Here is a 144,179-nt window from a genome sequence, read left to right as displayed (position 1 = left end):
CTACACAAAGGTGTGCATTATTAATATGTTATGCAGAATTTGTAGCTTGTGACCTGGAATCTCCAAGGCTAACTGACTTAATTTCAACAAAAACAGTAGTTCTTGTGCCCCATTATGTTGATGGAGCTGTACTACTGCCAGTTCAAGGGCTGCCTCATTTGGCACTAGCTCCAAGCTTGTGGATCTCTGCACTGGGCAGTTTCCACGTTACCAGAAATACTTAGTAATGTTCCTTTTCACGGCAGATTGGAGAGGTAGATCATGGGAGAAGGAATTGGCTGTGCTGCTTCATAGCCATCCATGCACATCACAGTTGTATGGCTACACCAGTCAGTTTGCGCAGAGGAGCTCTGACATGATTCGCTGTCTACAAGAAGCTCAGTGAGAGGTTATGCACAGAAAATGAAAGATCATACACTGGCTGAGGAGGGGATAGAGTGAACATCATGGTTCAAGGAAGGAAATTAAGAAAATACGCAGTATGTGATGAAAAAAATCCAAACTGTGCAAAATGCTTTCCATCCAAAAGACATTTTTAAGGAGATTTACTGTGCATTTAATGCATTGGGATGTATGCTTATCTCAGATGCGTTAACTTACACCAGTAATAATGTGTTGCACAGAGTTCCTCATCTTTAAAGAGAAAGTTCAGGGATGTGTTTTTGTAAAAGTGATGCTTTAATTCTTTTGGTGCCTTATCGTAATTCATTCTTAGTCATTGCCATTTCATAAGAGAGATCTTACTAAACAAGGCCACAAAATATAAACCAAAGGGAGGGTGGTGGTAAACATTCTGATGAGACTTTCAGTGCTCTTTCCCTGCAGAGTGCAGACTCTCAGCTTAGTCTGTCAGCAATCTCTCACAGTGATAGCGCTTCTTCAACACAGTCCCTGTCGCATGGAGGGGTGCCAGAGCTGCTCGTGGGCTTGTCGTACAATGCCACTACGGGGCGGCTGTCAGTGGAGATGATCAAAGGCAGCCATTTCCGAAACCTCGCAATTAATAGGCCACCTGGTAAGTACTTTCACTGCCATGAAATAACGCCATTGAGTGAAAATTTGCTTTTTATTTTCTCCCCCTAGATATTCAATTATGTCATTTCTGAGTTAGATTTCCTTGCAGAGTATCTGATTGAAAATTAAAAGCATTATTTCAAATGTGTTTGCTGGTAAACTCTGCAGTGTAAATGGATGCAATCATATGAAGGCGCAGCTGACAGGACAGCAATACCACAATGCCTCTTTTATTGCATATACCTTTACAACACCTGATTATGGCAAAATTGCTGTGATACCCGACGCACAGAGTAGTTCTTAGCAAATTCATTAAAAGAAAGAAGCACTTTTCAAGTGATTGTATGTTGCCATGTGACATGCAGAGGCCCTGCTTGGTGCCATTAGGTGTTTCCAAGGGCTGTACTTTCAGTCCCCTTGCTGTGGGCTGAGTGCTGGGTGACCTGGTTCTTTTGGCCCTCTGGGGATCTTGCTATTCTGAATTGTTTGCAGCCTCACAAAAAAGACTTTTGTAGAAAGAAAAAACAAAGTTTTTCCCCTGTGTCACAACAGTTGAGCTCCCTTCCTCCGATACCTAAGGGAAAAAGTGGAAATTGCATTACAGTAGATTTGGTTAGTGCTTGAGCTGTAGTTAGTCCTTTAAAAAGATAGTGGATGGATGGTGCTAATGTCTGTGATCTAGATGGGGTCATGCAACCGCAGTGTTATCTGCTGTTTGGTTTGTGCCCCCTCACTCAGGGTTTGAATGGCAGCTCTCTGTTCATCTCGTGGTGTTCTGTTGCCTGCTGCCTGAAACCAGCAGAGAACAGCAATTTGGAACAGCATTTCTTGTTTGCTATCCTGTTTGTTTTTTGGGATCTAGTTGCCTGTGTGTCAGAGGTAACAACCTGGCATTCACTGCATTTGATGTAGTATCTTCAGCTTGCAAAATGCTAAGATTGCTTTTGCAAGGTGCTGTGCTGATTGTCCCAGTGCTAGCAAATACTTGTGTAATATTTCAGTATTCAGACATGAAAACTTAAGTTTCTACTGAACTGCTTCAGCATATTCCAGAAGTAATCTGACCAGTCAGTCCTCCAAGAATTAAGGGCAAGTCTGTGCAACAGTAAAACATGTGACCTTGGTCTGTGCAGCCCTTGCTAGTCTCATATGAGCTGTGACAACATGGGTAGATCTCCTGGGGATTAACTGAAAGCAATGGTATCATTTGTGTTTTGTTAAAAGTTTCAAGTCAGAGCAGTTGTAGTCAGTTTAAAGGAGAGGTAGGCGAAGTCTTGGGTTTACAGGTGTTTTATGTATGCTGCAGAATAGATACACTCTTAAATGAAAGTAGTCCCAATGTAGGTCCAAGTTAATTTGCTGCAGTTTTTCTGCTGTATTTTCATTCATCTGCCTGTGGTCTTGGAGTTTTGTCACATAACTGCCTGAAGGGCAGGATTATGCAGCACTTCTGTTTCTATATCAGGCCCTGCTAAAGTCTTGTATCTAGCTGAGTCAGGAAACTGTAATGCCCCACACTTTCCCTGTAAATGAAATGCTTGCACTGCAAAGAACTCAAATAATTGGCATCCAGTTTTCTACCTACAGTATAATGATCAAATGACTGGCATTTGTTGGTATTCTTCTGAAGAATGTCTTTCTGGGTGCTTATTGTGTAGCACTGTGTGTTGCAGTAAGCTGAGCAACCCTTTAATTCATTGAGTGCTGGGGAATTGTATCAGTCCTGGGCCTCTTGGATGGGAGTTGGCAGATTAACCATGTGCATGTAGGTTTGCTTTCAGCACGGGTTACCTACCCTGTTCAGATGTCCCATTCAGCTTTTAAATGATGGGCACACAGAAAAACAGTAGGTTGGTTGACAGCATCTTTAAAGCTGATAAGCATTTTGTGTGTGTGTGTTGATAAGAAGAGAACAAGTCCAGTGTGTGAGAAAAGAAGGCATTCTTTAAGGGAGTTTCTACTTTAAATTCTGTCTGAATTTTCTGCTTTCTGTGTCTGTGGGGCTTCAGATAAGCCTAGTTAAATCAGTTCGATAAGCTAGCCAAAGTCCTCTGTCAGCTACCCAAACTAATATTGCTGACAGTGTTTCATAACAAATTTTCCCTATCTTTGATATTAAGGCCATCTTGAGTTGGCCCTTTGCATCCTTTCTATACGCGGATCAACTACAGAATTATCAAGCCTGCTATGTCTCAGTGTTAGGTCTGCTGTTAGGTGAAGTTCATCAGTTATTATAGAGAAGTTCTGAATCTATCACTATCTGCTTTTACTCAGTGTTTTTTCTGCATTGTACTTCTGCACCTGTAAAGTGCCCGGTAGCGTGATGAATGAGAAGAGAAAGATCCAGTGAAGCAGAAATTGAAAAAAGCTTAAAAGATGGAAGAAAGCTAGCACTTGTCTCGCATGCTGGAGTAGCATTTCACTGATAACTCCTTGCAGACACTGCAGAGGAGTGTTGTGAGGTCTGATTGTCTCTGCCTGAAACATGCTGCCTGAGTGAGATGCTCAATAAGTCCTTCACTAGGTGAAAACTAAAACTGCTGTCTCCCTTTCTGGAGGGTGAGGAGATAGCCCTTGTGTTTTCTCATATTCATCCTATCTAGAGAGTGATTTACTGCTTCCGAGTATCATGGGGATTTCAGACTTAACAGTGATTCAAGACATTTAAATACCAAGCTCAAGCTGCTATGGTGGGCATTCATTTATTGTAAGAGTTAGAGAGTCAGTGGGCAGAATCCATCTCAGTTTCCCATCCCTGCATGCACAGAGCCCAAACAGTGCCCTTATGTGGTCCTCTTGTAGCCCAGCGCATTTAGCATTGTCTGCTGCTGACTGCTGCAGCTATGGGCAATGACAGGAACATCTTCCATTGCAGCAGACTCTCCGGTTGTGCTCTTTTCCCACCTTGACCTTCTTCTCTGCCACCTGGGGTCCTGCTCAACGTCTTCTGCAGCACGTGTGCATTCTCCCTTGGCATCCTTGTGCAGGGATTTTGCTATGTGCAGAAGAAGGAGCTGGTGATTTAAGGTGTTAAAGAGTGCAGAGGTGACAAGTAATTTCTGGAGAGGGAAGGGAACACTGGAGGTGGGAAATTGTGCATATCTCTCATTTTTTCCATCTTATGGGATGCAGAGGGTTGAACCAAGTCAAATATCAAGATCATGGGTGCTTACATGGGTAATAGCTGGGTTAGGGAAGAGCTGGGCAGCTTACAGACACTTAAATCTTCCAGGCAGTGTCTTCTCTTTGAGTCACATATGTGGAATTTGAGGACAGCTTTGTCAAGGATAAACATCCAGGCATTGTTCCGGGGAATGTGTGGAGCTGCAGGCCTGAGTCCACAGTCCCTAACCATGTGAGTAGGTCCATTATCACTCAGAGCACTTAAAAGCACTCAAGAGAATGGTAGCAGCATTGGACTATATGGTAGCAGCACTCGACTGGAAATTGGCAGTGTCTGCCAAAAAGCCTCATGCAGAAAAGCATCTAGAGGTTTGTCAGATGGGGGCAGCCCAGGTATTTTAACACTTAGTGATGTATGTGATGTGTTGTGCACCTCATTTTCTTTGATTCTTGTTAAAGTCATTAGCCTGCTTTATCATTTCACAGCGGTTTGTATTTTGGTCTTAGAAGAAGAAAACCCAGCATGTTCATTTGAAGAATGCTTATTGTAAAGAAAATAACAAGAGAATCGTGCAATGCTAGCAGACACGTCTTTAAACATTTGTAACTGGTTACAGATTATTTGCATGTTGTAGTAGTACCTTGGGATTGTAGTGATGGACCAGGGGTTATTTGCACTAGTCAGTGTGTAAGCACGCAACAGAGAGGTGGTCTCTGCCCACATGATGCTTAACTTTCACCAGCTGCTCTGGGTGCAGCTCTCTTTCCTCTAATCCAGCCTTTGCTTTTTCCCCTTCACATTTATTTTAGGGTTTATGTCTGTATGTAATGCGAATGGAGAAGGACTATTGTAAAAAGATATTCCTTTGTCTAAGAAAAGTCCTCCAAGCTTTTCTGCAGCTGCAGAATTAATCACATGTAATAATTACATCCATACATGATCATTATTATACCAGTAGCATATTAACCCCATTAAGCAAGTACAATAACACTCTGGGAAAGACAGGAGGGAGAAAGAACAAGCTATCAGAATTTCTATTGGGAAGAGGAGGAATTCTTAGAGTAAAAATTTGTGTGTTCCTGAGCTGCAGATAACAACACCAAGGAATACAGAAGGTGCTCAAGTAGGAGAATTTGAGTCCTTAGATGGTATTTCTTGGTCAGGTACCAGGGGGCTTGAAAGATATTAGTGAATTTTTTTATCAGCTTCTTTGTGAAGAAAGTTATTATCCTGGAGGACTAAGACAGGTTAATTTCTTTAATTGATTCCACTAAGGCCAGGAAACTGAATAAAAAAATAACCAACATGTCTGGCACTGAACAGGAAGCTTGCTTGAGCTCCTAAAGCTTTGTAACTCATGATCCTATCTCATCAGTGATAAAAGGGGGATTTGTACCAGGGTGAGCTGGGGTGGATTCAGTCTTGAGAGCTCTGTAAACAGAGCAGTAGAGGTGTTGGGCAACTATTCAGTGCGGAGTACTTGCCAGTTGGTCAGAGTAAGCTTGTACAAGACCACTTCTGCATCTTTTCATTGTCTGTCCTTGGATAGGTCTTGAATCAACTTAAGATACGCTGAGAAAGCTTTGTTTGGGCTAGTATAGATGAGGCCAGCTGTGAGGAGTCCCAGAAGGATGTCTCAATAATGAGCAGCTGGACACTGGTGTGGGAGATGAAGTGTGGATAAGTGTAAGTTATTGTGTTGTGAAATCCAGACTTAAGTCATGGGTGGACTCAGAGCCGCTTGGGAGTGAGATATTAGGCTTATAAGAAATACCTTCTGAGAAAAAAAGTCAATCAAATGTGTATTATATAGAAAAGAAAACGAAAAATCTGTATTTGACTGTAAATATCCAAGTGCCTGCATAATGAATATCATACACGGTTCTGGCTCCCTCCATTCAAATAGAATATTGGCAGGATTGGAGAGGTGCAGTGGTGAATGACAGAGATACTCAGAGGTATGGGAACAGCTTCCAGCAAGCTGCAGTGGATAACCTGGGCCTCCAGTGATGCTGCAAGAAGTGGAAGAAGGGGGATTTCATGGTGGTCTGTGAAATCCTAAGTGTTGTGGAAGTGAGCTGGCAACAAATTACTCACTGTCTCTCCTGATGAAAAAAAAATGGTTTTAAAATGAAGTGAGGAGGTAGCAGGCTCTGAGGAGGAGAGAGCTCTTCACACAGTACATACTCACACTGTCATGTGCCTCACTGCAGAATACTGTGAGTACTAGTTCTGCTTGAGTTCAGCAGGACAAATCCATGAAGATGCACTGAGAACCACAGAAATACAAAGGTTGCCTCTAACTAAGGAAGATCTTGAGTCACAGATCACTGGAGCTTGGGAGAGTATTTGGAAGAGAATCAGTATATGCTGTATTTGTGTAGACTTACTAAGGCAGGTGGTGTTGGGTGGTCTGACTTGGTACAACTCTTCCCTATGAGACACATGAGACCTGGCGCTGAAAACCAAGGCACAGAGTGATGGACTTGTAAGGAGCAGTAGTGAGATTTTTGAGGTGGATGTTCTGCAGTAATTAAACATCCAGTGATATCTTGCTCTTGCAGTGATCTGGTATCACTTTGAATAGTTTTGTATTTCTAAAAGTCTGCGATGGTATTACATTGTCATGTGTAAAGTGAAGATATTTCTGAACTAGAGGAGTACATTTAAAGCTGAGCGCATGGTGATGCCTCTCCTGCTCCCATAGCTGTGAACAAGAGGAAAAATCTTTTTTTCCCCCTCCCAAAATAAGCAGAAGACAAAGCAGTTGCTCCCGGGGTAGAATTCTGATAATTCCAAATCTGTTGGAGCTGAATGTTTAATGCAAATCAACAGTAACTCCACAGAGCAGCATATGCAGGAGATCTGATGACAGGCCGTATAATAAAGCCGTGCCCATGGGCACCATTGCTGGAGGTGAGAACAGCCAAACTTAAGCATCCTTACATCATGCTGCAGCAGAGCTACTGCTCCCGTTGCTGAGAAGCTGGGCATTCATGCTTTCTGATACACTCTCACTTTAGTTCCCATTCTCTCCGAGGCAGCAGCAATGCATAGAGCATACAGTGCATTGTAAGAAGTGTTGAAAATGCCCTTTTTAGAGGACAAACCCTGAACATCTGGGGAGGTGCCTGTGTTGCACTTCAGGTGCGTAAGCACAGACTGAAGCTGCACCTTCTTGGGGTCAGGGAGGTGGCTGCTGGCTCCACAGTCAGCAGGTGTCCTAGCTTAGGGCTGACTCTGTGAAACCCACTTTGCTGGGCACAAGGGTTGTGTCAGCAGTTTGGACCGCCAAGGGCCTGTGCTCGGAGGCTGTCTGGAAGCAGCTTTTCTTCCTCAGAGACCTTGCTTCCTGGGAGCCTTACCTCCTGCCCCTCCGCAGCCCCTCCCCTCACACCAAACAAGTCATTTATGCTGGCAATTCCCTTCCAGGGAGCAGTGTCCTCCTTTCTGCTGCCTTTTAAATGAAAGGCATTGCTGGTCTGTTCTCCAGTGACTCACGCATTGCAAGGAAGGCTGCCAGATCCCAGCCTCGTGCAGGAGAGCTGCCAGCCACGGCAGAGCAGACCTGAGTGGCAGAGACTCGGTGGAAATGGGGAAAGAAATTTGGCTCCTCAGCAACGTAGTAGGCAGATCTCAGTGCTTGTATAGTAAATAGAGTAGGCCACAAGCTGCCTCTGGCCTAATGTAGATTCTCCCAGTGTGGGGCTGGGGAAAAAAGCTGGAGTCTAACTCTCCTCTGTGCTCTTTTCCTGGTACAGCTGCAGCGAGCCAGGCCCAGTGGTCTCTGCCCCAGGGTGGCACCATGGGGAGGTAAGGCCGTGGACTAATGGAGAGAGCCTTCTGGGACAGGTCAGTTGGAGCCAGTGGAGATATCAGTGAAGATCTCTCTACTCAGCACAGAGTATCATAGAATCAAAGAATACTCTGAGCTGGAAGGGAGATTGAGTCCAACCCCTTGCTCCACACAGGGCCATGCAAAATCCAAGCCCTGTGTCTGAGAGCATTGTCCAAATGCTCCTTGAACTCTGGCAGCTTGAGGTTGTGACTACATATTAGACTGGATTGCAGCATGCTGGCATGGTTATACTTGTTTTGGAAATGAGTTAGCTTGCCTGGAGTGAGGCTTGGAGAGTCCTTACTGCTCTGCATGGGCTATACCCTGCCGTCCACAGCCTGAGAGGTCAGGAGGCTTTGGTTGTTTGTTTTCTTTCTAAATATAAATTCAAGGAGGGAGTTGGACCCTTTGATATTGTGGTGTTTTTGTTCCCTGGTCAGTGTTATTAATAGTGGTGAAGCTTAGGATAAGTGAAAGCAGAGCTCTCACTGTGCTCTATGCTCCAAAAACAGGAGCATATAAATTATGGTTGATTATTCCCCTGAGTTGTCATTATCGGTTAGTTCCCTTGGAAGGATGATGACAGAAATGGGTCATTAGAAGAATCACGGATAAACTGATTGCCTTTGCAGATGAGCTCTCAAGAGGTGTTTTATGGTTGGGGCGCTGTTGACGGAGACAGAGCAGTCTGCATGAGAAGATGTTTGGCCAAGTCTCTGGAGTAATGCACAGCGCCAGCCCAAAATGTGTCTGACTTCTTGCAGCATCCCTTAATTTAGTGCTTCTCACTCTGGGATTAAATGCAGAAGTGCTGATATTTTGTGTACGTGAACGCAGTTCACTCCACTCATTCCAGGGATGAAAGACGACTTGAAAGTAAAAATGATCCATAGCAAGAACTTCCTTAGGTGGATGTGGTGCTAAAATTGGTCTTGGCAAAATTCAGCTTTGTTCCTGCTTCTTCACAGACTTTTGTTGCAATCTCATCCACTCCCAGCTATTAAGAGGTCTGGCTCTTCTTTCTGTCAGTGAGTTAGGTCCCTAAAGAGAAGGCAGGCTCTTCGGTATTTTAAAGGAAACCTGATCTCTCTTCTCCTTTTGTGCATGACAGAGGTGGCGTGAAAGTAAATATACTGAAGAGTGCAAAGTGCTGAGATACCACAGTAATGAGGCCATTACTGAATCTGGGCATGTAATTAGATGGAAAATGTTTGCCTTCATAATGAATAGATGCTCTCACACATACATTCCTCAACAAATTGGCAGATTCATCCTTGCTCTAGTTCCACTAATCTCACCATGTATCCAGGGATGGATTTTTTTGGCAAAGCCAACCAAAGGGGAAAGCTTTCCAGCTCAGAGAACCAAAGGACGAGGAGAACTAGAAAGTGTTTTCTAATGAGACACCTAAGAAGGTGCTGAAAGGAGCACAATGCAGTAAGGGCAAGTGAGCTACAATCTTAAAATGTGGTTAGTGAAGCAGAATAACAGGTCTGCTTCATACATACCAGCTCTGCAAAGCAAATTTCACATGCTAAATATATTATCCACACCTACTCCTTTATTTCTGTTCAGGCTAGCTCAATTCTTTTGGCTGGTAAAATACACCCAGTGGAATAAATCTGAGAAGAGTTTGCAGCCTGATGTTGTCACTTGCACTGGTTTTGCTCTTGTGTTTACATGGGAATGAGTAAGGCTCCTGGTATTAGCTCTGTACAGAGCTTATTCTCCTTCCAGCTTGCACATTCTCACCTTATTCAGATGATATGTATAGAAGACCAACCTCGGTACTGTGCAGAGAGGGCTTTTCTGCAGAATTATGTAGCAGAATGTGATGTGTATTAAGCCTAATTTTCTGATTTTGATTTTGCTTGGTTTAAGTCATCAGCTATGCCGTGCTCATTTGTCTTTAAAACCAGCTATGTTACTCCCTGCTTGCAAAAATTGAGGCCTCAGGCAGGGGTGTGGATCCTAGAATTCAGCTGCAAGGAACCAATCTATTCATTACCTGGAAAATTAACTAGGACATCGTGGAACAGGATCCTGTGAGGTTTAAGCTGTGGCACTTGCTTTTATGTTAAAATGTAAATCATCTCTAGTAGCCACACTGTCTACTAGATAGCTGCTGAACTATGCTGTATGCCTCTTTGGCAGAATTGGCTATAACTTGGTTGACTCTGTAGGGGTCTGCTGAAATGTTTGTGCCTGAGGTTAGGTGTGATGAATCCCACCTGAGCTGTCAGTGCTGGCAGTAAGAAGGGAGGATGATAGAAAGGTTTACTGAGAGGAAAATCTAGACCTCAGTCCTCTCCCCTTCTTCTCAGTAGAAGAGATTCAGGCATGTGTGGGTGACTCTTCTCCTCCATGGCATGGGAAGATAGATAAGCTAAAAAAGTCTTTCATCTGCTCTTAGCTGAGTTTCCAGGTCCTGTGCAGAGGTGGGCTAACAGTGAGGGCATTTATAGCAGCCCTTGGCCGTACGCCGCTTATCAACTCTGCCTGGCCCAGCACAGCTGGGGATGCCCCACAGCAGCTGCTGAGGGGTCCCTGGTCCCTCTGCTTCCCTCTGCCCACTCCTGGCTGGGGCAGGACCTTTCCAGTACTGCTCCATGGCCCAGCTCTGCCCTTGCTGCAATCCCAGCCAAATTCCCTTACCCTCAAAAAAGCAGTTCTCAGAGGGTGGTAGGGAAAGGGCTGTGACACCGAGGATGTATCTGCAGGAAAATGGAGGTATTGGGCAAGGAGCAGAGAGGGCCTCATCTCCAAGAATTCCTGTGTCCCAGCACTCTACTCTCTTACGCGCCAGCAGAAATGAGCATCTTCAGCTTTCTGCCTGCACATGGGATTGGTTTGGAAAATGTACTGAAATTATGTAAATGTAAGATTTCAATTTTTAAAGGAAATACATTTTGAAATTTAAACAGGGAATTGTTCTGCTTAGCTGCTTGCTTGTGTTGGAAAATAAGCCTGGCTGAATTTTTAGCTATTTTGAAATTCCCCCCTCACAAATAAGGGTGAATGGACTAAAAAACAGAGAGGAAAAAGAAAACACAACTTTCTACTCCCCATGTATCTTTAATTGTCAGTGCAAAGCGAAGTGACACATCTGCAAGTACTGCAAGAAATTGTGTCTGGTAGTTAACTTGCTTGGTTTCACACTGAGTTGAGCTGGAGCAGAGAGTTCTCTCTTGCAGGCTTTGTTTCTGATGGATCTGAAGTTGTTAGAGAATTCAATCCCTCAGCATCACCAAAACTGAATATTACTGTGGGAATTAGTCCACCTCTCAGTGAAGCACCTCTTAGTGAAGTAGCTCTTTCCTTCCCAGCTACAATCAGCAAAGTATTTCACGTCAGAGCTCTGCTTTTCTGTCTAACGAGTAGGTCTTTGTTGGCAAGATCTACTCATCTCCAGTGTTACGCTGGGAGCCAGATTGGCACCGCTAGCTAATGATTGGACTGAACTTTCTCCACAGAAACTCGATAGCTGTACAGCTGTGCATACTCACAATTTGCTCCTCGATTGTCAGTCTCCTGACAGCTTTTTCAGTGGAACAGTTTGAGGAGCGGAGAGCCCCGCTTTGGAGACACAGAAGTGTTTTCACACCTGAAGTGTAATTTCACACCTTGTGTCGCTCAGCAGATAAGTGCATAAAATAGCACATCAAACGGGAACACAAGAGGATAGACGTGCTGCAGACAAGAGACCGTAGCTTGTTATTTATTTCCTATCTTCAGCACACTCTGAAATAATAATCACTTGCAGAAACCCAGGCACAGATTTACAGAGGGGTTAGGAGAGGACTTTTCTTGCCAAGTGATTTGCTACCGTTGGTTGCAGAGCAAGGTGAAAGATTTCACTGAGCTGGGTCTATGGAGCAGTGGGATCACAGAGCTCTGCCTGGGACCACATCATTAGCCAACATGTACCAGACGTGGGATCATTAGCACAGGAGGCAGCAAGAGTTTTAAGGGTGAATTTATGGAAATATTGAATTAGACCATCCCTTCCCTGTATCTACTTATCATTTTTACTCTTTGCATTGACTCAAATAATGAATAAAATTGACCTTAAGTCCAAAAGAAATAAGATGAAAATTTGGAACAGGTCTTGAAACCATCATGTGAGGTCAAATCATTTCACTCCCTCTTTTTCAGGACCATTTTTGTTTGCTGTTTCAAATAAGAGGTCAGAGGCTTTTTTTTTTTTTTTTTTTTTCCAAAGGAAAGTGATGAAGAGGCAAGTGCAGTCAAGGGCAGCCATGGCAAGACAGCTCCAAAGCTTTGTTGTGAGGGAGAGGAATGGAAGGTGCAGACACACCATTTGGTATGGAGAATCCATGGAGTTGCTCATAGATTCAGTTAGCCTTAGGTTTCCTAGACTTGAGAACCAATTTTCATGCTTTCTTCCAAGAGCATAGGTCTGGAACACACATTTGATTCCTTCCTTTCTTCTCCCCAGCTGGATATGAGGAAATCCAAAGGATTCTCTCATCTGCTGCTCTTCATCCCATGGATGAAGGAGATAGGTCCAACCCTCATCTTTTATGCAGTGCAGACAAAACTGCTCTGCTTGGAGTTTTTTGGTGATTTTTGACTACTTGGGGCTTTCATTTAATCTGTTAACTTTACCAAACATCTTATTTCCTCTGTTTTGTCCTAGATACCTATGGAAAGCTTTGCCTGCTCAACTCTGTGGGCCAGGAGATGTCTCGCTGCAAGACCTCCATCCGTCGAGGGCAGCCCAACCCCGTCTACAAGGAAACTTTCATCTTCCAGGTTGCCCTCTTCCAGCTCTCCGATGTCACACTAATGATCTCCATATACAACAAACGCAGCATGAAGCGCAAAGAGATGATCGGCTGGATCTCCATGGGGCAGAACAGCAGCGGAGAAGAAGAGCAAAGTCACTGGCAGGAGATGAAGGAGTCAAAGGGGCTGCAGGTCTGCAGGTGGCACACACTGCTGGAGTCCTAATGGTAACCAGGGCAGCCTGTACATCCTGGGACCATGGGCTGTCTTCCCTCATTCTCAGTCACAGGAAGCAGCTGTCCCATGGCACGCACTGTGCTCTGACTGGTCATGGACCCTTTAACCTGACTTTTCAGTATCTTCTGTCAGGCATTGAAAGTGACAAGGCCTGGGAAGCAAGTTTAGTTCTTGTCTTTCCAGGTTGCCCCACGTTTTCCACACCCAAATAATTAACCTTAGGAAAAGCAGTGGGCAAACCTACGAGATCCTCTCTTTGGTCCTCATCTTGCTCATTTTATCGTATGTCTGATCATCACAGTTTAATTTTCATGCTGTTTTCTTCTGGAGTAAATTCTCTGATCCCTCCCTTATTTATATTAATGAAGTTTGCAAATATTCTTGACACGCAGATAGCTCACAGATAGGCTAAGCTGCATGCAAATCACATTTTCTCTCTTTTATTATCATATTTTTTAAATCCTAGAAATGAACATTCGGTACCATTATAGACTGGATTTTTCAGGCAGCATGGGAAAGCACTGTTGAATTCTCTGTCAACTTTAAAGTGCCTAGGCATTATTACTGTTTCTGATACTATCTGATAGTGTTTATTTGAACTTAATACTGCCAGTATTCTTAATTAGGCATCCTGTGCACTTGTTAGCCTCTATTGCCACAGAGATTGCATGAAGGATAACTAATAGCAGTTTTATATCGTGACTATACAATGCATGTTTGGATGCTTACTTGAAGTTCAAGGCTTCTGTCATCATGAATACCAAAAAACAAAGACCAGAACAAGCTGCACGTCCACCTTTGTGCCTGAATCGCTCTCTGCGTCATTGTTTTGAACATGTGTTATTTTGTTCTGTAAAAGTGAGTTTCATTCAGAAAAGCATTTCTGTGAGCATTATACAGAAAGGCTTTTGATCCATGATTTCTCTGTTGTTCAGTTAAGCACAACTCAAGTTTGCTGAGGGCTCTTGTTCAAATGAGCTATCTGTAGTATCTTTGGGGGCTGGAAAGAGGACCATTTTTGGCATGTTGAGCAGTAAAGAATGCCAGGCCGAGCCACCTCATCTTTGGAGCAGACTCTCCTACAAGAATAAGTAGGATAGGATCCAGGGCACCCCTCCTAGAGGGGCTGCTTGCAGGGAGCAGGCTCGCTGGATGAAGTGATGACATTTTTATGTAGTTACTTTTTGGACCATTTTGTCATTTTCTGTGTTACTCATTTTTCCCATCTCCATGAGTTAAAGTTGTAGAGTCAGTGGTTAGGGAAGAAGTCTTCATCTGCTTGACTACTGAATGTTGAGTTGTCATTAGCTGTTGGAAAACTGCATGTGACACAGTGGAGGATTCTCTTGGGCAGTGATGGTGTGTAGACAGAAAGGTGCCAGGATATTCACATACCATCAGCTGCCTCATTTTGATTCCCTGAGCTCTTTAGAAGAGGACCAGCATTTCTTATTCCTTCTGATGATAGGAAGGAAATACTTTGCTGAAAAGGTTTCTCTGTTCTGAATCGCCTCATGTTTTGTTTTTGTCATTTACTAGCCTGGCACCAAATTCTGCCTCCTGCACTGCAGCTGTCTCCTTCCATTCAATGGTGCTGTGCAAGTTTCAGCACTGGCTGTTTAACCAAAATTGAGCCTGGGTGCTGGTTTGCATCACACCCAGGCTAGCAATCACCCAGTGGGCAGTGGTGTGGTAGATGCAGGTTATCACTTGGCGTAATACACACAGGCTTTGTCTTTCCTCACGAGGCAGTCCAACAAGTGAGGATAATCTGTCTGAAGAAGGACTTCTGGTGTGGGTGAGACAAACCTTATAGATCGTGGCTTTGTATGTTCTTACACTTACCTGAGCATCATTTTCCAGTGAGACTGGTGGCCATCCTATGCAGGAGGATTGTCCTCCACCACCTAGATAAGCTGGCACAATACCTGCTTTGCACGACTGGAGCTTTGAATCACAAATCAGGATCTAACCCAAATAGAACGACATTTTTGACTGCACTGTTAATTCTGCCGTGTTACCAATAGGAGAGATAACAAGCATGTGAGTGGTAATAAGCAAAACAGGTCTGAATGTGGCTTTTTTACCATATATTTTTCTTCTGGAAAAAGTACAGAAAACAGACCAAATCAAAGGGTGCGTTTGCTGATTTCAGTTGTTTTCCAGTCTCTGCCTTTTTTTCCTAAACTGCATAAAATGTATATACAAGTGTTTATAAGTAATTTTATTATCTGAGATGTGTATGTATAATAAACTTATTCAGATTCTCATAGTATCTTCCTGAACCTGTGAAGTGTTGCTTATGGTTAATTTAATGATTAGCTAAGGGAAAGGTATAAATTGGTAGTATGTTTCACAAGTGAACTGGAGATAACCCAGATTTATAATTGTGTGATTAAAAAGAATTATTGGAAAGGCTAGTTTTAAAAAGCAATGAAGTGGACTAATTTTGGGCTTGCGTGCTGTTTTCATATCTAGATCTTTTCTGAAGATGCAGCAGAAGCTGAATTGAGTTTTAAGGTATATTTCCACCATGGAGTATTAGGAGGCAGAAGAAAGCAAGAGACAACAGCATACATAAGAGTCTGTTAATATCTAAGCACATGTTAAAACTGGGCTCTCAGATGGAAGCAGCTTCCTGCATCATTGCAATAATGTTTTGACCTGATGTTTTACAAGAAAAAATTGGAGGGACGGAGGAAAGGATGAGGTGAAGGGGAGCATTGTTTGGAGCTGCTGCTAAAGCAGTTGGCACATCCATGCCTCGAGCAGTACATCTGCAAAGTTCATTACATTCCTACTGGAGCACAGAGGATTTTATGAATCTTGGGATGAACAGTGTTGAGGGTGCTCGTGTTTGCTAGCTGTATTTTGGGACTTTTGTTGGTTTTCTGGTTCATTTTTCTTTACAGTACTGACTATCTGTGAAATGAAGAAGGCTTAGCTGCAGCTCCCCTTTATTTCAGAGCTCCCATAATTCTTTTTATAGACAGATTGAATTAGTTATTGCTAACATTGATACACGCCGGCCTTGTGCTCCTGATGTTTCTCATGTAAATACCACTGCCCTTTCAGTCACTGCTATAACCCCTCGTTTCCTTTAGAAGTGGCTGAGAAGCCTGAATTTCCAGACACGCTTCCATCCCTTGGGAGTCTTGCCTCACACTTAGCTCTCCATAAGCGATGGCCACTGGAGCTGGGCCTTGTGCCCTGCTGCCCTCCATCCCCATGAGGCTCCATGAGGTGAGCAGCTGACCTGCTTCTGGGAATGCCTGGGCACTTGCATGGCCTGACTACGCAGGCTTCCTAATGGGTGTTTTCTAAGACAGTTTATCTCCTTTTGACATCACTGTGTGGAATCCCCTAAGAGGTTATTTGGATTTTCTTCTCTAGACGGGGAAAAAAAGAAAAAAGTTCCAAAACCACAAAACCGTTGTGTGGGAAGGAACTAACTGCACTGGCTTAAACCCAGAATGCTGTGGGCAAAGTGCTCTGGATCCATCTCTATCTCGAGCAGTGTCGCTCAGCTAGCTGCAGTCTGTTCCTTCCTTGGTCTCTCTCCAGCAGCACATCCCTGTCCCGCTAGGCTCTCTGCTGTTATTTTATTTCTTGTTTTTAATGTGTATTGACAACAGAACAGAATGATCTCACCGCGTTTGTATTCTCTGCAATAATGCCGACTTTCAACTGATGCCCACAGAACCGAGTACCTCTTTTAGCCCGCTGTGCTGCAGCGATAGCTGACTGACGTGCCTGTTTGTGAAGGCTTTCTCTGGACGGTCTGCTGCACGATTTGATTAGTTTGGGTTTCCTTTCTACTTCTGGCTTTAATTACTCGGGCCCTGCTGTGCACAGCTCCTTTGCAAGGTGATGTGGCTGTGCGGTTCCTGGGGCATGGAGGGCAATGGGTGGAGGTAGGGAACCTGCTTTGGCAGGGGGTCGGACTGCACGATGCCCAGAGGTCCCTTCCAACCCCTACGATTCTGGGGTTCTATGAGGTAATTTGGTGTTTTTAATGGCTGCAGCGCCCGAGGAGTTACTTGGTGCTTTGTGTAACTGATTGATCTTCAGTCATGAATGCCTTCAGATGTTCTTAGACTTGCAGAACCGTAGGCTGCCAGCTGCTATCGATCATCTCTCCAGCACACGGCCCAAGGTGGCTGCTTGGCAGAGGAGGCCTTTCCTCTGGTGGCAGCTCGTTTCTCCTTCAGCTGAAGCTGGCTCTGGCCTTGGAGCTCACGTGCCTGCAGAGCTTTCCTCACTCCCGTATTTAGCATCATGTTTAATCTGTATGATCACCGCACTTCGTCTCCCTGCCTCTCAGCTGCCTCCTGCCTTTCGCACAAATTGGGGCCATAAAGGCTGAGCGAGGCCTTGTGGCTGTGTCCTGAGGTGCTTGCCCCCAAGGCCTCCACGCTTATGAAGTGGGAACGGTGCTGGTTGGGTTGCGATGCTTTAATGTTTACAAGGTTGTGACACCCTTTCAGCTCCGTGTGGACAGAGCTAAGGGTGGAGGAAACAGCCTCTTCTGTTTGGTTCCTTCTAGTTTTTTTTTTGTGTTCTGTAAAAGGACAGCAGAGCCTGAAGAAATTAGTATGCAGGAACATCCGCTTTCCCTTTAAAATGTACTGAGTGTGATGTTTGCTACTATGGTTTGAGGGGAAGAAAAAGCAGCCAGGGTTTGTAGAAGAGCTTGCTCTTTGAGGGAGGCAGGATTTTCCCTGCAGCGAGAGCTACCCACCGGAACGTTCTCGTACCTCAGGCAGCGATGTTGGCATCCAGCTGATCTTCTTCAGTGATAAATGCAGCCAGAAGCTGACAGGTCTTACAGCTTGGAAAGAAATACAGGATAACTCCGTGTAGCTGATGTGGGCTTTTATTGGGAACCTGGTGCAGATTTAGCAGGCGGTTGTGCAAGGAGTGAAAGCCCCCAGTGGTGGTCAGGATGGTGGTGGAGAGGGAAGGCTGAGTGCTCACACTGGTGCCAAGATGTGGGTTTGCTGTTTCACATTTCCCACCTCAGTTCCTTAGTTCCAGAACTGCTGAAGGCATACAGCACTTTCTTTTTTTTTCTACTTTTTTTTTTTTCTCCCCAGCACAGAGTGAGCTCGTGCCTTCCCGCAGCCTACACTGTAGATCTTAAGAAATGAATGTGTAAATATTTTGTCTCTCACAGCAGCCCAAGGTCATCTTTCTGGAACAGCAAACAGGCACAGAATCCAAAGAAGATCAGTCCGTCATGTGAGTAAGGTTAGCATCTGCACTTACAAATGACAAAGGCTATTAATCCTCATGCTGTAATCCCCAAGCTGTTTGCCAGCTGGCAGCAGGAAGATGTTCCTGCTCAGCCCACACAGCTATCCATGTTTTTTCACCTTTGTGAAGCAGATATAGGTCAATGCTGTACCCTGGATAAAGAACTTGGTAGGCATCATTCATCTCTTCTGTGTTCCAGTCTCTCTCTTCTCCATGCAAACCACCTGTCTGGATTGGGATGCGGCAGGAATGCTGCAGACTTTGCCCCCACCCCCCAGAATAGGAGGCTGAAGGTCAGGCTGTTTCCCCTGTGCTCCTACATGGGAGGAAAAATCAGGGAATACCCAGCAGTTGGGTATGGCAGGTAAAAGTTCAGCATGAGATTTTCAATCATCATCTGGGGACCAGTGGTGAATTTGGGTCCTGCCTGCCATGGGGACATACCCAACCACAATCCTGCTGCTGGTGAGATGGGAGGAAGGCTGATGCAGGTGGGCCGTGGTGCTTAGTACCACCTTGCTGACAGGGTGACCATGTTGTTGTGCAATGCTGAGCATTTGGCAGCTGAGGCTGGAAAATTTCGGAATGAGACCTGAAAGCCAGATGGAGACCCACTGTTGCACATCTCTTTAGAAAATCTGAAAACAGAGTCTTGGGTCTTACTGAACAAAATTGTGGTTTGGTAGAAATTACATCTCCCAGGGCAGCTACAGGTACAAGGAGGTGCAGATGTGGCCTGGCTCCTGCATTTCCTGCTGGCTGCAAGAGATGAGTGTCACCCAGATACTAAATGCTCTGGAGGCGTCCCCTATAACTGCATACCCAGTGTGGGCTGGTCTTGTTGAGGAACAAGAGACAAAAGCTGCTGTAGCCATGGGAGAAGGGCAGGGAGGATTCAAGATTCAGACAAAAGTTGAATTCCTTGCTGAGTCCACTACCATTAATTACCCTTGACCTCCAGGGAAGGCGTTTTATTGCACGTCTCCATTTCTCAGGCTGATGAGAACATCACAAATTTCTCATTAGCAGCTGGGAAAAAATCATATAATTCTGCCTGTTTTCCTCATCCCAGTTGTTTTGTTAGCACTTTCCAGGTGCTTTTGTTTCACACCATCTCCCATCCTTTCATTAATATCTGCAGAGATCCACTCTGAGTCAGGGCCATGCCTGGCAGCAATATCTTCTGTTCATGGTGCTCAGGACAAAACCTGTTCTCCGGTCTCTTGCTGTCACTGTGTGGCATCTCAAGCACAAGGTTTCCAATTAAACCAGTCCCACCTCCTTTCTATTGGCCTCTGCTGGCACAGCTGTGGGTGTCCTGCTGGGCTCTATTCTCTGCTATGACTTTTTCCCAGCAGAATTTTGCCTTCTGTTTGTCGTGAAGAGTAAGTGACATATTCATTTGGTTTAAATACTACATGGCATTTATACATGTGTATATAAAAATGTTTTTTATACTCTTGTGCCCCCAAGGCCTTTGCATGGAAGCACGGTTCGATGTATATTTGACTGTTGATGTAAGCATACTGTACTAAATAAGTCATTCTTTAGTGCATATTGGCTTCTTTCTCTCCTGGAAGAGCACACCATTTCTGGCAGGGTAAGTTTTCATGTCTTACTGTTGCGTTTCCCACTGGGCTCTGCAGGTGCTCCAGTTGAGGTGCGCACATTCTCCCACACATCCCAGGACATGGTATAACACTTCATGTCCACAGCAAGGCTTGTGGGGCTTGAATTTGTTGTTCAATTATAAGTATGTCAATGGAAGGAGAATCGTTCATATTCTGATGGCTATACAAAACAAATTCATATCGCCTTTTCACTTCTGTAAAGGTTCAAAGATTGCACTGAAAAATGGTACCTTCTGTCTAGCTAATAAAGGACTGGAACTGACTGGTGTGGCAACTGGAATGGTATCAGCATCGTTTCACTTGCTATGTGTGATTGAAAGAGAGGAGCTGAAGTGCAAAACTGATTTTAAAAAAAGGATGAAAAATACGATGAAAAGATGTTTGGATATTCAACAGGAAGAGTGATATGGGTTTATTCTTAGCTTTTCATGTGCTTGACAATGAAACATTTTTATTCTACTTAAGTGTTAACGTGCATGAACATACAATATATTGCCTCTCGCTAATTATATGCTGTGTTAGGAATACTAATGTCTCGATGATATCTGACTGGGAAAAAAGAAAAAAAAGCATTAAACCCAGCTTCTGTAGAATTCTGGGCTGAAATCACCCGCACGCACGTACAACCGTCCACACCTTAGAAACAGTCTTATTTTGTTTCAGTGAGCAGGTTTTTATCAATAAAATAGAAGCAGATGGCTCATGTAGACATGCAAAGCCAGCGTGTCTTCCTTTGTGTTCTTACTGTGACAGAATCGAGTGAATATGCATCGAGGAGAGGTGGACGTGTTTTGTCCAGAACAAAGATGCAGGTGGCCAGTGCATAATGCATAAGTGGGGGGGAATGGGATTTATCCCCCTCTCCATCCCCGTCTGTCTGCACGTTGCCTGTCCCATGAGGGCTGCTCTTGGTTATCTGGGTCATCAGCGTGTGTTGTGTCATCAACGTGTGCTTGGTCCCTTGGGCTGTGGAGCTGACGTTGGGCTAACACGAGGCCAGGCACATCCCAGCAGCAGTGAGGGTCACGACCCTGTCTGCTGGCCGCTTGGCTTGCGCGTGCCTTTGACCGCGATGTGCTGGTGTGTAGTAGGCTTCCATCAGGTACCAGTTGTAACCCATGCCCGCGTTAAGACAGGAGAAGACAAAAGCCAAAAAAAATAATTCAGAAGCGGTGATTTTGAGCTGTCAGTGTTCCTCCCAACAGAGTGCTGAGAGAGCAGTGATGTACCTACGTGGGGAGCCAGGATTTCTGAATCCCTGCTGGGATCCGCAGGGCTGGCTCTGCAGGGACCCCACTGGTACAAATCTGTGATACGAACTGAGTTTTGCTGTTTTGCTGAGGGCTGGTGTTGGTGGGATGACCAGTCCGTTTTTTTCTGAAACACGTTTAAAATTCATACTGCCATCTCCCACCCTCAGCTCCTCAGCAAACTCCACGTTTTGTTTTGCCTTGTTTTGCTTTGTTTTATTCCCATTGCTCTGTTCTCCCTCCAGCTGCATTTTAATTCCTTGCTCAGAGCTGCTTCGTTCCTTGGCAAAGCACCAAGTGCTGTTCTGCCAAGATATCCTTAATGTCATCCCAGTTTTGGCCAGGTGAAAAAGTCACATTCAGAATGTCGCAAAACTGAGTTTTGAATTTCAACGAAAGAGTGATAGAATTTTTCAGGAGAGGGTGAAAGCATTCCCACGTCTCAATCAGCCCAATTTAGGCTGGAGGAGCTGAGCTGTCTGCCATCTGTCTCCTCGCCAGTCTCTCCCCCACTATCACCATTTTTGAGCAGTTTGGCCAATTTCAATCATATTTGAAAGAAGGGTAGATGGCTCGAAGACAATTATGCTTCTAGAAATGGTGTTACCTGGCAGAGGAGCACTTGCAGAGAGGCGGAAAGGAACGGGCTTGGCAGCTCGAGGTCAGCCAGCACGATGGCGAGCTGCCTCCTGGGGATGTGGTGGAATTTGGGTGGTGGTGCTGGGGTGGCTGGTTGGAAGAGGGAGCACAAATGGGTCGGAAAACAGGCTGCAGTTGTTCTGCTTCTCCCCAGCTGCCCGCTGAAGTCTCACTATCGATCTTTTAAGTGTAAACAGGTCAACAGAACAAAACAAACCCTTAACACGTTCTCACACACCAACGAATTTTCTGGCACAATGAATTGCAAGGCTGAGCAGAAAACCAGAATTCTAGGATGCCACAGAAGCTGCTCGCCCAGGTGGGCAGTGATGTGCCAACATCTGGGAACGCCTCCGCCAAACAGGCCAGGCCAGGGATGGAAATGGGTCCAGGACACGACTCTTCGCATCTCAAACTTCTCAGTGTCCCAGGTACAAATGTTGTGTGTTTCAGGTACATGTCATCCTTATCCAGTGCCTTCTGCCCACCTGGAAGTGATTGTGCCGTCACATCAGTGGGTCCCTTTGGCTGCATTGAGAAATAGAGCGCGTGTGGAGGTCTGTGCTGGCTGGGAGCACTGCTGCTCCTATGCACACATCTTTTGAATGGTTGGTGCTTCGATTCAGAAGGGCACATTAATTTAATTCATTTGTCTTTAATGGTTGGCTCGAGGAGATGTAACTGTTGTGAGATGAAGGAACGGTTTTTTTTCTAATTCTACTTGGCAGTTAAAGTAAAATAAGTGGTAATGTTCTGTTTTTTTTTTTTTTTTTTCATATTCCCTGTTGCTCTAAACCATTTTAAAATACATGTTTATTATTTTATTATAGCACTAGCTATGCTAGGCTATCCTGCTTTCCAAATTCTTAAAAGAAAAAAAAAACCAATACCCTACTCTTCTATTGTCTGCCTGTCCAGGTTTTGTCTTGTGCGGTACGCATTTAAAGTCTTATCTTTTCAAATAATATCACTGTCAATAGAGACTTTGGTCCCAGTTCACAGTTCTGTTTAATTTCCATTGCACGAAAACAACATGTGCTTCAGCTGGGCAGCAACTCCCAGCCAGGCATCCCTGGCAGATGGGAAAACACTTCCCATGGGAGGGGAGGGCATGGCTCATGTGTCCCTGCAGCAGTAGATGGGGTGGGATGCAATGGGATAGGGTGGGATGGGGTGGGATGGAGCATCTGCTGCACATCTTCCTTCAGTTTGCATGACCAAGTGTTCAGATCACTTACCACAGAGGAAAGCAGAACTTAGGTCTGCACACGCTGACATGTGGGGAGTTGATGGCCCCACGTCAGAGCAGTGAGTCTGCTAGCTGCACTGCACCCTTACCAGCACATCAGTGTGACTGCTCAGGTCTGCTTCTCCTGCTGCAGCTCCTATGGCTGGAGGTGGGGCTCCCAGGATGGAGCTCCCAAGCTGGAACTCACTTGTCTCAAGCATTCGGATAGCCCAATTCAACACAAACCCTGTGTTCAGCTGGGGAGCTGTATGCTCACCTGGTGGGAAGAGAATGAGATAGAAAGGCTCAAGCAGCCTTGAAGAAAGCAGCAAGGTTTGGATTTTGGAAGCATTTGTTCCAGGCTGCTCGGGGGATGGAAATGTTTCCTGGAGCCAGCTGGGGGAAGATTAGCTGACCTTTTGGCTGTAAATTATTGCCAGCTAATAAGTCCCACTTGTGTGCTGACAGGAGAGGGGAAGAGGTGTCTTTGCAGCAGAAATTGTGTTGAATGTTAAAAAAAAATACAATCAATCTCGGGAACACTGGAGTAGTGCATCCGTTGTTCATTCAGCTCCTAGATGCAGAGTACGTGCCACCGTGTCTTCCTTTTCTATCTCCGTATCCAGAAGAGAGATTACTGAATTAATTATGACATCTTTGTGAAGAGCTGAAGCATTGCTCAAGTCCTCTGTTCAACAGCGGAAAAATGTCAGATTCATCTCACAGTAAATTTAAAATTACACCAACCTGAACTATCGCTACTGGCAGCATAATAATAAGGCAGGTAATCAAAATCAATTAAATTCCAGTGCCTTCCTATTGTCCTAGAAAATTCAAATCTGAGATTAGCCTGAGTTCATTTGACTTTTCAATAAAAGAAGCAGGACTTCTGAGACAATTTGAAATAGGTATATGGCTGGGACTGGTCTTTTCTTCACCAGCAAAGACCAGAGGAGACGTGCGCAGGTGCATGCGTGGCAGTGCATGCTTAGTGCCCAATACAGCCAGGTGCTCTGGTTGGGTATGAGGAAAAAATTATTCTCAGAAGGAGTGGTGATGCATTGGCACAGGCTGCCCAGGGAGTGGTGGGGTCACCATCCCTGGAGGTGTTCAAGAACCATGGAGATGTGGCACTGAGGGACATGGGCAGTGGGCATGCTGGGGTGGGCTGGGGTTGGGCTTGGTAATCTCAGAGGAGTTTTCTACCTTGATGATCCTATGATTCTATGACATGGAGTGACTGGTCTGAGGCTGTTGTGCTGATGTTTGAAAACTGGGGCTTGGGCCTGCAAGAGCCAGTGTTGTAAAATTTGGGTGAGGTATTGATCAGGTGAGTGCCAAATGAAGAGTTTCCACCACTTAAGAGGGAGGGGGATCAAGCCTGGTGCATTCTGCTCTACAAGACCTTCCTGCAAACCTTGGAGCAACTAGCAGGAGGGGATCTCCATGTGCCCCGCCAGCAGCAACATCACCAGGCACCATGTGCCCAGGGCCCCTATCTTCCAAATCACTGGAGACAGGGAGTTGTCCAGGATCTTCAGCTTGTGGCCAGAATGGATGTGTTCCCATAACATCTTGCCTTGACTTGGCACTGGCTGAACCTTCCATAGTAGAGATGGAGCACGGGATGAAGGGAACTGCCACTCAGACAGGGTGGCTGTGGCATGAGTGTGAAGCTCTTGGGAGCAGTGGTGGCATCCATGGTAGCTGTATGTATTGTATGAGGAGGTTTTCTCTTGGGGAAAGATGCTGCACAGAGCCCAAGCGGCTGAGCTGATCAAAGCCAGTGTTGTTCCATTAAGTTCATTGTAGCTGCTGGTACTGATGTGGCTTTCCAAAAACCTTTTCCCCTTTTCCCCAGTCAAGAGTGGCTCACATCCTGGCTCACGTCCAAGCCCTGCATACTGCTGGATGGAGAAACTGACTGGTTATACAAATATATATCGATATATTTATGTATTTTGTAATCTCCTCTCTGCCATTATCTGCTTATAGAGTTGAGGTCTTCAGGAAAGGAATTGCCCCTCTTTGTACACACTGCCTTATGCATGTAAGAATTTACTTACTCATTTTAAACTTTTCCTGAGCCTTGCTGGCTGGACCCTTGGTAATGAGGGTAACGTGACCTTGATGCCCTCTCGGAGCAGAAATGCCTGAGTTGCCCCATGCCTCACTGAGCTGCTTTTGGGGCTGTTTTTCTGTGTTGCATCTGTTCCTGAAGCAATTCCTATTTCTTCCCATGAGATTTCAGAGTGCTACGGTGCCTCTTTGGGGTCAGGGGTATAGTGCCCCAGCCAGGGCACTCTGATGGGACATGGAAAAGGCTCAGGGAAAGGTCAGTGTGCCCAGAGGGGGACATAGGCATGGGGTGGGAGGGCAGATGAGTGTGACCCAGAGGGAGAGCAGACTGTGAGTATGCATTGCCAGCAGTCCCCTGTCAGACCCAGCACTCCCTCTGGTCCTTCTGGGGACTGGGTTAGGTTTATCCCAGTCTCAGTCTCTCCCTGTGCTGGGGATGTCCTCTCCACCTGCAAGGCAAGGAGCAGGGCTGCCCCCTCTTAGCTCTGGTGTTTCACTTCCTCACTTCCCCATCCCTTGCCTTGCTGCGATGCCCCTGGCAGCAACTCATTCCCTTTCCAGCTCTGAGCTGTGGCACACTGCAGCCCAACAAGCCACAACAAGTGTGTCCCATCCTCCCCATCCCATCGGGTCCGATCCCATCCTACTTCATCCCAACCCATTCCACCCTGTTCCACCCCATCTCATCCCATCCTGTCTTGTCCCATCCCATCCCTCCTGTCTCATCCTCCCGTCCCGTCCCACCTCGCCCATCCCGTCGTGTCTTGTCCTGTCCCGTCCATTCCAGCCCTTCCCATCCCACCATGGAGCGTCCGTTCTCCTGCCGGGACCTCCCCTCCCTCCCCGCAGCCTCGAGTCGCGCCAGTGATGGGGAGAGCGTCACCGTCTCCTAGCAACGCGCCTAGCAACGCTCCTAGCAACCGGGCAACATCTGCTCCCGCTGGACCAATCCGTGCCGGGCACATCTGGGCGCCCACCTCCGCGGGCTGCAGCCGGGCGGTGATGCGCTCCTCAGTGGCTGCAGGGACCCGCAGGAGCTGCCACCAGTGCCACCACCTCCAGCGGCAGCCAGCAGCTCGGAGCGGCCGGGGAAGGACGAAGGACGGGAGCAGCTCTCCCTCCAGAGCCGGGGATCGCCGGGTGAGTGCCGCAGGGCTGAGGGTGCTTGGGGACAGCGAGTCGGAGAGCGCGGCGTTTGCTGGCGGGGCTGCAGGCGGCTGGGGGCACGGAGGGAGGAAGTTTTGTGTTTGCGAGCTGCCGGCTTTGCTGTGAGGCGGAGGAGGGCACGGAGCCGAGCAGGGCGCAGCAACGGTCCTGCAGTGCTAGGGCTGTGCACCGAGGTGCTGCTCCGTCTGCCGTCTTCCTATGGGCAAACTCCGCAAAGTAAACAGAGCTACTTTTTGTTGCCTGTTCGCTAAGTGCCATCCTGTGGGATGAGGCAGCCGTCTGAATGTCAATACGTTCTAGCTGCGAGACGCACACACACACACACACACACACACACACACACACACACACACACACACACACACAAGCTCTCTTCATCTTTCACAGCGTTTACATCTGCTCTTTCTTCACGCGTGGACATAGGCAGTGTGAGCGTCTCTGCGCACGCACGTAGGAGTGCAGAGCTGGGTCTGCACACACGGATCTGTTGATGTTTCTCACCCCCGAAGGCACGGCGCCGTGGGGCCGGGGCTGCCACCGACCCTAGAGAAGGGGAACATGAAAACGTGCAGGGTGCAGTAATACTGTGACACAGGACCCGTAGCCTGAGCTGTGTTACTCTGCAGGCAGCGCGGGGTGGGGGGGGATTGGGGGTTGTGATGGGAAATGGATGCTGCTGCTCCGAATGATGCTGTGGTTTCAGGAGTATCCCTTTGGCTTTCCTGGGAGGCTGATAAGAGCTGATGGGGGAAAACAGCACGCGGTTTCACGAGGTGGTGCTCAGGCTGCAGCCGTGTTCTAGCTCAGCAAACTTCCGGGTGTTCCGAGGAGCTGTGTGTGTGCAGCGTTTGCGCTGGGGCACGGTTACAGCCGTACCACTGAGAGGCTGACGTGGTTTTTCCTCACGTTCTGGTTTATGTCAGAAATGCTGTCCGGGAAGCAAGGGAGAAATCTGGGAATTCGGACTAGCCGCTCCTAGTGGTCTCTCCAACCTTGTTTCTAAGAGTTGGATGTGACAGCAGAACTCTGTTTTTCCTGTTTTCTCCTCTCGTGCCTGTCCCGTGCTGCCACCTGAGCCATGTCTCCCTGTTGGTCGCCCCGCAGGTGACGTTCCGCGGGGCCGTGCTGCCAGCAATGCTCGCTGAGCCCGTGCGAGGAGATCTCACCGGGACTGCTGGCGTCATCCCAGAGAGACCCTTTGCAGACTGACTCCACGTCCTCAGGTAACTACCACGTTTGCCAACTACTGCTGACTGGGCTTCAGAGTGAGGGGAATTACTGCTAAAGGGGGATTGAGATGGAAATAGGGCGTTATTCTATTTCTTTGCTGCATCTGGCTGAGCTTTATCTGTTCCCGTGGTCAGAGGGGGCAGTGGGGCTGCAGGGAACGGGAGCGGAGCAATCAACCCATCACCATATCTCTGTTTTCGTGCACCCGTCAGAGCTACCCTGATGCCTGTGCCTTGCACACAGGCATGCCCACAGATGAACTAGGGAGGTCTGTAAAGCAATTAGCAGCCCCAAAAGAAGGCAGTTCTAAAGTGCAAAGCCACAGCTGCAGCCAGCAGCAAGGCTGCTACCTTCCCATAGGTAACCAAGGGGGATTTCTGTGCCTGAGTAGGGAGTGGGAGATCCATCCCTATGCTCTGCAATTGTCAGTCCGTGTGAAGCCCATGGGCTGGCAGTGTTTCCCATTCACATGCTCTCTGCCCATGCTTTGGTGGTTTGTGTTATCAGCTGCCTCGGTGAGACCTGAGGCTGCTTGTCCTGAGGAATGCGGCAGTGGAACGTGAAATCAGAGCAAGGTTTCAGCTGAGCAATCTGTAATTGCAGTGTGGCTGAGGTTAGAGGCAGGGGAATTCATCACTGCAGTTTGACGGCCGCTGCAAGGACATGGCAGTATCTCCAGCCATGTCAAAGTCACATCTCCTGCTGATAATAAATGCCCATCTCTGCATGCTCAGAAGCACTGGGTTTTCTATTTGTGCATGCAGGAGATGCTCAGAGATGCTCTCCATCTCAGCCAGCTCTCTTGCACTTCCATCCCCTTGTGCTGCAATAGGAAACCCCGTGGGGCACCGGCACATCTCAGGTGCACGGTGCTGTTGGCTCTGGCTCACCCAGCAACCCCCTGACTTTCCCCTGCAGCCATCTGCAGCAATGCATTGAGAGCAGCAGCTGCTCCAGCCCCGGCACTGCAGCACCGCGCTGCAGGGACACGTCCTCTTCCCCAGGAAGAGTGGGAAAAGCAGAGGCACCGAGAGCAGCTCTTTGCACAACCTGCAGACCCGGGGCTAGCAGTCCCCCTTCCATTGCCTGAAGTGGGAAAGCATAATCTTAGCTTTCTCTCAGCTGCTCAGTCATTTGCTAAACCCCCTCTCTGGGCTGACCTGCAGCCCTCCTGGGACCAGCCGCACTAATTCATGCTGCGTTGAGGCTCTATCACAGTGTGATGGCGGGCCCTGGGGCAGGTGAAGACTATTTCATGCCATTTGCAGCTCCATCATGAAGTTGCCATGCCATAAATCAATTTCCATTTCAATTTAGATAAGATAACCCTCTGCCCAAACATGCCTAATAACTCTGTGGGTCCACGCAGCGCTGTAATTATTCCCAGAGCAAGGAGTAGGAATGGGCACGTATTTGAAAGTACAGTTAAAGACCTCATGAAGCTGCACTGGAGAGATCCGGGAGACAGCAGCCTCCATCCCCTCCGTGCCACGCATGGGATTTATGCTCCCAACTTCCATTAGCGCTAATGGCAGCGGGAGCCGCTGCGCTGCTGTGTGCATTCCGAGCAGTGGGGCTCGGCCGGGCGGGGAGGGCAAACTTTGCACTCAGGATCCACCGCTCCGTCCCCGGGGGGAAGGTTGGCCCCGTGCCTGGGATTGTGGTGCGGCGCTGAAAAAATGTAATGTGATTAAGATGTATCTGTCTCCAAGGCTGGCTGAGGCGGAGGCAGTGACTCATACCACCTTGCTGTAGCTGTCAAAACACTTGGCTGGCGAGAATAGCCTTCCTCACAAAAAAGCACTGATTCAATATGTTTATATTTAAACAAAACACGAAGGGTCTGATTCACTGCCGCATTACTACCGCCGTGCGTGCCTGCAGCCCGGCCAGGCAGTCCGCACTGACTTTCAGGAGTCCTGCAGGGCTGGAGCCGCTGGGCTTTGCTGACAGCCAGCACCGAGCAGCTTGCATCTGCTCTGCTCTTGCTCTTTGAGGAGCTTTGTGCTTGCAGGTGGGAACGTGTCCTTTTAAAATCAGCCTTGCAGCCCAGAGGTGGGAGCAGGGCAGTGGGATGGGGCCAGCTGCAGGAAACTTCATGGAATCACGGAATCACTGAGGTTGGAAAGGACCTCTAAGATCCCCAAGTCCAACCCTTGCCCACCCCACTATGCCTGCTGACTGTGTCCCTCAGTGCCAGATTTCCATAGTTCTTGAACACAGCCTTCTCCTGTCCATCTGGCATGGCCACTCCAAGCTGTTTGCTGGTCCTTCTTCAGGACCATTTGTCCTTAGGGTCAGTGGTGTCCCACTGTCACCCTCCATGTCCAGGGTGATGGAGAAGAGATGGAGGGCTGAGCGGTGATGCTCTGCATGCCCTGGGTTTCTGTCCTGCCTCTGCTCATGTTCTGCATGCAGAGCACACAGGCTGTGCTTTCAGCATGTTCAATGGAAACCACCAGGGAGAGAGTTTTATAACTTAGAAGCTTGTTTTGAAGGAGAACAAGCTCCTGGTTGGCTCAGCCTGCACTCTGGATTTGGCTCTATTCCCATCCCTGATGGGGCCATGGGAACATCACTTCACCTTTCATACCTCTGTTCTCTTCAGAGTAAGTCTGAGGAAAACTGTAATCACAGAATCCCCAAGGTTGGAAAAGACCTCCAAGATCACCCGGTCCAGCTGTCCACCTACCACCAATATTCCCCCGCTAAACCACATCCCTTAGTACCACATCTCCATGGTTCTTGAACACCTCCACGGATGGTGACTCCGCCACCTCCCTAGACAGCCTGTTCCAGTGCCTGGCCACTCTTTCAGAGAAGAAATTTTTCCTAATATCCAACCTGAAACCCCCCAGCACAACTTGAGGCTGGTTCTCGTCCTACCGCTAGGAAAGGAGGCTGACCCCCACCTTGCCACAACCCCCTTTCAGGTCACGGTAGAGAGCTATAAGGTCTCCCCCAAGACCGTGTAATGTCCCACCTCCTGTCTCCTGTCCTGTGTTGGGAGCATAAATTCTTTTCTGACTGTGTTCAGGTAACACAGCAGAGAGGTTTTAACCTGGGAGAACCAGTATCAGAGTAGTTAAATGCCCAGGGTGTCCCGTCGCCAGTGTATTTCAAATGTAGGATAAATCCTGCCAGCGGTGAAGGCTTTGCATTCGGACCACTGTTTGCAGCTGCCCAGGGCTGGCAGTGCTGCAAAGACCACAGCTGTGCCCTGGCTCCTGAGAGCTGCATGCAGTGGTCCAGGTTGACTAAAACACAGCATTGTCCTATTGCAAGGAGGGACACTCCCTTTCTGAGCCCTCTTTTGTGAGAGCTGTGCTGGGTCCCAGAGCAGGGCTGGGCCACTTGGCTCCAGGCAAGCCATTAATCCACCAGCCAAGGGATTTCCACCCGTTTGTCATGTCCTTTATGGCAAACCTCCGTCCTTGCTGACCTGAAGTTCAGGGAGAAAACATGGGAAGAGTCTTCTATGAGGATTTGTCCTCTTTGGGCACCTCCTGTGGGTTTTGGTGTGGAAGAAGGAAGGCAGAGCACATCACTCCCTCCTACCAGGGAAGGAGAGGTGCCCCCAGCCCCTGCAGGATCAGTGTTAATGTCCTTCACTCCCACCTGCAGCTCAAGGAGCTCCCCATGGCAGGATTCAGGCACCAGGAGCTCTGTCCTGGCTGTGTGCTGTGTTTGGCTCCGTGACTGTAGGAGAGATTCTGCATTCCAGAACCAAGCCTTTTCTTGCCTCAGAAAGCCAAGGCTTTACATGCCCCTGTAAGGGCATCTCCGTTTGGAGAAGAAAGCGTGTGCTCCGAGACCTGACTGTGAGTGCGTCCAGATGGTTACTTTCTGTGGGCTTTAGCATTCACTATTAATAACCTTCTGAAAAATAGCGCATTTGAAAGCAAACCACAGAAACTGCTTTTTACAGAGAGAGTTTTGCCGGTGATGATGTCACTCCCAAACACATGCGCCTCCTGGTACCGTCTAACCAACTAAAAACCAAAACCCACTCTGCATTCTATCTGGTGTTCAGCAGAAGGCCCCACTGCGATGATGTAGCACCGTGACACCTCTGGTAGAGAGGAGCAGCTGGGAGCAGCCAGCGGGACATCCCAGGGCTCTGCGCTCCCTTCCCTTTGCCGAAGGGCTGAGCACCAAGCAGGCTGCGCACAGCCCTCGGTACCCAGCGAGCAGCAGCAGCGCACGGAGCCGGGCTGCGCTGCTTCCTCGGGACCACACCACCACCTAGCGAGAGCTCGCTGCAAGGCTGGCCAAGAGCTCCCGGAGCTGAACATCACGTTCTCTGGTCCGTGTGGCTGTCACCGGCCGGGTACTGATGGCAGCAGCTCCAGTGCTGGTGGTCACTGCTCCGGTGCTCGGTTTGGGTTGGAAGGGACCTTACGGCCCACCCAGCTCCAGCCCCTGATGAGGGCTGGGTGCCACCCACCAGCTCAGGCTGCCCGGGGCCCATCCATGGCCTTGGGCACCTGCGGGGATGGGGGTGCCCACAGTAAGGAATTTCCTCCTAACATCTAACATAAATCTTAATTTTGTGCAGAGCTGATCTGATTGGGGCCTACCAAATACATTAACGACGTCGAAAGTAGCCTACTTTAAGAGAAAATATGCAGAAGAAGAACATCTACATCAAGATTACCATGAGTACTGTCCAAAAGTGAGTAGCTTTCTCCTTCCAGCTCCCATCCTCCCTCGGTTCCATCCCTCCCTAATAAAGACCCATGTGATGCTCTTTGCTCCCCAGCACCTGATACTCCCTGAGGACCGGACTTGTATTCTAAAACTTTCTCTCCAGAAACTCCGATTCCTGGAAGATCCCGAAGCCTATCTCCGTAGGTCGGTGTTAATTAACAATCTGTTGAGGAAGATTCACCTAGAGACAGAGAGGGAGAGCTATGAATACTTTAAGGAGGCTCCGTGCTATAGGACTGCTTACTCTGACTCACGAAAACGGCTGAAGTTTATGGTCCACGAGTGCTGTTCCCAGTCGCTCTATTATGAAGAGCTGCATTCGTATCGCATTGTGCCTTATTCTGCAGAGAACGCCGTTTATGGAATGGGCTACGCAAGCGGCCACCTGGAGCAAAATTCTCAATTGCTTATTTATAAAATGAATTAAAGTAGCTGTTAGACCCACCGATGTTTGTTTCTGAATGCTTGAACTGCTTGCTGAGGCGTTAGGATGAGGCACTGATTGCAGAGATGCCCGTGGTGAGGTGGGAGCGGAGCTTGGACTCACCAGCTTGGGGTGAGGTGGGTGCTTCGGGCACCGCTCCGCAGCCCCACTATTGACCAATTGTGACCGTGCACACGCAGAGCGGGTGCGACCCTGAGGGCCTCACCCACGTGCAGTGTGTTGCGTGCGTGGAAGCGAAGCCGCGTTGCAGTTCTCTGTGTGTAGATACAGACATTCAGAATCACTCTGCCGTTCAGTTGTGCCGCCCCCGGCGGAAGGGGAGCCCCAGGTAGCGGAGCAGCCCGGCAGCAGGAGCCAGGTGCAAGTTACTTACTGCAAAGGGACAGATAGGAAGTTTCTTTGAGGAAATGCTTTGTACCTGAAAGAGTCAGTGCCGAAGGAACGGCCTTTGCTTAGGATGGTCAGAGACGAACTGGCTTGCTACTTATACTCTGTAATGAGATTTGCAAGGTTATTACTATTATTTTTAGAATAATTGCATTCACCTTTTTACTTACATTATCTCTTAGCTGGTATCTACTTTGCTATTTTAATACAGAACAGAACGAACGGCTCAGAGGACAGGATGTTTCTTCGTCCCGTCGCCGTGTTCCCTGAGCTTCATTCGGGTTGTTTCCCCCATCCCTTCCTGCATGCTGACCTGCTGGGTGCACACCGGGACTAGGAAATAATAGATAACCATTGATTTTAACGTGGAAAGGCAGAAAAACAATGGTAACTCCTCTGGATAGGGAATGAATGTATGTGATGGATGCGAGAACTTCAGAGGTACTGCCAGCATTGGTAACGTTGTCTCAGGTGAAGTGAAATCAGAGAACCATAGATTGGCTTGGACTGGAAGGGACCTTAAGGATCATTGAGTTCCAACCCCCACGTGGGGCAGGGTTGCCAGCTGCTAGGTCAAGTACAAGATCAGATTGCCCAGGGCCCCATCCAACCGAAATGTCTGATTTCGACCTGGGAATTAACCTTAGGATATGTAAATATATATTTCATGAGCTGTGGAATGACACAAGAGCTGCTCAGCAAATTGAGGACTACGAGTGGGAGGTCTTATAGCTGCCAAAGCTATATCATGATAATACCAAAGAGTAATATAAGGGAAGAGATGATGCTCCAGCAAAAGCAACGATTGCACTATAACCTGGGGAAATGTGATGAACGAGCTGTGATGTGTCAGTGGCTGATACACCTGTGACTCGGAAGCTAGGACTGCTGATCTAATACATCAACAGCCCAAGCCTGTTCTACAGAGCTGCAGGCTTACCGTGGGGAAAGTGGCCCTGCCTGGCTAGCTGTCACCCCTGTGTCTTTAGGGCAAAGCAAATAGCAGCGCACTCTCAGCTGGAGGCAGATTTGTATCAAAGAACAGAGTTTGTTTTTAGTTTTGGAAGGCTTTTTTTCATGCAGATGTGGCTGATGCTATTTCTGGAATACAAACAACTACCATTGCTTGACCAGGATGTGCTCAGGGCAGGGTTACAGGAGGAGCCTCAGAGCATCTCGGCTGCGTGTGTCACACATGGCAGCTGCTGGGCACGCGTTTGCAGCACAGGACAAAACAGAGAGGGCAGCAGCAGGAGGTGTGAGGAGCAACAAGAACTCCTGCCCCAGCAGCACAGGTTTAGGGGACAGAAAGCAGCAGCGAGGTGCAGCTTATTAGTGCAGATGAGCAAAATAACAGCTTATTTTAAGAGAAACCTGCAAAGCGGGGGGGTGTGAGCAGTGCAGGTGTTGTGGGAAGGCTGGGGATGGGCCACTGCAGGCAGGCCTGGGGGCACGGTATGCAGTGTGCTTGTTCAGTCAGTGTGATTCTTCTGCTCTAAACTGACCTGCTTTATGCACTTTTTTTTTTTGTTCTTTGGGTCTGTTTTTGCCCAGATTCACAGCAGTCCCTCCCTGCTGAAGGGGGCAGGCACGTTCCTGCCTACTGCGAGCTGCTCTGACAGAGCACTGTCTGCTTAGGCAGACAGCACAGGCAAAAACTGGGGTCCTGTGAAAGAGGGGAACATTGTACTCATGTTCTCTCCTCTTGAACAAAAAAAAGTTGTCTGATTTTATTACTTCTTAAATTTCTACTTGCTCCAGAAGATGTTACCGCTCTTCCTTTCTAGAAAGTTACGACTGGCTTTGAGTTGAAATTGGGTTTCAGGTCCACGACTCTAAGCATTGCATCAGCTCAAGTTTTTGCTGCCTTATGCTTCACGCAGTGATTTTTTTGCCAGTGAAAAGTGGATCAACATTCAACCATTCAACCTTAGTGCTCGATAGCCATAATTTACAGTGATAAAGCAGTACAGTGGTGCAGTAGCATCACAAGTTGCTCCTGAAATATTTGACGCTTTCTGAACAACGTCCTGCTTCTGTCACTTAGTTTCCAAGCTCCTGGGCACCAGCCCTTTAATACAGCTTCATGCAGTGATTGTTCTGTTTTAGGGCTCGTAGCTGCAATTCAGCTCTTCTGGCTCTGGTGTGTGAATCTGTAGGTGGTCAGACTTTGGCGACAGGTATATATATATATATCTCTATGTATGTTCCATTATGACTGCAGTAGGAACTCCCACGCATGGGCTATGTTTGCACTGGATGTAAGGAAGGTCCTTCCTTCCCTCTGACTCTGTTGCCTTGGAGATAGCACGCATCAGGTGATGCTGGGCGGCACAGACAAACCTGCTCACAGGTAGCTGGTTGTTTCCAGTAGGACTGGCTTAGGACAATGCGTGGTCATCTTGGAGCAGCACACCTGACTGTAATTAGTGTTTAAAAGAGTTTAGCTCCCTCTGTGCCGCTCTTGCCTGGCTGTGTGCTGGACCTGAGCTGGTAGCACTGAGCAGCAACAGGAAGCTCTGCATGCAGCTTTGCAACCTGACATCCCCAGATTGCAGGGCTTTGCTCCTGCAAACACCTTGGTTATTGCCTGTGCCTCTCTGTGCACATCTGTGCAAAGCTCCTTGTGTGCTCCGTGCTCAGCATGTGCAGGGCAGGGGCTGCCCTGCCTCGACATGCTCCTCCACTGCTGAATTACCAGTGAGAAGTGATGGCAGAGCTGCCTCTTGGCTTCTGGAACAAGTTGATATTGCACTGTAAATGGAACTGTTGTTTTTGATGAATGTGTTGAGTATACGGACTATGGTGCCTTAAAGTCCCATCCTCATACAACCTTTGTACATGCAAATCTGCAGCCCGCGTATAGCTGACAGCCCCCTGCATGCCACGCAGGTCCGGCTCTGTGCCCACGGGGCCTTGGGAAGCACCACCCCGACCTCACAGTTTGGCAGTTCCTTCTTCTCCTCTTTTCTAGACTGCTTTCCTCCCTGCGGTCGGTCCCTGAATTTCTCTTTTTCCAGTTTCTGCCATCGCCGGGTTCTGCGCTACCCGCAATGCCAGTGCCCTTCGCGTGAGCTCCAACCGTTGTAAAAAAGCCTTCTCCAGCTCTGAAATGCCATCCCGTGCTCTCAGCACGGAATCACAACTGCATATAATGACTGCGGCAGGTGCCGTCAAGTATTTCAGTCGATACCTGACGTGGTTAACTCGGCAGAACAGGGAACACCCGCTTCTGCTGGAATGCATGAGCCTGCGCTGTGTTACACGGTGACTGCACATCACCTCATTGGGATAATGCCTACTGATTCGACGATGGAAAATGGCTTTTTAATGTTTAAAGTTACTTGGGACCTGATGGAAAGGTTTTTATGAAATTGTTTTCTAAAGTGAATAGTAGAAAAATGTATATGTATTTTAAATATACATACGATGTGCATGTTATTAATAAAGGTCTATTTCTATTGAATCAGGTGGACTCTTGTTGAATATTTGCTGTTTTCTTTACAAGTTAACATGCAAAGCTACTCCAGAAAGCTTTCTAATGACATTAATACTCTGAAAAATGAAAAACCCACCTATTCCTGGAGGGAGTGCATCCCTGGGGTGAATCCAGGCCCATATGACATGTCTGATGTGCAGAGCTGGGGCAGTTCCTCTGGGTGCCACGCAAACCCTGGCATTCCCTTATCCTGTCCCCAACACATATTAGGAAACGTTTCTTCTCAAAAAGAGCAGTGATGCACTGGCACAGGCTGCCCAGGGAGTGGTGGGGTCACCATCCATGGAGATGTTCAAGAACGGTGGAGATGTGGTACTGAGGAACATGGCCAGTGGGCATGGTGGGAGAGGGTTGACAATTGGACCTTGTGATCTCAGAGGTGTTTTCCAACCTTAATGATTCTATGAATGTTTATAAAAGGGTGAGCTTTCCTCCCATGCAGGGTGGGAGCCTGTGAAGGCCTCTTGGAGCAGCCAAGTACATCAGCACCCACCTCCAGCCAGGGCTCAGGTCCCATCTGGGGGCTGACGTGGCTCCCAGACCTGAGCATTGCCATCAGCTGCCTCACGTGCAGCAACAAATCACTCACTTCTGTGCTGTGCCAGGGAAGAGCAGCAACAGCTGTAATTTGGCATTATGTCCCATGTCGTGTGCATTTCAGGGCTTAATTAATTAATTCAGGCCCTCAGATAAGCAGCATTGTTTGTCAGGCTGGGTGATGCTGGGCGCTCCTGGCTTAGGCATGCTCCAGAGCATCCTTTAGCAGATCAAGCTCAGTGGGTCGGGCCGTGCTGCCTGCAGGCTGATGTGCTGCTGATGGCAAATTATCCCCAGCTGGGCTGAGTGCTGCCAAATTGCAGCTCTTCCCAGGGCAAGGTGACTGCTGCTGAAACAAACCCTTTCGTGGAAATTGTCGTCATTTTGCAGCAAGAAGGGCTGGGTGTCTCACCTGCTGGTGAGGAGGAGGAGGGGTGGCTGGAAGGTAAAGGTCTCTCCCTGTAAGGTGCAGCATTACCAGCGTGCACAGGTGGAAAACCACGTCGTCTCAGAGGGACAGCCCACACCAGTGTTGAGACCACTGAAGGAGATGTTCCAGCTGCAGCCAGGCCATGGACATGTTCTCCTGCCCAGAAAGGTGAGGAAAATAAAATCACAGACTGGTTGGATTGGAAGGGACCTTAAAGCCCCCCACCCCTGACACGGGCTGGTTGCCCCCCACCAGCTCAGGCTGCCCAGGGCCCATCCATGGCCTCGGGCACCTCCAGGGCACCCACAGTTCTGGGCAGCAGTGCCAGGGCCTCACTGCCCTCTGAGCAAAAGAAGAAAAAAACCAACCAACCAACCAACCAACCAAACAGAAAGCAACAAAAAAAACAACCCAAAACACAGCTTTGGGTTTGAAGGTTGGGGAAAGCCTTGGCCGGAGCTGTGTTCACCTGTGTATGGCACTGATCTGTTGGGGACCTGTGACGGCAGAGATGGTCGCAGCGCCGGGCTCTGGTGGCGGCAGCGTGGGGACAGCAAAGTGCGTCCGGGACGCAGTGCAGGGCGGGCGCTTTGCCTGCAGATGGCACTGCTGGATCGAAGGATGGCTGGGGAATGGCTGTAACGGGCGGGGATGCAACTGGGGGGGCTGGAGGGGTTGGAAGGACCTCATCTCCCACGCAGTCCCAAAACGCAGTCCCTTCTGTATCCATTTTTCAGCCTCTTTTTGAGGATTTCCTCAGCATTTGGACCCAGACAGTGTCCAAGGTTTGCTGTTTTGGGGAAGACCCTTTCTCCTTGCTGTCCTTTGAGGAAGCACGGTGTGTGCGGGGTGCTGAATGCTGCGGGGCTGTGACACGAGTGTAACAAAATACAAGGAGCTGCTCCTTGATTCACAGAATCACGGAATCATTCGGTTTGGAAGACAGCTCTAAGATCCCGAAGCCCAACCCCAGCCCACCCCCACCGTGCCCACTGCCCGTGTCCCTCAGTGCCACATCTCCACGGTTCTTGAACACCTCCATGGACAGTGACCTGACCTCTCTCTGGGCAGCCGGTGCCAGTGCATCACCACTCTTCCTGAGAAGAAATGTTTCCTAATGCCCAACCTGAACCTCCCCTGGTGCAACTTAAGGCCATTCCCTCTTGTGCTATTGCTAGCTCTTCCAGGTGCTGGTGGTAGAAGAGTGAATGGGAACATGTTCCAAGTATGTTTGGAGACTGCCCCAATGTTTGTGTGACATGAAGCAGCGATGGCTGGAGCCACAGTGAGGCAATAACGTGTCAGTCCTGTCCCCAGCCCCTGAGCTGCGATCATTGTGGGACAATCCTATATGCCCGCTATTTGCTGGGGCTGAATTTAAGGATGTCTACGCATCTGCATCCCCAAATGCACACAGCAGAGAGAAAGAGAAGCAATCGTTGTCCGTTAGGACAATTCTATGCATAAACAGAAAAAAAAATGCATCACTGTTTGTGTCTGTTTTCACCACTGGGGGGCTACATCCACCTGTAGACTGTAAGTAGGTTACGTCCAACCCAGGGCACCTGTCACGTTGAGAAATATGTTGTGCGGAGGTAACTGGGCAGAGCTGGAAAGCAGAAATGTTTTCTTTGGGGAAAAACCTGGCTGTGAACTTTGTCGGTTTGCAGTGAAAGAGCTTTTGTCCCTGCTGGAAGGTTTGTGGTTAGTTTTCATAAAGGTAGCAAGTAGGGAGAGGAAAATTGCTTCCGAATAATAGGAAAACAGGAGCTTTGGCTTGTTTGGGTCTGTGTTCCCTCTGTCATAAATAACCCACCACATACTGGGGCCATGTGCATCAGGGACAAGAGGTGCTTGGTCTCCGGAGCATACTGCCAGGCATGTGTGTCTGTGCTGGATGGTGGGATCCCAAGCCTCAGCCCCTCTTGGTTCCACGTGCACAGGATGTTTCCATTGGTTGGGCTCTGCTCTGGATAATTCACCAGAGAGAAATGAGCAGCTCCAGTTTGACAAAAGAAATGTCATTTCTGCAGATGCTTTAAAGCATGCTAAAGAGTTGGGCCTCTCTGGGGTCTTTCTTCAGGCTGCTGGTTTTTTTTTATTATTATTTCAGCTTCTGTACTCTCCTGGTCCAGCTTTGAATTCCTGTAGCTTATGGCCATGGCAGACCTGCTAGAAACACAAGCATCAGAGTGATGGTCTTTGGGGCATTGCCCCAAGCCAGTGTTTGTCTCCAGTGGTTCCTGTGAGGTTTCCTGATTGATTGCTGGGAAGTGCTTCATTGGCAATAGGAAGCCCTTGGGATGACTTAGAATCATCGAATAGTTTGGGTTGGGAGGGACCTTAAAGATCAACATGTTCCAACCCCAGAGCCAAGGCAGGGACACCTCCTCTACACCAGGTTGCTCAAAGCCCCATCCAGAGCTTCTCTGGGCAACCTGGGCTCCCCCAGTCGTGTCACCCACTTGTGGGGTGACATGGCCTTTGCCCAGCTGGACCTGGCACTGTGGCCTTTTTGTGGTGCCATCCTTCCTAGGGTCTATGAGGGATTCACTTAGCAGCATCATTCCTGCCATGGATTGAGTAATGAGAGCTCTATTTGGGCAACAGAGGGCAGCACATTGCTGGGAATAAGACTGTCTCCTGCTAGTTTTAGCAGCTCCAGGAAGAAGTGTCTACTTCTCTTATGTCTCTACAGGACCAAGCACTGGGCAGAGCCAGTGACTGGGTGAGAACCATGTTGCTCTCCTGATATTGTTGGTGATGGGTCTTAGTGGTTTTTCCAACCTTAATGATTCTGTGATTCTCCTGGGGTGGAAAACTGTGCTTTTTTTTTTATTATTATTTTTTCCATATAGGTGTGTTCTCACTCCTGTAAAGACAGAGGTATGAGCAAGGCAGGGCTGTCAGGTGAGATCCAGAGGCACATGCTCCATGGGTAAAGTCCTCTGCATTGCCAGCAATGGCTTGCATGTATGTGCAAAACTCCCTGCACTGGTGTGTTCGGTGTTCCTGGCTAGGCATCAGGTAGGAAAGTATGTAACTGCCCAATACAAGCTACTGGGGACTTCTTTAAGAAATCTTTCATGGAACTTCATGTTTTTTGAAAGGCCATTTTACATCATAGCTTTCTGTGCTCCCCCCTCATCACTCCTTCCTTCCCTTCCAAATGACCATGTTTCCTTTAAGTTCCTTTGAAATCATCGCTTTTGATAAATAAATCAGACAGCATTGTACTTCAGAATCACAAATGGGATCTGGCTGGTCTGCGAGCACAGTGTTTCCTTTGAAACCCTTGTGAAAAGGGAACCATCATGTTACATGCCTCATGTCTTGGTGGCATTTTTACTTTAGGTGCAAGAAACTTCATTTTTCTGGAAACTTGTGGTATTATTTTCTTTTCCATAAGCAGAAGCTGTGCTAGGAGAAGCAGCTGTGCACCTCTGTTCATTTCTGTTGCACCACCTCTGGATCATTCAGAGCTTTTATTGCCCTATAACTATTGGTAACATGTCTCTATATACCAAGAAATTACATGTACTGGTATAAAGAAAGTATTTCCTGTTGGTATTTGCTACTTAATTGGTATTTGCTATTTAATACATGGAGAATTAACTTGCATTAATGTGGGGAAATGTAGGTCTGTCCATTGTGCCTGCTTCCATTTAACCTGCTTTTGCATGTCCTGCATACGGGATGATAGGGGCAGGAGAGCATTGCAGAAAGCTTTCCTACACCAGGTGGCTTCTGTTCCCATTCAACTATACATGGAAAAGGATGACAGCAGACAAGACCTAGCTGGAGTGAGGCATCAGCATGGTGAAACAGGCATTGGACTAGCTGTCTTGAGGGGCTCCTCCCTTCCTTTTATGCATGATTTGGATAGGGTGGTTCAATGTATAAATTCTGCTAATGCCCAGGTAGGTTTGGACCAAAATAGCACTGCAATGTGATTGCTAGGAAGGGATGCTTCGTCTTTTAAATGCAATTATTCTGAGAGTTTAGCTAAGCTCAGAAGAAGCTGCTAGGTGAGATTTGTGCTAAATTCCATATGGGTTTCCCTCTCTTGTGCCCCCCTTGTAAGGGGGACTGCAGGACACCTCACGGATTCTTGGCCTGGGGGCTCTGCCATTCCCAAGTACTGTCCCAGTGGTCACAACCACTGGAATGGGTGCCTTTTAAAAAAATAAATAAATACATAAAGATCTCTTTTTTAAGTGTCTTATTTCTAATTGGGACCGGTATGGGCTCAGCTTCTAGCCAAAAGCATTTTGTTAAGCCTTTCTCCTAGATTAGGAATTCCTTTTAAGTGCCTGTTATCTTCCCCACGTGAAGACAGTGTAATCAACTTGCCTTCCAGTCTCTCCCTTTTGAGACTAAACAGATAGAACTCCCTGTCCGTGGCTAAAACGCATTTTCTAAACCTTCCATCAGAGCTTCACTTGGGCATCTGGTGCTGAAAAGAGAACTGTAATCACTGAGCGAGTCTTAGTCTAAAGTGATTTTCTAAAGCATGACATGAAGCATTAAGGATTTCGTGGCCAATACAGAGTGAAGTCTCCTTTATCCAGTTCCTTTACTCTTGCCTTTTCGGGTTTGGTTCAGTATTTTAGACACTAAGATGCAAAGTTGGTTCTGGATGTATCACCCTACAGGTGTGTTGGAAGGGGGTTAGGATCCCTTTGCCAAGACCAGAACGCTGACTGTTCTCACTGCTGTCAGCTCACAGAGGAGAGAGCAGGTGAAGGTGGGCTCGCCTGATGGCAGGGGAATGGAGGCAGCGAGTTCAGCTCTGAATGCAGGAAAGCCTAATGCTAAGCGTGCTGCAAGCTGTGTGATAGCTACAGGGCAGAAGATATTAGACAGAAGGTTATAATGGTTCCCCACTGGGGATAATGGTGTTTCTCATTGCCTTCTCTCTTCTAAGGAAAGATTATCCTGAACTCTGACATGAAATTCTCCACAGGCAACATATCTGATTTTCCAAGCATATAGAAAAATACCGCATACTAGAAGACAAAAGGATGGCCAGAATTGTAAATAAAGTGGACAGGAGACATAGTCCACCCTGGGCATTGCTTGAGCTGCTGTCCATGAGACACACCTGCATCTCGGGAGCACTGAAGCTCAGTGCATTGTGCAGCTCCCACATGTCTCAGTTACTGCAGCCTGCACAGGGCTTTCCTGGACAGATGAGGTGTTAGGGATCAATGTTAATTAAGAAGTCCCAAGCCTGGGAGATCTTACCCTGCCTCTGTAATATGAATTTCAGAAACTCCAATCCTTACTGTCATCAATGCTAGAAGCTGCTGCTGCAAAACAAAAATCAAGATTAGACTAATATTGATAGTGCTATAACCGATGAGGAGACGATCTGCCTTCTCACTGATACTGAAAAAACTACCCTGAGCCCTGTTTCAGGAGCTGGATCTGCTCCCCTGCAACACCCTACTTATACTAACACTGTCCAGAACATGCTTACAATAGCAGATCTCCATACTGTAAAGCTCCTGTGTGTAAAATGCAGGTGATTTCAGGTGGCCATTAAGCTTGTTGTACCCTTATTTTGAGGCAAACTTCCAGCGGCACAGGGCGGTATGTGCCGTGGGATGCGGATTGGGCATGGCTGGGGGCTATGGAGAAGCAAATTGGGACCAGAAGACAGCGTAGTGGTGACTTGTCACAGTGAGTTTGTGCAGATGGCTTTGCTACTGGCTGACTCATTCCTGGGGATGAATGAGAAATGCAGAGGGGAAACAAAACCAAAACACTGCCCTGAGCAGCAAGATTTATGGTGGTGCATGCTGTATGTCTAGTTATGCTCTTGACAGCATCTAAAGGTGCAAGGAAGCATATCACATCCCTTCTTATTACCAGTAGTTCCCTTTCTGTTCCAGTTAGTTGTTGCTTTATATTCCTGTTTATCTTTTACCAAACATAGTAACGGGTTGGATATTAGGAAAAAATTCTTCTTGGGAAGAGTGGTGATGCACTGGCACAGGCTGCCCAGGGAGTGTTGCGGTCACTGTCCCTGGAGGTGTTCAAGAACCATGGAGATGTGGCACTGAGGGATGTGCTCAGTGGGCAGTATTGGTGGTAGGTGGATGACTGAGCTGGATGATCTTAGCAATCTTTTCCAACCTTTATCATTCTATGATTGTATGAAGAAAGACCCAGGTTATTAGTTACTGTATGAAGAACATAGAATGCAAAAGCTCTTTTTTCTTAGTAGCTCCTCTGCCTTCCACTGACAAAAAAAGAAGATAGGCTCTCAAACTTTCCATGTTGGGAAGATTAAAATCATTAATCTGACATTGCCAACTTGTTTTTCTAGGTCCAAATAAAAGAGAGACCAGGACTTGAAGAACAAGGTCCAGAAATGCAATGACTACAAATGAAGCCAAAAGTAGGGCTGTGGATCTTGCTTTTTGAGGATAAAGACCGTAAGTTTGCAGATTTAGAAGGATAAAGCCAGCTGTGCTTCACCTCTCTGACAGGGTCAATGAAATAGAGATTTTTCTTTCTAGAGATCATAAAATAATGCCAATTATGAAAAAAAGAGGGCACCTCAGAAGTACACGGATAAACATTGCTGTCTACTAAGACATCCTCCATTTTCTTGAGTTATATTAATTAGCAAGCTTTGATTTCCTAGTGATAGCTCTTCTAATGAGAGCACCTTGCAGCTTTCCGGTGAGCAACTGAAGTCAAACACTCATAACAAGCAAATGTGTTGGCTGTGGCATGTCACAGCTAGTGTGCAGGCATGACTGTTTTGTGAAACAAAATGTCCTTAACGACTCATTGAGTATTATTTTTCACTTTCTGCCTGATTCTTATTAATTTGTCAGTTCAAGACTTTTTTCATTCTGCATCCTTGCTCTCTCTGAGAACCTTTTTACTGCCTGCCCAGTGGAGGATGGTGAGACTAGGTGATCTTAGAAGTCTTTTCCAACCTTAATTATTCAGTGATTCCATCTCAGCCTGTAGAAAAAAACTTTGTCAGCATGTTGTGCAATGAAATCTTCCTGTGACAGCTAAAGGATTATCTGGTCGCTCATATCCTGATTGAAATCATAGAACTGTTTGTGTAGGAAGGGACCTTTAAAGGCCATCTGCATCCCTGCAGTGAGCAGGGACACCCACAGCTCCATCAGGTGGTCAGAGCCACATCCAGCCTGACCTTGGGTGACTGCAGGGACGGGGAACCACCACCTCTCTGGGCAATTTGTGCCAGTGCTTCACTGCCCTTACCATAAAAAACTTTTCCCTTATGTCATCACCAGAGGCAAATTTCCAGGTGTGAAAGTTTACTGTATCCTGATGATGCCAAACACTCCCAGTACTTTCTGCTCTGACATCCCAGACATGACTGTGGCCATGGCTGCGCTGTGGGGATGTAGGTGGGACTGACCAGTAGTGAATGAGATCCAGGACACAAAGTAAAACTAGCCATCTGAAAAGTGAAATCTTCATCCTTTCCAGAGTAAACTGGGGAAAATACACATGGATTATATTTGGGAAAGATTGAACTCTGTCATTCATGGGAATAAATTCTTCTCCAAGGTTTTTGATAGGACAGGGTGACACTCATCTTGATATGCAATATTACAGGCTTCATTTTTTTTCTTCTATTTAATTGTTTTATTACTATCCTATTTCAGGAACACTTCACAGCTCTGCATTTCTGTTTCTCAAAGCTGCTGTCCAATCTGAGGAACCACTGCGGTAATAAATTCCACAGATAACTTTGGCCTGGGGCCAAGTGAACTTTTTGGGAAGATTGAAACAAAACAGAGAAAGAAGTGGTAGAAACCCACAGGATCTGTTTATTATATTTTTGGCAAAGGAATTACTTGTATAAAAGTGTACCTCGCTTTGGGTTGTGTATCTAGTGCTGTGTTATACACAACAGCCCTACAACTGCAATTTGTCATTTGCTTGTAGTTCATGCAAGGTCCAGTTTTAATCCTCCTTGTCCTAAAGCCTGTAATACATTACAGCTGGGTCCAGCTCCAGACATGAAGAACCCCTTGGTCTCCCAGTGAGCTGGTTGTGCAAATGGACCACATGCAGAATCTGCTTTTGGGTGAGAGAAGTCACCCCTGGACTAAACTGAGGGATAGCTGATGAAAGTGAAATCCTGGAATAAAGCAATCAGATAGACATTTTTGTCCTTAAATAGGGGTGCCAGAAGTGAAATTCATCACCTGGCTTGGTCTCATCCCTCTGATGGTCTCTTGGCCCTTCTGTGTGGTGGGGACTCACACATCTCCTGCCCTGTGCCCTGGTGCAGATCTTGGAAGAACATCCCAGCAAGAGGTGGCAATACAAGCCTTCCATCTGGAACAATGGCCCAAAGTATGCTGTTTTCTTCCACTGGAGAGAAACAACTGTGGAACAGCATTAAACTTGAGCAAAGAGCTGAATTAATCACGAGCTCCATCAGTGCGCTGAGGAGGATCGCACAGATGAAGGGAAACGAACCACTGCTGTGAGCTGAGCCAGCACCCGGCTGATGAGGTGCTCTCCTCCCTTCCAAAAGACTTGCAAAAGGATTTTTCTCCCCCTTGGAAGTAAGGTGGCTTTTCAAACGTGGGGGGGGGGAAGATGACAGTAAACATATGTTCTGCTTTCTGTTAGCTGCTCTCTGAGAGTTTGCTCCTCCTGTGTACAGCTGGTTCTTAATTTGTTTCCACACTTCTCTTGCTGTGCCCAAAAGCAGGAACAAAAGGGCAGAGGTACAGAAGAAATGCAAAGACCAAGAACGGCATTCACCACCCACAGGCCTTACTTTTTATTTGGTGCATTTTTTTGGTACTGTTTTTATGCTGGGTAGGGCTGTATGTGATGAGAGAATTTATTGGTCTAATTTTTTGCTCCTACTTAGTCACTGTTATCCTCTGGTTTCCTGCTTTTCCAAACAATGTCTCACCAACTTTTTTCAGCCATCAGATGGAAGTCTTCAGTTTCTGTGTCTGAGGTGGTTCTGCTTATGCTCCCAACAGGATTTTTTATTAGAAAAAAGAGAGATTTCTGAGGCAGACACCTTGCTGCTTTCAGAGCTTTGGTGTAACAAGGCTTTCCAGACTCCTTCTCTCCTCTTGGTAGAGCTGTCCCACAAAGATGGCAGGCAGTATTTTAGCTAACTCCTGTGCAATCAGAGAGGTTTTGGGCTCCTTCTGCAATACACCCTATTGATGAATTACTTCTTGAAAGGTAAAAGAGACACAGTGGAGTCTGCAGAAGATCTGATGCAATACTGTTTCACTATAAAATAGCAGCAACTACAAAAAGTCTTAGAAGTTTTTAAAGCCTCTCAAGTCATAGATTCTTCATGGCCAGGCTTAGACTTCACAGAATGATAGAATTGTTTGAGTTGGAAGGGACCCTTCAAGGCCATCTGGTCCAACCCCTTGCACTGAGCAGGGACACCCACAGCTCCATTAGGTGCTCAGAGCCTGTCCAGCCTGACCTTGGGTGTCTGCAGGGATGGGGCATCCACCACCTCTCTGGGCAGCCTGTGTCAGTGCCTCATCAATAGGAGACCTTTCCAGGAGGAGATTTAGGGGCCTGGTTTTGAATAATGTCTCTGGAAGACTCAAGGTTAGAGAAAGAAGAGACCTTATTTCAAGGTTAGAGAACGAAGAGATCTCATTTAAAACCCTCTCTCTATAGGACTCAGAACTTCTTTGGTCTCATTCAGTCCTCTGCAGCCTTTAGTTCAGCTTAGAGATAGGAGCAGTTACAATTGGATGTAAAAGTACTTATGCAGGGTAATAAAAACTGCTTAAATGTGGCTCTGGGCTGTTATGAAATACAGCTCTTGGAAAGGGCTACATGGGACTCTTTATATCTAATCTAATCTAATCCCTTATTTTGGGCTCAACAGTATTTGATTCGTTGCTCATGCTGCTCTTCAGATTCATAGAATCACAGAATGACTAAGGTTGGAAAAGACCACTAAGATCACCAAGCCCAAACGCAATGCACCCCTACCATTCCCAGTGACCATGTTCCTCAGTGCCCACTGCTTTCTCCAGGCGGTGTATTCCAGTGCTCCTATTTTCCTGAGCATTGGAAAGCTCTCTGTGGAGGAGATCTGCATAAGGCCTTACTGCATTTTAAGCCTATTTTCCTATCCCCAGTAGATAGAAGAGTTTTCCTGTCTTTGAATATTATCTTTTACACGTTGGAAAGCTCTTTCCCTGACTCTCTTCCCATTGTTTCTCATCGTCTCCATACTGCAGGAGCCGTAAAATCTGTTCCTTGGCAGGCTGGCTGTGGGATTTGGAAAGGTCTTCTTTGCTTTCTCTGGTTCACACAGGGTCCCTGGGCTCTGGGAAAAATACAGGCTGAATGGCGTTTACCTATGTTTAATTGAATGGAACCACCACTTGCACTGGAGAAGCTCAGCACTACCTATTGGCCTCTCAGCAGAGTGCTGGTGTTGTAGCTATCTCTGCTCTGGTGGCACTGCAGCTTGGAAGGGAAGTACAAGTGGGCACGCTGCTCACCTGTCAAGGGGCCAACGCTCCAGGCTCCCACAGCCTTGGAGAGGCCAATCCACCCTGGAGTTGTCCCACATAGCTTACAGGTTTCCTCAAGGAAAAGAGGAGGCAGATTCGGGGCAGCATTTGTTCACATTCTTCCCACTTCTTGTTGAGTCAAACAGTGTCACCACGTGTCAGTTCTGTGAGCAGCAGAGGATGCAAGTCTCCTTTGGCAGCAGTGCTACCTATTTTCTCCTTGCTTCCTTTTACAAAACCAACCAGTTTGTCTCCTTGTCTAATGTTTTAACTTTTTTGGACTGCTTCCCCAAATCATCGTGAGCTCCTCTGTGATCTCTGTGCACCAGAGCTCCAGGGCTGCCATATATAGAAGTATTGGTGTGCTGGAGCAGGGCTAAACATGAGAGCAGTCAGATTTATTTATTTTCTGTGACTGTAACATTTGCCTTCTGGGCAAGAACTGGAGACCTGCTGTGTAAGCAGTTACCAGTTGAGCTGAAGAGCCAAAGTTCTGCAGTTGGAGATATAAACAGCTTCTTATCTCTGGGCTGGACACAGAGAGTGACCTATTTAACACATTTACCACCCTGTTCTAAAATAGTTTTAAAAATCGCAAGCGTGTGATGAAAAGATGTGCAAAAACAGTTGAAACAATTTTTGCTTCTACAAGCGTCTGCTAAAATCAGTTTTTATTTTTTCTTTTTTTTCTCGCCAAAAATGTTGTCTTGGCTTGTTATTTGCCTGAAGGGTTAGTGCCAGATGGGGTCTAATAGCAGGTACATCATATCCTGCCATTAAGGTGCTTTGATTTTTTTAAAAACAAAACCCCACAATACAACTTCTTTCTCTCTCTTTTTTTTCTTTTTTGCTTTGTAGAAGGGTGATATCTTTGAATAGGCAAGAGCTCAAGTTATGTAGTATTTTTCTGATTTGTGGTGGTTAAAAATGGCCTTACCCTTTTCTCAAATGCTATATATATATGCTATATATATACATATATATATATACACTTTTTTTTTTTTGCTTGAGTTTCACTTTTCTTCGCAATAAGAAAATTTAAAGTCCAAACCTCCCCAAGAATGTTAAAGGCATTTTCCTACCATTACAGCTAAGTCAGCAGTGTTGCAAGTATAGAAGATGACCAAAAATCATCCCAGTACTGAAGAGCAAGAGCTACATTTGCTCTGCTCTGCAGGAATACAACTGCAGTATACACTCAGAATTAATGCATTAACTCCCTCAAATGAATCACTAAAATGCTGACTCTCAGCATATGTTCCCTAGTTCTAAACATCTTTTTCATGTGTAGTTTAATGTTAATTTGGCATTTACAGAGCGTGCGCTTTTGTTGAGGAAATAAGAGGCAGAGAGACAGGAGAGATTTTGGGATACAAAGGAAGAGTGGCTCAGTCTGCTGTTAGTCAAGAGCTGGGGCAGACTGCAGTGCCTGTAAATTGTGTTTCTTAACTAAGACTTCAGGAAAGCTCATTTCTGCTCCTTACAGGACTATCTCATGGAGAACCAGAATTTGACATGACTTTATTTGGGTAAGGAGTTGCTCTTAAATGTGGTACAGTGCACAGAAACTCAGCACCTTGTAGAAAATAAAGCCCAGTGGGTTTTCTGCTCATTGTTCCTCTCTACCACTTTAAATCAGAGATTAGATGTAAGTGTCCCTGTTTGTTGCAGGGGAGTTGGACCAGCTGACCTTTAAAGGTTCCTTCCAACTCAAATGATTCAATGATTTGATACGAATTGCGTAAACGAGAGCTGAATTACCAGTTGGCTTCATCTACATGAGTTTGCCTGTAGAGCTGTCTTTGCTCAGACATGCAGGCCAGTTTATTTTGGTGATGCAGTGATCAAAGGCACAATGCTAAGATTTAGAGTTGCTGTGTTGCAGAAAAAGGCTGGAAGTAATTTAGATCGACTAAAATTAGAAACCGTCCCCCACCTCACAAGACAGATGTAAGCTTTGAAGTCAGGAAGACTAGCAGCAAGACAATCCAGCAGAGAAAGTGTCCCATCAATCCAATTTCTAATTTGTTGACTTGATGCCTTCACAGTGTCCCACTGCTGGACAGTTGACCCAGTCTGGTGGCTTGCCCTTGACAGAGGTGAAAAACTGGTGACAGAAGGTGAAGAACACTTGAATGAGTGATGTTACAGCATATTTTTGTGAACCTGTCCTTCTCATCTGAAGGAATTTATGATCATCTTAGGCTGGAGATCAAAGTAATGTAGGGTCCTCAGACTTGCCTGCTTTGCGATGTTGACTGTAGGTACAAGCAGAGCTCTATACAGGATTCACATCTATTTATTCATTTGAGTATGCTTTGCCTTGAGATTTTTTGGGGTTGGTGTCAGCATGTTGGTACAGTATGGCCATCCTATGCAGCTGGAGGAGTCTTGTTCATCTAATAAATGTTTTTCTACATGAAGACCTTCACATCTGCCTTCTACCACGGATGGATGATGGCTTGTTTGCCAACACTGGCCTGTCTCTGGATGTCCTCCCTGCACCTCCCTCAGCTCTTCAGAGGTGGTGGCTGTGGTTAGTGGTGGCTGTGGTTAAATAGCATGGTAGAGATCTGAAGTCCAGATCCCCAGGAAACTGGAAAGAGCAGCTTTGATGAAGTCACAATTTTGCAGCTATCTGTACTCAACACCTCTGTGTCACTATTTTTCCTGCCCACGAGAAGATATTCAGCTCAGTTCCTTTGTGCTGTTTTGATGAGTAATCCTCTTATTGGGGAAATCCCTGACATATAGGTCTGGGTTTTCAGACTGCTCCCTACTGCAGACTCATAACTTCTAAGTGATAAATGACTGCAACATTGTAATCCACGTTATCAGTGAAGCAGGCTCTGTTCTGTAGATGCTATCTCACCTTTCCAAATAGTCTAATGCAACACTCAGTTAAAAGTTTCAGCCTAATGGATTGCCGTGACAGCTTGGGCTGTTCTCTCTTTGCAAGTATTTTGTGCATTGACATGTGGACATAAGTCAAGCACAATCTGAAATAGAATTCGCTGTATAGTGCAGACCCATTCTTCCATGCCCAAATATCTGTTACAGTCCATGAAGTGCCTTGATCCTGCTCCTGGTTTATTGACCCAGTTTGGGCTAGTCAGGAACTTACACTCCCTCAGATTCTCTCACAAACGCTCACCCTGTGGCTTGTGCACCCAGAAGCTGACTGGTATACGGGAGGCTCACTGCTCTAGATTGTCTCCTGACTCTCATTTTTTCCACATGAGTGACAGTGGGTGGTATTGATCTGATGGGTAACCTGGCCTTCATAGCCAGCTTTACTTTCCTTCTGGCTATGCCATGCAGGCAGAAGGACAGTACTGATCTGAGGCATGCACACTGATACCAGCATGAACTGCTCTTCTGCCTCAGGTGAAGATACCCACTATACTTCCACAGGTGGAAGATGACAGAAACTGACAAAATAAGGCTTTTTCTGAACAGAGAGACTGTAAGAAGAGACTATGGAGCAAATATCAAAGCAATCTTTTGCACATTCATATAAAATACAAAATAGCAAAACGGTGGAAGATACTTGGATTTCTGTGTTCTTGCTTTAAAGATGCCACATACATGTTCCCTCATATTTCCACCTGATCTCCCACCTCTCTGTTCTCATCGTCTCTGGCATTTTTTTTCAGTCTTCCTATTTCGAAAACAGCTTACATCCCATTCTGTACCTTGTTCCCTTAAATGCTAACCTCTCACTTCTATGGCACTTCTGCATTTGAAGGGGAAAGAGGTGCTTTCTCTTCCTCCAGCTTGCCCAGCCCCAGCAGGACGTTTCCAATGAGAAGTTCATAGCTTCTGTCTGGACTTAGAACTGCCCACAGCGATGTCCAGTTGAACTGGCAGAAAGTCATCTTCTGTGAGAGCTGAATATAGGTCCTTGGGATATTCCAGCAGCTGAAATGCCCGAAATCATAAATGTGGAACTTCATGTGCTGATGGAAAGAACACACTAGTGGTGAATGCTAGCCCCTTTCTAATTGCTGACATCCCACAGCATGGGTGTGCTAGAGGTTTTCAAAATAACAGCTTAAAAATCCTTTTCTCTTTCTTGCAATTCTGGCACCAAGGACCAAAACAATATCCTTTCAGTAATGATGTTTTATTTTTTATGATTTTTTCCTCCCACTTGGAAGCCACTATCCTGTTTGGCTTCCAAGGCTCTCCAAAAATGCAAATGCATCCTGAAGCAGCTATGTAAACACCTCAGCACGAACACTTATAATTAAACTGAATAATAGAAAGTGTTAGGCACCCTTAATATTGAGTAACATTGTAAATCAGGCCTATAATCTGAGAAGGTCTGGTATATAATTAATCTTTGGGGATGCTCTGAGTAGCAACTTGCAGGTCATTAGCCAGTAAACTCCCACAGGTCTCCATGGGCTGGAAATTAAGCTCTGTGTGTGGATAATCATCCAATTAATCACCTCAGGCAGGGGATTTAGAGACCTTGAGTCCCTGCTCTTTGGAATAGGTGTAGTGTGAAGAGGATATCCCAGAGTTTCATTATATAGTTTGGTGCTTTACAGTCCCTCTCTTTTGGAGGCCAGTTCCAGGTGTGTCTGCTTGGAGTTAGGCTTTATTAGCACTGGGAAATACAAAACTGACCACCACAGGTGAGCTGAAAAGTGCTTAGACACCCCTTACTCTTGAAAGTGATAAAATAGCAGCCTTCTTCTAGGTTGACTTACATGAAGCTTCAAGGCAAAGGCTATGGCAGGGCTCTTGCAGTTCTACAGATATCTGAAACTATTTCTGATGCAAATCATCTGTATTTGAGAAATATTCTGCTAGAATTAAGGTTGCTTCTTCAGGGCAAAGTGTGGTGATGACCTTAAAGTGTTTCAGCCTCATTTTTGTGCAGCTTGCTAAGGAGACACACCCTGTATGTTAACCACGTAAGGCCATGAGTGATTTTTCTTCTGGGCTGTCTGCTGGATGCAGGATATGAAATGTCACTCAGTGTTGAGGCTCTTTGACTCAAACTACAGGATGTCCTGTTATTGGGTATCCCACCTTCACCCATGTGTGCAGAGAGCGTTCCTCACATCCCACGAAACAACGCTCACCGAGGTCTGTGGCTGCCAGTCATAGCAAGGCCAAGAGTCAATGTCATTTGGGAAAGCCTGTTACATCTACTTCATTATAGAAATCTCCCTGGTAACAGTGTCCACCTGGAGTTCAGTTTAGGCTCCAGGTGAGACTGCATGCTGCAGAGTGTGTGGGGAAGACCAAGGTTTCATAGTAAGCAACAGAGAGATGCAGTTCAGACTTCTGTAACTTTGTCTTAAGAAACTGGAAAACATTAGTGGTGAAATTCTTTAAATACAAGTTTCAAGGCAAAAGATCTAAAATACCCTTGAAATTTTCAGTAGATAAACTTTTGAAGAAGTGTCTTCTAAAACCACTCCCTGAAAAGGAACCATTACCTGTTTTCTTCTTGTTCATTATGAGCAGCTTGCTAAATATTTTTGATGTTTTTACAATGATATATCTAAGAAAGAAGAAACATAGCATCAATATTCATAATAGAAGCAAGTATCTGTTTTAAAGGCACCGCTCACCACAATAAGACCATGGATTTAATAGGCTTTTTCTGTATTATCAGTGCAATGCTGCAGCATTGATCCACAGCTATAGGAAACAATCGAATTGCTGTTCAATTCACTCGAAGCAATTAGTTGGCTTAGTCTATGAAGTAACACAATCAGCTGAAAATCAGATTTCAAAATCAGATTTGTTCAAAAATCAGATTTGCAGAGTTTAAACTTGCATTTTTTTTCTTTCACAGCTAATTCAGAGACCTCATCCTACCCAACAAATTAGGAGAATGCACCAGCTCAGAATCTGGTGAAAATTCCAGAATCTCCTTTGAATCTGTGGACAAGGTAATGGTGGTTTATAAATGGGCAAGTTGGTTTTGAGATGTACAAGCTCACATTTCTCTCTATATTTTACCTTTAGTGCATTCATAATTGCTAAAATACATTCAGACTGCTCTTCAGACTTGGATGTTTTTTTCTCTATTCAATTCTTCAAAAAGAAGAAGCAATCTCAAGCATTTGTAAGATCTGAGGTATAAAGACCTATGTGGTTGATAAAGTGGTGGTGGATTTGAATGTAAACCTGGGATCTTTTGAGAATGGCTAAGCAAAAACCTCCTTAATTAAGCCTGCCCCATAAATTGGGGGGGGAGGGTGGGGGGGTGGCAAGGCTTTCTTGCTTGAGATCCCTGTGTACCTGAGGTCCTTTGAAGGTAAGTAGTTTCTTTCCTTTATTTTTTGTGCTTATGGCTGTTGCATTTGAGCCAACCCTCACTCGCTGCAGCTTAGCCCCTTGCTGCTCTGCTGTCATTGCTGTGTTTTCCATCATGTTACGCAAGTGCAACTGCATTTCAGTATTTACGTTACCTGTGTTAGTTAAAAAATGAAAGGATTCCACATACAACACCCCACCTGAATATCCTGTGCTGTTTGTTGTAACTTAATGATCTTTTAATGCTTTAGTTGTATTAATTTTACCTTTACTGGCTAACAGACTTATCTTTAGTCTCACGCTAAAAATGTAGTTAATACATAACAGGTCTGACTTCTCTTTATTGCTCCTTTTGGCTTCATTTGGACTTGTTGATATTCAGACACATGGCATATAGTATCCAAATGATCTTGTTTCTAGTTGAAATAATTGGAAGGTGGTGACCTTTCAATTAATGATTGGGTAGTACTCTCATGCTTTGTAATAGAGAAGGGCAGATCTGTTGCTCCTATGAGAGATCTGAAAAAATGTGGTTTGAAATCTCTGGAGATCCTAATCTGACACAGGTGTTCCTCAGACCTGGTTTGCTGAAAGTCTCTGGGGCTCGATTCTGTTATGCTGAGAAAATTCAGAAGGTAGCTTTTTTGTTTTAAAGGGTGGATGTAATCTAGATTAGAGCAATACAGGCCAAGGTGAATTCATAGTGTTATATAGATGTGATTCCTTGCTCACTGAGTTAAAGGAAAGGCTGCCCTGAAGCCAGTGGCTTTTGAGCTCAGATCATCACTTGACCAGGAGATTATATCTTGGTACCGTCAAGGGTGTGGCTGCAACCTGAAACAACTCTGGTTTATGAGCTTTGGTTGGAAATGAAATGGTGGATTTCTATGAATGGAGTCAAAATGTAGTAATAATGCATACAATGGGATTTCTTGAAGGCTGATGTAAAACTGTGTCATGGCAGCTCTTTTGGAATTCAGTTTTGTGGCTGTCTGAGATGTTGTCTCCTGTTTTGGAGTCTTTTTGTGAGATAGATAGAAAGATCCCTTGGGAAAGTCTTCTGTGCAACTCCTTCAGGTTAGCTCAGGCATCAGTCAAATTGAGAATTTGTCCGGGTAAAGGGAGAACAGTTAAGATTATTCCTGTCTAATTAGCAGATTGAATGAACTGTTGTTGAAATGAAAGAGCTTGGGCTGACTTCCAAGGTAATGTGCTAACGTATACGGAAATACTATTGAATTAATAACGATGGGATTTACAGGCTCTCTCTTGCCTCTTGTGTTGGGGAAATACTAAATAAAGCTCTTATCTAATGCCTTCAAACCAGAATGGATTTAGTGGATGGAGAAGGGGACAAATGGAAAAGAGACCTTGGGGTGTCTCCCCAGAACATCCCACTACAGCTTCATCACTGTAGCTGGGTCTGGCTGTGATATTCTATTGAAGGTGGGAAAACATCGTTATTCTTGGGAATTCTGACTTAATATTAAGTCTCAAAGTATAACAAAAAAAAAGTGTTTTTTTTCTTGCTTTTTATGTTTTCTTGAGGTTCTTGCTGAGATCAGCCCCTTTGGGTTTATGCATTCCGTATAATTTATCTCTACAGTTGTACTCAACTGCTGTAATGCTAGGTTAGAAATATTTTGGGAAGACATTATAATAGTATTCTGGAGGGTTTATGACATACTGTGCAATTATGTACTGCTGTATAAAAGTTGAGAAAGAAATCAGTTGAATGAGCTGTGCCACTCGCTTAAAGCTTGCTAACCTATGAATAATGTGATCATGGACACAATCATTGTAGAGGTTTTATAAGCATTGTTAGGATATTTTTGTCTGTATTTGCATGTCTTAAAAGGAGGAAAAAAGTTAAGGTTGAAGAGTCAAACTTTCAATGTTAAAGAGTTTGGCTCTGGGTTCTGCATTTCACTTTATTTTTTGTTGTTTGCATTTTGTTTTCCTGCAGTGCAAAATATTGAGTTATCCTTTAATAGGGAGCAAAAGGTTTGGGTAATGTTACTTAATTCCATATATCTTCCCTGGATGAGTCTTCCTATGTTTCATGGAGCTGTTAATATATGAGTACAGTGGAGGGAACTTGCATCTTTTTGAAGAGGTGTCACCTTGCCCAGCCGTCTCCTTCCTTTCCAGTTATGTGGCGTGTTTCTAAATGTCTTTCTGTTCCTCACAAAGAGGTAGAGGACGATTTCACAGCTTAATACCGCCCCAGGATGTCTTGGCAACATGGACATTTGGTCTGTGTGATGCTGAGCAAACTCAGCTGTCCTCTGCTCTCAGGTCCACTGAGAATACTGCAGCGTGGGAATTTGTGTTACTGCTTTTCCTTCTTATGCGAGGAGTGGTGGGAAGCAGTGCACAGGGCAGGTACCAGGGCAGAAAGCATGACTTGAGGAGATCCAAACTACAGGTTCTTTCCAGGATGTCCTTCAACTTCAACTGAGCATCTGGGGGTGAATGAAAGGACAGCCTTTGTCTCTAGAAAAGTTGATAGGTGCTACTATTTTGCATTAAAATTTTCTTGGCTTTCCCAGTAGATCCAAGTCACAGTTCAAGTGGGATTTGTACAATTCCTTTCCTGTGATCTTCTGAAGAGTTGTCTGGAGTCAGACAACTGTTGCAGTAGAGTTTGGTAAGAAGAGTTATGTGAATTGCCTGAAATCCTCTCACTCTGATGCTCTTTGATCTCCACCGTTTAGATAAAACACTGCATGATACATTTGACTTAGGCTCTGTAGAGCTCGTTTAACGAAGCGGAAAGAAGCATGAGTGTGGAACATCATTACTCAATCTCTGGACAAAACTACTGCTGCTTATTCACCTCTGACTGATCACTACTGTATTATGTTCTTTTATGTTGTGAGTCACTTATCAGATAGGACAGCCCTTCTTTGTCCACTAAACATTGCACAAAGGTTGCTAATTGAGTGACTCACTGCAGTGTATCATTTTTAATTTCAGCACTTCTTTGCTCACTTGTCCAAGTATTGCTTTGGATGGTGTTACTGATGCTATGGAATGCTTAAGCATTTGATTACAGTAAAAATATCCTTAAAATCATGACTCACAAAGCTAGTCTAGTAACCAAACCATAGGCATTTCTAGCATGAGAAAGGGTTCCTTCTCTTGATCCTGAGAGATGTGTTATTTTCCAGTAGATTGCCACCTGTTCTGTTGCATCTGCTTAGATATGTTATGTGATAACCTTCTATGTGGGGATTGTCCAGATGGCCAGAGTTGTGGACCTTGGAGGCCCTGGAGTCAGCCCAGCTCTGCAGTCCAGCAAGTGACTTGCATATCTCATGTCCTGGGAGTTCTTGTGCCCATGAGCATGGAGGTGTGAAGGTGACACTGAGAAAAGGGGTAGCAAACATATGTTACCCATAGTTCTGGGTGCAGAAGAATGTCTGCTGAGGCATTTATTTGCTGCTACTAATTGAATAGTGCTGGTGCATCTACATGCTGTTCTGGAGCTGGTTCTGCTCGTCTCACAGCCCACATGCTGGGGATAGGCCCTTGGTTTCTCAGGGATTTCTCCGCAAAACTAGGAAGTGCTTTTTATTCCCTCCTTCTTCATCCTCAGTTCAGAAGTGTGATTCATCAAAGATGCTCAATTCTTGAATGCTATTTGGAGAAAAGTCTAGAGCTGTATGGAAATGGATTGTGAAGAGACAAATCATCTCCTTCAGTGTTTCTTGAGGACTCCCTTTCCCATCCATGGCTCATTCAGTTTATGCCATCTGCTAGGGGATGTTCTTGGGAAATTCTTAGTGCCCAAGGCTATGTCATGCTCTTGCAACACGGTGGGAGTTAGTATTTTTAGTTGCATTGCTTGGTTGAGAAATTGCTGATGGGAAGAATATGCACCAGTTACAAGCATCGCATGCTGAAGGATAAGGACTGAGGGGGATACAAATTGCTTAAATCTATTCCAGTAGAAGTTTTCTTGGACATCTTTTTCATTAGGTTAGAATCACAGAATGGCTTAGGTTGGAAGGGCCCTTAAAGATAGAGTTCCAATCCCCCCACAATGGGCAGAGGATTGCCAACCACTAGGTCAGGTTGCCCAGGCTCCCATCCAACCTTGTCTTGAATGCCTTCAGAGCCAGAATCTAGGTCAGTATCACTGAGATAATTATCTGCTGGTCTTTGCTACCAGAGTTTTAGCGTGACCTCAGACAGTTAAATAGAACAGTTAGAGGCCTTTCTCTACTGGCTGGCACTTTTACTTCCAGGCACACTGAATTCCAAGAAGAGTTCTGTGCTTGGAGATGGTCTCAGCAGAGCTCTTCAGTCTTTCTTAAGATGGAGAATTCTTATGTGTGCTTGAAAGGAGAAGCATACAAAACTCAAATGTCTGTGAGAATTGCTGTTAGTGAATTCCAGTTAATGTATGTGCAATTAGTTTTAGACCTGAACTATGGGTATGAGCTCTTGATAGGAGAAGATAATCATGGAATCACCAAGGTTGGAAAAGACCTCTAAGATCATCCAGTCCAACTATCCACCTATCACCAATATTCCCCACTAAACCACATCCCTCAGTACAACATCTAAATGTTTCCTGAACAACTCCAAGAATGGTGATGCTACCACCTCTCTGCGCAGCCCATTCCAGTGCCTGTCCATTCTTTCAGAAAAGTAATTTCCTAACATCCAACCTGGATCTCCTATGGTGCAACTTGAGGCCATTCCCTCTATTACTATCTAGTTACATGGGAGAAGAGGCTGACTCTCACCACAACCTCCCATCAGGAGTTATAGAGAGCGATAAGGTCTCCCCTGAGCCTCCTCTTCTCCAGACTGAACAATCTCAGCTCCCTCAGCTGCTCTTCACAAGGCCTGTGCTCCAGACCCGTCAGCAGCTTCACTGCCCTTCTCTGGATACGCTCCAGGGCCTCGATGTCTTTCTTGCAGTGAGGGGCCCGAGCACAGTACTCGAGGTGGGGCCTCACCAGGGCTGAGTACAGAGGGACAATGACTTCCCTACTCCTACTGGCAACACTATTTCTGATACAAGCCAGGATGCCATTGGCCTTCTTGGCCACCTGGGCACACTGCTGGCTCATGTTCAGCTGAGCGTCGACCAACACCCCCAGGTCCATTTCCTCTAGTGTCTTCCAGCCACTCTGCCCCCAGCCTGTAGCACTGCCTGGGGTTGTTGCGGCCTAAGTGCAGGACCCAGTGCTTGGTTTTGATAAACCTCATCCCATTGGCTTCAGCCCAGAGATCCAGCCTGTCCAGATCTCTCTGTAGGGCCTTGCTACCCTCAGGCAGATTGCCACTTCCTGCAAGCTTGGTGTTGACTGCAGACTTACTGAGGGTGCTCTCAATGTCCTCATCCAGGTCATCAATATGGAACAGGACAGGCCCCAGCACCGACCCCTGGGGGAACACTTTCTTAATCTTCTTTCCAGGCAAGCTCTGTTTGTGATCCTCTGTTATGATAGGCTTGGCAGTAAAATGAAAAGCTTTCCTCATGCTCATGTTACTGCTGGTTCAGTTGCCATGGGAACTCCCATACAGACAAAGTTGTAAGAGTTTCTGGCAAACTCAGTTTAAGCAGTAAGGAACCCTTGGTCTAAGCAGTCAAAGCCCACCACTCTGCAGACAAAAGACCTGCAGTGTGGGTATGGAATACAGCTCACTAGGTATTCACAGCTCTGCATCCATAAGATGCTGCTTGAGTCTTTTTTTTATCACTACTAGCTGATAGCACTGCCTTGCAAGTTAAAGTTTCTCTAATGCATGATTAAATGTTGGCAAATTCAAGGGGTTCTCAACAAAGCTGACATCCTCTAGAACATGGTCAGAAGCTGTCTGGAGGAATGAGCAAATGAGCTGAAAACCAAAACAATTTAAGCCACAGAAGGCACTTGCCTCTCTGTATCAGCCAGGAATTTTTATTTTTCTTATATTACTTTTAGAATGAGGTTAACTCATTTGTGATATACAGGAGAAATTTCAGATCTTTCGGGTCAACTTATAAAGAACTCTAGAAACACTAACTTCTTCCAACTGGATTGTCTACTTTTACCCTGCTAATGAGAAATAGAAGTTCTCCCTGATGTAGTTATGATTTGTCATAGAATCATAAAGTTGCTTAGGTTGGAAAAGACCTTAAAGATCATCAAGTCCAACCATAACCTAACCATACTACTCTAACAACCTACCACTAAATCATGTCCCTGAGCACCATATCCAAACGGTTTTTAAACACATCTAGGGATGGTGACACAACCACCTCCCTGGGGAGCCTGTTCCAAGGCTTAACAACCCTTTCTGTAAAGAAGTTTTTCCTGATATCCAACCTAAACCTGCCCTGGTGCAGCTTGAGGCCATTTCCCTTTGAGTCCATTGTCCTTTGAACTCATAATTAGCTGTGAGCATTTCAGCTTGTCATAAAGTTATTTGTTTGCTGTGTTGTAAACAAATGGAAGAGAAGGGTTCTAGTTGCTGGTGAGACTCTCCTGAAGGGAACAGAGGGCCCAATATGCAGAGTTGGCCCTCATCATAGGGAAGTCTGCAGTCTACTTGGATCCTGGATTAAGGATATCACCAGGTCACTCCCCAGCCTGGTGCACGTGACAGACTACTACCCCCTGCTGATCTTTCACGCAGGTGGGGAGGAAGCTGCATCTTGTAGTCTGAGGGGAATGAGGAAAGACTTCAAGGCCTTGGGACGATTGGTGAAAGACTCTGGGGTGCAAGTTATTTTCTCTCCCCTCCTTCCATCTTCAGGTGAGCACACGGGACAGAATTGAAGGATCCATAAATGCTTGGCTACAAGACTGGTGCTACGGACAGGGTTTTGGGTTCTTTGATAATGGCTGGTTTTGTAAGACACCGGAACTGACAATAATTCGTGGGGAAGGTTTATCTCACAGTGGTAATAGGGTTCTGGGAAAGGAATTAGCAGGGCTCATTTGGAGAGCTTTAACCTAGATTCAGAGGAGGATGGGGTTGTAGCTGGACAGGCACTGGTGGGGCAGTGCTCCAGTACTGATGAATGACTGGAATGTGGCCATAGACGGCTATGTCCTTCTCAGGAAAGACAGGCCAGCAAGGCAAAGTGGTGGAGTTGCTCTTTACGTGAGAGCAACTAGAATGTATTGAGTACTGTCAGTGATGGATGAGGAGTGAGTTGAGAGTTTGTGGTGAGAATTAAGGGGCAGGCTGGCATGGGTGATACTGTTGCAGGTGTCTATTACAGGCCAGTAGATCAGGATGAGGAAGTTGACGAGGCCTTCTACAGGCAGCTGATAGTAATCTCGAAATTACAGGCCCTGGTTATCATGGGGGATTTTAACTACCCTGATATTTGCTGGAAGGCCTAGTCAGCCAACTGCCCACAGTCCAGGAGGTTCCTCCAGTGCACTGATGATAACTTCTGGGTACAAATGGTGGATGAGTCAAATATGATAGGAGCGCTGCTGGATCTGGTTAGGTTGCTGTTGGACTTGATGATCTTTAAGGTCTTTTCCAACCTAAGCGATTCTGTGATCTTATTCTCACTAGTAAAGAGGGTCTGGTTGAAGCAGTGAACGTTGGCTTCAGTGACCCTGAGATGGTGGTGTTCTCATGTGGCAGGAACAGAATACCAAGAAGAATCACAACCCTGGACTTCAGGAGGGCCAACCTTGGCCTTTTCAAGCAATTGCTGGGGGAAATCCCATGGGACAGGGTACTTGGAGGTAAGGGGGCCCAAGATAGTTGGATAGCATTCAAGGACTGCTTCTTCCAAGCTCAAGATCAGAGCATCCCAACAGGCAGGAAGTCAAGAAAGGGATCCAGGAGACCTGCATGGTTAAACAGGGAACTGCTGCGCAAACTCAAGTGGAAGAGGAGAGTCTACAGATCATGGAAGGAAGGGCTGGCCACTTCAGAGGAATGTAAGACTGTTTTCAGAGGATGTAGGGAGGCAACTAGGAAAGCTAAGGCCACCTCAGAATTAAACCTTTCAAGAGAGGGGTCAAGGGCAACAGGAAGGGCTTCTTCAAATACATTACAGATAAAACTAACATTAAAGGCAATGTAAGCCAGTGTGGGCACAGAGCCACAGAGACGATTAAGGGAGTGGAGCATCTCCCTTATGAGGAAAGGCTGAGGGAGCTGGGTTTCTTTAGCTTGGAGAAGAGGAGACTGAGGAGTAACCTCATTAATGTTTATAAATATGTGAAGGGTGTGTGTGGAGGATGGAGCCAGGCTCTTCTCAGTGACATCCAATGACAGGACAAGGGGCAATGGGTGCAAGCTGGAACATAGGAGGTTCCGCATAAATATGAGAAAACTTCTTCACAGTAAGGGTAACAGAACACTGGAAGAGGCTCCCCAGAGAGGTTGTGGGGTCTCCTTCTCTGGAGACATTCGAAACCTACCTGGACGTGTTCCTGTGTGACCTGATTGAAGTGTTACTGCTCTAGCAGGGGGATTAGACTAGATGATCTTTTGAGGTCCCTTCCAGTCCTTGACATTCTGTGATTCTGTTTCTGACTACCAGGCTTGGCTGTAGCCAGCTGAACTTCCTGGAATAGCCTTGATTCCGGAGCACAGGAAATCCAAGAATGGAATGGGACCTTTACATTGAAATCCCCCCAGCACACGTGGGAGTGAAGGGAGAAGATTGTCTTCTAGTACAGTCCAGATGCCTTGCAAGTCACAAAATAGTCCAATGCCTCCCTGATGTAATGGTAGTGACAGTCACAAGCAGCTGTGTGCTTGGATGTCCATTTGCATCAAATGCAACAACTAGATTGTGTTGTGGTGACAAGTCTTTCATAGCACTGAGACTGGCTGTGATAACACGACTTTAACAGACTTGCAGAAGTTCTGCCCTATTCACAACTGCCAGATAGTCTTAAAATAAGTCAGGTATTTCTTCCTGTAAGATATTGTTTTCCTAGTCCTTGTATGGGACCCTCTGCATGTCTGCGGCCTATCTGAATATGGCTGTATTGTGGAACTGATTTTTACTGGGGTTCAGCCAAATATGTTTCCTATCACAGGACCTTCAAGGCATCTCTTTTTATCATGTGCTCTCTATGCATTGTTTTCTACAGACTTGAGATTACCCAATAGACTTATGGCCATCTCAGATGTTTTCCAGAAGGCTGGTTATGCTTACCTGGACTCTTGATATCAGGAAAGGAGAAAATGGCATTAAGCCTCTAAACGGGCATAAAGGCAAATTTATGACTCCTCTGAAACTCTGTAAGAAGGAGGTGGTGAAGGGAAGGAATGCTGATTGAAATAAATTTGTAGTCTAACTTAATAAGTCATGACTGGGTTAGGGAAAACCTGGCAGAATAACATTTCTGAAACCTTTAAAGCAAAATTCATCCAGCTTGATGGGAAGTTCTCTGAGCCTTTCAAGAATAACTCCTATGCTAACGAGGACGCTGCCTTTTGTTTTGATGGACAAATCAAATGTGCAGTCCAATGCACACAATGTGCAGTCCAAACTTGAGATGGAGCAGAAAAGCCCTCATGGCAGGAGGTGTGGAATGAGGAGGTGAAATGAAATGGGCAGAAAGGATGTAGGAGACAAGGACAAAAACGAGGGGCATTGCTAACTCTATAAAGAAGGCTAGAGTAAACTGAAGCTAAGGTGCCTTCTCAAGTTCTCGTCTGTCTTGTCTATATATTCTAGATTTACGGATGGTCTGTTAAAAATTAGCCATTTCAAATGGCATTCATCCATTTGTTTTCTGTAATTGGAAATATTTGAATGTTTATTGGTTTATGTGGTTGAAGATTATTGGACAAGAGGGTTCTCATTTTATAATAAAAATATGTATTATATTATAATATAATATGAATTATTATATAGAATTTAAATATGAATTCATCTATCATCTTATGTAGGCATCTTCATCAATGATTTCTTCCCAAAGAGTACTTCATCCTATCTAACAACAAATTAACATTCAGAAATGTAAGAAAATTTGCCAGTGGGATGAGTCAGGTTCTCTCCATTGCCTGTTTCTTGAAAGGTATGTGGCTACAGAAAGGATGATGGGATGGGCTGTGGCTCCTGTCAGGGAAATCACCTTTCCGTTTGGTGGAAGACAACCTATCTCAGCATACCACTGGCATTTCTTGCTGAAGGAAGCTGTATCACAAACTATAAATGTGAGGAATGGAAATATTATGTTAACCTTCTGTTTCTAGGAACGTTGCTGCAAACGTGTAAAAAGGCTTAACATGGCACAGAATTTAAACTTTTATTAAACCACCCAAAGTTAATAGGGGAGGATGGTGAAGGGACAGATTCCATGGCAAAGCCAGCTCCTTGCTCTGTGTTAGGCTGTTTTCCACTTGGCAGAGTTTTGCAGAGTCAGGGTGGGACCATCTGCAGCGGAGTTGGTTGTTTAGGTTTCCTCACTGGGACTCTAGCCTGAAATTTTCCAGTGTGTGCGTGTCCCACCAAAAGAAATACAGTTCATTCAGATGCACCTTCCTCGCCGTAAAATATGAGTTGTTATATGATTAATGAATTCTTTCAAATTGATGTAAATAAAAGATGCAAATATAGTTACTAGTGCAAAATATCTTAGCTCAGCAGCTTTTCTCACCTACAGGCAACTACAATTTGGCTGCATTACCTCTACTGATTTATAAATATTGCAAGATGTGAATTTAAATTTTCATGCTCTAATGCAAGGCTGTGGCTGCACTACTAGGAGGAGGTGGGAGATTGAACATCAACTTTGGTAATTGCTAAAAACATACAGAAAGGATGGGAGAGGTGGTTTGCTAGCGGTGTAACTGGAATCCACCAGCTGCATGGCTCAAAGTGTCTTTTCAAGGGAAGAAGATAGAGGTAGAAACCTCTTGCCCAAAACATTGGAGTGAATCTCTTTCAGCAGAGCAGTGAGAGATGATGGTGAAGATCTAAGCTCATTACTTTGATCTATCCAAAAACCCCCACAAAATCAGAGGAGTTGGTGGGGCATATTTGCTTTCCTTTCCCACTGATGTGTTATATTATTGATAGGGAATCCTTTGGTTTCCTTTTTTTCTCCAGATAATTAGGGAGGTGAAAAAATGGTGCTCTGACTGCTCGCTAGTATTAGTGCATTGGAAATGCATAGGGTTTGGCTAGATGAGGGATGTGTATAATATGTACCAGTGCAATGATCACAGCTCCTGGGGAGCTAAAACTGCTTTGCTCTGACCATTATGTGTCTCTGCATACCTAAGCATGCAAAAAATCCCTTGGAAGTGTACAGCCAGAGGCAGATCTGACATTAAGGCTATTCCTCCCTCCTACTCAGTAGCACATCTTTAATCCTGTCAGAGAGGATGCATTTAGAATCTGCAAAGGGAGCTTGCTCAAAGCTGTCACTTTGTTACCTTAATGAGCCCATTCTTCCATCAGGGAAGTTTATTCTCTGGGAGCTCAATGCCAGCATTTGAATACTGGATATTTATAGTGTTAGTTGCAGGCTCTTAACAGGATAATGGCTGAAGGCAGCATCTCTGCGTAAGCTGGGCAAGTAGAGGTAGGTAGGATGGAGAGGATTAGCTGAGCTTTGCAATTTACTGTCTCAAAAAACAACTCCTGTAAAGATGAAACCTCATTAATTTCTCTCCCTTCTGGGCAGGACGCTGCTTAACAAATCATGCCAGGCAAGGAGGGAGAAGGAAAAGAAAGTAAAAATGAGTACAAGTGTAGAGCTTGCTTTTGGAGCATGGGCTGAAGTACAATATTGTGCTGACAGCACTGGGATTCACCTGCCTCTGCCAGTAGCGCTGCCAGCTCTGTTTGCTTTGGTTGGCTGGTCTTGTCTCATCTGTTCCCACATGGTAATGGGGCCTTGTGAGCAGAACTGAACAGGTGGCAGGTGATGTTTGAGGAAAATTTATTCTATGACAGTATCAGAATCTCAGGTGAGATGTTATGAAAAATTTCTTTCCAGAAAGAGTGGTGATGCACAGGCTGCCCATGGAGATGGTAGAGTCACTGTCACTGGAGGCATTCAAGAATTATGGAGATGTGGCACTGAGGGACATGGTCAGAGGGCATGGTGGGGGTGGGGCTGGGCCTGGGGATCTTAGAGATCTTTTCCAATCGTAATGATTCTATCTTGCGGTGTGTCTTTTGCTCTTCTTCCCATAATCCCTTTATTGCCTGGATTCCCTGGTTTCCAGGAATGACCAGATGAGCTAGTGAGAGGATCTGAGGCTATACTGCATATTGAGCCCATACTGGAGCTGTTGTGTCAAGGCTTCGTGTGTTCCTGTCAACACTGTCAGGACCTGAAACTGTACACCTGGACCTCAGATCCAGGCCCTGCCACTTACAAATTGCTCTCAGGTATGTGTGGAGAAGAAAATTTTTTGTCTCTAAACCATAAAAGTGCACTTGTCATGGCTACAGGGTTTCCATATTTGCCTTCCAACCTCAGGCCACTTGCACTCACCAGAGGAAGCAGAGGGAATAAGCAGCCAGCTCTCTGCAACACATGGAACTCAGCCCATGTTGCATGCACACTGCTGCTTTGTAAGCAGCCTGCTTGTGGACTAAGACAAGTTTATGTACTGCTTTTAGATAAAATATGTATAGGTGGTTGAAAATGATCAACTGAAGTGCCCAACCATGGCTATGCAAAGAGGGGAGTTAGAGCTTTTGCAATGCTTAGCCTTTCTAACCAAGGAAAATCTCTGCCAGCTGCCCTTCTGGCTGCCACCAATATTTTGAAAGCAGAGAGCAGCTGTTCACATGACTGCTGGTTGGAGAGGAGACAGCAAGGCTGGCAAAGTACCAGCAGGGTTCAGTAAGTGATTCTGTGGATATTGCTAATGCCTTCTAGTTGTGGAGTAGGCATGTACTTTGGGAGGCCAACTGCCAATGCAATGCAGGTGCCAATGCTTCTGGACTTTGTATTTATCACTTTTGACCTGACTAAAGTTAATTTATGTTATAGCAGGAGGGGAAATTCTACATCTTGTGTTTTGCCAGTTAGTAAGCATTGAAAACAGCAGTGTCCCTTGTGTGCAGGCAAAGTTTCCTGCCATGTGTTTTGGAGAAGTAACTCAGAAGTTTGTTTCTCCTCTCTTCAGCCATCACAAGATAAACTTTGTGTTCAGCCTTGCATAACAGGTAGTTTGGAGGAACCTGCCCTCATCCCATTTCAGTCATCACACTCTCATAACATGAGCAACTTTAGATGTCTTGGGAGAAAGGTCACTGGCTCAGTAACAGTTTCCCCCCTGGGAGCTCTGACATAATCATGTGCAAGTGCATGAGAAAAATGCGTTGTGAGTGTTCCTCGTTTCTGCACTTATTGCTTCTTTCATGCAAGCATTTGGGTCGTTTTAAAAATACACTTTCATAGACCTTGTTTCCTTAAAAGGGGCTAACACTCCATAATTATGTTCAACAGAGCATCATGTCAAAATTGTCTCTAGTACATAGGCTGATGCTTCGGTTGCTCTCCTTTCCCTGTTTTAAGAAAGTTTTGTCATGGCTCATGCTATGTAGGGCCCTAAATGCATGAATCACAGTTTAAAAAAAAAAAAAGTGTTTTTCCTAATTGAAACCAGGTTGTGCAGATGCTTTGAATCACCAATGATACTGCAAATAAATAGATAATGTTCAAATAACCTGCTGATGTTTCTGTGCCTGTAAGGGAAGCATTCAGGAGGACAGTATGAAGCAAGCACCACCTGTGTTTTCTTCTATGTTAGATGCATTACTTGAGAGTCCCAAACTATATCTTGCTCACAGTGGCTGAAGCCCCGAGGTTCCTTCCTCGAAGTGTTTGTGCAAAGGAAAGGTATCCTGCCCTCTAATGGGCTTGTACTGGTTTGCTGCTCCTGAAATTTCTGCAGATCCGATGCAATTTTTCCTTCCTCTTCCAAGCACCGCTCTTCTGGTCTTAAAGCACCTTGTCTGTTTAATCACTCATCTGTCTAACAGGCTGTTATTCTTCAATGGACTTTATCTCATCCTTTATCTCATTTTTCAGTCAAAACGATCCTGTTTGTGCTAGCAGGTTTTTCATGGAATTTGAGTTGTTGTAAATGAAAGCTCAAGAGTTGTGGACCAGTTTGATATCTGCTCCCACTGCATTGTTCACTCAGCTGAACACACCTGAAGTTTTTTGAGTTCATTTCCTTCTCGAGTTCATGCTCTCCACCACCTGTGCATTTTGGGGTTTCCACTGCCGGATCTCTTAAGTAGAAGGCAAAACTAATTTGGATGACCTAGTCTCTATAAAGTTAATTGTGTCCTGTAAAAGTTCACACCTTTCAAGGCCTGATGTGCAGGCTGTCCCTCACTGATAAGAATCAAGGGAGGAGGAACTATCACATCAATAGTGCAAGTCTGTTGTAATAGGCGGTTGCGAGGATACGAGATGTAATGAGAAAGGCCCCTCCCCGAAGGAACAAGGACTAGTCGACCAAAGAATGTACCCGTGACACAAGAAAAATGGCAAACTAAGATGATCCAATAAGCTACCTCTTGATATGTCAATAGATGGAGAATACTGCTTCATGCTTCACTGCTACATGCCTCAGCAAAAATATCCAATCAGCATTAAGGGAGTAAGCTTTAGATGGCAATAGTAGATAACAAGTATCATAAAAGGAGTGCAACACTTTTGAATAAAAAGAAGCTTTTCTTGCTGCTATTATGGTGTGTGTGTGTGTGCGTGTGTTTTCACAAGTCCAAATCATTATGCGTTTATTTACTATTGTTCTGCTAGCTCTTAAACCATTTACTAGTACTCATCCCAAATTCATGAAGTACTATAAATACTTGCAGAGAAAAACTTCATTATTTTTTAATAAAGGACAAGAAATGTAGTTGGGAAAATTGGTTTAATATTCATGCTTCCAAAAAAAAAAAAAAGAGGGCTCTCTGGGTTCGCATTAAAAGTTTGTTGGATGCTGCCTCGTTGAGCCCTGGGTGGGTCATTTTGACTGCAAAATGGAGAAGTTAAACATTTCTGATAAGATATATTCCCAAATGTGAGAGACAATCATCCCATTATGTATGTCATAAATTCTCTAAAGATTGAGGGATGCTCTCTACCTATTACCACCTACCAAGCTGATTTTGTATGAGCAGGAAACAAACTTTCATAGGAAATGGCTGCTTAAGATCCTTATCTTCCATGATTAGCAAGTAGTTTTCTAAGGCATCCTCCTGCCCCGCAGCATAAGCATTGCTACTCTTGCCATTCCTGACGTTCACATTCCATGACACTGTGCCTAAACTCCTTCAGAAATGGGGTCCTCAAAACTTCCTCCCCTTCCCATCAGCCGCTTTGCTGTTCTGAACATTAGAAATGCTGTTCCAGCCTGGATTTTCCCCTGGTACAGTTTATGCTTGCTCCTCCTTGCCTTCACTGTCGCGATTGTGGAGAAGGGCTTATTTCCACTCTTTTAGCTGGCTTAGATATGCGAAGATGGCTTTGTGTCCTTTTAGATTTCTCTTTTCATGGCTAAACTGTTTGTGTTTCTTCAGATGTTTTCTAGAGGTCTGCATCTCCTGGTTTCCTCCAGCCTCTCCTCACCTAGCCAGTACCTTGACTGTATTATAATGCTACAGGTGGGAAAGCCCTGTCTTGTCTCTGTCACTAGGGAATGGTTTGGAAGAAATATTTTGCATCCTACATGCAGGTCACCTAATTGTGCATCCAATTACAGCGTTTGTGGGAGTGAGATACAATTGAATCAAATATATTTTCCAGCTGGAATTGGAGTCTTCTAGACTAAAAGAAAACAAACATTTTTCATAGCATCATTAAGGTTGGAAAAGACCACTAAGATCAGGCAGTCCAACCCCAATCCACCGTGCCCACTAACCGTGTCCCTCAATGCCACATCTCTAGGGTTCTTGAACACCTCCCGGGATGGTGACTCTACCACCTCCCTGGGCAGCCTGTGCCAGGCTCAGGCTCTCAAATGGAATGTTCATGTGTTCTTAAAAGTTCTGTATCATGGCAATCTCCAGTTCATAACAGACTTGCAATGATGGAAAGCAGTGGATTTCTGTTTTTTCCAAGTGGTGACTTGGTAGATGGCCTGTTGCAGTGATTGGAGGAACTGCTGTGGTCCTGAGTAGACTTTTACCTCCGACGTAATCTGTCTTAATTTTTCATCAATTGCCATGTTATAGTTTCTGTACTTATACCCCCTTAAATGATGTTTTAAATTTTTGAGTCATCTAGTAGCTTTCGTCCCCTCCCTCTTCTTTCTGATATTTTCTAGACATTCACTCAAGCTAATGCTCATTATTTTAGATTGCAAAATTAATAACCTCCTGATAAAATACCCCAGTTTAAATTACTTCTTATGCTGAAGGCAATTGTTATGTGTGAGTCATAATGTATTCCCACTACTTTGAGAGGAATACTGTTCATAATGAATGTCACATTTGGAAACCTCAAATTATCTGCTGAATATTTGGGCATGAGTGTATATTTGGCAACTAGAAAGAACAGATATAACTGAATGTCCTGAAAGGCTATTATTGCAGAGATGCTTGTTAGAAAGGTGTTTTTACTTATTGGCTGAAATGTAGCAGTTTAAATGTATCTGAATTATTTTCAAAAGCCAAATGGATAAGACACGCTTAATGCTGTAAACATTTCCTAAATTAATTTTCTTGCTTGCTGGAAAAACACTGAGATATCCCTCAGCTCTCTCTTCTACGGTACTAAGCTTGACTGAAGTTCTAGGCAATTTGGGACAGAAGGGATAGATGTGTGTGGCTGTCTAACTATCAGTTTTCAGGATGAGTGTCAAAATGCTTTGGCTTGTTTAGGTTGCCTTTATTCCAAACTCTTTTATGCCCTGGTTTTCATGTATTTTTTCATGCATTTCCTGTATCCCCAGTTATAGTGCTGAAGAGACCTTTACACCATTCTGATCACCCTCAGTAAAACACAAGATGTGCACAGGAATGGTGTGGCTGCTCCTGATTTGAGCAGAGTCAACCACTTGGTAATGAAGGTGTTAAGGTCAAACTTCTACAAAACTAATAGCAGACCCCTAGGTACCCTGAACTCGGTTTTATTAGCTTGTGTATTGATGCAACAGGCTGGAATGTGGCTATGAGACTAGGATATGATCCTTACAGCTGCTTCCCTGTGGTACAAATAAATGTATGCCGATAAACATCTCTGTGTTGTTAGCTCTTCTGGTCAGTCTGTTGCATTTCCTTTCCTAGGAGAGAGGGAGCAAGAGATTGCTGACTTGTGCCTCAACTCTGAAAAGTTCAGCTCCCAGTTCATTGAGTCCCACTGGCAAGTAGTGGGAAAGACTGTGCTGCTGGATCGTGGCCAGTTGATCCTACAATCAAACTGACATGTTAGCTTCTGCTTGTGCAAAACTCCATCTGCAGGTTTATAGGCTCTGATATCTAAAGACAGATTGGCACTGAAAGTCAAGTGGTGCCCCTGCCAAAGAACTGACAGTTGGAAAGCGCTAGCAGCACTCTCTGATTGTGCCAATGTTTTGAAATTAAATCTAGTTTTACCTAATGCTGCAATCCAGAGCCTGAAACATTCATGTCACTCTTCCAGGCTGGCACTGGGAATGAAGGAGTTAGGGAGTTGGCATGGCCTACAGGGTCGGCACTGTCCTTCAAAAGGAATGTGATCAGGGAGAGGCAGGCTAGGTGGGAAGTGTGGTGCTGGTTGTGGAGCTGGAAAGTGGACTTGTTAGGTGGGAAGGTGGAAAGAACGGTGTCTCCTGAAAACAGAACACTAAAAGAGAAAGAAAACAGTCTTTAGTAGTGTTAAGTCTGTAAGTGGCTTCAAAGAGCAGGGGAATAATCTATTGAAGAACATGATGGGTAGAAACAGTAATAATGAATTTAAATTAAAACAAGGGATGTTTAAATTAGAATAAGAATTTTGGCTCTAAGAATAGCAAAAATGTGGAATAGAAGGTGGAGCCTCTGTTATTCAACCTGTCCTTAAATACTTCAAACAAAATCAGTTGAGGATGGCTCAGGAAGAGTAACTTTTTCTCCTTAGCCTTATTTTTGGCTGGGGGCTGGTAGGTGAGAAACAAGCTATTTATATCTGTTTTTCTCTTTCCTTTTTAAGAGTGAGACTTAGTTTTGCTACTTTGTATGTACTCAGATTCTCTATGATTAGGTGGTGTTGTGTTGTGAGATGGCAGCCTTCAGTGGAGGCAGGTTTATTTATTCAGGGTGAAAAATTTGGGAAATTTCTTCAGTTTTAGCAGCCAGTGTTTAAACCTTCCCTTTCAAGAAGTGGAGAAAAGATTACCTTATATTTAATGAAGACTTGAACATAGGTTTTGATTCTGTTGCAGGCTTCTCAAGTTATCTTGGTTAACTGTCTAATACAAATTAGTACACCAAGGTGAGGACAATAAACCTTATCCTTCAGAGAAAAGGGCAGAAGGCAGCCTGTGAAATTGTACTTTCTTAGTGGTAAGGACTATTTCTTCTCTGTACAGTCCCTAATAGGTGCAGACACAGTAACATGTGATGACTTAATGCTGGTGCAATAACTAGTAATCTTCCTTTGTTAAGATCTGGGATCACCAATGTCATCCAAATATAAAAAAGCTCCCAGACAACACTTCCCAGATGAAACACAGTAATAATGTCTTTACAGAGTTCAGAAAAACTGAGAAGAGTGAACTGTGGATCTAACACAGATGGAGATACTCACATTAGCCCAAGGCTTTGTCGCTCAGGTGCTTGCTGTTGAGATCTTGTTCAGCACAGGCATAAAATGATAACATTTTTTGAGGTGGAAAGGACCTTTAAAGGCCATCTGGTTCAACTCCCCTGCAATGAACAGGTGCACCTGTAGCTTGATCAGGTGCTCAGCCTCACCTTGGGTGCCTCCAAGGACTGGGCACCCACCACCTCTCTGGGCAACCTATGCCGGTGCTTCACCACCCTTATCGTAAGAAAACCTTGTTTCTCATATCCAGTCTAAATCTCCTCTCCTTTAGTTTGAAACTATTTCCCCTTGACCTGTCACAGCAGTCCCTCCGCAAGAGTCTGGCCCCTTCTTTCTTACAGTCCCCCATTACATACTAATAGTCTGCTCTCAGGTCTTCTCCTCTCCATGCTGCACAGCCCCAGCTCTCAGCCTGTCCTCAGGGGAAGCTGCTCCATCCCTTTGGTCATTTTTGTGTCCCTCCTCTGGATGCACTCCAACAGGTCCGCATTTCTCCTGTACTGAGGACTCCCCATCTGGACACAGCACTCCAGGTGAGGTCTCACCAGCGTAGAGCAGAGGGGCAGGATCCCCTCCCTGACCTGCTGGCCATGCTGCTTTGCGTGCAGCTCATGATGCGGTTGGCTTCCTAGGCTGTGAGGATGCATTGCTGGCTTGTGTCCAACTTGCCATTCACCACTACCGCCAAGTTCTTTTTGGCAGGGCAGCGCTCTGTCCTTCCATCTTCTGGCTTCTATTAATAGTAAGACCACAACCCAAGTGCAAGAACTTGCACTTCGCTTTGTTGAACCTTATGAGGTTCTTCTGGGCCCATTGCTCAAGTCTGTCTGGGTCTCTCTGCATGGCATCCCATCTCTCTGGTGTGTTGACCGCAAGCACACTATAGTGTGCTTGTCATTTAGTGCAGCAGTTTTGAGTCATTAGCAGTTGTGACTTCATTTTGGGAAGTACTGTCCTATGAATTGGACACGACACCACTGGGGTCTTTGTGCTGGAGGTAACCTGCTCTTATCTAATGGACCCATCTTCCTCTACTTGGTGGCTTTTATGATGGCATCAGTCACCACACAGACTCTGTAGGCAGGATATCCACAGCAATGACAGGGTAAAGAGATCTGTAGGTGCCTGATGAGCTGGCTGGGCTTTCTGACAGGTGAGGACGTATTGCTCTTTGGAACAGTGGATCCATTATCTTGCACAATTTCTGTCTTCAGGTGCTGCTCTTAGGGTTTTATATCTTCTCATGTTGTTTTTTTGTTCTTGAATTACTAACTGTTATCTTTTCAGCAACTTCACTTCTGTGTTGCCTCCTCTCTCCCTTCCTTGCATGATATTAGCTTATAGACTTCTGTAACTAATCAGTAGTTCTCCAGGCAGTCAATTTTTTGCACAGCTGTACTGTGCAAAATGAGCACAGGGCCAGCAGCTGAACCCTTGGCTGGAGCTACAGAATTATTATCTGATGTAACTTAGGCACTGGCCAGTTAAGTCAGCCTTGTTAATCTGTGTTAAAGATGCCCACTGTGATTTTTAATAGAAAGCATTAGATTACATTTGATTTTCTGCCATTCTGCTCCTTTCCACCTGATAGTAGATTCCCTTGTCATATATGTATAATATTTTTAGCAAAGTACAATTGCTGAGCAAAAATATAGTCCCAGGGACACACTGCCAGGGGCTATCGGACACTGATGCAGAAGGTGCCTCTTAGAATGCACACAGTATCCTTGATTCAGAATTCTACCTGGAGACTTGTGTGCTACCTTGGAAAATGGCAATAGAAACAGCTGTTTAGCCAAGAGAAGTGTTGGTCTGATCCTGACTTAGTAGTGACAGTCTGCTTGTTGTTAGCATCTGTTTTCCCTGGCACTCAAGCTTGATAAATGATGAAGCTGAGATGGGAAGGACACCCTATCTTGGATTGGCTCAGCTCCTACAGACAAGCACTGAAGTATTTCCTTTCTTTGTTGGCCTGCCATTGTGCAAATCCATTATTTTTCATGACATTTCTACAAGCTTATGAATAGCTTTTTTATTTTCAGAATATGAAATCTTTCCCATAACCAAGTAAATTCCCCAGACTTTTAACAGAGAAGTGAGGTTTTTTTTATGGAGGGCAGGCACGTTCAAGGTGAGACCTCTCTGGGAAACGTGGGACTATGCTGAAACAAGGATGCCTTCTGAGACAGGATTCAGTAATGAGTGGGAGAACAAGGGACTGAAGCACTCTTAGATTTGCCTAAGGAATCAATTTCAAGTAGGGAGTGGCTGAGACAGTGATATAACGACCATGAGAGATGCTGCAATGCCTCTGGTTAAAAGCTGTTCTGCTTGAATTGCGTTGCTACAAGTACCCTTTGTAGGCATTGAAATCTTTGTCAGGAATAAAGAAAAATGAGACAAGGGTCATATACGAATTGTGCAGAAAGATCTTGTTCTTAGTACGTGGAAAACTTAGATGCTGTGGTAGAGGCAACAAGCAAGAAACACAAAACTGGATAACTCAGTGCCTTCTCCCTCCTATTCCTGCTTTTGCGTACTGAGCGAGTCAGGTGAAATGGCAGCACTGTCAGCTGCTACAACAACGTTGCAGGGTCTAAGAGAACCAGTGGCTTCTCTCAGTGGATGAAATGCACAGATTTTGTTCAACATCTGCTTTTGATCTGACAGCTCTCTATGGAGAGTTCTCCATTTCATGTCCTGTTCTAGCTGTTCTGAAGAATGTATGGCAAAACCAAACTAGATATGGCAGGATAAATCCATAATTTCTCAAAGGTCATTTTATGTCTATTGTTACAGTAAAGGACTTCTGAAGTGAACATAATTCTAAATGACAGACCTTCAGTGATTAATAAATTAATAGATAATTACAAATTCTTGAAATTCTTGGTAGAGGAAGATCAGGGCAGGTGTATATACAGTTCAAATTAAACTGGGACTTCACTTCAGCTCTCATTTGTGTGAACTGAACTGGATTATAAGCAAGCTAGGTAGGAGACTTTCCCAGACTAGACTGTACAGGAAAACATCCAGATAGGTTTTGAATATCTCCTAAGAAGGAGACTCCACCACCTCTCTGGGCAGCCTGTTCCAGTGCTCTGTCACCCTCACGGTAAAGAAGTTTTTTTTTGTATTTGTATGGAGCCCATGTTCTCCTTTGTGCCCACTGACCCTTGTCCTGTCACTGGGCACCACCAGTAAGAGACTGGCTCCATCCATTTCGCTCCTTTCCTTTAGATATTTATAAGCACTGATAAATGCTTATAAATGTGTCCAAAATCAAAGGCCTTACTCTAATGCTGTAGACAAGACAGCTAGGGAACACGCACAGCAGAGACGAGCAGGAAAAGTGAACAGTCTTGTGACTCCCAGTCAGTTTTATCTTTCCCTCTGGACGGAAAGCGGAAATGGAATAATGAAGTCTTCTGGGAGCTGTAGTGCTTTCTTCTCTTCTGAGAAGGGTACCCGGAACTGTCAACAATCTGTGGAACTGGAGCATTAACGCTTTAACTCCCAGTGCACTATACGATGTTATGTTGTAGAATACCAATAACAAAAATCATAAAGCCATGACACATCCTGGAGGCTTCTCCACTCCAAACTGAATGAGTCCAGCTCTATCAACCCTTCTTAGAAGAAGTGCTCTTGTCTTGCTCAAAAAGTTTCTATTCAATTGTTCTGAATTAGGCAGTTGCCTTCTTGCAGGTTGATTGAATTCTGTTTGACAATTTGTCCCGTGCTAGATATGTAAATGAAACGATCTTCTGACCGATTTAAATTCCCTATGATATAGCAAAGTAGCTAATTAAAGAAACATCAGTTTTCTAGTGCTCTGATCAATCTTCATACCTGTAAAATACATATTGCCTGGCTTTGTTGACTTCCTATGCAAATGCAAATCTCATTAGAGCCAGTGGAGCAGCAAAAATGAGGTTACTTCTTTCTTAAATTCAGACCTGAAGTCTAGGAAAATCACTATGAACTGCTACCCTGAAGCTTCATAAAAGCCTGATTCCTTAGATCTGGTGGCAGATATGTGCGAATGTACTCATTACAAATATAGGAACTAGAATTCATCATTTGGGTATTACGAGGGGTAAAAGCTGGTGTTGGATATGGGTTTCTGTATTAAAAAAGAAGAAAAAATCTTTAATGTGCTTAATTTTCTGTGCAGCAACATGCAATTAATAAAATATTCTCAAACAGATTGTATACTGTCAGGAGAAAAGGAATAACAGAAAACGGGTCACAGAGCAGAACTTAAGAAAGGGAGGAAAAATTGGATACTGGAACAAATCCTTGGGAGTTGTTCTGAGTTAAGCATGTCATGTTGTCTTTTAACTAGGTTTGCCAAGCCCCATTTTCTGAGGCTCTCCAAAGTTACCAACATTCAGAATATAAGACACTGTGTTTAAAACAAACAAACACATTTTATTCCTTAGTGCTTCTCCCGATACACAGCCAGAAAATTTAACTGTGCTTAAGAAGGTGCTTAAGCATGAATACAAATTATCTGTGTATCTATCTGTGACAGGTAACTCAGTAAAAAGCAGATTTTACACAGGCCCATTGAAATTCCAAGTTCTTAGCTGGTGGGAAGGTAGGGCAATTTGCTGTTGTGTGTTGCTTGGGGGATACAGTTGACTGAAACACGACTCCTTACATGACCAAGACTGGACTAATAGGTCTGCTTGTTTCTCATCCTAACAAAGACATAGTAAGTAGCTACATGCATTTCATCTAGGATAGAGTTAACTAGTTAACTTTCTTCCTAGTAGCCCACATGGTGCATGTCATGTACTTAGGATGAGAATAAAGTTGATAGCAAACTAATGTTTTAATTGTTACTGAGCAGTGTTTAAAGTGAGTGCTTAGGGACTGATATCAATTGTTGGGTGGTGAGCAATTTAATTCAGCATCAATTGTATATTCTTTCATCCTTTTCGTTATTATTATCATTCCTTCATATCATTGTCCTATTATACTGTTTCTGTATTTTTCTCAGTCTCACAAGAAGAGAGTGAATGGCTATATGGTACTGAGGTGCCTACTGCTTTACAGCAACAGCAAAGAAAAAAATACTAGTACAGAAGAAGAATAATTTGTTGCCGTTGCATTATTACCAAAGAAAAAATAAGTGAACAAAGCAAGAAAAATTTGAGTGGAAATAATATGATTACTGATTGATACTGATACTGATTCTTGTAAAATAAGACTGTGTTATGACTTACTAAAAGGACATACAAGCCTGTCCGAAGATTAGAAAGTCATTTTTTCAATGTGAGGGTGCCTGAGGATGTGATGAATTAATTGCCCAGAGCGACTGTGCAGACTTCCACCTTGGCAATAGTCTAAAGCATGTCCCCCACCAGCTGCTCCCTTGCTCATGTGCACAGCAGCTCCATGCAGAGGCAGGAGTTCCTCACCCCTTTCTTCCCCTCAGGGCCCAGCTCCAAGTGGAAGCCATGTCCTGGGAGTGCCTTCAGGGGCACAAGCATGTGGAAGACATTCTAACTCCCTTCAAGACTGCTGCCTTCAAAGCCAATGCCCACCCCAATGGCTGGCTGCAGCTGTGGTGTGAAGTAACTGTGGGGAACTGTCTGACAGGTGCTCAGAAGTTCATCCATCAGCTCCTCCAACACCTTGCACATGGCTGGCCTGGTCTTCAGTGGCCAAATGGAGAAGAGCAGGTAAAACTTGCTCCTGTATGTGATGTCACTGAGGTCTCCGTCGTGCACCAGCTCCTTGTTCTCCCTGTCAAGGTTTCTCCATATTTCATATATAAATTAGGCTCATTTCATATATAAATGAGGCTCATTGGAGCCTCATTTTCTCTTGCCTTTCCCTGTACCACTGGAGGAAGAACTGAAAGAGCAGCAGTGCAGCCAAGGACCAAATTGTCCAGGACAGCTGTGCAGCGAAGGGCAAGGGTCACATGTCTGTCCTGCTCTGCTCCATCCTGTTCTGCTCTACCTCCTGCAGCAGCTTTGTCATCTGCTCTGGCAGATACACCTCACGCTGCTGCATGCAGTCGAGCATGACTGCATCCAACCAGTTGCCAACACATTTCGGTCTCTGTGCCAACAAGGTGAAGACAAACACCAAAGCCATGATCTGGAAGAGGTGAGAGAGTGGAGGTGAGTGGGGCTGGGTGGGAGGTTGCGCGTGGCTGGGGGAGCGGGGCCAGGAGCCACAGCCCCTGGGGTCAGGTAGGAGCGGGGGCGAGGGAGCTGGGAGGCAGCAGGGGCTGAGGCCACGCTGGTGGTGACTGCCCAGAGAGCCGCTCACAGGGTCCCCTGGGCGCTGGGCCATCACTGCAGGCTCCCAAACCCCTTGCGGGCTGGTGTTTGCACCTGGCCCAGCCCAGCCTTCCCCCTGCTGCTGCACTCACGGATGGCCAGAGCCAAAATGGAGCAGCGCTGTGTGCTGATGGCCCCAATACCAGCCCCATAATCTCCATGCCACTTTTATAAGGAGTGTTGGCCTAACAGCAGCTTTGGAGCAGAACTGTTGCACTCAAAACTGCGTTTTGGTCATCTCCATTGGAAATCCTTGATTATATAGAGGCAAAGACTTGGTAGCTGTTCAACAATCATCACATCAAAACAACTGGGATTTTCAGAGTGCTTTAGAAGACCTTACTTTTTACCGTTTGCAGGGAGATGTTTGCAGAATGCAGACAGTTCTTCCATGCTGTGCGAAGCTACTAGAGCTCTTCTCAATCTTGTAATGTCTGGAAACCCAAGATAAAATGGAGATTGGATGTTTCTCTGTATCTTCCACACCAGCTGTTTTCTGTTTGTGTCCAAATTTTCTCATCGCTGAAATTTGTTTTTCAATAAATGGCCACAACAACATTAACAGTGCATTGTGCAGTAGACTTTGTGTGTTCAGACAGCTGAGGCTCATCAGGGTTTTGGTATATGAGAGCAAGAAACAAGGTATTTGAGTGAGATCTTCCATGTTATTTTTTTCATTTGAATGCATCCATAATATTCTCTTAGTTGTGAGCATCCCTCCATATTCAAAGAGCAAGCTCAGATCTACACTTCCCTCTCAGGCTTGTCTCTCCAAGCTCCACTGATCAAGGATGAGGATGGTAGGTAGTGTGGGGAACAAGGAAGAACGTCTGTAGCCGAGTGGGTTCATGAAGACAGTGCAAACTGCTTATCCTTGTACATCCCAACAGGTTTGTACCACAAAATCAGTCTTGCCAGTAACCCACACTGAAGCACTTTCATCAAAGTAACTGATTTCCACTCCAGGATGCTCCAGGTTTTCAGGGCTCTTCAGTCATTTCCCTTCACAAGTTGTTTACCCTTTTTCAACCTGTTATCAGAGAGGGTTATTCTGGACTGAATTTTCTCTTACTGTGTTTTCTAAGAATCCTCAACTGCTGACAGCTCCGGTCACAGCAGCCTGATCACGTGCCTGAAGGACTAAGTCATTGTGCAGCTCTGTGGCCTCCTTGCACTGGCTATAACCTCGGCCTCTGCCTCCTGGCTGCTCAGGCAGATATTCTCAAAATCTTGCTGCAGCCCAAGCTGCCTCTGTGAGGACAGTTCTCCTGAAGGCATCCATCACCTGGAGCTCGTCCTCAGAGCACTGCAGGAAGCACAGCATGTGTCCCACTAGTAGCTCCCTTGTGCACATGCACACGCACTGCAGCTCCACAGAGCAGCAGCAGATCCTTGTTGGCATCTCCACAGGTGAGAGAAGGGGATTCCATTTGCACAGCTCCAGCAACCTCACAAAGAAGCTATATGGGAGCTGGAGCCGTGACCATGGGGCCTACCGCTGCCCCTGGGGCACCGCGGCCGCATCTCCGTGGGGCCGACCGCTTTGTTTCTGAGGAGCCCTGGGCACGGCCTTAGCGCTCGGCCACACCGCCCCGTCGTGCCTGGAGATCAGCGTTGCATCCAGGCCGGGGGCAGTGACTCTGCTGGGGGAAAGAAGGGCTGGATGGCGGGGAGCAGTGTACGTGACAGACCGCAACGGCTGTTGGTGGGACAGCAGTGTACGTGACAGACCCTAACGGCTGTCGGTGGGACAGCAACGTACCTGACAGAACCCAGCGGCTGTCGGTGGAACAGCAGTGTACCTGACGGATCCTGTGGCTGTCGGTGGGTCAGTAATGTGCCTGACAGAACCCAGCGGCTGTCGGTGAGCCAGCAATGTACCTGACAGACCCTAACGGCTGTCACTGGGACAGCAGTGTACCTGACAGAAACGAATGGCTTCTCCACCTGGGATCCCACGGGCCCTGTAGGCCCCAGCCACTGGCCTGTGGGCAGCTGATGAGAGTGCTGTGTGCCCTGATGCAGGTAGGCCCAAAGGCCAGGCTGGAGGAGCAGCGTTCCCTTGGAGCGCCGGCAGGAGCTGGTGCAGCTCAGGATCAGCTGCAGGGCATGTCACAGGGCTGGGTTGGATCCAGAGGCATTTTTTTCCTTTGAAGATTCTGGATCTTGTTGAATAGTGTTGGATTGGTGTAGGCACACCACAGCAAGCTGTAACTCTGTGGTGCTGCTAGGGTCAGGGCACACTTTTTTAAAGCTTTCTGTCTGCTTCCATACTTGTTCACGAGTGAGTTCCAGACCTGCTGGAGGTGACAATCGTGACTGATAGCTGCCCAGAGCCTCCCGCACGCCTTGCCTCCCAAAGCCATCCTGCCCCACTGGAGATCTTTGGGTGCCTTTTTTTAAACAGTTTCTTAACCATGATTAAAACCTGAAACACATGCAGAAGACAGTGTCAGGTGGCAAACAGGGTGTCGGTCATTTTGTAGCCACCTTCCAGAACAGGGACATGGAGCTGCAGACGTTCATGGTGGAAGCTATTGTGCCATGCATGCCTGGCTGTTTTGCAAAGAAGTACGTCTCTGCTGCAGTGCATCTCTGTGGCCTCCTTGTGTCACTGATGACGACGTTCTCTGCCTACTCAAAGGTCATGAACGTGTCTGGGTCCTCTTGCTGTACCCCAAGCATGAGCTCAATCGAGAGGACTCTGCTGGAGGTGGCAGTCAGCTTGAGCTTGCAGAAGCAGGTGGAGAGCAGCAACTCGAGCTCTGTTATTGCCAATTGAGGCATAGCCACCTAAGCTTCTCTCACCAGTTCCTGGAACCAGGTTGCAGTTTTTGCTATATCCAGGTAGGAATCTGTGCAGAGGGTTTGTAGGAGGCTGGGCATCTGCTTTGTCCTCAGCTGGTCCTCAGGGTGGTGGAGGAAGCACAGCATGACCCCCACCAGCTGCTCCCTTGTGCACGTGCACTACAGCTCTACGCAGAGGCACGAGTTCCTCACCTCTTTCTTCCCCTTGGGGCCCAGCTCCAAGTGGAAGCCATGTCCCAGGGGTGCCTTCAGGGGCACGAGCATGCGGTAGACAGGACTGCTACCTTCAAGGCCAACGCCCACCCCAATGGCTGGCTGCAGCCATGGCATGAAGTAACTGTGGGGAACTGTCTGACAGGTGCTCAGAAGTTCATCCATCAGCTCCTCCAGCATCTTGCACGTGGCTTGCCTGGTCTTCAGTGGCCAAAAGGAGAACTGCAGGTAAAACCTGCTCCTTTATGTAATGACATTGAGGTCTCCGTCGTGCAGCAGCACCTCATTCTCCTTGTCAAGGTTTCTCCACATCTCACATATACGTTGGAGCCTCCTTTTCTCTTGCCTTTCCCTGTACCACTGGAGGACGAGCCGGAAGAGCAGGAAAAGCAGCAGTGCAGCTAAGGACCAAATTGTCCTGGACAGCTGTGCAGAGAAGTGCAAGGGTCACATCCTATTCTGCTGTACCTCCTGCAGCAGCTTTGTCATCTGCTCTTGCAGATACACCTCACACTGCTGCATGTGGTCAAGTGTGGCCGCATCCAGCTCATCACCAACACATGGCACTCTCTGTGCCAACAAGGTGAAGACAAACACCAAAGCCATGATCTGGAAGAGGTGAGAGAGTGGAGGTGAGTGGGGCTGGGTGGGAGCTTGCGCGTGGCTGGGGGAGCAGGGCCAGGAGCCACAGCCCCTGGGGTCGGGTTGGAGCAGGGGCGAGGGAGCTGGGAGGCAGCAGGGGCTCTGAGCCAGGTGTGCCCAGCAGGGGTTTGGGTTTTTTGACCTTGCCTTGATTTACATGAGACCAGGCTTGCTGGCAGCTAATGGGAATAGATTATCCCACTGATGGAAAGGGGTTTTAAAATGGGAGTTGGCAAGGTTCATTGATAGAGTTTTAGATTAGGTACAAAGGGGTGTGGGGATGAAACCGGGGTCACTAGAAAGGAGTCTGTATGTAACATGCCAGTGCTTGTGGGATGAGTCACCATCCCTGAATGTGTTTAAAAACTGTTCGGATGTGGTGCTCAGGGATGTGATTTAGTGGTGGGTTGTTAGAGTAGTATGGTTAGGTTGTGGTTGGGCTTGATGATCTTGAAGGTCTTTTCCAACCTGAGCAATTCTATGGTTCTATGAAAACACTGTTATTATGGAATTTACCTAATCACTGTACTGTTTATTTCATATATCTGTTCAAAAGGAAACATGCCACTACTACTGTCTTATGAAATGTCCACATAACTGCAGCAAGGTTTTTAGATATGGTGGTAATGTTTACGAACAGATCTAAGACATTTCACTTGTTACAGTCCTGAGTTTTATGAATGTACATGTGCAGAAATGCTTCTTTATTGTAATTTTCTCATTCTTTTCCCATATTCTTAACATGGGGAAAGAGAATGCTGCAAAACATTTAGAAATTGGCTTGCAAAAAAGAAGTGTATTTGGATGCAATGTCATCCCTAACTTGACATGTTCTTCACTACTACATCTTTGAGGTAGGATCAATTATTTTAAAGAGACCTGCTGGCAGTGTGTGTTCCTCATATTCTCTCTGAAGATACTGCATAATTCTTAGGCAAGTATCATTTATTTGGATCATGCAACATTTCTCTGCATGTTTCTGTGAAGTAAAATTGTTGTTCTTCAACATAACCAAAATTACTGTATCAGACAACAAGAGCACACACCAGAACTGACGAAAAGAATTGTGATCAAACCAGGGAATTGAAGGCCAGGGAAATGTAAGATACGGAATGAGGGACGTCCTGTTCTAACAGCAGTTCATGCTACTTCATGCTAAGCTTGCTCAGAACCACAAGATGAGCTGGCGTGGAAGAAGACTGGTGTGGATGAACAGGGAGCTTTTCCTGAGGCTACAGGAGAAAAAGAGAATCTACCTCCTGTGGAAGAAGGGACAGGCAACTCAGAGAGAATACAAAGAAGTTGTTAGAATGTGCAGGGAGAAAATTAGAAAGGCAGAAGCTCAGCTGGAACTCAACTTGGCCGCTGGGGTAAAAGGGAACAAGAAACGCTTGTACAAATATATTAGCAGTAAGAGGAGGACCAAGGAGATCCTTTACTGGATGCAGCTGGGAACGTGACCACTGAGGATAAGGAAAAGGCTGAGGTTCTCAATGCCTTCTTTACGTCTGTCTTTAAAAGTCAGACCAGTTGTCCTCAGGGTACTCTACTCTCTGACGTGGAAGCCTTGGATGAGGAGCAGAATAAACCCCCCATGATTCAAGAGGAAATAGTCAGAGACATTCTATTCCACCTGGACTGCCACAAATCCATGGGGCCAGATGAGATCCATCCGAGAGTGCTGAGGGAACTCGTGGAGATGATAGCCAAGCTGCTTCCCATCATCTATCAGCGTTCCTGGTCAACTGGAGAGGTCCCAGAAGACTGGAGACTTGCCAGTGTGACTCCCATCTACAAGAAGGGTCATAAGGAGGATCCAGGGGAACAACAGGCCTGTCAGCCTGACCTCGGTGCCAGGAAAGGTTATGGAGCAGATTGTCTTGAGGGAGATCATACAGCATGTGCGGGACAATGTGGGGATCAGGCCCAGCCAGCATGGGTTTGTGAAGGGCAGGTCCTGCTTGACCAACCTGATCTCCTATGATCTAGTGATCTGCCCGGTGGATGAGGGAAAGGCTGTTGGTGTGGTCTACCTAGACTTCGGCACTTACTGAAACTTACCCCCTATTTTTTTTCCAGATTATAGTGAAAATATTGTTTTGAGTACCATATTGAGGAGCACATACAAGGAAAACACTTCTGATGGTTCAACATGTAACATCTCAAAAAGGTTTTCAACCTGATCCACCATTCACATGTGTTTATTACTTAACACCAGAAAAAATCTGTCCAGTTTTGTTCTTGCATATGAGTATTAATACCGCACATATCCAGTAGCAGGGCCTGGAGTAACAGCATGGTGTCAGGGTAGGGGCCAGACTCCTGATAGTGGATGCTCTTGGGCCTTCACAGAACTGAGTTTGTCCAGTGATGAGAAACTGACCCGCAGAATCTTCTAAATGAGAAAAGAATATGAGCCGTATATTTACACACAGCGTAATGTAATGCAGTGCCACCTGGTGAAAAGGCATTGAGGATTGTTCTAATGCAGATGTATATTTGAAGGGATGCAGTTTATCCAGGGGAGCCTACTGTGATATATATTGGATGTTCTGAACATGCTCCTGCTATGTGCTAGCAGCTGAAAACGGATGTTAGGCAACATGTATGAGCTGTGGTCTGTTAAAAACAAAGTGCCTCATTTGGGGTGAGCACAGATTTAAAGTATACATTAAGATACCTGAATGAAAGAAGAAAAAAAAACAGCTTGGTTTTGAGGTCAAGTTTGCAGGTGAAGGGAGTTCCTCAGCTGATATTAAGTGACAGAATTCCCAATGGATTTAAGTAGCAGTTACTAACATCAATTTGATGTTACTATGTCTTCAAAGAGAATTCCATGGAGATGGAATTTTGCTTATTAACCTCTGAGTAATACAAGTTGGACCAATCATATTTTTGTTGAAGCATGCCTACAGACACCTAAAAATCTTACTGGAGATGATTTATGGTCTTGGAAAAGAAAGATATATATTGGTGGGAAAAAAAAAGATAAAAGAACAGTATTGGAGTGGTACTTTCAGTGCTGACAAGCCATATTCTTTAAAAAACAGGTGATCGGGCAAAAGAAAAAACATAAGCTGCGATGATATTTTATTGGTGGTATGCATGTTTTCAGCGCTTTAGTGAAAGCATGCTAAATAAACCATGTATTCTGAACCCGTGCTGATGAGTATTGTAAATTCACCCTCCTAATGGCTACTAAATGACACTTGAAATCAAGAAGTAGTGAGGCTGACAGGAATCTATGTCACTTTCTGGATTACCTCCTTCATTAAGCTTTACCAGAACAGTCAGGAACATGATGGCACATGTGAAGGACTGTATGGAGAAGGAAGAAATGAGTGTTACTTTGGCTTACAGATTGACACTTTTTGTCTGGAGAGAGAAATAAAAGCATGGGAACAGTTACTGCCTTTGGCCTCGCTGGCAGTTTGTAGTTGCTTTTCATTTGCTTACGTGCTACAGAGCTTTCAATACATGGGAGGAAAGTGGACTGCAATGAGATGGGGCTTACCCTGCCTTAAGTCAGATTAATGTATTTGTGTTACTTTTTTTCCTCACTGATGTCAGTACCAGCTCTGCAGAAAAGGGGGACCTGACCATGCCTTTGCCATGAACCCAAGTTACAAAGCCCTAAAATGATGTCTGATGACCAGAGTCAAGCTTAAAGCTGGTTTCTGCCATTGTTAGTCTCAGTGTGGACTGGAAATCTTTACAAAGCCTGCCCACTTCTGACTCTCCTGTTTGCTAGAAAAGATATTTCAAGCTGAAAGGGAAAAGTGATTTCTATCCCCTACTTTCTTGCACAGTTACACAGCTTAACTCACTACCTGCCTGACTTTTCAAGTTCAGTTTGTAGAGATCAGTATTAGAATACTTAACATCAACACGAATGGGGACCTCTCTACACCTTGTTCTAATTTCCCCTCCCTGTTGCCTCAGCATAGCTGATAAAAGTATTTTCCCCATAAAATAAAGCCAAGACCTGTGTGGATCCTAACGCTGGAGGGAAGAAAAGCTCCAACTCCCATTAATGTCAGTAGAAATTGTTAGAGGTCATAATAGTCAACAATGTTATGTCAAATACGAATGTTGCTTCCTCTCTTGCAGCAATAGATACTAATGCTTGTAATGCCACAGGTTGTGTCATTTGTGAACTTTAATGTGCCCAGCAGAGCTCTCTAAATGTGAGCTACTCTATGGAATCCATAACAATCTAAACCCTTTTATTTTTGGTAATTTAGAAGAACAATCTCGTGCTGCTGCTGTAGCTGTTGGTTTTCAAGGCTTTCATTACCCAGACAGAAATCATGCTAGACACAATACTGTAGTTATTGAGAACACTGGCTATACTATACAGCACACCTAATATATCAAACTCCACATATCCTTGGATGCAGACAAGGTAATTTTTAAATCTTTTTCTGAGTCACACTGGATAGCTACATCATTGGTAGAGACCACCAGAGTTATAATGGATAGGGAAAAATTATAATAGAAAATAAATTGTTTATGTATCAGAGAGGTGTTTTTGTGTGTGTGTGTGTGTTTTCTTTCTGTAGCTGGTCATCCTTTAATCTGTGTTTTTAGCACTGTTGCATAATCTGGTGAACCAGCTGGTACTTGCCATTGGTAACAACAGGATTTTGGAAGAAATAATCTTGTTTTGATCCAGTTTTCTCTCATTCCTAAAAACGTTCTGCTTGGAGATAAAATATGCTCCACTATCATTATTAGTCTCATATATGGACCTCCTGCAGCGGCAGCTCTGCTCTTTAGGGGACAAGTACACTTCAGTTCAAGGAATGCAAAAACGTGCAAGAAGATAAACATGAGTAGTGTTACTGATGGTGACTTAATTCACGTTGACATGTCCACAGTTCTGGTTACCCTGACTCTTATTCCTACCTCTTAGAAGATAGAGGAAGAGCTTTTGAAGAATTCTTGCCCATGAGGAAATTGTTTGCATCAAAGGCTCCTGCTGGAGTGAAGGAAACTCTGTTTCCGTGGTCCAGGCTAAATTTCAAGTGGGATGAGGGTGGGCATGTGTGAGGGTGGTCCACAACCTGAATGAGGCTTAAGCAGAATAGGACCATTGTTTATTTTCTTTGGGAGAGACAGAGTTCCTTATCCAGAAATGCAGTGTGTACCTAAAGAATTCCCCTAAGAATATTCAGAAAGTGCTGAAGAATGTGCTCTGCTATCCAGAGGGACCTAGATAGCCTTGAGCAGTGGGCCCAGGTGAACCTCATGAGGTTCAACAAATCCAAATGCAAGATCTCGCACCTGGGTTGAGGCAACCCTCACTACCAATACAAGCTGGGGGATGAAAGGATTGAGTGCAGCCCTACTGGAAAAGACCTGGGGGTACTGGTGGGTGGGAAGCTGAACATGAGCCAGCAATGTGCACTCGCAGCCCAGGAAGCCCATTGCATCCTGGGCTGCATCAAAAGTGTGGCCTGCAGGTCAAGGGAGGTGATCCTGCTCCTCTGCTCTGCGCTGGTGAGGCCTCACCTGGAGTACTGCATCCAGATGGGGAATCCTCAGTACAGGAAAGACATGGACCTGTTGGAGTGCATCCAGCAAAGGGCCACAAAAATGATCCAAGGGATGGAACACCTCTCCTCTGGGGACAGGCTGAGAGAGCTGGGTCTTTTCAGCCTGGAGAAGAAAAGGCTCCCAAGTGACCTGATAGCAGCCTTTCAATATCTAAAGGGGAACTACAGGAAAGAAGGGGACAGACTCTTTAGCAGGGTCTGTGGTGGTAGAAAAAGGGAAAGGAAATGGCTTCAAGCTTAAAGAGGGTAGATGTAGGTTGGATATAAGGAATAAGTCTGTTACAGCGAGGCACTGGAACAGGTTACTCAGTGATGTTATTGATGCCCCATGCATGGAGACTTTCAAGGCAAGGCTGGATAAGGCCACGAGCAACCTGATCTAGATGTGGTATCCCTGTTCACTGCAGGGGAGTTGGACTAGATGACCTTTAAAGGTCCCTTCCAACTCTAAGGATTCTATGATTATAAAATTAATTTATTATTTTTTAGTAAAACTGTTTAGATTTGAAAAGTGTTTGTGGTTTGGATTAACAGGTGAGGTTATCAAAATAATGCTCTCAGTTAAACAACCTGCTAAATAGCTGCAGTAGGGAGACCATAACCTGTCAGCTTGTGGTTTTCTGCAGTTATCTGGAGGTAACTGCATCCCAGCTGCTCTGAGTTCTTTGCTGGTATTTTATGTTTTAAACAGTCTGTAAGACTTTTCTCTAAGAACAAAGTCTCCTCTTTGCTTCACCAGTTTCCTTGCATGAAGAAAACACACCTGATAGTGGCTAATGTTTAACAGCTCATGACTTTGTTTTGTGTGGAGTTCATACCTGAGTAAGGTTACTCCTTACTGAGACTTTTCTCCAGTGTAAAGCACCTCTCATAGGGTTAAGAGCATCTGATGCTGGTTTAAATACTATCCTTCATAACATACCTGTATGTGTCAGAGTTACAGAATAGCCTGAGGTGGAAGAGATCTCAGTGATCATCTAGTTCCAACCCCTCTGACATGGGTGAGGTTGCCACCCATTAGATCAGGTTTCTCAGGGCCCCATACAATCAGGCCCTGAACCCCTCCAGGGACGGGTCCTTATGCCTAGGACGCTTCTCTGTCCCTGCTCCCAGCTTTCTGGTTTCTATCTCATTAAAGTAGTATTGTTTGCTTGTCAAAGTTATGCTGGTTTATGCTTGCTGAGTAATACTCTGTGGTTCTGAAGCCCTCTTGCTGGACCTTATATTATCACCACTTGGGGATTTTTCTCTGCTATAGAGACACGCTCTCTCTTTTGACTTTTGTTTTTTTTGAGTGGAAAGTTTCTAGCATTTCAGTTTTCAGAAAACCTTTGAAATCCCCAAGCATCCTTACTCTAGCTCCTTATCTGCCAGTGTAGAGAAATTATTTTAGCCTAATACATCTGGATTTCTAGTGCCTGTTTCTAGGAATCTGTCATTGTCTCTCTACTATTTTTCTGGTCTCTCTTATTCTCCTGACTTTCCCTCAGGGTTTAATAAAACTTACGGTTTAATATTTTCTCAACTTTTTGGATGTCCCTAACAATCACTTTTAAGGCGTAAGGATATACTAATCATTTTCAATTCTATTTTGTTACTTTTACATATTCCTGCAGAAAATGGATACTATCTCCTAAGGATGTTTATATGGAGTTGAAAATTGGATTGAAACATATTTTGACCCAAAAGTAGAATACCCTTTGCTGAATTATGCTTCTCCTAGGCTAAGTGAGTACTTGCTCTCTTTTAGGCCTGAATTCTGCAAGCATTTATGCAAGTGTTTAATTTTACAAATTGATTTCACTGGGACTGTCCCTGCATAAGCATTTGAGAAATCAAAGCCTTAGCCAGTTTTCTGATGCATGTCCTTCCTTTTATGCAATTTCTCTCTACTACAAGGTGTTCTGGTAAAGCCTTTCAGGAGATGCTATTGCAACCCTCACAGCTGTTTAAAGTGTTCTTCAGAACAGACAACTAAAAAGACTCTGCCTAGTGTTCCTTGAGGAGCAGATGTAGGCCTTTCCGCTCTCTAGTTGGCCATGTGGGAACGTGGGGCTCTGTAGTGTGCTCCCATGGTCCAAAGTTTCTGGTCAACAAGTTACAAGATGAGGAGACTGCTGTGGGAGTCTTCTGCTCATACTTGACTGAATTGGTGTGCAACAGAGGTATTCGTTTCCCTGAATGAGTGTGGGACTGATCCTGAAGACCGAAATTTGGGCCTGCGGGAAGCAAACTTTGATGCTTCTCAAATACATACCTCCAAACACGAGTTTGGAACTAGTTAAGTGGTACTTGTACAGTAAAACTAGAGCTTGGATTTCTCCTTCTCATTCCTTTTCAATCTCTGCCGTGTATGCACATGTGCAGCTATTGCAAGTTCAGTATTGCATTGGATCACTTTAAAGATGGAAAGGTTCTCTTCTGAATTGAATCAATCATGAAAATACAGCATCTTCTGGGGATGCTTTCAGGCATTCCTCTGTGTTAAAATCCTGAATTCAGCAAGTATTTTTTGAGGGTTCAAGTAATTCTGTTTCTTCTTTGGTAGCTGTTTAAAGTAGGTGCTTAACTTACACAGCATGGGAGTAGTCTTGTCTCAATTTTTAGCCCCCTTCTACTTCTAAAGCACAAAAAGGGCTAAAGAAGAGTGATGAATAGCTTGCTTTCTCAGAAGACATCCCTTGAGTTTATGGAGCTGTTCATTTCTGTATTAGTGATAGATTTTGAAATCTTGCTTTCTATGTAAGAAGCAGGGTTATTATTATGGGAAAATGACAGTAACTGATGAATGGGTAACTTTATCAAGATTGTTTTCATCATGCCTCTGGGAAGAGTAATCTGTAATTAGAGAGCTGTGTTGAAGGTTTGAGTCTGGAATCAATCCATATCTTCTTTGACAAGCAGGCTTGCTAATATCTTAATTTTAGCTTTGTGGTTGCCCCTTCCATACCTTACTGTGCGGTCCATCTGATCATTTATTTCTGTTCTCCTTGTCAGTTAGAAGATGACCAAAGATAACACCGTGAGTTCAATAAACTTCAGAATCCTGAAGAAGTTAGAATCTTTCAACTCTGTTCAGGTACGTATTGGAAACTCCTTGGAAAATAAGCAATAGATATTTTTTTTGTCCAACTTAGAGGTGCCTGAAATTTGACAAATATTGTTAAAAAAAAAAAAACCTAAGCTCACTACAATTTATTGGTTATTGGGTTTATTGTCTGTTTCATCAGCAGGAGTGAAAGATCTAGATGTATTTTAACATGTATTTAAACATCACCATCAGCTATCATCCCCCTTAGAGATGTCAAATTTACTTAAGCAATTATTTGAGGCTCTTTGCAAGATTAGGAAGGCAGCGCTTCTTCTTGGCTTGCGTGCAAGCTTGTTCTCTAAAATTTTCTTTTTTTTTTTTAATGATGACATCTAGGTGACATCTAGAAGCTGGTTTGTCTGAGTAGATACTGGAGTAGACCTCTGATGAAGGCCACAGCAGAACTGAGAAGCAGTTTCCTGGTAACTCACACTTGCTCCTCCACACTTCTGAGATGGGCTCCTGGCAATTCTGCTGGGTGACAGATTTCTCTTCTGTAGCATTGCTTCCTTGTGGGGAATGTGTTGCTCTCCTTCCACTCTCTAACAATATAAATGGGGATGCTCTATTGGCAGAACAGATCCTCTCTATGGTCTCACAATGCAGTGAAAAAATAATGGTACAGTTATTTAAACTTTGGACAAAAACGTAAGCCCCCACTCCGAAGAATCTGATGCTTGTCAAGTAATATCCCGGCTTATCTGAAGTTCTGTTGTGTGTGCTTTCAGACAGAAACACGACAGTTTAGAAATTACAGCCTGGAAGAGCTTTTTTTTTCTTTTTTTTTTTTTTCCTTTTTGACTTCCTTTATTCTGAGTGAAATACTTGTGTGGTGGATAGTGGCTGCTGCAGCTGGCTAGGGGTGTTGGGAAGCTGCACTTTTCCCAAGGAATGTCACCGTACCTTCTTCAATACTACCCTTCACTCTTGCCACGGTGGTAGCTGCCTTGTTGCTGGATAGCTTGAAGGATGGGATCACTGCATCTCACATCCTGCCTTTTTCCCATACTAGACTTTATGAACTCATGCTGGGGGTGACAGACAGTGTTAGGTTCGTGCTTACCGGGATTGGAAGAGATAAGTGGTTAGATGTGGTGGGGAATGAAGGTGTGCTTCTTGGAGATGTTTCTAGTGAAGTTGGTTCTGCTGCTGAGGGAACACCTGTGGCTCTGAGACCACTTCTATTGAAGAATGGATTAGCCTTGCAGTGGCCAGCCTATTCATCAAGCAGACCTTAGGTTTGGTAGGCTAGTTTTTGCCACGCATGCTGAGGTTTTCCTTGGCCCCTTCAGCCCTGTGTTACTCATTTGCTTTTCGCATACACTGGAGCCTAAGACTTTGCACCAGAACAGCAGTGTATTTGGGCTTTGCTGATATAGAAAGTAATTTATCCTCTTGTGACTGTGCTCTGTGCAGAGCATTAAGGGGTTCATGCAAGCAGGGCTCCTGGTTTCTGGAAAACAAGCTAACAAACCCCAGTTTGCAGGATTAGCAGTTCCTCTTGCTATTTTTGGAAGTATTTAATTTAGAGCCATGAAATTAATCTTGGGGATGCCAAGTATTACTTTAAAGAAGAAAGGGTGGTAGGGTCTGGGGAGGAGGTAAGTGGAAGAGAGTTGATGTCACCGAATTTTCTTTGTGTATTTTTTTTTCTCTAGTAACAAAGGAAAAACCCAAACAAACTCAAACCCAAAATAAAGCAAAACAGAAAAAAGAAAACCACCAGTCATTTGGATCTGAAATAACTGTCATGGCAGCACACCTTCCTCTCTTCTGATTTCTGCCATTTTTGGCAAATAGTGCCTACAGCACAAAGGCTTTTGAAGAGTTATTAATCATGTTTGGCAGCCAGGCTGCACTAATCTACTGTCTGGGAGTACAAAGAAGTACTACTTTTTTTTTAATATGTAGTGATTAAAGCTCTTGATACTTTTCTTGCTATAGAGAGAATGCAAGAAAAAATGGGTGACAATGGGAAAAGCAGAACTCCTCATCCCTTCCCCCTATCCCCATCACTAATGAATGCTGTGGTGTTATGGTTTTGTGATTTTTTGTTGTCGGTATTCCGCATCATTACATCATGTAAGGTACGGGCAGTTAAAGAGTTAATTCCCTGGTTACTGCAAACTACCTTTTTTGGTGTGGCCCTCTGAGGGGGAGGGGAGGAGGTGCACTCCGCAGGGGTCTTTGCGTTGGAGGGGGTGGTGAAGCCGCGTGGGAGACGCGGGGTCTGTTCCTTCCTGCCCGGCGGAGAAAGCACGTGGTCCTCCTGCAGCTTACCGTGTAAGATTTTCAGCCTGTAAACTCTCTAATATAATTCTACTAGCCTCATTTTGATATATTTAGTAAAGTTGGTTGTTCCTCCTCAGATTGGTGCCGCTGTTTTTTTTTTCTTTTTTTTCTTTTTCCCTCTTTCCCTTTGTCCTCCCAGGTGGCGGCTCCGCGGCTTCTCTGCCGCTTTAGCCACCGGACCGCCCGGGGGCTGGCCCTTAACGCCGGCAATTTTTTTTTTTTTCCTTTTCCTTCCTCTTTTTTCTCGTTTTTTTTTCTTTCGGGCCTGTTCCCCTTGTCACGGACGCAGACCCTTAGATAATACCGTGACATGGGGTGGGGCCATAGCTGGGGCCAAATGTTCCCTAGTTTTCTGGATATATCTGGCAACACAATTTGAAGAGGTGTAGCTTTGGCGTTGTAACACAGCTTTGGCATACCAGATAGATGGGAGGGGCGGCACTTCAAACACCTTTCATAAGGATATTAATGTTTTAAGAATGTGGAAGGATTCAGTACTTTCCTTGCCTGATTCCTATCAGAAATATGGAATGGTTCCCAGTGGAAGGAGGAGGATTTGTTGATAAAAGGTGTGAAGCCTCTTTCTGTCTTGGTCAGTGGAAACACTGTTCATACCTACATCTGTAATGCGTGGAAAAGTGATGTCAGGAAGTCAGAACTTGTATCTAGCAGAAAGTGCATGTGTGCACCTTATTCCGTCAATCAGATGTTTGCAAATGCCAGACTTCACCAATAAATCAAGTCATTGCTTTCGATCTGAACAACTTCAGACTTCAGGTGTACTTGAAGTTCAAACACAGACATACATTTGAGGGATGTGGTGTTGTGGACATGGTGGTGATGGGTTGATGATTTGAACAGATGATCTTAGTGGTCTTTTCCAACCTTTATGATTCTAACTCTTCTGTATTTGACCAATTGTTCCTATCTGTATAGCAGGGAGCAGGTGACTGCCAGCTCTGCAATGACCTGAAAACCCACAGTGTCTCAAATCTGGTTGCGTATTTTTGGTCTAATTGTGTGACCCAGCATGCTGGGAATAGCAAACAAGTCTGTGATTACAAAAGGCCACATTGCTTGTGGTAGAAGGACCTGCTGTGATTTTTCATTTTATTGGTAGCTAGCACATAAATGCTGTGTAGATTGCAGGGAGCAACACAGTGGTACAATATATTTTTGGGCAGGTATGATATGATCTGTCCATCACTTCTTCTAGTTTCAATTACTTCTTTCTTTGGGACACAAATATGTATATTATGCTGCAGTTCTCCTTCCAGGAACTTCCTGAGCAGGTGGATTTGAAGGGAAGATTTTAGTTTGCTAAATAATTGAAATGAAGACTAATGGTACATGTCACATCTTGCTTAGTGGAAAAACAGGTGTGGATAAAGGTACTTCTGACTGAGGATTTTTGACTTCTTAAAAATGATAAGCACTTTCTTAAGTGTTAGCGATGTGTTCAAGGTCTGCCTAATCTGCTTACAAGAAAGTTAATGCACTTTTTTTTTTTTAAATTCAGTAGTTACTATGAAATTCAGTGTGAGCCTCATATTTTAATTCATAAAGAGAAGCTGAGAGGTTTTTTTTGGGAAAAAAAGTAATATTTAAACATGTTTTTTGTCCAAACAGAAGTATTGTTCTTTCTCTTGGCTGAAAATTTGCTAAGGCTCAGTTTCCTACAGTTAAGGAAAGCCCAGCACCAGCAGCACTCCAAGATCACATTGCTCCCCTGTGAGACGTAATGAGAGGGAAATTTCTGCTGCCAAGGGAGCTTGGTTCTGCAGTACTCTGGACACCAAATACATCAGATTTTGTGAAGAGAAAGAGAAGTCCCATGGGAGGTTAGGAAGGACTTAAGTCATCAGTGATTACATGGCTGAATCTCAAGAAAAATAGAAAATGATGAGTTTCTGGTGCTGTCTTACTATTAATTTGTTAAAAATAATAATAAAAAAAACAAGTAATTGCCTTGGTTTAAGATGGAGGTAAGGACATACTGAAATTGCAATGAGTATCAGAACTGGGCAACCTGCTTGAGCTGATGCAGCCTGAGCAGGGCTGCTGGACTTGATAGTCTCCAGAGGTGCCTTCCCTTCATCTGTGGTCCTGTGGTTCTGTAACAGCAGAGGAACTAACCTGCAGTGTGTTGAACCATGTATGCTTCCATCATAAATACGGAAAAGCCACTGAAAACTCAGAAGCTAAGCAAGCAACTTAATGCTTCAAGAAATCTGGTCTATTTCCTTTTTTTTTCTTTTTCTCCAGTCTAAGCTGCTCTTTCATTCTGTTGCCTTTAGAGATTTATCAGTACAGTAAGAAATTATACGGGCAACTGACTTGTTTTCATGAACTTCATACATAATGGCATTAAACTGCATTGATTTAGTACCATGAAAACCTAATAGAGCAGTAATGACTCAGTGATCTGCAGTGGAAAACAAAAAAGATTAAATTCTCTTTTGTTGCTGTACTGAATGACATTGCTTGTTGCATCATACAACACAAAAATAGGTTTAAAATACCTCTTGAATTTGGCATTATGCTCAGTGAAGCTTGTTTGTGAGAGAGATGGAGAAGTCCAGTCTCACTTTCAGCAGCTGACAAGTTGCTTCTAGAACATGCCAGCTTTTAAATAACAAGGAATTTTCCAGTGAGAACAAATTTCTAGCAAAGCGCTTCGATCAAGTTTAAGGTAACAACGGGAGAAAAAAAAAAAACTTTTAGGAATGTTAAGGAAGAAAGTGAAATCAAAGTGATTTCATGAAAACCAGATTCATTCACAAAATCACATCTCTCTCCAGCAGTATCTGGAGTGAGCTGACTCCAGACAGCCAGGCCAACTTGTTCTCAATTTTAATATGAAATTATAATTTCATGGGTCATGGACACAGCAGTTTGGGATGAAGAAAACGGTTTACAAGCTGCTGACTGCATGTAGTGAGGGTTTTGTGACAATTATTCCCCAGCACTAAGAACTGTCTTGTTGCATCCATAAACTCATAGTGTAGTGTGGCTGTCATCTGCATAGATTGGTACTGCGGTACTGTGTTCAGTTTGTGCTGAGTTTTGATATATTAATGTCCATCTAAACCATCCTGTTTGTTGAAATAAGTATTTACAATTGGTTTTGCTTATTGGAAGTCTACAAATATCTTTGATGCTGTCTTCATTTAAAAGTATTAGCTCTCACGTGCAAATCAAATCATTGCTTGAGCAAATAATGACTGAGATTCCTAATTCTCTTGTTTTAATAAATACCACTTGCAACTCTCGATTTTTGACATCTATAATATATACTGAGCATCTCCCCAGGCACACCAGTGGCAGAAATCAGTTTCTGTGAGGCACCATGATGTAGAAAGTGATTATTAGTTTCTAGTGTGATCCATTCTAATATCCTCCATGACAATCTTTCTTGTCTGCTAAATTAACAGATGGGTGATGGAATCTTAAATATTCTGCCGCTGGCTTCCAGAGGAAACTGATTTTAGCTTAGACAGTTGTGAACATTGGGAAGAGGCCTTTAGGATCATCAGGCGTTTCCCACTGCCTTTTGAAGACAATCAAAGAAGTCTTGGATGATGTTAAATTTTCCTTTGCTCTTTTCTTACCAGAAGATTATCTGCAACAGCTGTGCTCTTTTTCTATACATTGAGTATATCTTTATCATAACACAATCGCAGAAAAGTACGTTTTCAAGGTGTTTTATCTAATTGTCATGTTATCTTGCATGTAAATTTCAGTATTCCAAGGAAAGCAATTAAATATTCTGACTATCATTGAAAATATTTACAAATCTGTTAGTCAGATAAGACATAATATTTTTAGTTTAAGATATTTCCTAGGCATCTGCTTTTTTCCAGCCCATATGGTAGAATGTGTGCCACAACTCATCTGCACGTTATGCTGTATAATTACTGCCAAAAAGAGTTCTAAGTTACTACATAAAGCAATTCAATAATCGGGCAAAAATCCTCCCAAGAACTCTCATGTTTTTAGAGCTCTGAGCATCAGTATCGTATTTTGTCTTTTGTTTTGAAATAGGAATTCCAGCATCTTCTTTTTCAGACAAAATTTAGTTTCCTAAATATTGTTCAGCCAATTGGAAGTACCTGCCATCACAGAGATCAGTTGAGAGTGAGATTATTTTTTTAATTATGCACATTTATTACACAATTATACCATCAGTCTTCTGCTAGATGGCAGAACAAACATGCGGATGCTGTTCTTTAAGAAGAATTTGGATTACCATATCTCATGTGAAAGAAGAGCAGGTCAGCAGCATGCCATACAACTGAATTCTTTTTAATGATTGTAGCAGTATTTAATGGATATTTAGGCCTAGTGTAGAACACAAGAAAACTGTGAACAAAAAGCTTGGAAAGCGATGGAATCATTAGTGGTGTGCTAGTTTAGCCCATGACTCTTTTGTTTTTAAAGAGCAGCAGAGAAGTTACTCAGAATCCTTCAGCTGACCTGTACCTTTCCTGCCCAGGCCCCATAAACTATGGCTTTTTTTTTTCCTGTTATTCTCATCAGCGAAATGCCGAAGTTGCAGTGAAAATCCCTGGGTAAATATATGAGGATTATCTAACAGCAGAAATATATTCTATTGCCCTTTTGTTACTAGAATTAGCTAACTTTGTTCTGAATTTAGAACTTCTCTGCAACGTTTGGGGGCAGTTTGAACTGATGTAGGCTATTCTACAATTAAATCATAGTTCATAAACCATATTCTATTATCTCAGCCATTTTCCTTTAAAATGGTGGAGCTCTTTATGTATAGGTTTATCACCAAGGAAGAATGCCATGTATTCAAACTCATAGAATCATTAGGTTGGAAAAGACCTTCAAGATCATCAAGTCCAGCCATCAGCCAGACCTAGATTCAGTGTCAATCCAGCGTTGAGTGCACTGGAAGAGTCTTATCTGTGACTTCAAAAGGAACATTTTTGGCTATCTTACTTGTTTAGGTAAATGTTGTTAAGGTGTTCATTGACATCAGAACTTTGTTCAGAGCAATTCAGCATCCCTGGTTCATATCTTCAAGAGGTGGTTGCCTTTTGCTCACACCTGAGGTGCAAGAGCGGATGTACATTTTAATGCCCATCTCTGTGGATCCAACTGCAATTACTGGACAATTAATGTAGAATGGCTAGTGTAGGATATCAGCTCAGTAAAGCTATTCTTGTGCTGCTTGTTGGCTAGGATCTACTTAGTTTCATGTATTTGTGCTGTAGGCGAAAGGAGTTAGCATGCAATCCTCTTACTGTATGATATTTTCCTGTTTTGATGTCTTGCTCAAACATGACCTTTGCTGCAGAAATATTTCAGAGAGGATGTATTGTGCTTATTAATGGGGTGAGGAGTACAGGAGATTCTCTCTGTTTTCATGTCCTGATCTCGAAAGAGTTGAAATATAAACATCAGCAACCTGCTAAAAAACCATTCCAATGTTTGCCCACCTTAATCCTTTCCAGTTAGTTTTCAAGAGTTGCCTGTCCATTTACAATCACTGAGGGAGAGGTGTGAAATGCCCAAGTTGTGTGAGTAAATTCTGCTGCTGTACACTCTTAGTTCAGATGTTCCGTAATGGAAGAACTTACTTGCTGTCCCTGTCTGTGACGTTTACTTTTTCTTGCTGTGATTTTTGTCCCTTCCCACATTCAGTGGAGTTGGGTAGTGGGGAATAATTGCACCCCTTTTTATTTAGCTTTTTCTGCCTTTCACAAGAATTTTTATAGCCCCCTTGATCTGCTGAGGACCTGTCTGCCTTTCCTAAATGTATAATTATTATCATTATCTTTAATTAATATGTGCACCTAGGTATGCCAGATGACTTCGTTTTCTCTCCTTCCCTTATTACAGCTTTTGAATTGGGGCAGTTCTGTTATATTTTTCTCCGACTAAGTTCTTGGGAGCAATTGTGTAGCCTTTACTAGATGAAGATCATCAGCATAAATTTATCTTTCTGATTGATGCATTAAAACCAAAGTACTTTAGGAAGAGCAAAGCATATATTTTACCTTCATCCCATTTCTTGTTTTCGCACTGGCACAAGATGAAATGTGTTCCTGACATATCTGGGGCCTTTCTATTCTTGCTAAAGATAACCTGGACATTAATCAAATGCACAGCTTGTGCTGTGATGTGGTTTTGCTACTTTCGGTGGAGCCATCACCCCTGATGAGGAGCCCTGACCAGCATGGTCAGATGGTAGCTTGCAGAACTCACAGTTTGGTGAGAGCTGGCTTAGAGAATCAACTGAAATAATGTATTTTTAACTTTTTTTCTTACTTTTAGACTGACAGTGTAGGTTATATACACTTACACGTGTTTCTCAGTCTGATCCATAATCAGAGTACGATACTCCAAGAGCTTCTCCAGTGCTGGATAAAGCATGTATAACAAAACATTTGTACTTGCATGTGTGTGCATATATATATATATATGTATTAAGACCCAATACAGAGAGGCATTTGCATTGCTAAGCTTTAAGGAGCAGTATAAAAGCTATGTTGAACTGAGGTGAACTTAACATGGTCAAATAAAACAATTGTAGAAATCAGTGCCTACTAATACACACAACAACATAATGTAGACTTCAGGAATGCACATGTTTTGTTTCTTTGGATCTTCCTGGCATACAAAAGCTCTGGACCACAAAATTTTGCTGTTGTATGTATTTTGTTCCCCTTGAAATTTCTCCGCAGTGTGTCAGGAAAGCCACTGGTGCCAGAGCCTGCTTTCCACTTCCCAGCCTACAGGGATGCAGACAGCAGTTGCCTGTGGGCACAGGGACTGACCAGAGAGGTGCAAACACAGCTTGACTAATGAGCACCAATTAAAAATCTGTCCTGGTGCAACCTAGCACAGGGAGGAAGAGTGGAAATTACAGGTGAGGAGCGAAAGGAAAGAAAGCTTTTGAAGTAGCCTTTTATTCAAACAATGCAAAAAGCCTTTTACTTGCCTATATTAATCTTGGGAAATTAGCATTTAATTTCTGTAATTAGCCTTTCACGCACCCCAAGGATACAAGCGTACATTTACACACACATTTCTTTTAAGTCTTGGAGGCTTGTCGTTCGGTTGCTAAGGGGAAGAAAAGGTTTTCGCTGGAGACAAACAAAAAGTAGAACTTGCTCCCAGGTGTTGGTGAATCATCAGGGTATGAAGGTTTTTAAATAATATTTGGAGTTGGGGGTAGGGAGAGGAAGAGAAGGATGTGGGGTGTAAATTCAGTTTTCCTGCAAGGTGCTGAGCCTGGACCCACAGTCCAGTGGGTACAGAGGAGTGGCGGAACATGGATGCTGCCTACCTGTCCTCTCCAAAACAGAATGGTCCTGAGGGTCACACCAGTGCCTTGGCTGCTCATCTGGGAAACAGTTTGTAAGGTAGATGCTCATCTGAAAGCAGATGTACTGACAGCTGGTGTGCTGTCCATGAATGAAATGCTATGCAATCTATGGAAATACTGGTCAGTGAAAAGCTTCAACCAAGGGAAATTGAAAGGGATTCAATCCGAGGCAGTGAGTGTATTTTACAGGCAAGGAAGCTTCTCATGGGGGAGACGGCCTAAAAGGAGACTGTTCAGCACAGAGAAGAGAGCTTTTCAAAGAGAGAACTGAGTGAGGAGGTATGACGTCATAAGAAAATTGACCAAAATTTTCTGTTTCCTAAATCTCAGAAATAGGGAGATGCTAAGTGGAGCAGGAAGCTGATGAGTTAAAAAAAGGAGAACTGAAATGAATTCCCTCTGCTAGGATACTGATCTTTAATAACTGAGTCCATAGAGTAGATGCAGGGAATTTTATGATCCAATTTTCAAAAGTCATTACTGTTTCTTAAACATTTACTGTTCTTTTTCAAGATTTGCACTGTAAGTCTGATCTTGAGAGTTGCAGTTTTAGCCATATGGCTAAAATTGATGCAGACCAAATTTTTGAACTTCAAATTATGTGCAGCGCTCCACAGATCAAATATTAAGTATGGGAATCTTTACAAACACACCTTGAGTAAAATGGAAAAAATTCTGTATTCTGCTTGTAGATAGCTGGCAAACAAGGAAGCCAGAGGGGAGGAGAAAGACTTGAACTGTTTACTATGAAGTATCCACTGGGATGTAGTATGTTGTCTGTGTCTGAACGTTATAAAGGACTGCTGCATCTTTGCTAATAGAATACAGATAGCTGTAATGAATTGCCATCCAGCTGGAGCTTTATCAAAAAACAGATGTAATTGTTTAGAGTCTTTGGGCCATGATTGTGTCAGTAAAGACATCCTATGACTGTTCGGTGTGAAGAGATCTGAGCTGCCTCTCTGAGTGGTTCACACTTCCCTAGTGTTCTCTCAGCAGCTTCTGCCATGAGCCTGAGATGTTTTGCATTATTTTCTTCCAGATCAAGCTGATTTGACAGAAACAGTTGACGGGGGATGGACATACTGCCTTCCAGGCTGTGTTCTGCAGTCTTCTGCTTGATGTCTTATGCTATGCCAGCTCCTTTCCCCAGGAAGCAGTTTGTCTTCCATCTTATCATCCCACTCCAGGTCCCATCTGGAGTACTCTATCCAGACTTGGGGCACCCAGAACAGGAGGGACATGGAGCTGTTGGATCAAATCCAGAGGACAGCCATGAAGGGGCTCAGAGGGATGGAGCATCTCTCTTATGAAGAAGGGCTGCAGGAAGCTGGGCTTGTTTAGCTTGGAGAATAGAAGGCACTGCAGAGATATCATTGCAGCCTTCCAGTACCTGAAGGGAGCTTATAAACAGGAGGGGGACTGACTTTTTATATAGTCTGGTAGTGATAGGACTGGGGGCAATGGCTTTAAACTAAAAGAGAGAAGATGTTAGGAGGATGGTGAGGCACTGAAACAGGTTGCCCGGAGAAGCTGGGGATGCCCCATCTGTGTAGGCATTCAACAGCAGGTTGGATGGGGCCATGGGCAACCTGATACAGAGATTGTCAACCCAACCCACAGCAGGGAGTTGGAACTAGATGATCTTTAAGATCTCTTTCAACTCAAGCTATTCTATGATGTCAAGTGCTGCTCAGATTCAACTGGTCATTCACGATAAAGTGCAATATGCAACTGAGAAACTTCTAGAACTGTCTTTTTTTTCTCACCCCACTGAAGAAAAAGATGCTGATGATCCACACTCTCTAGTTCACCATGCCAAGCCATCACTTGGAGATGGACATGGTGTCCTTTTGTCTAGTAGGAAATGAAAGAATTAAATACTCTGTAGCCAAATGTCAGCTTGGTTAGTCAATAATATTGCTTCTGACTTTCTTCTGGTGCTTAAATACTGCAAAACTTTGCCAAGGAGATTATTTTCTGTCCCTGTTTGTTGGGGATTTTGAATCCTTGTTCTTTCACTTGCACACAGTGAATGACCTTGTCTTTGTCCTTCTGTTCCATAATGGGTAAACTTCACTGCTTTTAATTCCTGTTAGCATTTCAGCGTGGTGTGCAGGCTTTCCTCCTGTGGTGTGACTGCTATAAAAACTGACTTCCATTTTGAAATATTCTGTAAGATTTGAGGGCTCAAAACCAGAAATTAGCCTTTTTTTTCCTAAACCACCACTCCTCTTTTCTTGTGCCCACTCAACTAAGACTCCACAGAACCTGTATTTCGTCTTGATTCTTTGAACAACATTACTGGATGCAATGTATGCTCCAGAAAGTTGTGGATTATTTTTGTTGCTTTTGATTATTTTTGTTGCCTCGCTCAGAGTTGGAACTGGAGCCATTCTCAGGCTGACAAAAACTTTCTAGGTAGTATTGCATTTATTCCTCCACATTCTTAATATCAGAGATGAGAAGCAACTTGTGTTGCTTGCTCCCGTGTCTAATAGCCTTGCAAAATTAGAAAAAGTAATTTAAGACTAAAAATGTCACATTAATTCCATTGGGAATCAATGAGGTAAATTAAAGCAGTATAGTTTGAAAACACTGGAAATACAAGGAAAGCATTGCAAAGTTACTGGAGCTTGAATTTTTGCAATTATTCCCTGCAAACAAGCACAAAACCTGATAATTCAGTTTATCTACCTTTTCAGATAAATATATTGGAAATTAGAGAATGAAAAAAAAATTGTGTTGCTATGCAAAACTCACAGAAGGCATAAATATATGCTGGGACACCTTCTGTGGCATCTCAGCTGGTAAGATCAAGGCAAAACCTCATCCATCTTAGATGAATTTCATTTGTTCAGACCAAAACAAATGAATTCAGTCATACAAGGGCTGCTCCAAAAGTAATGCTTCCTATGCTTCCTACAGGGGAGATTTAGGTTAGATATTAGGAGGAAGTTTTTCACTCAGAGGGTGGCAAAGCACTGGAAGGGGTTGCCCAGAGAGGTTGTGGATGCCCCATCCCTGGTGGCATTCAAGGCCATCAAGGCTGGATGTGGCTCTGGGCAGCCTGGTCTAGTGGTTGGCGACCCTGCTCTCAGCAGGTGGGTTGAAACTTGATGATCTTTGAGGTCCTTTTCAACCCAGGCCATTCTATGATTCGATGATTCTATTTTATTATGTTAGGCCATGACACTGGAAGCAGATGTTCGTGGGATGGCAGTAGAAGTTGAACCTTCCCACCAATATTCTGTTACATGTGGTTGCCATGTGACGGATGGCAGCAGAGGGGCAGTCTGGCAAAGTGATGTCTGACATGGAAGTTTGTATGGAGCAAAGGAATATCACTGAATTCCTCCATATGGAAAACATTGTTCCCACTGACATTCACTGGTACTTCCTGAACTTTTATGGAGACCAAACAGTGGATGTGAGCACAGTGAGGTGGTGGATGGTGTGTTTCAGCAGTGGCGACAGTGACATGAGAGACAAGCCCATCCTGTACAGTCATTCAGATTTTTTATGTGTGTGACATGCAGGCTCTTGTTCATCCCTGGCAAAAATGCATAGCTATTGGTGGCAACTATGTTGAAAAAGTATGTTTTGTAGCTGAGAACTGGCTCTATCAAATAGTGTTATTGTGCTCTTTATATCTGCTGTAATTTCCATGGAAATAAATAGGGGGCGTTACTTTTAGGGTAACGTACATTGATTTTTATGATAAACTTCTAAAGAAAAAGTTTATAACCAGTCATTTTATTCACTTTACATTGTGGCTTGTCCCATATTATCTCTTCTTGTTAGAGAAGGTGGCTAGTATTTTGCTTGTTTCTTTCTTCTTTTGCATTTTGGGAAAAAAAAAAAGCATGTGGGAGTGTAGAAAGAATACCTTCCAGTTTTTGAAGCATTACTTTCCATATTGTTAACATGACCGTACCCTAGCAGTGTTTTTGGGTATGTATGTATGCACCTTGACAAAAAAAAGTCAAAAAAAACCCCAACAATTAGAAAATAAAACCAGAATCTGATACTCTGGGCAATTGTTGATCTTAAACTGAATTCCCAGCAGGACTGCTGCTGTGAAGAGATTTGGCTCCATGGATGGAGCTTTAATTAAAGGATATTGCAGCCTTGCTTGGCTCTTCTGCTGTTATTTGCAAAAAGATGTCAGACTCTAAGTTTGAGTACATACGCCATGCATGAATGAGAAGTCCACGAAAGTTTTACCTTTTGTCTTCTAGATCCATCTCTGAGACAAAACAAGATTATTGTCACTTGGGTGATTGACCTTCTGCTTTATGGCTAGCCACTGACTGTGAACACAGAGAATCTTCTTTAGAGGTGTCTCCAGGCAGAAGAGCTCCATAAGGAGAACAGATGCCCCCCCTGCTGCAGGTATTTGAGCTTTTGCTGAAGTCTGTAGCAGTCATAGAGTCTCACAGCATTAGTATGGGTGAAATTGTTGTCTTGGACTCGCGTTGAAGAATGCTGGCTGCTTTGCTGTGTTCTGTACGAATCACTGCCTATAGTAAAGGCTTGCAGTGTTGCTCTAAGCAGGCACTAGGCATTGCTGTTGGAGCAAAAGAGAAAAGAAAATATTGAGTAGATGGCTATGACTTGCTGCAAGCCCTTTCTTCAGACTTATATGCTGAGATATGCAAGCAAAAGTGTTCCTCTTGGATCTTCGCCTGCCAGATAGGTGCATATGTGAAAAGATATAATTTAGTTAGGACCTAAGCTTTTGAGCCACATAAACTTTAATATTTGCTGTTAGTGCACTGATCCCTATACGAAAAAAGAACTAATTCTCATCTTGCTTTAAAATTCAGACCAATAAAAATTAAGCCTTAGTGATATTCTTTTGATTTCCTTTTCTTTTTTGATACCCAGGTGCACTCAAGTGAAAACAGTGGCTGCATACTTACGTGGCTAGATGTTAGACTCATTTGAAGGGTCATTCTTTGCTTCAACTGGAGCTCTATCCATTGTCTGAAGAGACCTGCTCTAAATCAGTGGTGGTTTTGTAAATTTGCAGAGCCAGAAAACAAAATTACTGGCCATCTATTCTGATCCAATCTGTAACAAAGTCCATAGTGCTTCCCAATCTAAATACTTACATAGACTAAAGGAAATCGTTATTTAAAAAATAATACAGTCCTCAGTTAAGAATCACTGACAGTGGTGAATCCACTGGTTTTATCTATAAGGCCTGGAGGGTAAGTAGTCAGTCCCAAATTTTAACATCCTTTGGATTTAAACAGAATTTTTGAAGTTACCTGGTAAAAGCATACTTTAAGGTTCTACAGAAAAAGCCTGCAACTCCCACCATGAAGTTCTGCTAGACTTACTGTCTACTTTCAGTCTTGAAAGCACATGTGGGTGGTGATTGATGTAGATGTGTTGCAGAGTGAGTATAAATACCAAAAATATTAAAGCTCTTCAAGTTTTTATTTCTATAGAAAAATGTATCCACTCCCTTTCCTTGCTGTGAACTGCTGACGTTGGTTTTCAAATGTATTGTTTCTGGAGAATAAGAATCAACACATGGTATTTTGTTTGATTTGAGTTTCATTTCTGTGTTAATTTTGCAATTCAAACTTTGCAATTCAATGAAAATTTGAAAATATAGTTCCTTATTGAAAATCAATACGTAGACACAGTTTATTCATATCTGTAATGTGATGTCTAGGTGGTGCATTTCATACACACAATTCTTATTTGTATTTAGAATGTAATAACTACTATGCTTTTAAAGTAGGGTGTTAATGCTAACTCCCTGTGAGAAAGATTTACCCTATTCTGATGAGACTTTAAATGATTTTAACCTTTTTCTTTCTTAGAAAGTCGTGGAAGGTTTTATAATCTACAAAACAGTATCTGATGCTTCATTTGAAATGCTGTAACTCTTTAGATGCTGACTTTCTGCAATGACTCTGGTAGTTCAGGATCCAAAGGTAGAACAAAGTCCACTGCCTGGAGAGTTGGCTGGCTGCTGATTATTTCTCCTGCATGTGAGAGACAGCGAAAATATTGCAAATATATTGAAAATATCTGCTTTCTCTCTGAGTTTTAGGAAATGTTGCAAATTGTGAAACTACCATCAATGAGACTGGGTCTCTTGGCACTAATGAGAGTATACCACTGATTAGTGAATGATTATATGGCAACAGAGAGGAGGAAAATGCCTTATCTTGAAATACATCCCATTTAAGCAGGGCACTCAAATTCATGTTTTACTTGAAGCTGTAGACAGATTAAGAGAACCAGTAAGAACCTTCCTCTGTCAGGTTATAATTGGCTAGGTAAGAGGTAATCCCAAAGATAGCAGGCTCTGGGGAAAAGAAGTAGTAAAGGCCATAGACTTTGGGGGACAGAAATTGCTTAGCTGTTAGATTTGACCTTCCATATTAAGCTGTAGAGGTGAAGGAAAGAGCTAGGGTTCTGAATTTAAAAGACCCAATTTCCACAGAATGAGGGAGAAGATGGGCATAGATAATTGGATACTGCTACTATGGGGTCATGATGGAGGCAGGAAGGTTAGCATGAAGGTAAGGCTGTAACTAATAATGGCTCAGCAGAGCATGTTCTTTCTGGAAATAAATATTTAGAGGGGCTGAAATGACTATGCCTAATAAAATAAATTATGCATGGAAATTATGAAGGAAAAGAGGGCTTATAATGGGTTTGGGAGGATTACTAAACATTCAGATAAACCAGAGGAACAAAAAGGGACTTAAAAGAGTGAGGAAAAGAGGAAATTTTATATACAGTCTGTAAAATCCTTTAAAAAGTCTTTCTGATAGCACTTTGAAAAACTGGTGTAAAGTGATGCTACGTAGACTGTTATTGCATATTTAAAAATATGCAAAATATTTTATAGTCAAAATATGTCAGCTACAATACTTGCTAGAGAATTCTTTGAAACAAAGGAACTGGGAACTCATGAAATTTTCTCAATTTTTTCCTCAGGGAAATTTTCTCAATTTTTTCCTGGGAAAATCATTATATGTTCACATCACAGCATCTTAGAAGTACATGGAAAATACTTCTGTACGATGCTAGAGATGCATCATATTATGATGGCCTCACATCATGTCTTTAATAGGATTACCACAACCAAGCTGTATTTAGACTTTGTGGCTTCTCTGAAGCATCTTCTCTCTTTTTTTCACTTCTGTTTGTGACAGTTTTTGAATATTTCCTCTAGGACTCGGGTGTTTACCACAATATGGTTTTGTTAAGAGCACTGCAATTTTATTTTTGGTTAGTACACTTGTAATACGTTCTCCAAATGTGCCAAAAGAAGTGTGTGTCCTTACTGAATGTTGATGTCTATTTGATTATGTTATTGACCCAAATATTATTTGGGAGTGGGGAGCTGTAGGGGAAGATTTTTGAAAGAATGTTAGGCTAGATTTTAATGACCACTGCCCCTGTCTGGTTCATTTCTGGATATCTCCATGGAGGGAGACTCCAGCTTGAGCTACTCATTTCAGAGTTTGACTGCCCTCACTAGGAGACTTTTTTGTATGTCCAATCTCTCATTTGAATGTGTATTGTGTTGATATTCCCTTGTCCTGTCACGGCATACCCACAAGAAAAAAACAATTTTATGGCTTTCTGGTAATTGTACAAGATGTTTATGTTTCTGAACATTTATGTAGAGAGGGATGTACCTCCTAGAGGCAATCTGTTAGTGTGGAAACACTTAGAAATCTGGTCATGAAGAGTTAGTAGTAGCCATGCTAGCTTCTCCTTGGTTTGTCTTGCCAAGTAAATTTCTGAATTTGATATCAAAGTTGAATTTTGAAATTGATTTTTGAAATTAATATCTCAAAAATCTTCAGTTAGAGAAAAGGTGTAGTTGTGGGCCTTCAAGTGTAGTGTGTAGACCACGTATTTATTTATTTAAAAAAGAACAAAGCAAATACAAAAGGGGTGATGGCCTTTGAAGTGCTTTGGTGAATGTACCTGAGTGGGAAGCAGTTTTCCTTTACCGTAGCTCCTAGTGTCTGTTTTTTTTTTTTAATTTTCATTATATTTTAAAATGGGTCAGTCTTGGATTTGCCAAATAACCTAGCATTTTCTAGACTTAAAGCATTCCAATTTCAAATCGATAACTCTGAAAGACCTGTTTGAACTCTGAGTAAAAAGTTGACTATATAAAATCTACCATATATTGATACATAATTTTAGTGTATTAGTAGTGTAAGTTATTATGTTAATGCAATGCTCACAAGCTACATAATTTTCTTTTTCTTAAAATTACATTTTAACTTAGAATTAATGTGCTGAAATACTTCAATTTTTTTTTATTTTCTTAAGATCAATTTCTCCTTCATTTCCAATAAATTGGAAGTCAAGCTTGATAAAAGTTCAGTATTTGCAGCCAACTTCTGGGGAAGATATGAGAAATTAGGTACATGTTTGGAAAATTCCCAAGATTCCAGGTGAGCTGCTATCCACAGGGAGGTGTTGGAGGAAGCATAAGGAAGAGAAATGAAAGCATTGTGAGAAATTGTGTATGTTTTGATGGTGGAGCTGATTGCAAATATAAGAAATTGAGAAAGTCATTCTGATAAATGGTACTGAAAACTGCAATTGGAAAAAGTTTGGCATACATGGAGGATTTTGAGTTAAACAAGCAATTATCAGGTGCTAATGGATCTTTTTTCTTAAAAAACACAAACAAATGCAAAACATTCATAGCTCAAAAAGGAGATTCACTATGGTTTCAGTGTTCTCTATGAGAATAAAAATGCTTTCTAATACAATGTTAATGGGATTTATTTAGCTAGTAGGTCTTCAGCAGCAAAGAATGTGAGTGCAAAGGGACCAGACAAATGAAATCACCTCCTTGGAAGGTACCTTGATGCCAGTCAAGCATCTCTAGTGGTAGAAGGTATGAGAGAAAACATGCTTTTGAGCAATGGCCTTACTGGAATGGCTTTCCATGCAAAAATACTTATTCAATGAATTCTTGGTGAATTTAGGATCTGGGATGCAATTTTTTGGAGAGAACTCAGGTAGCTGTATGTCCACGTTGGTTGAAACTGCTAATCACACAATGAAGGGATCTAGGAAGGTTCAGCATTGTTTGAACTAGTGCTAAGTTAGAAGCTTTAATGTTAACACTTGGATTTTTAGACTTTCTTGAGCCGCCTCTTGTCATTGGACCGGCAGCAAATTTTGTCCTAAAGTTTGCTGTGGGGAATCACTCCTTCACTGTTTGAGGTTGTCCCAAGCGAAAGGAGTGTATCAGGCTCTGAGGTATTTATGTTGTTATAAGTACTTAATGAGGAGCAACACAACCCGATGTGGTCTAATTCAGCAGAGCTGCTTTGTGAAGCAACATTAACGTGCTCTTGCTGCTGATATAATCAAGTCATTTTGTACCTTAACCTAGAAGCTTCCTTGTTAGTACAGCAGCAAATGTACTCATTGTAATTAAAATTACTTCTTTTTCTCAGGTAAACATATGCTGAGCTTTGTAGTTCATCACTTTGAGATAGGATTTTCTCAACTTTGCTAATTAGCAGTGTTGCCCAAATGGAAAGAAACATATGGCTTGTGACATGCTGACTTGAAATATTTGGAGTCCCACTGGAGAATAATTAAAATGATTTTGATTTCCTGGTATGATGAAGTACAAGCCATTCTCATTTGGCCTCATGTCTAGAATCTCTGAGACAGCAAGTTACCTTAGCAGGATAGCTGTAATAATTAATACGAGCCAGATTGTTATTATTCAGATAGCTTTGTTGCTGTTAACAATCATTTGTAATTATGAAGAGACTTCATATAACCCATGCAAGAACTTGAGTTTACCTCTGAAAGTGCACGTTTAGTTGGGCTTAGTTTAGACTGAATGGTTGAGAGATTCCAGCATTTCAGTTCCTTCTGAAAACACATAGGTTATTATAATGAAAATATCTCTCCTGTCAAATGGAATTCTTTCCCCCTTTTTTGTTGATAATGCTGAGGAACATGCTGTCCAATGCAATTTTTCAAAGGGAGTTATTTATCTTTATTCATCCCTTTTGGAAACAGTTGGTGGAAATAGATATGCATGGAAAGGGAAGATTTCTTTTTTGAACTAATAGAAAAATTTAAAATGAAAGCCTCAAAATTTTGATCACAAATACTTAACAACAACAATTTTTCTAGAAAACAGAAAATATGTGTTCTTAAGAGTGAAAACTCTGCTACCTACAAGGAAAAAAATTTAGGCAGAATTTTAAATGTGAATGCTGCTGAATAAATGGAAATTAAACTGTGTAGTGCAGGCAGTGGATTTCATAAATATATACAGCTTAGAAAATGCACGCTAAATAACTGATGTAAAAACCTCTACTCAGAGACACACTGTATGCTGGCAGCTTCAGAAAACAGGTTCCTTAAAACTGTAATGCAGGAGAAGTCACCTAGCATCTGTGCATAAAGAATCAAAGAGCCCTATGTTTTGTATGGGAATTTGCCATGCAGCTCTCTCCACTGGTGAAGGCCACCAGATAGGCATTTGTGCTTAATTAAGTAATTTAGAATTAGTCTAAAGCTGTTCTCTTTCATTGCTAATGCGTGTCCTACTCAAACAAACCGCAAAACTGAACAGAGTCATATCCTAAACACAGATCTCACAATCACAACCTCTCTCAAAAAGCACAGCTCTCTTTCAAAAGCGTAACGCTGTGTTTGACGCAGGAGTTGCCATGGAAAAAATGCATTGGGCCAATCATTCATAATTTATTTATAGCAATTAGAATGTACATCCCAAGAACCAATAGTAACTCCAATTAAAAAAAAAAAAAAAACGCAAAAAAACATCATCCAGACAAAGGACTGAAGTGGATAAATTGTTGGGAACGCTGTGAGTCTATATGGTCAATTATAGTATTTTAAAAAATTGACTGTATATGTTCCTAGACAGGGCTTTGAAGTATCAATGCTGTAGATATTTGCTTCTATATTTCTGCTGCTGATAATATTATTACTGCTGTTGCATTATTACCATCTGTTCAGTGACTATATAGTGGATGCAGTAAATATTAATTCAAAGTGGGATTTGTTTTTTAATCATCTTTTCCAAAACTTTGTGCAAAAGTGAATGCATTGGAGAAGTCTGTACACCTGCATCTTGCTTGGAGCATGGTACCCAGGGTGCTTAGAGCTGGCTGCACTTGCCTGTAGTGCTCAAACTACATTAGGCACTGGATGTCTTCCTTTTTATGGCATTAAATTGCATTCAGGCCAAAATCTTTTATTTTGATTAACCTTAACTGCATTTCAGTGTTGATATTTTATAGATAACTGCTGAAGCATCAGAACCTTTGTGCTGTATCCCCTGTGCTCTTTATTTCTGGTCAATAATGAAAATCAAACAAGCAAATGCACAACTCTTCAGTTTAAGTATTTATATTTATTGGTTTAATGAGTCGGTATGTGGTGGGGTTTGTTTTCTTTTCCTGGGAAGTGCCTTATGATGACGTTAATTCTATTGGATGCTAAGGAACTCCTCTGGAGTTTATTGCCCTTGTCCTTCTATCATTATGTGCCTTGCCGAGTGTCATTTCAATTTGGCAGTGAGTCGAGAGTGTCAGCTCTCTTTGATGTATAGCTCTCTCAGGTTAAATCAATAATGGTTTAAGCATATCACTTTCTTTCAATGAGGCCATTGCTGGGGGAATTCTTGCAACTCTTCAGCTTTCATATTTTGCATTGAAAATGTAATGTTAAGGAGTAAAATACTCATACCAAAAATCCCCAAGCAACTCCTGCGTAGCTGATTTTAGTTACCTGGTATTGATATGTGACCTAGAAAACTTAGGTTTGACTGCCTTTAAGCTGGGTATGTAAGAAAATTTTCTCAGTACAATGTGAGCCTCGATCCATTCTCTCCTAGTTCACGGAGCACCTTCTTTCCATAGGCTGATCTTATGTTTAGACCTATTGGCTTTCTCAAGACTTTGTGTGGGGTAGGAAAGGAAGATAATCTTTACCTGATCATGAGCATGCCTGATGACTGCTCAGCGGGCCTTGTGAGGGCTACGCTTGGACCCTTTTATGGGAGTGGGTTCCACATTACTCCTGGAGCATATGGACTCAAGTTCTAGGACTCATGATGAGTACAGTTTCCAGAGAGTGGCTCCTTCTTAGAAAACATGCCTCCGTCTGTTCCCTTGCAACATTCTTCTCTTGGCCCACCAGAGGGATGTGGGGCTCTGTTGAATGGGTTGGGGGTGAGGTACGATAGGGAACAACAGGGACTTTGAGAATTTTGCTGGCCAAGAGATACAAAACAGTGGCTTCAAGGCATGTGCATTCTTGAGCATCCACTCTGAGCTCTGCCTCATGATGCATTCAGCCAGGTGAGGATCTCATCCCTCAACTGTCTCTTGCATCCTTGCTTAATTTGGCAGCAGACTGATAACAGCTGCCCTCTGTTGGGATTTGTTGTTTTGGCTATGCATGCCATAGAAAGCTTCTCACTTCAATGACACACCTTTTCTTCATACATACTTCCATGTCAGGCACCATTTTGTCGGACTGCCCCTCTGTTGCCATCTCTCTCGTGGCAACGACATGTAATAGAATATTGGTGGGAAGGTTCAACTTCTACATCCCACCAACATCTGCCTCTGACATCATCAGCCAACATAATAAACTAGGAAGCATTACTTTTGGAACAGCCCTTTTAATTTTGCCACCCTAGAGGACTTCATATTATCATAGGGTTCTGGAAGTCACAGCAAAGATCTGTGTCATTTTTTGTAAGAACAAAAAAACTGTAGTGTTGAAGATGAACAGAAGTCCATCTTACCATACATCCTGTCTGCAAAATCTCAGCAACCCCTAAAATTCCCAAGCAAAGAAGATGCTTTATGGACTTTCTAACTAGAAGTTACAATTACAATTGACTGGAAGTTTCCTTTTTCTGTAGGAGCACGTGTAACAAATACCTCTTCTCTCACATCTTGATTAGTACAGCTTTTATCTCCAGTTCTGCAGAGAAGTGCCTGGGGTTGGGATGACATTTTGAGCTGGGATTCATCTTTTTCACCTAATAGCAGTGCCAGCAGCTGATCTGACTTCTTGTCTAGACTCTCTTCAAAGCTCATGGTGAGAAATGGTATTTGTAAGAAGTGATTTATTTCATGCTGTAACAGCTATCCATAATCAGAACGATGTATGAACTTCAGAAGTTTCTATTTCTTCATTGGTTAGAAATGAGTTTGTGTTTAATTTTTGTCCATTTGAATCCCAACTTTCAAGTCTCTATTTGCCTTCCTGATATAATAATATTAATAATAATAATAATATATGTAATATTTTGTTCAGAGAAAGCAAGCAGTAGAGTAGCTGCTCTTCCTATCACTATTGTCACAAAATTTGTGGCCGTGAATTCCTACTTTGAAACTATTGCCCTTTTCTTTCCTGATTCCTGGTCTTGCCTGTGGTCTTGCCTGTGAATGCTTGCATGGGTCAGCTGAGCCCCTGGAAGCCCCTTGAGCTTGCTGTGGGAATGAAGTTTCTAAATACTTTGAGGCTTTAAGAAAATCTAAATCACGGCAAATTTTAGTGTTTGGTAGGAAGCAGCATGCTTTTCCTCCAAAAGAAATCAAGCTATGAGAAAATCCAACTCACTTCTCAGCACTTTCTGCTTCTTCCAGAAACTAATAACTTTAGAAACCCAGAGATATTCACCTTTCTCTGGCCCAGCAATTTGCCTGGGTGGGCTGCCTGGGCTGGAGACCCTCCACATAGGTGGAGCTCCTGAGGAAGCCGCCTGCCAAAACTTCCAAAGCATCAGCATTTTGCTGTGCAGCACTCTTCATCCTTCTGTAGGAGAATTTTTCCACCACAAATCTCTTCCATCTGAAGATCTTCAGCCAGTTTTGGCAGATAGCAAGAAATCCCACATCCTAATGAGCCGTGCATGGGTTCTCGTGCTGAGCTATCTGGACAACATACCACGTGTTCATTGAATAAAATAGGGGTGAATGTGCAGAGGGCAAAATATTCTCCAACTTTGCCAAGATGGCTAACTGAGCTTTCCATCCTTCAGTGCATTCCACTTTTCTTTCTGTTTGGTGAACTCAGTTTAGCTTTCTTCAAGCATCTTGTGTTTCTCCATCTCTAACACCTAGGGTGCTATGCAAAATTGTATTTAATAGGCACCTGCAGACTGGGGATGGGTTTCCCACCACCCACACAACACACAGTAGCTGATATCTGCAGCTCTGTGAAATACTTCTGGGTTTTGGTGGGGAAGTGTTAAGGTCCATTTAATTGAATGTGTCAATTAGAAAATTTAGCATTATTTGAGATAAACATTAGCATATCTGTGAAAAACTGGTGTCTTGTTCTTCATTATTGGCCTACCTTGGAGCCTAAGGAAATATTAGAACACCCAAATCACAGGCCAAGTAGGAGAAATGAATAGTGTCCACTTTCCCTATGCTGCTTTGCTAAGGTGAGCAAGCTTTTCCTCATCTCTCAGTACGAGCTCTGCTATTTGGACGCCATAGTGTTGTACAATGATCTCTTGTTTCCACGTTGTACCAACATCATTACAATTCTTAGAGACTTTAGATTTGTTTCAGCCAGTTTCACAGTACTTACTATGTTTGAAGTAGGAAAGGAAGGAGGTTTGACTTTGCTTAAATGGATCTCTTACACCTCCTGGAAATTTATTCAAACATGTGCTTCCTAGAAATAGCCATGAGAATTTCACCAGAAATTGATTATATGACTCAGTTACAATCTTGAGATGGATTATCATAGTACTTAGACACAGGCGTGATGCCTTCAGATTTTCAGCTTCCTGACATTAACTATAACACAGCAAAGAAGCCAACTGCATCAGCTGTCCAGTGAGAATACTGAGAGCTGGGGTTCCTGTTGTTTTGCATGTACGTGGGGGAAAACAGCTTGGCAGCTCAAAGACACATTTAGGAGTGATCTTTACTGTTAAATGAATTCAGATTGATTTCTAATGGTTGTAAACAGAAATATTGTGCTCCTGACATACGGGTACGTAGATGGAGGATGCTTATGGATGTTTCTTCTTCCAGTCTGGATCTTCTTGGGAGGACTCAAGTTGCCTGACTCTAAAAGTCAGGTGAAAACTCTCAAAGGAGGCTTTCAAAATGCTGACTCTGAGCACAGAGCCAACTTAAGACTTGTTTGTCCATCTCTCCCGTGTTTCTTCTTCAGTTGTGCAGATACAGTCTTTTGGAGTTTTGTTGCATTACAGAAATGATCCAGATAAAAATATCTATCTAGAAAAGGAAGGACAGGGAGTAAATTTTAGTCCGATTTAATGTCTGGCATTATTTTTGCATAAAATGTGGATATAAATTATGAGAGTATTCACAAAGTGTCCAGTTTGCATGGGAAGGGACACTGCTTTAAGCTTTGGAATTGAATGATTGAAAGCTGAAGACTTGGTCTGTATTCGAGCAAACACAAAGTACTTTTGCAAATGTGAAGGTAGAAGGTTACATGCAAGAAGAGTGTTATGCTAGCCTTAAAGCTTGTTAAAATTTTTCAACTTTTCTGGTTTTGACAGCGAATGAGCTTCTACAAAATATTTTCTTGCAGAATGCTGCTCTCCCCCCTGCTCTTATTATTATAATAAAAAAGTATTTCAACCTCTTGTTCGGAGATTGTCATCTGCCACTTGCAGAAATATCACAGAGTCAAAGAAGGCTCTAGCTGATGTATTTTAAGTGTAGGTGAGGAGCCCAGTCCATGTAGGAACATGTGTCAAAGGGCTATGAAGGATCTGAAAAGCACTTCCCATGAGGCACAGAGGAAGATAGCTGGTCTGCAGTTTTGCTAGACAAAAGCTGTCAGGTTTTTGTTTAATTTTTTCTGCCCTAGAGTCTACTTTTCTGAAGTACAGCTGTCATTTCCCTGCTACAGCTGAAGAAACAGGAAATGTGTTGACCCAGCCATAGCAGGGGCCTCACCTGCTTGCCCAAAGGCTCTGTCTCCACATCAGCTATCAGTATCAGGAACCCTTGGTCTTTTCTGTTTAAGCTGTGTTTGCTTGGTGTATCTCTCCAGTCATGCTTCTGGAACTTCTAAATGAGAATATAAGCCAGTAGCTAGGGTACATATTTCTACATGTGAGAAAATGTGCTCGTGCTCTGAATACATGCAGCGCAATACCTACAATGGACGGCAGTTGCACTTGCATCCTCTGAATCTTCCATTAATGCATTTGCTCCATCTCAACAAGATGAGCTCTCCTTGACCAGGCAAGGCTGCACCACTCCTATGGGTCCCAAATTACTTTGTACTGATGGGGTCTGGAATAGGAAAGTAGTTTCTGTAGCACAAATTATGTGATGCATAAGCTCAGTAGTAACATTTTCTTTTCCCCACAATGTGGTACTTTGGAAGGTACTAGGATATGAATGGTGAAAGCAGTTTTACTTTGCTTAGGAGGACTCTCTTGCAAAAGCTGATGTGGGAGGCAGGAATAAAGCTGCATCAGGAACTGAGCACTCACACAGTTGTGTCTGTTGTGAGCTCTCTCTAGTGGGCTGTGGTTAAGCAGTAATGGACCAATGCCAACCTCCCATCTTCCATGGACTGTGCATTTGATGCTCTCGTTAGCATGCAGAATAACAATTTACATTTAACCAAATATATAGTTCTATACGCAGATTTGCTGTTCTCATATCTGTTAGGAGACAGTTATTACAGGACTCAGTTGATATATACTTGGAAGTGTTGCAGAGCCTGCTTTTTGTTGCTTTTCACTGCTTGAAGCCATCCCAGAGCCTTCCTAGTGGATATTTAAATGCTTCTCCATCCGTCTCTGCCTGCTTCCTCCTCTTCCTTTCTGCTACTGGAAGCATATGTTTTTACTTCTTCACAGTGTTTTCTTTCTAACAACAGCTGGCTGGGCTTGAGAACTTGGCCCAAGTGTTGAACTGATTTTGGAACATGCAGCATCTTGGTATTAAAAGAGCAGTGATGAGTGCTGCTCTCATTACTTGCTGTGAACTCTTCTGGGGACCAGAAAGGAGTGAACTAACTGCTCTGGCAAAAAAGCTGTTTGTCGTAACATGCACATTCTCCAGAATCACTCAGAGGAGAGCAATGCCATGATTAGTTTGGTGGTCTCTCAAATGGATAACTTCTTATTTTCAAGCAGTGCAAGCATTTCAGGATGATGACAGCCAATGATTTGTTGGCATAAATGGAGATATCAAAGAGCTTGTCTAGCCTGTGTAAGCTTACCTGTATTTAGGAGATTGAATAAAACTGGACGTCCAACCTAGACTTCTATATTGTTTATTTATTCAATAGTGACCCATGGATCTTGGTTTGTAACTCAGATTTAGAGGTGTTGGACTTGATAATCTCCAGAGGTCCCTTCCAACCCCTATGATTCTGTCATTTCTCTTTTATTCTAGAAAAATCCCTAAGTCTTTCCTTCTCTTCCTTTCAGCCCCATAGGCTGCGTGTATTACTTTTAAGACAGAAGACGCCCTAGGAAAAAAATATACTCAGTATGTGCTACGTCACTCTGAAACCCATCCCAACACTTCATGTAAATAGTTGTGCAAGTTTTACTCTTCTAAAACACAAAGTTTTTAAAAGTGCTAGGCTTGGAAAGCATGCATGGAGGTGGGGGGAAGCAGCAACAGCCTCTAAGAGCCACTTTTTATTTGGTGGGTGAGACAACACTTTCTTCCTAGGAACCCCACACTGGCTCATTTAAATGTGAATGTACACCTGGAGATGTCCTGAATGTCAGAATTTTATCGAGTTCATATCATAAAGAGTATAAATTGCAAGCTAGTGTAAAGCTGCCTGCTAGAGCAGTAACCTTTAGTGTGCACTGTTTTTGGAATATTTTGTGGAACAGCCAGGGTGAGTCAGCAGCTGATGGATGGAGGAAACTTGCACAAAGCATATGTATCCTTTCTTGCTAAACATGCTGCAAATCGCAGAATATACTTTTGTCTCTTAAGTATAATCTTCCTTTATGTTGCTTTATTGCATAGTGAGGGGGAGCAAGCTCATTACCAGACTGAGGTAAGTACCAAATGATAATATCACTCACTCTTTACTATAATATGGAGCGAAAAGATAATTCCTCCAAGTCTCTGTGGCCCGAGCTGAGATACTGAATGGGTACAGAGAGGCAGATTGCCAGTGCTTGTCTTCTGTAACCCTCTCCAGGTGATGGAGCACAGAGAGAGTGATTCTTTGGCAGGCTGCAGGAAGGTCCTTAAGAGGTTCTGGGATTTGAAATGATAACCACTGCAGATTGCTTTCTGGGGAAGGTTCTTGGGTTTTGATTCAATTAGAGATAATTAGGACAGCAACAACTGGGATGCTTGAAAATGACTGAACATGTTTTAGGCTTGGTGAGATACAGAAGGAAGAATCATACGATCATAGAATCATTAAGGTCAGAAAAGACCATTAAGATCACTAAGTCTAACCTTAACACACCCCCACCGTGCCCACTGACCACATCCACAGTTCTGGAACACCTCCAGGGACGGTGACTCCACCACTCCCTGGGCAGCCTGTGCCAGCACATCACCACTCTTCCTGAGAAGAAATATTTCCTAATATTTCCTCCAACCTGAACCTCCCCCCCTGGTGCAACTTAAGGGCATTACCTCCCATCCTATCAGAGACATAGCGACCTGCTTCTGAATGTTTTGCTTTAGGATTTTGCTTATAAAACAAGCAAGATGACCTTTTTTTTTTTTTTTTTTGGCCATCTGTTACCTACATTTGTTTTAAACATTTTATGTCAAAATGCCTCATATATTAATTTCCACTTAGCATAATGGAGTAGCATCACAGTTGCATTTCTCACTGGGGCTGCAAGTACCAGTAAAATTTGTGGAACCATTTTATTGTATAATTCTATGTCATTATAGAAAAATCAATGAAGTCTTAATTGTGACTTTAAGAGAAATGTAGGCTAGTACCCTAATCCTAAATCAATTTGCTTTTATTTTATTAAGGCGTAACAATGTATCTGCCAAGAGCATTATTAACTGGTTCAGCTTTTGGACATGTAGATATAACATTTAAGAAAGAGTCCAATGAAATGATTTATTTCACATTCAGCCTGAAATAAAGTACATAATAATACTCTGCATTAAGTGAAAGGGCTTGAGGACACTGTTTGTATGAAGCGAGAGAAGAAAAGGCCCTACACAGAGCAGAATCTCCTGCTTCTGGTGTTCTCATGTCACTGTAGATATCTAAAGAACATACACTATTGGTATGCATTTTTGCTCAGGAGTGTTATAAATATTTGAGCAAGATCAAACAGAACAGCAGAGGAGCCCTGTTTCAGAAGTGTAGCTTTTTGGAAAAATAAAACAGATCTGAATCCAGTGAATATGGACTGGCGTCAGACAAAGCTCAGTGCTGGTGGTGTTTAGTCTGGGATCTTCTGCTAAGCTGCATTACAAAAACATGGGTTTGAATACATAAATCCATGAGGTGATTTCTTCTTTCTTGTTGCTCTTCTATGTCTTGTCTTCTGATCTGGGGAGAAATGGGCATCTAGAAGAGATGGAAGCCAGAGATGGACCCCAAATACCTTTCTTTGGCAGAAGGCACTGCTCAGCTGTTTACGTCCATTGGAAGAGCTCCCTGTGGTCTGCAGAGATAACCAGCAAGCAGTAAGATCAGCGCTTAGGACCAATGTGTGGCAAGGTATTTGGGCACTTCATTTCTCCTGGTTGCTTGCAGGGAACCAAATTTAAAACCCAGCCTTTAATTCCACCCCCCAGAGCATGAGGCCCTCACTGTGATGGCTAAACCTTGGATGTCCCATTACCTAGCAACATCAGCAGCTGAGGAAGGCACCTGAGCACTTATTCCCACCTACTCATGACACAGCTTAATTTTAAGATGTGTAGAGTACTGATTCTGTTTGCTTACTTTAGAGTCTGATGCTGATGAGGTCCATCTGATGCCCTTTGGCTCTTGGATTGAGAATGGTGGTGAGCAGTGCTTGCCTCTGTGCTGCTTGCATGTGGTCTAAAGCAAAGTATGTCATTATCCTTTGCACTTCATGACTGTGAATGCTTCCCTGCTCTTGGGAGGACTGGGGTTTTACTGGGGGTTGCAAAGAGACTCTGCTTAGGAGTCAAAATTGGAACACGGAGTGGATGTCAGTAAGAAGAAAAGTACTTATCTTGTGGATGCGTGGATGTATTGGTTGAGTTATACTTGTCTGAATACATCAGGGATTAGAGCATGTGTCGTGGAGGTACTTACCTTTGGTTTTTTTACACCTCCAGCAAAAGAAAAATTTAGACCTGTTTCTTCAAAATGCCATGAAAGGGAAGTACAGAGCTAAAGAGCTATTTTGATTTAGATTTGATACTGGCTTCTGGTTGACTTGTCCCCATTTGTGCAGAAGAATTAAATATCAATTGGCCAAGTTCCAGACCAGCTTGTGGTCTCAGAGAAAAGCCTAGGTGTCAGAGTTTTATCTTACACAGGTGACACTGCCTGCTCATATTCCCTTTTTCTGAATGATAACAGAACAGAGAAGATGTGAAAACACAACAGGCATTTCCTCTATGTTTTGGATAGCATCATGGCAAGACCTAACCCAGCTGGGCACTGGCTGGTTAAAAACCAGACAGTGATGGTAGTACTTATGTTCTTCAGAAGCTAAACTTTCTCCTGTGTCAATGTCTAAATACATTGCTGTGCAGTGATTTTTATGAATGTTGATGTATTTCTGATGTGGATAACGAACCACGACAGAAAGGAAAGGAAGGAATAGACTTCTAAAGGACAGCTCCACATCCTCCTGTGACTATACCTTAAAGCCTGGTGTCATGGGGAATGCTTTTGTGGTAACAAGACACAAAGTGAAATTTTTCAGGTATTAGGACATATTCCTGATGTCGCTGAACTCAGATCGCATCTGTGAATTCTCTGGCATCTACTCAGAAGGCAGTACTATTTTGGGGTCTCTCTTCTCTGTTCAGCCATGTCATCATTGAAACTGTAGGAACTGTAGTACCTTTTGAGACCTCTTATTCCTGTGACAAGTTGGCTAAGGGGTTCAAAACTTTTTTGGGAGTTATATATGTACTCACACTGCCAGATGGCATCTGCTGTGTAAGTTGAATTCTGATTGCAAATGAAGGCAAAAATGGCAGTGGTGACTGAGAAATGCTTGTCTTTGGAAAATGATTGAATGATAAGGCTTGAAATATGAAAATTAAATCACTGCTGGAGAAGACATTGCTGTCAAAAGCATATGCTTTGGGACCACGTCTAGAGAAAAATTGGCACTTTTTGTGAATCTCTGGCTTGCGTTAACGAAGCTGGTCTATCATAGATGAATTGAACTCCTTTACAGGATGTGCTTTGAGGATGATAAATACTCTTTGAGATCAGTGAAGGAATAGCAGGAATAGCTACAGGACCCTGGCCTGCTCACAGGCAGACAGTGTGGGTGTTGCTGTGTTCCCCCTACCCATGTTATCTGACTTATTTGGCAGTCACCTTCAGTGTTATGCTTTCTGTATCATACTATTGGAAAAGTGCAGAATGACAAAAATCAGCTATTCAGTTGTTTCGTAATTCTGTCATTTATTAGAAGCAATGTGATACAGTCTATAAATTATGGAAAGCTTCCCAAATGCTTCAAAAGGCAAAGAACTGGATTTAGTGACTAGTACAGTACAATACACGTAGATCCCTCGCTTGGGTGCAGGAGGCATTAATTCACTTGTTACGTTGCCCAAGATGACCCAAAATCAAAGGTTAGCGTTTTCCCAAAAACCTGCTCAGCATCCAACCTGAGCTTATGACAGGCTCTTCAGATCATTCATTACCTTCATGTTGGAATTGTGTAATGCTTCACTTCTCTGTATGGTTCATGTAATAACACAGCCAGCATGCGCATTAAGCTTCCTTCTGGAATCTGCCAAACAAAAATGCCATGCTTTTTTGTAGTAACTTCCTGTGGTATGAACAATGGTTTGTGTATTTGGAAAGTAGTTCTAAAGGGTGGCTGTCTCCAGCTCAGCTTCGGGGTGCTGGGATCAGACTTGTTTTTAAAATTTATAGTCCACTTTGACATGACCACACTCCTGGAATGGCCTTTCTGGCATCACTGTACTTGGAAATAACAGAAATTAAACATCCTTCAGCCCCCCTGCCCCCAGCCCTGAATTTCAAACACTTTAGAATTGCTGATTGCAGCAGAGCCTGAATAGCAGGCATTTTTTTTCTGCTTGTTGTTTTTTTGTGAGGTTTAGATTAAACACACAAAGAGAGTAGCTCACCCAGGTACAGTGACCAGAAGTTTACCCATGCTTCTCTGCTAGGGTGGCAGGCAGTTTTATGTCTTTAACAAGTTCCTGGTAGCTGTCTTGGTAGAACAAACAGTGGAAAATTCATATATTTCATAGAATCGTGGAATGGTTTGAGTTGGAAGGAACCATAAAAGGCCATCTGGTCCAACCCCCCTGCCATGAACAGGGATATCTACAGTTCTATCAGGTGCTCAGAGCCCTGTCCACCCTGACCTTGAATGTCTCCAGGGAGTATCCACCACCTCTCTGGGCAACCTGATCTAGTCCAGTCTACTACCCTTGATGTAAAAAACCTTTTCCCTTATATCCAGTCTAAATCTCCCCTATATCCAGTCTAAATCTCTCCAAAATTTCATTAAATGCAGTAAGCTTTGTTGTCTGCATTGTGGTCCTGCTCAGAGGTCTACTGACAAAGCACTGATGGTATCTTTGTATGAATGGAGACAACAGACAGATTTCTGCAAGATGACCCAGTCCTGTCATCCTCTCAGTGTGCTGGAGACCTGTTTTCTCTCTGTGCTCATTACTTGCCCAAACTGGCAGGGGAGACTGCAGCTCCACTCACTGCAATGTGCCCTTATGGGAGTCTTCTTCGGCCATTTGAAAAGTCCTTCTGCAAACCTTGGATATATATGTTCCTATCAGGAGAGACTGGGCTGCCCTATTTCTGTAAGCTCTACATAGAAACTGGGTTGCTGAAGGACTTTTCTTGCTCTCAAGTACTCTATGTGGTTGATCCAGAAAAGGATGGTTTTGTTGAGACTCGAGTATTTCTGAGGGAAGGGGTCCATATTCATGTGTGAGGGGAATTAAAAAAAGAAACATTAGCACGTTCTGATGGAGATGTCCTCATTTAACTTAATGACAGACACCTACATACTTCACAGGGGTCAAGATTTCGGTATCCTGTGTGCGGGGGATCTGTCAGCTACGTTATCCTTGTTATATCAATAGCTGAACTCCTGTTAGTGTAACAAGCCATGGGGAGCTGCCAGTTAGCAGCTCTGTCACTTGAGCTCTCCAGTGTGAATGTTTGCATTTGATTGCTATCTTGGTTAGTCCCAGACTCTTCATGTTCCTGAAATGCACATGGAATCATCTGGCTGCTAAAAGATGAAGAAAGATGTCTTCTCAAGCTGGGCAGTCCAATGTGTCTCTTGGGTCTCTTCTCACATGAAGACAACCTTGCCTCTGCTGCCCTAACTCTCCCCCCCTGATCCTCTGTGCACAGAGCCACCTCTGAGACTCCTTTTGCCTTCCAGCCCTCTCAGGGTTTGGTTCTGCTTTAGAGATACGTCTCCTGGTTTCTAATCTATTGAGGGGAAACAAGCACGGGTAGAGGAATTAGTAGCATGCCCTTTTGGAAAGAGTGGCAATGGCAGCATAACAATGACTTCATACTTGGTAAATCATAACTCCAGAGTTGGAAAGATCCACTGGACAATTCACTCTGGTCACACCATCCTCTGCAGATTTCTGTCCAACCTGTTCAGGCAAATCTTCTCATGAAGAAGGTTTCATCTGTGCATGGGTGCTCTATTGACACGGTGCTCTTCAGAGCTTATCTGGGTCAGCACTGTCACTGTACTCAGCAAAATCTCTCTTATTTGTTTTTCTCAGGTACCCAATTCTCGCATTTCCTTCTCAATCTATTTGAAATACAATAGATGATTTCCTGGGACAATTTGCATCTTTCCTCTGTTTTTCTGAACTGTTGATCAGCATCTTGATACATTTCCACTTGATGCAATGCATTTTGGTACTCAAAGCTGTTTTATTTTCTGCTTGTGGGGAATCTCTTGACTAAATATTTGTGACATCACAGGCTTGAAGAGGACCGAACCTTTTTTTTTCTCTGCACTTGTGCAACTTTTGCCATAAGAGAAACCCTCCCCATTGTACAACTGCCGAATTTTGCCAATAAAATGGTGATTTGAGACTGAAATAGCATTTTGGAAATTTGCATTTCTTCAGCTGAAAAGATACGGCTATTTCTGTTGCAAATGGTGTTCTGGTCTGTAAAACTTCTCTTTTTAAACCTAGAAAAACTGTAAGCCTTAGCCTTTCAGATGGTGCTGTATGAGTCTTGTATGGGTCTTCCATTTTATCTCTCATTTTCTTACTTCTGTGTTTTCTGTAATGTATAACAATACCCCCAATGAAGTGCCATCTCCAGCTTTGTCAAATATACTGTACAACTGTTTTGAAGGGTTCTCACTTTCTCTTGAAGTTTGTCTACAGAGTGTGCAGACATGACCAATAAATGAAGCTAGTAATGACTTTAATTGAAAGTGGACTTTTTGCTCCAACATCCAAAACAGACACAGCACATTGGTTCAGGATAGCAACCCAGACTTTTTTAACATTCTGGTGATCACTCCATGGTGTGTTATATTATACATCTGTTTACGTATGATTTTGTGTTTTCTTCTGTTTGTTGGTTTCTTGTGGTTGATTGGTTTTCCTTCTGCTTATTCTTTTTATTTATACAAGTATGAATGATAACGACTGGAGAAAAATCGCACAGCAGTATTTTAGGCAGAATAGAATTTAAATTTGGGAGCTTTTTCTCTTATCAGAAGGAAATAAAAGCTGAGCTGATAGCTGCAGCTTTGGGTTGATGCTGGGAAATACATGAAGAAGGGTTTGTTTTTGAAAATTTCAGAGGGAAAGCCTCAAACAATGGAGGTGAGAAATGTTATTTAAAACCAGTAAAGGATTTAACAAACAAGTTAGTGTTTCTCTCAGGCAGGCAAGAAACAGGAAATTAACCATAGCTTACAGATATTAACAAAAAAATCTTTACAATGTAAATAAAAGTAGAAGCCCAATATTGACGTGATGTGGGGAAAATAAATTACCCTTGGCACGGATAATGTCTGCTAAATTAAAAGTCTGAGTTATTCGGGAATAGAAGAAGAGAGACCTATCCAGTGATAATTCTGGAATGCAGATAACTTTCACACTGGACCATAGTTTTTAGGCTGCAGTTCTTTTTAACTAGACAAAGGGACTTGGTGACGTACGTATTGTAAATTATGTTTTAATTACAGATTATTGCCACAATTCATTAAATATAATGTAATATCACTGTGACACAAGCTTTATTTATGTGACACTTATCTTTACTGATTAACTACTCCATATTTGTCAGATTACATGCCTAATTCATGGTTAATAAGTATACACAATATGAAAAGGCTTTCTGGGGCTGTTTCTAAAGATGATGTGGCATCTTGCTTGCAGCTAACATTGTTTCTGACACACTAGAGTTTAGGTTGGAGTTAGTTTAAACAAAATTATTTTGATGTTTATTTACTCGGTCTATTTGGTTTTCTGTAAGCACACTTCTCTATAACAACTGTGGTCCCTCCTAACTGTCAGAGGGTTTTCAGTCTGAGAAATAAGCTAATAAACTGAAGAAATAATTAGAAGTTACTAACCAGAGGGATGGCAGGTTCATGTCCTTTGATGATACTAAGAATGCTAAGGAGCTCATCTACTTTTTCTGGTTAGAATTAGCCTAATAGCAATCAAAAATAAACAAAAAACCCTATGAATACTGCTCTTCTATCTAGAGGCAATTTTGCTATAGCAACATTTGTACCATGATATAATGCTTGATAAAGGTACTAGTGGGATCCTAAACATCAAACCCAACAGAATAATGGTGAGTTATTAAAAACAGCAACAACAACAAAAATCACAAAAACAAACAAAAACACCAGAAAAGAGGTGTTTTTGTTTATATATATATTTTTTTCTTATGACAGCATCCTTCAAAAGCTAAGCCATTTAAGATCATCACTTTTAGGGACTAAGTCTGGCACTGGATGTCAAGGAAGAGAATGTGGAGTGACTAAGTAAACACATGAACTGCTAGGATGGCAGCAGAAAGGTATTTGCATTTGTATTGGATGTGGGTACACCGGGATCATACGAATACTTAGCTGGGAGGGTGCCATGGGAAAGTTCAGAGGCAGTAGCACCAATCTTCCCACATGGTGGGAAGATTTCTGGTCTTTTTGGTGTAATGAGAGATTTAAGTGCCAACTGGGTGGAAAAGTTCTAAATGGTACCAAAGAAGTAATGCTACTCTTTTTTCTTGGTAAATGGAGGCACTATATTGGCCTTTGACATGGAAAGGTGGACATTTGATTATATCCAGCTTGCAGTTCTTGCCAGCAGTGCAAGGGCCGGAAGAAGAACTAGTGTGGAAGAAGTATTCACCAATGGAAGAATGAGGCACTATTGCTTTTTGGATATCTGCTGAATGACAGGTGAGTTGGTGCTTAGAATTGTTGTCATTGCCTTGGTAGAAGGTAGCAGACTATAAACCAGATGGAGATGTGGAGGAGGGGCGCAAACTAACACACCACCACCTCCCCCTCTGAAAGCTGTTGAACAAGAGTCCAAAAACACCACATGTCAAGGTGGTGGATAGCATAGTAACACGTAATTACCTAATTCCCAGACTGATCTTGGCCATTAGGTGAGATTCAGAGGAGAGGAGAGGAAGGCAGCCATTAAGAAAAAAGCGTAAGAATGTTTAATCCTCCACAGGTGCCATAAAACCATAAGAAACTATATTCCATGAATTAGGAGGCTTCAAGTGTTGATAGATGGACAGTGATATGATGTTAAATATTTACATACTGAACCATGCCCATTTACAATCTTTCAGGCATTCTTCTCTGTACAGTAGTAAATCCCTCATTATAGAGCAGCATATCAAAACATTCAGCCAATTCCCTACTCACATCTGAAATGTTCTTTGATGGCTGCAAAGAAGAGAAAACAGGAAAAAAAGATCTTTACTGTCTTGAAATAATGCAGAAGGCTTTGAGTTCATTATTGTGATTCCTGCTCTCTGCCTGCATTTTCCTAATCCTATTATTGACATGATATAATGGGCTCATTTTATGCTTTATCTGTATAGATTCAAGAAGCAGTCTGGCTCAAGATCCAGTCTTTTGTTTTACAAGGAGCTCCATTACTGGATCTCTTAAGGCTCGCAGTCTACATATAAGGTATGGGAAAATAAATTTCTATTTGTTTTGATCACTCCTACTCTATGGAGAATGAACGTATCAATGGATCAATCAGCACATCGTGATTTCTTTCTTTATATCAGACTTTCAAATAATAGAGAAGATCCTAAAATACAACCGTAGCTTCAGAGCAGCATGGTCAGCCATGAAGGCCATTCTCTTTCTGGGAAGGCGGCCTCTCTAGACTTCATTAAGAGTTGATGAGGGGAGACAGGATCCTCTGAGGCTGAGTCAGAACATTTGTTTTAAGTTTTTAGACTGAATGTAGCTCTCTGTGAGAATCTGTTTCTCTTCATGGACTATGCAGGAAGCTTGGGAGCCTTGTCTGCCTATGTTAACATGAGCCTTTGAATAACTGCTGAAGACATTATAAGCTTTTTCTCCTAATGAGTTACATTAGTGTAATTTAAATCTCATTAAGTTAATTGTACTCTGTTAGACTTCGCAACTCTGAAAATATGTTTAGAAAACACAAGGGATGTTTAACACGATAATGTGCTATATGAAATATTCAGTTAACATTTGGGTAAATTTTCCTTGCAGTTATAGTTGTATCTGGAATAGTTTGGCTAACTGAAGTGATATTCCACATAAAACACCAGTAATTATTGTGAAGCAATTGTCTCTTTTTATTGAATATATCAGTTTACTTCTTGAAGAGTGTCTGGGAACTGCTGAGTCATGGCCTGAACCACTGATTTAGCACCTGGTGGAAAGACACAGTCAGCCCTGGGAGCACAGGTGAAGGCAATTCATCTGACAGGAAGGCCTGGCTCCACCCCTCTTAGGCCTCATTTAAGGGCTCTTAGGCCTCATTTAGGGCCTGACTGCCACTGAGGAAGGATCTCTTTCAAGTGATTCGTCCTTGGTAGAGCTTTTCCCTGCTAATCGAGATCTTTGGAGATAGGTGAGCAATCTTATTCCCTTTCTTTATCGCGCCTTTCTATTTTGCTGCTTCGTCATTACACCTTTTTACAATGCCTTTTCCATCATGTTGATCTTTCTGATTTCTACAAAGAACTAATAAGTTAAAGTTATGGAAGAATTTAATGTTCTCAGTGCGTTTTAATTCAGGATATTGATGTATGTGTTTGAGTTTTGCCATGTATTAAAGGTTGAGAGAAATGGGCTTCTTCAGCCTGGAGAAGAGAAGGCTCCAGGGAGACCGAACTGTAGCTTTCCAGTACTTGAGGGGAGCTTATAAGAGGGAAGGGGGATGACTGTTTACATGGTCCCATAGTGATAGGTCTAAAAGAGGGGAGATCTAGGTTAGATGTTAAGAAGAAATTCTTTAGTCAGAGGGTGGTGAGGCTCTGGCACTGCTGCCCAGAGCTGTGGGTGCCCCATCCCTAGAGGTGCCTAAGGCCATGGATGGGGCTCTGGGCAGCCTGAGCTGTTGGGGGGCACCCAGCCCATGGCAGGGGATTGGGAATAAATGATCTTTAAGGCCCTTCCAACCCAAGGTATTCTATGATTCTCTAACTACTGTTTAAAATACAGATCAAGGAGCTTCTGTTTTGGGAGCCCTCCCCGCTGCTTTGAGATAAGTGCCATTGCCTTTCTGCAAAGGAGTGACTACCATATCCTCTTAAGATTGCATTTCTATGAGAGGTCTTCCAAAACAGAGGCAACCCAAACCCCTGCTCTGCCTTGGAAAAAATCTTGGCTACTCTCTAGGACTGTAAGATAGAAATAGCAGCATCTGTTTTCCTGTGTTAGATAACTAGTTGACACGTTTGTGTTACTGCAAAAAACTTTTTGAACTTCTGCTTCCCCAAAGAAATGTCAGGTTTCCTCCTTGAGTGAACATCTCACAAAGATCAGCTTTGCTTGCTGCAGATGCTTCAACCAGGTGCAGGACCTATTTCTGACAATGAGGAAGGAAGGCTCACCAAGCTGTGGGGTTTTTTGGAGATTCTTGCCAGCAGCATGCTGTTCTGGCAAGGCCAATCCAGCCAGCTCTGCTGTGTTTGGGGAAAAAAGTGACCTCTCAGATACGCAGATCCTATTTCAGGGAGGCTTTCGTAGTACAAGAACTTCTCTGGGTTCTCACAAGAGCTGTGGTTCTGAATGGGAAAATTCTGGAATGTTCCCAGTCACAGACTCTACCTCCTTCATCAGCTTTGACATCTGATGCATGTCTGTGGCCTGGCCTGTGGGTACCAACATAAAGTAATGTACTCCACACATGGTAGTGAGTGGAGATTAGGCTGACCAAGTGAGAATGTGTCTCTAGTTCCTGATCATAAGCAGAAAGCTGTCTGTATTGCTGTTAAAACCTCCATGATTGTGCATGGGAATCTTGAAGATCAGCAAATGAATGTTTTTCTTCCTTTCTTTCTTCCATGCGCTGCAGTTGCTTGGTTCTCCAGATTTGATTCTTGGTGAACTTGACAAGTCTTCCTTGGGCCTGTACCCTACTGGGCTGGTGATGGATGGCATCACTAATTTATGGTGAAAGCCTTTCTTATCCAAGAAATAACTGCAAGAGAAGCCTGTGCTAATTAGTTAAACTTGTGATGAAAATAAAGTGGGGTAGAGAAAGAGAGAAGATGGGTTGCTGGAGCAACAACAGCTGTGCAGGTGCTAAATATACTGATTACAATTGTGAAATCCTTGGAGAAAGAGGATGGTAATGGCTTACTGCTGACAAAAACTGTTTCAGAAGGAAAATTTAAGTATTACATCTTTGGATGTGCAGAGTGTTACTTACGACTTTCAAAGTGAGAAAGTCACTCAGTTCTGCTTAGCAATGGGGAAATGTAATGTTAAATTTGGAAGTTGTAACAGGAGGAGGAATCGGAGAGCAGTGAGGATGATTTGACTCCCCACATTGGAAGGACTGACTTGCAACAGTGTTTGGTACCGATTTTTGCAGTGTTTGGTACTTTTCCATTAGAAACATATCCATAGAACAGAGTTGTGCAGGAGGTAGAAATAAGGATAAAGATGCGAGACACTACGTGCAGGAGGCTTCAGCCGGAATTTAGATTTCCCTGATGTTCTTTTCTGCAGTCCCTTAGTACAGAGCTATGTCCAAGAAGGTGGCAGTCTGTGACACATCCTCTTGACTTCAGCAACGGTTGATGTTAAAGTGTCTCTTACTCAGCATACTGAGGTGAGAATTTCTGTGCAACGTGTAACAAAGTAATGTGAATTTTATTCTTTGGACAAAATATCACATTTTCACATGCTGCAGACCTTGATATCACGCCTGTGCCCTTCTGGGTTCTGGCCTCAAAACACCAAAACTGGTGCAGTGTTTGGGTTCAGCTAGGATGTTTCAAAGGCTTTACAAAATGTTACTAGGATTTTCTCTGAAATAATCTGCATTTTCTGCTGGAGTTGTAAAAATAACCATATCTTTTAGAAAAGTCTGAAAGACTTCAAATGATAGAGGATACCACATGGCACACTTCGTCATGGGCTGTGGTTTAACAAACCTCTCATTTTGATCTTTTCTTTTTCCCCGAATATTTTCTAACTCCCAGAATCCCAGCCTCTGGATCTTGTTATGCTGCTTTGTTCCAGCCCTGAACTAACCCATATCTGAAATCTTGTCCCCAGTTATGTTGTGACAGGTAGGAAGTCTTGTAAAGCAGATGCTATGTAACGTGGTAAGGTAGAAGGAGCAGCCATTTATTAAAAAGAGATGTACATATGCATCCCACTGTCTGATTTGAACATCCCAGTGATAAAAGGAGCAGCACAATGAGGATGCCATTTTGCTCATCTATTCCTGTTCTTCAGTAATCTGAGAATTTGAAAGGCATAAATATGCAATGAAATCTTTATTTTTTCCAGTTCTTTTTATATCACATTGCATGATAAGAGACTCTCAAGGAGGTATTTTAATACTGGCCCTTTTTCAGTTGTTGACAACTGAAAAACATACAGCAACAATAAGCTACAAAACCTGACCATGAGGCAGTTTCTAAATAATTACTAGTGCAAGCTTGTCAATGCTTTATTAAAGTTGGGGCAATAAAATCAGCACGAGTTGTTTATCAGCTTGTTTTTGTAACTGGAACAAGTTGGAGCAGTCTGGTAAGAGGTTGTCACAGAGTATGAGAAAATGCTACAGCTATTTCTTTGGGCAGATTGTCCCTAGTGCTGGTGTTTCAGCGGAGTTTTTGCAAATCTCTCTCTTCTTCTGTGTCTTGTTGACCCAAATACAAAAGTAAAATGGGGAATGCTTACATAAAAATGATTGGAAGTTGCGTTCTGCTGGGTCCTGAGTCTGAAAGCTTTAAACAACAGCTCTCTGCAAATGCAGCCTCCAACCTCCCAATCCACCCAAAAGGTTAAGAAGAAAAAAAGACTAGTCCTTTGGTGAACCCATACCAAAATGTACATGGAAATAAAGTTCCTCTGGATGGCCTGTTAAGAAAATTCTACTTACTGAGGTTTGGAAATCCAAAGCACATTTAATTATGTCTGAATATGTAAATCACACAATCCAAAATTGAAGTGAAGGAGTTGTCATCTCTGGTAAGAGAATTTGAGAGGTGGAGCTGTTTAATGTAGAGCCGAAAAGGCTCCAGAGGAATGTATCAGTGTATACAAACACTTAATGGGGTGTTGTAGAGAAAACAGCTCTGCACTCAGTGGTGCCATGTGAAAGGACATAAGACAGTGGGCATGAAGGGGAAGGAAATTCCATGTAAACATGGAATAGCTCCATACTTGGAGCTAGCTATTCAAACCCTGAAGGGATGCATCCCTGAGCCACCAGCTCTTGCTGCCGTTGCTTTGAGCAGGGGCTTGGGCTGTACCATCTCCAGATGTGCCTTCCAGCCTCAGCCACTCATTTTGTGATCAAATGCTGTCCCAAATCAGGAATCATCTGTCTGCTCTGCCTGATTGTTACTAGGCCAACACCGTGTGGGTGGGGGTATGTGGAGTGCCATGAGCCAAAGCCTGCAGAGATAACTTGCAAAATTATGATATTAGACAGCTTTCTGTCTAAGACTTGTGTCTGTTCATTAACTAGCGCGTTTGAACCCCACATCCCTCCTAGCCAGCATCACAATATGTTCCATCTAGTCCCTTACAAAGGCCTTATCCAAAGCCAGCAGAAGTTAACGTGTTGTTTCCTACTGACTTTTGTAGACAAGGTTTCAGTTCCCAATCTTGCCTTGTCTTCTGCTGGTAGCAAGTGCAGACTAGAGACAGGGGCGTTTCCTGGCTAATGGTGGAGAGTGATGCTGCTGCTTGGGCTCTTCTGGGACAGGATCCGATGTACGCTGCTGTTCTTGGTCTGAAACTCCCCTCATTTTCAAATAGGTGGCGTTACTGTTTGGGTTATGCATTAATCATCCTCCAGAATGATTTGTCTGCAAAAACTACTGCTGTGCAGTCACTGAAAGCCCCCCCCCCTCCTCCCTGCATGTGCACGCACTCACACACCTCCCTGCCAGTCCTTTGTCTCTGGCTGGCAGCTATTTCTGAAAAACTGTCTCCTGTTTTATCTCCTGCTTTCCTGCCTTTGCTCACGTGCGCATCAACAATGTCATCTCTCTCTTTCACAGCCAAGGAACTCTCCTGCTGCCTAAAGCTGCTTTGCTTTCCTTCCCACCCCACCAACCTCTCTATCACATGCAGCTCTTGTCCTTCGCATTTCAAAGGGCAATTTATACTGTCGCCAGCCTATTTCTTTAATACGTAGCCATTTGCCACTTGCCTTTCCTTTCCAGCAGAGGCTTGTTTGGCAGCAGCCTTTGTCTTGCAGACACCTGCAAACTCCTCATTGATTTGTCTGTGTGCTGTCCCTGCGTGGTACCTGCACTGTCAGGGCTCCAGCTGTTCCATTCCTGCAGCTTTTCTCTTCTTGTGGAAAGGTGCAGGCAGGTACATCTGTGAGGCCTCTATTGTCAGCAAAACCGGTGGGCAGAGACCAGAAGCAGAGCTTTGGAGCTTTATGAGGGAATGGACACCCCAGGTTAAAATAAAGTGGACTTTTAATGTGGCCAGAAGCATAAATACCTTCCTTGCAGTCTCATCCTCATGTATATATTAAAACACAGCCCTTTTATCTAAGTACCCATAGAAAGTGCATAAGGCTCTGCTAAGGTGACTTCTGTAGCTCTATAAATACCCAGTTCCTTTCTTTCCCCTGCTTTCTTATTGTAGGAGTGAATGAATACTGCCCAGGAATGGTTAGTGCCCTGCTCCACAGCTGAATTGGCATTAAAAAGAAAAGAAGAAAAAGGGGTTGCTGTAAAATGACCATTTACTTCAAAAGAGCATTGATTGAATAATAGATCAAGCTCCACTTTGGTGCAGTGCTTTTAATGAAAGTCGAGCCTTTGCCCGCATGCTTCTACACAGCATTAACTGGAGAGACACAAATATACTGAGTGTTCTCTCTTATTTAATAGAACAGTGGTTTATTCTCCTCCGGCTTCCTCTGGTAGTGCTCATCAGCCTCTGAAAATACAAAGGTGAGACTTAATTTAAGCTCAAAGTTTGGAAGCTTTGATCAACAGAGTAGATGGGTTTATTTGGCATAAACTAACAGGCTTTAGAGTTCAGATTCCTAGCTAGAGTGAATAGGAGAAGGCTACTGTGATGCCTGGAGCAGTGCTGGCTTAGCTGGAGGGGGGCTGATTCAGTCACTCTGCACTATAGCACATGGTCTAGCTCATGCTTTCTGCGGGGTTTCCAGTGGTTTAAACTAGAGAATTTGGGATTGTGCCTCTCAATCCCAGTCTCACATCACCACAGGAAAAGTGCTTTTTTCCATTCTCCCTTGTAGTTCAGTGCTGTCAGTCCACAGAGTGTTTCTTTTGTGTTTTCTCCCAATTCCTGTTCTGTCCTCTGTGAGCCTTGCTGAAGGGCCAGTGCCCACATCACAGCACGGTATCCTCTGCCTGGAACCATGGGCTCTGTTGCTCCAGCTCATCTCCCAGCTCTGCTGGATCACCTGCTAAACTTCACCCTGCGTATTCTGAAAGCAAAAAACTAGATCACTTCTAGATTCATGGAATCATCAAATCGTTTGAGTTGGAAGGGACCCTTAGCGGTCATCTAGTCCAAGTCCTCTGCAATGAACAGGGACATAACTTGTAACTTGCACAATATTGAATTGCCCTTGACTTAATCAACATTCAATGCAAAGACACTGGGGGCATTCTTTTTTTCTCCTTTGTGTGCAGGGAGATGAAAAATGAAAATCAACCCATTCTTCGTTTTTACAGTTTTCAGATGGTGTACTGCTGTGCACGGTGAGACCCACTATTTGTTCTGCTCCCGGTTGCTGTCTATGGAAATTTGGCCATTTACATGAATGGCCATGAAATTAGGGCATAATTATTAATATAATTTGTTAGACCTGTATTGCTTTAGCCCAAATTCGAATCACTTGCTGATACCTTGAGTAGTAAACTGGCTTTGATAAATTCCTTTGCCAACATTATTTTATCATCGTAATTATTTGCTGTCCTTCTTTGAATCTGCAAATTATCTCTCACAGTTATATTTACATATGCAATAAAAACTGGATGCGTGATCCATTGTCTTGTTAACAGAAAAAATAAATAACTTGTGGAAGATTATTCTTGAATTTTGGCACAGCCATTATATATATATATATGAAACAAGAAGAAAGTTATTGTGTATATGATGGGTTCTTAGAAGGCCTAAGTATGGTACAAGTTTGAGGTGCAACTCTTAACATACACACTGCTGACGTCTGAGGCTATTTTTAAGCCACATTGCAATTCCAATTCTGATATGAATAGATTTTTTTTTGTTGAATCATGTGCTAATAAAATATCCCCCTATAAAAAGAGCGTTAGTAGCTTAGCAAACAAATCTGCCTGCGTGAAACAGTAAATGGAGGTACATCAATCACTTTTTATGATTATGATTGCAACATGGCAAAAAAGTAATGTACTAAATAAATGTTGAAATTGATGGATTTACCCTTTATAGCTTATAAAAATAAAGGCTTGTGAGGTGCATGTATTTTCAGTATTGTTGGCAAATTACTTTCATATTTTGGATACAAATATGACAAAATCAGATGTAGAATTATTGCCACCCATTTTTACTTCAAAGCATGTGTAAAACTGCTGATTGGCAAGGACCACTAATCACATCTAGAATAGAAGCACACATAAAGGAGTATTTCAATATATGTGTCTCGGAGAGTGCTCTACAATCCTTGTAATTAATTTTCTACATTTACTGATGAACCAGGCCTTTTGGTTGAGAACATGAACGAAGTAAAGAATCTTAAAGTCTCATGCAAAAGTGCTAAGGTAAAAGTTAGCAAAATAAATTTGAATTTCCTTTAATTTTGTAATTGACCCATGAGCCTCCACATCACCTCTGAGATTTGACGACAAATCACACTTTACGTACTGCACAGTAAATAATTCATGAGCATCCTTCACCCTGGCAGAAGTTGAGACAGACTGTTGCAGAAGTGTAACTGTAAAAAATCTAAAAAAATGAAAGTCATAGTTGAAGTATGTTATGAAATAGAAATGGGTTGAAATGAACAGATTACAGATTTCTTCTGAATGACTAACCCAGCTTTGATACTTACAGTGGGGTACGTTCTGAAACAAAGAATAAGGGCAATAGCTGTGGGTTCCCCCCCTCCTTCTCTCATCCTGAGCTAAGACACAACCTAGCCTAAGCACTGGTAGGACAGAAGAGGTATGTCTTAATCTCTTCTAGGTTTGTCCATCCTCTTCTCAGTCTCCCAAATCTAGTGGCTGATCTTCAAGTTAGATGTGGTGAATGACTTACTAGTGCTGTGGTAGTCATTTGCTACAGTTTTTAGACAGCTTCCAGCCCAGAACACCCCAGTGGCTCAAAGAGTGAGGAGATCTTGCCTATGACTGTCTGTGCTTGGCTGCCTCAGTGTGCCTTCAGAGCTTCCTCAGTATGCTTCCTCTGAGCCTTCAGTTTGATGTGAAACTTCCCTATATCTCTGTTAATCTTGTGCAATGCTGTGTGGGGAGCCTGGCATGTCCTAAAGGAGTCTTTGTTTCAATGTGAGGGAGCAATACTTGGGTACCTGGAAATATCTTTTGGGCGTTGCTGTTCTTCTGCTGTGTTCTGATCTTTTAGGATAAGAAGCCCTATTCTGCCGTAAGCCAAGGCTTGTTTATTGTGCTGAAGAAACATGAAAGACAACAAGGAGTTCTTGGGTTGAGGAAGAAAGGAAGAAGGGTCTACCCATGACCCTAACCAAGTATATATGTAATGGCTGGATCAGTTTGTAAGGCATCTGCACAGAGTAATTACACTTATTAGCCCACCAAGGTACTCTTTGCCAGCCTCCCCGCATGGTACTGAAGAGAATCAATTCCATGTAGAAGTGATATGTATAGACTGCAATTTTCTCTTGGGAAATAATTTATCTTCGGATATTGTCTTGCCCATATCCACCAGGTATACTTTCCATAGATGTGATTGTGGTGCAAGGCATTCACAATGCTGCATGAATGCTATGGTGTAGTATGTAGCTGGAGCGGGAATTCTTCCAGGTTTTGATCTGAAAGAATGTTGTGTCATCAAAGAAAGCTATTGGAATAAACTACTCTGTCCCTTACCCACAAAGGAGAATGTAGAAAAATGTTAGAGAACACAACCTTGGGTAGGATGCTGGTTTGCTTTGCCTTGTATGTGAGATGTGCAGGGATGTCTCAGTGCAGAAATCCGTTTGCTACTGGGAAGAGCTGTTTGTGCCCAGACTTGCAGTAATACGCTCTGGAAGACATCCTTGGTTGTCACATACTTTTGCATAAATATGCAGAGACCTTTCCAGATGCAGTGGACAGAATGAACAGAGGCAAACTGCATCCCTCATCTGTGTTTCTGCTAGCTTTGTACAGGTTTTGAGAGGTCCATCTGTCTAGGGGCTTCATTGGTCTCCATTTACCTCATATCGTATTGTAGTCTGCACCAGATCTCAGCCCTGAAATACTGCAAGGAATAGAGGGGCAGTGATTGTCTCCACTTACAGTCAGGTAAGCTGAGATCCCAGTCAAATTCAGACAACTGCCACCTCTGTTCTGTAGACCTATGTAAGTTCAGATAAAGTATGACTTGTACCTGTGGCGAACAGCATAGCATCATTGCATAATCATGAGTTGACATATTTCATGCTCCCAGGTGTGCTCTATATGGCTCTTCTCCTTTCCTGTTTTGTTACATGCTCATTATCCCACTGAGTCATGGCCTCATGAGGGCTGCTTTCTTGATCTTCTTGCAGCGACAGGTGAATTCTTGGCTGCTCTTGCTCAGTGTGACAATTAGTGATGCTCTATGTGTGAACAAGGGGAAAACTGGAACCAGGTAATGACTCAAAGGTACAATGTGTTTTCTGTCTCGATTCTGAAGGGACAGAAGCTGAATGTCTTATACATAGGGTTTGTGACCAAATAACAGCATAGCCCTGAGCTGCTACTCTGCCCAACCTTTTATTGAACATCCTGTATAGGCTAGTACGGGTGACATGATAACTATTTCACTGTGAAAAGCTGAAGCATGAGTTAACCTTTGAATATGTCTAATAATACCTATAAAAAGGCAGGAGAGGAAAATTTCAGCCCCTGCATTGAAGACCTGATAGTACAGCTGACAAATGGCAATTAATTATGTCCTGGTGTTTGGCTGTACATCATAGCCCCTTACAATTATTGTTCATTTTTTACACTGTGGCAATCAATGAATGTTGCATTCAATGCACTGAGCACTTTGAATGAATTCAGAGGAAATCAGCAGAAATTCTAAGGTAAATAAATATGGACTCTACTCTTCAGGGTAAGTCCCAATATATATGAAAGTCTTCCTTTGTTTAAATTCCTTTATCTTCCTAGATCTTCAGTATTCCATTTGTTATTCATACTTCCCTGTAAGGATGCCCAAATTCAGACGGCATATTTGGGTATTCCCTCTTTCTTGGCAAGTACCACTCTGAGGGGACATGGTAAACACACCTGAGCATATAAGGTGTGAACTGTAGAAATGAGAAAAGGATAACAACTCATTTGGGAAAGGAATCCACTGCTCCCAAAAGCTATTTAAATGCTGCCTGTCAGATGCTGGAAAGGCACCACCATGCCATTTAGCTGGGATGGGATAGCTGTATCCAAAATGCCAAGTCAAAGGCCTTTAAAAACCAGAAATGTGGGCTCCTTAGTAATATATACAACCTTCTAGGACCTCTCTTGGTTTGGAAATGGTGATGAGTTTTCAGTGAAATGGCTTTATTTCTCCACAATAGAAAAATCCACTTTCAGGCTTTTAGCTAATGTTTGGATGTGTAATGAAGCAGTGAATATAGTTGATATAGACAACAGAGAGTCGGGGCTGAAGGGGCAGGGGATTCCAGCATGAAAACTGACTGCCTTTTGCCACTTGAATAGCAGAAACTCTTCATTAGACTGAAATATCATAGGGGGCTGCTGTTATAATTTTCAGCCACTAGCAAACTGTCTGAGTCTTACAAGGAACTTGATTCAACCAACTAGACAGCATGGAGCCTTACAGCATGGAGCCTTAAGGGCTGTACAGGGAACTTCTTGACTCAGACACCTAGCTTAACGACTGGCTGAGAATGAAAGAATGGAGCCTTAACGACCCAAATTAGAAACTGTAGGATCTGTGGACCCTCACTCTGGAAGCAGAGTCTGCTGGTTGGAAAAGACCTACAAGATCATCCAGTCCAGCCATCCACCTACCACAAGTAACACCACTAAACCATGTCTCTCAGCACCATATCTAAACATTTCTTGAACACCTCCAGGGTCGGTGACTCAACCACCTCCTTGGGCAGCCCATTCCAGCGCCTGACCACTCTTTCAGAAAAGTAGTACTTCCTAATGTCCAGCCTAAATCTCCCCTGGCATTGCGAGGCCTTTCCCCCTCATCCTGTCACTAGTTACAAGAGAGAAGAGGCCGACCTCCAACTCACTACAACCTCCCTTCAGGTAGTTATAGAGAGCAATAATGTCTCCCCTGAGCCGCCTCTTCTCCAGACTGAACAATCCCAGCTCCCTCAGCTGCTCCTCATAAGGTCTGTGCTCCAGACCCCTCACTGGCTTTGTTGCCCTCCTCTGAACAAGCTTCAGGGCCTCAATGTCTTTCTTGCAGTGAGGGGCCCAAAACTGGACACAGTACTCAAGGTCCAGCCTCACCAGTGCTGAATACAGAGGGACAATGACTTCCCTACTCCTACTGGCAACACTATTTCTGATGCAAGCCAGGATGCCATTGGCCTTCTTGGCCACCTGGGCACACTGCTGGCTCATGCTCAGCTGAGCATTGACCAATACCCCCAGGTCCGTTTCCTCTACACAGTCTTCCAGCCACTCTGCCCCAAGCCTGTAGCATTGCCTAGGGTTGTCGTGGCTGAAGTGCAGGACCCAGCACTTGGTCTTGTTGAACCTCATCCCATTGGCTTCAGCCCAGAGATCGAGCCTGTCCAGATTTCTCTGTAGAGCCTTGCTACCCCCAGGCAGATCGACACTTCCTGCCAGCTTGGTGTTGACTGCGAACTTAATGACAGTGCTCTCAATGTCCTCATCCAGGTAATCAATAAAGATATTGAAAAGGACAGGCCCCAAATGTCTCCTAGTGGCTGATTAACATCAGAAAAGGAGGATGCAGGACCACCAGAGATCCTGCTCAAAAACTCCCAAGTCTTCTGGACACAAGTGGGACAGTCTCAGACCAACTGGACTATGTAACGATGAACACGCACATTCACCTTTGTCTACCCTCCAGCCACAGAACAAAACTCCAGACTCAAGACAATGGTGGATCCAGGAGTGGTGAAATACATCTACCTCTAAATCTCTCTTTTTCTCTCTTTCTCCTTGTTCTTCTTCTCTTTCTTCACAATCTTCTTCTAGTCACTTTTCTGCAGTAGCCAGTTGCCTAAAATTGCCTTGTTGATAAGGAAATAACACTTATGCCAAGTACCCTTATCCATGATGCTTACTCATTGTTAGAAAATTGCCTAATTTTGCCTCAAAGTAGTTGATTATTTGTTAGAAAGCTCAATAAATTGCTGCGCTCTAATTCCCCAGAGAGCAGGAAGTGCCCTATTCGGTGTGATTCCAAAGATTCACTCTACTTAGAACCTACCTTATTAAAGCAATGTACAGGTGTTCTGGACAGGGTGCACACGCTGCATGTTTGTTGTACTTCTATTGTGCATCTCTTGAATTATATTGAAGGCTGACTGAGCTGCACTAGCTTCTGTTGGAAGTCATCTGACTCAGTGCACTCTAAAACCGATATAACTCTGTAAACCTATTTAGCCTTCCCATTTGGGAATGCATTCTGTTGGACATAACAGCTTGATGTTCATTAAAATTAAAGACAGAAAATTGCGTTAGGTAATGCACTGCTTTCCCCTTGGCAGTGTAGGTCTGGCACCTCCTTGGTGTTCCAGTGTGACCTGTTGTGTTGTTATGAGAAGTAGTAATTTATTTTCTCATGCTATTGGGATGTTTTTTTTCTCTGATTTCTCCCTGTGCTTCTTGTTCATGGTCATCACTCAGTAGATCTTGCCTCATTCAGTTTCCTTTGGGAGCAGGGAATACCTACATTGAAGAATTTTATACCTGTTAATGTTCCATCTAGCATATAACAATTGTCAATTCAGGGTATTGGAGTCAATCATTTATATTCTAAGCCAAAGAAAGAGGCAGCTGTCTAGGTACAAACAGTTCTTACAAGGTGGCCATCACTGTGTCAGTTTTAAAAAACTCTAAAATAACATCATTAACACTTGTTTTGAAGACACTGTGTTTGAAAACCATAGAACTCTGTTTCCAGTGTTGTGCGTACTCACTAGTTGGATCGGTAAATAAGTTTTTTTTTCAACCCTGTGCAAGTCTGACCTACCTCAAGTTCTGAACCAGGCAGATTTCAGTTGAGAAGGAGAAACCGGAAGACAGTAGCAGTCTTAGAAATGTTGAATGTGGAAGCTGGTCTTTATAAAGTTGTAGCCCTAGAACTACGTAGATCAAAGATGCAGAGAGGCAGTAGTTAAATATTGACATAAATAGACCCTACAGAACATTGGGATTGACCCAATCAATCATAGAATCATAGAATGGCGTGGGTTGAAAAGGACCTCAGAGATGATCGAGTTTCAACCCCCCTGCTGAGTGCAGGGTCGCCAACCACTAGACCAGGCTGCCCAGAGCCACGTCCAGCCTGGCCTTGTATGCTTCCAGGGACAGGGCATCCACAGCCTCCCTGGGCAACCTGTTCCAGTGCGTCACCACTCTCTGAGTGAAAAACTTCCTCCTAATATCTAACCTAAATCTCCCCTGTCTCAGTTTAAAGCCATTCCCCCTTGTCCTATCGTTATCCACCCTCATGAACAATCATTCCCCCTCCTATTTATATGCTCCCTTCAAGTATTGGTAGGCCACAATGAGGTCTCCCTGGAGCCTTCTCCAAGCTAAACAAGCCCAGTTCCCTCAACCTTTCTTCATAGGAGAGATGCTTCAGCCTCTGATCATCTTGGTGGCCCTTCTCTGGACTTTTTCCAAGAGCTCCACGTCCTTCTTGTGCTGGGGGCCCCAGGCCTGGATGCAGTACTCCGGATGGGGCCTCACAAGAGCTGAGTAGAGGGGGACAGTCACCTCCCTCTCCCTGCAGGCCACTCCTCTTTTAATGCAGCCCAGAGCATAGTTGCCCTTACGGGCTGCCAGCGCACACTGCTGGCTCATGTCCAGCTTCTCGTCCACCAGCACCCCCAAGACCCTCTGCAGGGCTGCTCTCAAGGAGCAAATGTACCCTTAGTGTTAAGCTGGCTGATGGTGTTGTACCCCAGGTGCAGCTGATGCATGACATGAAAGAAGGAATACACTGTAGGGGTTGTTTTGTTTTGTTTGATTATTTGTATTTGCTTCTGGAGACTTGTTGCTAAGCAATTGGGGAAGCAGTAAAGCAAAAGCTATGAGGCATAATTCACTTTTTAAACAATGAAAATCTTTGCAATTTCAGAAGAAGCTGCAGCAATAATACATAACATCAGAAAGGAGAAACTCCACGGAACATCAATAGAACATTACTCAGGCTTTTTTTTAAGAGAACCAGAAGACTGATGACTCTGTGCTGATGTAGAATTGAGTTACAATCACTGATATCAATCATTTCCACACCAAGGCATGAAGTACCTATAACCACAGGGAAGACAGAGAGGTGAGCACCTGCACACACTCATTCGGCAGATTTATTTCACCAATCTAACTTTATGACATCAAAACTGGTGATAAAGATTTACAATTTGCAGGTAGAGTAATTTTCTTAATTCAATTTGTATGAAGTTAGATGTTTGCAGCTCATTTTTCTAATGTTTTTGAAGTGTGCTAATAATCATGTGTGTGGTGGTGGCTTTTGCCTATTGATTAGCATGCTTCAGACCAGCCCATTCTGTGCTGTAGCCCATTCTGTGCTCTAGGCCAGCCCATTCTGTGCTGTATCCCATTCTGTGCTCTAGCCCAGCCCATTGTGAGCTCTATACCATTCTGTTCTCTAGCCCATTCTGAGCTCTATCCCTTTCTGTTCCCTAGCCCATTCTGAGC

The 144,179-nt window shown here is 43.7% G+C and overlaps 1 protein-coding gene and 2 long non-coding RNA genes across 4 annotated transcripts in view; all 3 read left to right on the top strand.

Moving 5' to 3' along the window:
- The window catches only part of LOC110391079 (synaptotagmin-16-like), a 45,479-nt gene extending 25,121 nt beyond the window's left edge, over nt 1-20,358 (top strand). The window contains 2 exon segments of the mRNA XM_021382804.1: nt 826-1,015; nt 12,637-20,358. Of these exon segments, the coding sequence (XP_021238479.1) occupies nt 826-1,015; nt 12,637-12,950 (504 nt within the window). The 3' untranslated portion in view covers nt 12,951-20,358.
- A 6,589-nt stretch (nt 20,359-26,947) lies between these two features.
- Nucleotides 26,948-32,600, top strand: LOC110391080. The gene is made up of 3 exons (XR_002433966.1): nt 26,948-27,435; nt 32,001-32,117; nt 32,205-32,600. It is a non-coding gene; the product is annotated as an uncharacterized LOC110391080 (long non-coding RNA).
- A 43,720-nt stretch (nt 32,601-76,320) lies between these two features.
- Nucleotides 76,321-143,835, top strand: LOC110391081. 2 transcript variants are annotated; one of them, XR_002433968.1, is made up of 10 exons: nt 76,321-82,900; nt 91,480-91,561; nt 91,910-91,995; nt 105,464-105,617; nt 120,767-120,929; nt 127,333-127,457; nt 127,678-127,839; nt 128,499-128,589; nt 129,256-129,517; nt 143,599-143,835. It is a non-coding gene; the product is annotated as an uncharacterized LOC110391081 (long non-coding RNA). The 2 variants fall into 2 exon arrangements; XR_002433967.1 differs by having other exon boundaries at nt 76,321-82,914.
- Nucleotides 143,836-144,179: the final 344 nt, after the last annotated feature.

This window comes from Numida meleagris, unplaced genomic scaffold, assembly GCF_002078875.1.
Source record: "Numida meleagris isolate 19003 breed g44 Domestic line unplaced genomic scaffold, NumMel1.0 unplaced_Scaffold293, whole genome shotgun sequence".
Taxonomy (NCBI): Eukaryota; Metazoa; Chordata; class Aves; order Galliformes; family Numididae; genus Numida; species Numida meleagris.
Note: the sequence above shows the minus strand (reverse complement) of the source record. Positions and strands in the feature narration are given on the sequence as shown.